The sequence below is a fragment of the Hippocampus zosterae genome, chromosome 15 (genome assembly GCF_025434085.1).
Source record: "Hippocampus zosterae strain Florida chromosome 15, ASM2543408v3, whole genome shotgun sequence".
Taxonomy (NCBI): Eukaryota; Metazoa; Chordata; class Actinopteri; order Syngnathiformes; family Syngnathidae; genus Hippocampus; species Hippocampus zosterae.
In genome coordinates this window covers 11687670-11831274 of record NC_067465.1, presented here as the reverse complement: position 1 = coordinate 11831274, position 143605 = coordinate 11687670, and the positions used below count along the sequence as shown (strand labels likewise).

Below are 143605 nucleotides of genomic sequence, written 5' to 3'. Positions count from 1 at the left end.
TTTTCCCTCGCATGTTGTCCTTTTAATTTTTTTTAAAAAATGTGTATCTGAAAAAGCCAACCAGAATATAAAATATTGTTTAAATAATCAACATATTTATAGTCTGTTTCTAAAAATACAAAATGCTAAATTGAAACACATACTACAGTATATATAAAAGTATAAATATATTTTTTAAAATGTACATTATACATTTTTAAAACATTTTGACAAATGATCTGATTGTGACCATAGACAATAATTTTTTTTTTTTGTACATTAGAGATTGTGCGGGTGTACCTAATCTTGTGGCCTAATTGCGTATCAGGTCTGGGAGGATTCTTCCTATATACAGTAAGATGTTGCAGTGATTCACATGTACTGCTGCTCATCCCCGTGTTCTATCCTCGTTCGTATCAAATGAGACTAATTTCGACACAGCCAAGTCTCGTATTTTGCGGCCGCCATAGTCTAAAACGTAAACCCGCGTCAGCATCTCTATATTCAGTCAACCTTTGTGACAACTCAGCAGTTTTGCTCTTCATAGATAAGAACAGAGTGTTGAGGTCAGGAAACATGTTTCAACTTTTTTTTTTGGTTTGCCACAAGATGATGAGAAGTCATCTCAACAACACACAGGAAAAACAACACCTCTTGGGTCCAAAACTTTCCTTTCTATAGAATATTCTCTCCTCTGAGTTGGGGGAGGGAATGCAAAGTTTGCCTTTTGAGACCTTTCCCCTACATCCCAACTGGCCAGCGAGCAGCTCGCTCATTGGTCTGCCAGAAGCAAGTCAGACAATAATCTATGGGCAGGCTACTTTTTTGTTCTTTCAGAGGACGTCGCTTGGCCAGGATCTGACATGTGCCTCACTTTGTTTTTGTTCTGAAAGTTTTCCGTCATTGGCACTGGTTGGGTGTGTTTTTTTCCCCACACTAAAGCGGAATTCTGGGAGGTGCTGTTCTAGGAAATTTTTGAACAGAACATAAGACAGTTCATTTAGACAACAACAATATTTTCAACAATCCATCCACAGTTTCACAAATCAGAAAAGGGGTCTTGTGATTGCTCAAAACAACAACATCACTTTTTTAAGTTTCACCCCCCCACCCTCCTTCCCATTCATCCTCCCCCTCATTACTTGTTATGCCTTGTGACTTGTTGTAACTGTCATATGCTTATTTATGGACTGGACCTAAATTATCCTAAGGAGAGGATAGTTTGAGCGTGTTTTTTTTTTTACCTCTCCCAACCTTGTGGTTTCCTTTCTGAACTCTGACTGTAAATTTCCCCATTGCGGGACAAATAAAGGATATCTTAACTGTTTTAAGTCTTAACACCCCCCCCCCCCCCCCCCGCCCATCGGAAATTTAGTTGTTTAAAAATAAATAAATGCAATCCAGTGCCGCTGTCACAAACACGATATTTCAAATCCCAACTATAAACTAAAGTTTTCCACTTCCAAAGTAATCCCAAGCATTTTCACAGCCTGTTTTGCCACGACATCTATGGAAGGATGGTTCTGGGATCCTCCGCAGCTCTGTCATAAAAATGTGAGCACCAGGCAAATACTTTTTCATGGCCCAGCATTTAATGTCTGAGGATTGCATTTCTTGACCTGCCCAATGTGTAACGTGCCTTATACATAGAGCATATAAACGTGACTGAGACTTGAACTGACGTATTGCAAGACATGTTGAAACCGCCAAATGTTTTCCCCTCCCTACACAGCAAAATGCACATGCAATCCAGAGTAGCAGATGGCCCATAAAATTGTTTACTGGTCAAATTTTGCTCTGTACAGTTGAGAGGTCGCACGAGAGACACTGTAAAGTTCGCCTTCCTGCCTGCACATGAAATCACTTCTGAGTACAAGGGAAACTGGGACATCCGCAAATATCATCTGAACGTAAACCCAAGGACCTCGAGGGATCAAAGTCACAGCACACGACCGTATCTGGCTGCATTTAGCTGCAAGGGAACCGAAATGTGATGGTGCACGTGGGCTCACAGTATAGATGGTATGTCATAGCTGATATTTGTGCAGGCATATTTTAAAAGCCTCACCTCCCTTAAAAGTCACCAGAATAAAACTTACGGTCAGGAAAGAAGACAAGTTGTGCTGTTGGTTCGTTTACATGAGTCATAGTTGAAATTCATTGGACTTACGGGAAAACAACACTTGGCAGTGCTTCTGTGCCATAATTACATTTTACACTTCTTTTAGACATGCTGTGATTCTCTTGAAAACTGAAAATACCAATGCCACACATTTGGCAGCACATCCTGACCTTATTATGTTTTCTGTTTCTGTTTCTGTTTTGCTGCGGGTTAAATCGCCCCCCCCCCCACCCCTAGAAGCACTGATGAAACATTGTGGCCCCCTCCAGCATTGAAGTTGCCCATCCTTGGTATAGCGGGGAACTCATTCCATCCATGTTCTGATCTGCTCTATCCTCACAAGGGTTCCAAGCAGCGAGCTGGAGCCTATCCCAGCTGTCTTCGGGCAGGAGGTGGGGGGCACCCTGAACCGGTTGCCAGCCAATCGCAGGGCACACATAGATGAACAACCCTCCACGCTCACACTCACACTGAAGGACAATTTGGAGTGTTCAATCAGCCTTCCATGCAATTTTTTTGGAATGTGGGAGGAAACCAAAGTACCCGGAGAAAACCCATGCAGGCAGGGGAGAACATGCAAACTCCACACAGGAAGGCTAGGGCTGGGATCGAACCTGGTACCTCTGCACTGTGAGGTCGACGTGCACATTTTTAACTCTGTCTTATACAGGCGGTAAGAGTAAATAATGTTAATATAAAAACTTTCTTGTGCTATATTAGATTGTAAAACATTCCATGATTTAATTACAGACAGGATTGTTTTCAGGATTTCCTAGGAATTTTTTTTTATTGATGAACAATATGAATTGAAATATTACTGATAGTGTAGAGCAAGGGTGTGAAACTCATTTTTGTCGCGGGCCACATTGTAGTTACGTTTTCCCTTGGAGGGCCGTGATGAATTTTGGGTAACCATATAAATGTTTAATCCCCTCTACATATTACATATAGAACGCACAACAAATTAATGAATAACTAGTTTTAAAAACAGAAGTGGATTGTAATATGTGGATTACATATGACAATTTGAAATTTTGGTTCAAACTTTAGCAAGCATCATGGAACTTGACATGCTTTCGCGGGCCACATAAAATAATGTGGCGGGCCAGATTTAGCCCCAGGGCCTTGAATTAGAAACCTCTGGTATAGAGTAAATATAAATTCATTTTGACACACTCCTTGCAACTGCATCGGTTGGACATCTGATGGTCACAAGTGCTACTTGAGTGCCTCTGTGCCAACCTCGCTGCTCAATCTCACACGCCGTCTTCCCCCTTTCGCTTCCCAGCTCAATTAAGACCTTCTATTTGTATGCGGAATAGACGCCACGGTCAGCTTGGGAAAGCTGGAAGCGACGGGGAGACTCTGCACAAAAGGATGGAGAGGGATGCTGCTCTGTTGCTATGACGACCACCAGAATGTACAGGCTCGATCCTGGTGGTGCGAGCGAGGAAAGGATGGAGGGGAGGGGGTGCGGCCATGTTATGCAAGGAGAGAGAGAGTGACAGAGAGAGGGGAAGAAAAAAAATGAATCGGGGTCTCACAAATGGGAGTGCGTAACAGGCTCCCCCAAGTCAAATGTGGCTTTAAGATGCTCGTCAGCCAGCATGAACACACACGATGCAGCTCTGGTCACGTGTGTGCATTTCATTAAATGCTCTATCAACTTATTCCGCATCTCACATGGTGGGAAGAGGCGGAACGTTGAGTTTTAAGCTTTGCAGCATCCACATTGTGTGACTGCCTGCATTTAAACGTGTTGTTGTGTAACCCGTCCGACTAGTTCCAACCAGTCTTGCTCTCTATGTAATGATGGGAAACCAGAACTCTTGGCCTTGAAGGCGTGAAGAGGATATTTTTTGATCCAGCGTGACAAGAGAAGCACGCTTAGAAAGTCAGGGATGGAGGGAAATGTTTGTGGCAGACCCTCATCTGACAAAATAATACACTTGTCTGCATGATCTAATAATACAGAACAGTATTGAGCCTTTGCAAGGACAAAGCATTCATTTCGCAAAATGTTTACTACTGCTACTACTGAGCGACATACAATGCGTTCATATTTAAAAGAGTTCCCGGGAAGTACTTTCACCCTTTCATGCACCCTGTAACCTGATAACATGATAAGCGGCCCACTGTAGTGACCGCTGTGCCTGAAAGAGTTAATATAAGCTCTCTGACATTCTTTAGTCAAAACACACAAAGAATATAGTACACTCAACATCCACTCATTGCAGGGTGTTTCAAAACACTACTTTTTATAAAGTGACTAACAACAAATATGGCTTTTCATGGTGTTTTGGAAACTGTTGACGTTTCCCTCTGCGTTCACACTGGAAATCAATGGTGCTGCCACAAAGCCACGACAGGCTGATTTGAAGTGAGCGCTAATAAAGACTCAGCTGTATTTTCCCTTGTGGAGGCAGCACTTTATCGACAGGCCTGCAAATTATGCTTTTTGGGTTAATATCTGTGGCTGAATCATTTGCAGGAGTCCCATCATCAAACGCAACTAACCTTACCATCAAAAAAATTTGATTCGAGTCTGTAATGCTGATAGCACTGTCCGCATATGTTAAACTGTGCATTACACGACAGCTTTGCTTGTCTTTTGGCTTTGACGTGATTTCTGACACTGTCTACTGTGAAATTTGGAGGTGGCTTGGTTATGTTACGGGGCTGCTTTGATATATCCGGCATATATGGGCTTGAATCAGTACAGCGTGAATCAAATCTCACGACTATCAAGACACTTTGGAGAAAAATGTTCTGTTTGGTGGCAGACAGCTTGGTCTTGGTCCCCGTATGTTCTGGGGCTGCTTTGCTACATCCAGCATGCTGTGTCTTGAATCTGTACAGCACAGAGTCACAAAGCAAGACTATCAAGGCTCTCCGGAGCAAAATGTGTTGTCTTGTGTCAGAAAGCTTGGCTTCTATTATGTTTTGGGGTTGCTTCGCTACATCCGGCATACGGTGTCATGAATTTGTGCAGGGTACAATGAACTCAAGACTATCAATGCACTAACTGGAACGAATGTGCTGCACAGTGTCACAAAGACAGAAAAATTGTCATACGGGTTAATTCTAGCATCACGGAATCAACAAACTAACAGTGTCTAAATACTTTTGCTGCAAACTGTGGTGAAACCGTTTTAGTCTGTCTTACAGCTCCTGCTCACACACGCATACATTCGCGGGGCAATAAGCACACAGGATCATATTAATTGTTACATGCACCCATACGTGCTGACACACGGTAACATGACCGCAGAGTATAATGACAGTTGGCTTCATGCTTGACACAAGCAGCTGTTTACTGACAAAGAAGCAACGCCATTGGCTGGGCACTCTGGTGTGATTGGCCTGATGCGGCATCCCGCGCATACCTGCGCCAACATTGGTTACGGCTTCACATATGACACAGTGACACACTTTTCCAGTGTTGAGCTGAAGCAGGCGACCGTATGCCCGCATGCACACACAGTAATAGCTTTGTTGGTTTCCTGCTTTTCGGCTGAGAGTCAGCACACTTTTGCTGAGGCTCAAATTTACGAGGAAGCGAGTCAGCGGAATTGAGTTTGCTAGCTAGTCAATGAGACTATTCATAACATACATGACGCTGTAAAATGTGGCTTCAAAAGAAAATGGTGAAGAAGAACAAGAATATGTTATGATTTTTTTTTTTATCTCATGTTAGTTTTATTTGCTTCTGGCGGTTGAGCTTTAGTAAAAGCACAAATGTAGCCATTTTTAAAAAACTTTCTTTTAAACTCAATGAAATTTGCGGAACTACAATATTTTAGTTCTGTAACATTATGGAGTATATTACATGTTAATTATAAGTAGCAAGTGTTTATATTATTATAGTATGTTTAAAACTATTGTTCACTGATTGGCTGATAGAAAAATCCCAGTTTGACAGCCTCATGGGTTAATGTTATTACCTGTTCGAAAATTGTGAACGGGTTCGTTCTGGTGTAAGTACAAGGTGGTCATGCCTGTTTAAAACAGGAGATAATGTAAAAATTGACTTTTTCTTTGCTTAAAGTATACGGCTGCAGTAAATAAGCAACTCCAACTTTCATCGTGTGCTTGTACTTGTTTCCTGTAAGCAAGCCTGTCCACTCTTGTGTAACAGTTAGATTAGCCAGTAGTGTGCTCTTTGTTTATATTTTGAGACTGAGGGGTGACCCGCTGCATAAAAAATAGCTAGATTTATTGCTTATCATTAAAAAAAAAAAAAAAAAAAAGCTACTGCAAGGGTGAGATACGTCGCTAAATATAGCAACTAAAATGGCAACAGTGAGAAGGTGCTTAACTTTGTTACTTGCTTCGCCCTGGTCGTCATGGTGCCAAAAGCCGCACTATCACAGAATTTCCCTTTTCCAAATCGAAGTGATTCCAATGGTGTAAAGTGGACTCTAAGCGGGTTGTGGTTCTTTTTCCTTCGTGTATTGCGACAAATGTTCTGTCACGTCTCCTTTGATTCTTCACCATCACACGCAACCAGTTTATTCTGCTAAATTGATTTGACTTTGTGTTTCACGTTTTGTTATGGGTTCTTTGTGGGAAGTGGGGGGAAGAACCATTAGTGTGGTTATTTCTTACATGTCCAAACAAACCCAGGTCACAAGGGCTCGGGTTCAACTTCACATTTGACTTGAAAATAGCTGTGTGTGTGGGGGGGGGGGGGGGGGGGTCAAAGGACAGATGCTGTATCTCAAGCAGGCAGCGACCCCCACGCCAAACTCCCCAGCCTTTAGCTGATTTTTCCAAACAGCAAAGGAGCCTCACTGTCACACACTAACTAGTCCGAGTAAACTTTGTCCTGTGACATATGCTGTGATGTCCACCCTTGGTCCATGTGATTAGAAGAGAGCACATGCTTGCATATATTATAGATAGATAGATAGATAGATAGATAGATAGATAGATAGATAGATAGATAGATAGATAGATAGATAGATAGATAGATAGATAGATAGATAGATAGATAGATAGATAGATAGATAGATAGATAGATAGATAGATAGATAGATAGATAGATAGATAGATAGATAGATAGATAGATAGATAGATAGATAGATAGATAGATAGATAGATAGATAGATAGATAGATAGATAGATAGATAGATAGATAGATAGATAGATAGATAGATAGATAGATAGATAGATAGATAGATAGATAGATAGATAGATAGATAGATAGATAGATAGATAGATAGATAGATAGATAGATAGATAGATAGATAGATAGATAGATAGATAGATAGATAGATAGATAGATAGATAGATAGATAGATAGATAGATAGATAGATAGATAGATAGATAGATAGATAGATAGATAGATAGATAGATAGATAGATAGATAGATAGATAGATAGATAGATAGATAGATAGATAGATAGATAGATAGATAGATAGATAGATAGATAGATAGATAGATAGATAGATAGATAGATAGATAGATAGATAGATAGATAGATAGATAGATAGATAGATAGATAGATAGATAGATAGATAGATAGATAGATAGATAGATAGATAGATAGATAGATAGATAGATAGATAGATAGATAGATAGATAGATAGATAGATAGATAGATAGATAGATAGATAGATAGATAGATAGATAGATAGATAGATAGATATACAGACAGATAGATAGATAGATACACACACACACACACACACACACACTCGCACACACACGCACGCACACGCACACACACACACACACACACACACACACACACACACCCTTATATATATATATAATCATGCGCATGAGCATACCGATCCTTGTTGGGCAAACCCCAAGATGACACAGCATCCGGAACCACCCTTGAAATAAAAGTCACACGCCCTTCCGCAAAGTGAAGTTTGAATGACGTCAAGCCAGCAATGATGCGCTGGGCACACAACTTGTGTTTGAACAGTAACGGATAAAAGTCAACATGCCAAGTTGGCACGCAATGTTTGTTTGAACACTTTGAAGAGTCGCAGTGACACTGAAGGAAGGAAAAAGGGAGAGCACGCCTTTAATAAAGTTGGACAGTGGTTAACTGTCTTGAGTAATTCAATTACAAGCCAGGAAATAATTGACTTTGTCCCATTTCATGGATTCCATTGCTCTTTCAACATTAAAGAGTTATTTTTTGCACAAAATTGGCTTTCAGACATTGGCTTCATTCCTTCTCCTTTCATCCGTTCAACAGGCCTGCATCCGGATTTACTGTCAAAGAGACAGACATTCAGAGGATCCATTATGTCAAAAGGTGGATTTTTCCGTCCTGAAAACTACTTGCATTATAAGTAAATGGGTAATGGCAGCCAAGCACTTTACAAGCTCGACTGAATTCGTCAATAAATATTTTCAGTGCAATGAATTTTATCAGAAATGTTGTTGGACAGGGGCGGCCCGGTAGCCCAGTGGTTAGCACATCGGCTTCACAGTGCAGAGGTACCGGGTTCGATTCCAGCTCCGGCCTCCATGTGTGGAGTTTGCATGTTCTCCCCGGGCCTGCGTAGGTTTTCTCTGGGTGCTCCGGTTTCCTCCCACGTTCCGAAAACATGGGTGGCAGGCTGATTGAACACTCTAAATTGTCCCTAGGTGTGAGTGTGAGCGTGGGTGATTGTTTGTCTCTGTGTGCCCTGTGATTGGCTGGCAACCGATTCAGGGTGTCCCCCGCCTACTGCCCGAAGACAGCTGGGATAGGCTCCAGCGCCCCCTGCGGCCCTAGTGAGGATCAATGGATGGATGGATGGATGGATACTTATAATTGTTGTTGTCATGAAAACATGATCTGCAAGAGGAATAGTACGGGCAGATTTGGAAACAGGGCAAAAAAAAAAATCAGGCAGTAGGCGGGGGAAACCCTGAACCGGTTTCCAGCCAATCGCAGGGCACAGAGAGACAAACAACCATTCGCGCTCACACTCACCCCCGACGGACAATTTAGAGTGTTCAATCAGCCTGCCATGCACGTTTTGGGAATGTGGAAGGAAACTGCAGGACCCGGAAAAAACCCACATAGGCATGGGGAGAACATGCAAATTCCACACAGGAAGGCCGGAGCTGGAATTGAAACCTGCACCTCTGCACTGTGAGGCAGAGGTGCTCACCAATCGAACACTGGGCCACCTTCTTTTTTAAATCAGGAATTGAATTTACTTAAGAGTTCTTTTAAATCCTTTAATTATTGTTATTAGAATAATGGAACCATTTTCAGTATTATCAGCTCCTTTCTTTGCTTTTTGCCACTCATTTTGGTCTACTTCTTTATTGTTTGGCTCCTGACAGCCAATTGGGGTCAAGTTGAAGTTCCCAAGTCATGCTGCAGTGTAATTCCAAGTATGTAAAATAAACGGGCGGTAGACGTGTATTCAGAATGATCCTGACCGTCGAATAACCTCTGCTCCCCTCCTTCGATATTCCAGTTGATTGCTTTTGTGGATGTTTGCAAGCACACAAAAAGAAGTCAAGTTCTACCTAAAGAGCCTCACCTCTGAACTGTTCGCTAGCCAAACACATACCAGCCAGTCAGCGGGCAGACAGCCAGCCAGTGTTTCAAGAAAAATGTGAAAGTATAAACAACCCCACCGGTGAGGCTGAGCATTCGTTCTACAGCCTAGAGAATGTCAGGGCTGGAAAGACAATAAAAGCACAACTGCTCTTTCTTTGTTTATCTATCCATGTGCTTCTAGACAGGAGAAGCGTGTTTGTCAATTGTCCATTGACCATGTCTATTGGACAACGCCCATTGTCAACAGGTGTGACAAAGAGATTGCTTATTCTTCCAGGATTCACGTTATTGGCCTGTTTTTCACCTACCTTCAAGCTGGCGCGCATAAACACACCTTGTTGCGTTGCACTGTAAATGCAGAGTGACCATTGATGTGGAGCAGTTACAGCGAGCAACAGCAAATAACGAACAGATCCAAAGAGTTATAATTTAAATTAGGGCCCTGACTGATTAAATGGACGTTATATGCTCCTTTAAATGTCTCTTTTAGATAGTTTTTTAAACTACATTTTGTAAATATTAAGGGACTTAAACAGAAATAATTTTATTTATTAGATATATATTTTTAATTTATAGATCGTAAGTCATAAGTCATCATGATGAGTACAAACAAAAGTAATTTTACCGTTTAACTCAGCGTTGCAGTGCATCACTGAAATTCAGATCTAGGCAAACTACGGCCCAGGGGCCACATCCGGCCCGCCCACCATCTCTGATCGGCCCCCCACTGTGACCATGAAGTCAAAGTAAAATGTAAAATAAGCTGCGCTATAATTTTATGCGCACATGGGCGGACGCTAATACAAGCGAGTTAGCGAGCAAGAACAACAACTTGCATCTTGAATGTTGACAACTTTGCGACTGTTTCACGATATTAAGTACCGTAACTTTTCCGACCACTCTAGCAACTTTCCCCCCCTCAAAAAAGACGAGCAAAAAGGAACACCAGCGGTCCTATTAGCAACATTTCCTGAACGGCAGAGGGAAGAGGGCCTAGAACCTTTAGCCTGATAATATTGCATTCATACAACACAACTATAGTCCAGTTCTCGCTTCTTTCTATATGTGGGAGTGTTGACAAGTAGTGACTAATATGAATCAGCGGTCAGTGCACAAAACGACACACTGGCGATGACTGACGTGTTGACACCGCTTTGCCTTTTGCATTGTTTTCTTTTCATGTGCAACACTTAAGCACAGGAGTGGCAGACCAACACCTGGACAATGCTTCAACATCTGGACAATGCTTCTGCGTGATTGTAAATCCTATACAGCAGTTACGTAATAGCCAGGATACACAGGGTGTTTGTGTGCGCGAAGAGCACATTTTACGCACCATTAGGTACGAACAATACCCTCTGTGTGTGTAATCATCGGATTTTATGCGTATTCTTCTAAAGGTTATGTGATGCGTAAAATGTGACCAGTAAAGATTTCTATTCATTTATTTTTGGTAGGTTGTTGTTTATCATTTACAATCACATGCGTGCATTAAGGGTGTGGAAAATTAGCGTGGTGGACAACGAGGGTTTCAGACAGCTCGTGCACGTTTTAGAACCCAGGTATAAAATACCAGACCGGTCTGTGTTCACTTACAAACATATTCCCGATGTGTACAACAAAGTGAGAAGTGAGATTACTGTGTCGCTGAACAGTGCGCAAAGAGTTGCACTTACAGTGGATGGGTGGACATCTTGCGCTATAGATTCATATACATATATATATATTATTATTATATTTCATATAAGACACTCAGTGAGAATAGTCTGTTTGTGTTTACACTATAGCAATAGCTGTGAGTCTCAGGTGCCAAATTGTTTACATTTTCTTTGCACAAAACCCAATTGTGAAAGGGCTTAAATAAGTTGTTTTACAAGTTCTACTCTTTATAAGGAATAAAGTGGTATCCATACTGAATTCCATCTTTTTAAAAGCTTTTTTTCTTTGCTTATTTGCATCATGTTTAATTGCACAATATCGCAACAAATTGCATTGTATCGTATCGGATCGCATTGATTTGAACTTAATGTGTATCGAATCGTATCACATCGTGATGACGGTGAAACGTATCGCATCGTATCGCCAGAAAATTACATGTATCGTTTAAGTATCGCATCGCTGGCAGTGGATCGAGATGTGTATCGAATTGTCCTCAGTGCTGAGATTCACATCCCTAGCGTGCATGTGAGCCGCACGTTGGTTGAGAGTTGAGCACAAGTTAGTTTTCCTGTGTGGAGTTTGTGTTTTTGACCATGCTTTACTCCAAGGACTCTTCTTTCTTTTCTATAGGTAAAAGTGTGAGTGTGAATTGTTGACTTTATGCATCCAGTGATTGGCTGGTGACAAGTCATGGTGTTCCCATTCTCTCCACTAATTGACCCAAGTCTGCAAATTTCAGCACCCTAAGTGGGTTTACATTCAATCGGCATTTCTTTAATGTATTAAGGACCTAAGCCAGTGATTTACAGACCACTTGCATCATTTTAAAATCTATTCTACTTTAGGATTGAACTGGTGATCTCTTTATTGTGGTCAGAATTCAAGCTGCAGCCTTCTAAAATTTATTTCATGTGAGTGCTCAGAATCAGATCCGAATCAATCAGCACACCATCGTTTCAGACTTGGTCGTACGTCTTTAGAGATGGTGACTCTAATTTTTTTTACCACAAAACATTTGAATCCTATTTTATTTGGAAATGTTTTTAATTACTATTTTTGAGTTTGGAATGCTCTGCTGGTGTTACGTGCCAGAATGGTAGGAGTGTATGCCAAAAATGTTTACAAGGATAACATTTCTTTAACAAAAAATTTACCAAAAAGGCGCAAGACCAACAAAGTACAAATGAGATCGCTGGTGCACAAAGACAGGATAAGTGTAAATCACAAAAAGTGCTTGCAAATGGCAAGGAATAAACTCCCTAGTCAAGAAGGACAATAAAATTCAATTACAATAACATACAAAAATAACACAGTGAATAGGAAACTTAACTACTAATTACAACAACAACAACCTATGACTTGGACAAGAACAGAGAACAAGATCACAAGTGTCTAGAAAATTGCACTTGGTACGAGAGTCGTGAGTAAAGCGAATGATCCGACATGGGGTTGTCGGCATGACAGTCTTTAAATAGTCACTGATGTGGATTACAATACGTGGCAGGTGCGCCCCTGGAGGGAACACCCTCCACTCCAGCTATAGCTGAAAACCAAACACAAACAGATCAAGACCATGCCAGCTAGCCTTTGTTAGCTTTCAAGGCACTTCTGTCCTGTATTTAATGGAACCCGAAAGAATGAAAAGAAACGTTACAAAATGCATTGAGTTGGTTTAAACTTTTAGAGTATGTGGTGAAAAGAATCCCAACGTTACAAGATCATTTGAAAAAAAGTATAGTACTGTATATGGATCAATCAATATCAGAGATAAAATGATCATAATTAACGACAGTCTTTCGGGCTGGGGGGTTGAAACAACAGGGATAGCACAGAAGAGAATAGCTCAGGGTTAGAAAGCCCTCTCAGACAGAACAGCTCACACACACACACACACACACGCACACACACACACAATGCAGTCGCACAACTTTGAGGAACTAAACCCTGCATTGTATTTATGACAAGTGATTAATTTAAGTGACCTACGTCATTGTTCTTTGGAAATGCAATGATGACGCCAAACAGCTGATAAGTCACACGATAAAACAAGTCAGTGAGATTTAGAACTGATTACAAGAAAGCAACACACGCACACACGCACACACACACACACACACACACACACACACACACACACACCCTTCAGTTCTGGCCAGATTAAAAGATGATCATATATGTGACATCGCTAGGGTGAGGTGCCTTCTACTAGCAGTCTGTTGCACAGGCGTAATCCTGACTAATCCATTATTTTCCTCAGAACATCCAACACTTGAGCCCAGCTTTGAATGAGCCACAACAGTGAGCGGGTTCAATGAGTGACAACGTGGGAATCATGAGGGGAAAAAAAGAAACGGCTGTGTTGTTGTCAATTTCCATCTAATCCGCGTCCACTAATGACTGGCGCAAACCAAGAGCAGGAATGACGCAATTGGACCATCAGGCTTCCTTCTTGTCTGTCTGCAACGCAGGACCACTGCGGCAAAAATACAATGTATTGAGAATGAGAATATAAGGAAAATATTTCACGAGGATTTTGGATAGAAAAACATGCCCAAATGGAGGTTGTGCCCCCAATGACCTGGCTCTGCGTGTGTAAAAAATTGAACCCAAAAAATCTATAAATCATGGATCATGATAGCCTGGTACCAAGTACTGAATAATTGGTGGGTTTTTTAATCAGTCCATGAATGTCAATTTAAAAAAGATTCCCGGCAATATCACTTCAATTAAAATATTATTTTAAAACTTCATGAAATGGTTTGGTTTCAAGAGGTTTTGAATTAACTTTCTTTATCAGTGAAAGCTTTTACTCAATATGGATGTCTTTTAACTCTTTGAGGTCTAAAAATGGGCGCATGCCAGCTGGGTCGCAAACAAAGTTAAATACATTTTTGTCATTGCTTGTCTATTTTAGTTTGAACATACGTATTGTTTGAATTTATTTTATTGTGGGCAGTATTAAATACAGATTTTTTTTTAATAAGGCATCCAATTTTTTAAATGGTTCTCATAGTACCTTATGCTTATAAATGAAATGTACTCTTATTATTATTATTATATTATGCAATAAAGATCTAAAAACACTGGTCAACTAATTTTTACAAACTTTTTAAAATCAGAGATGCAAGTAAACTTCTCAATTAAAAAAATGTACTGACTGAATCTATCCCCATTTTTTTTCTCTAGAACATCAGCTTTTAATAATAATAATAATAATAATAATAATAATAATAATATAATCAAAAATACTTTGAGGGACACATAAAACCATCACAGATAATACAAAAAATGCTGCTGAAAAACTGTAACTGGAATGTCAATGTCTTAGTGATGATAATTCATAATTATACTTTTTAAATTTTGCATAAGGTCTATATGTCATTAGAAAGGCAATGCACAGTGTCCAGTCATACTAAAAATAATCGAATACATAAATTCTACATAATTTATTTATTTTTTTAGTAGAACTATAATAACAGGGGGCGGCCCGGTGCCCCAGTGGTTAGTGTGCCAACCTCATAGTGCAGAGGTCGTGGGTTCGATCTGTGTGGAGATTGCATGTTCTCCCCGGGCCTGCGTGGGTTTTCTCTGGGTACTGCGGTTTCCTTCCACATTCCAAAAACATGCATGGCAGGCTGATTGGACACTCCAAATTGTCCTGAGGTGTTATTGTGAGCACGAATGGTTGTTCGTCTCTGTGTGCCCTATGATTGGCTGGCAACCGGCCTCCTGCCCGAAGACAGCTGGTATAGGCCCCAGCACCCACCGCTACCCTTGTGAGGATAAAGCGGATCAGAAAATGCATGGATGGATGGATATAATTCCAGTTGAAAAATAAAGCATGAAGTGGGTGTGTTGTGATAACAAGAATTGAGACAATTATTTTGTGACACATGGAAGTGACACGTTACTATGAATACCACCAGAGTGGTATGCAGGACACACCTCGCTGCATTATGATTTGCTGCTGCATCCAGGCAGGAAGGGCAAGCTTGACCAATGAAATGAGATGACTATTACAAATATGTATCACACAAATCGAATCAAGTTTGTCAGGGTTAGTGTTAAGGCTTTCAGAGTCAACACAATAATTTCTGGTTGGAAGTGCAACTATTTAAACAGTGGAAAAAGGACTGAGGACTTGGCAAATAAAGACTTGGGTGTTGACGCAGACTTAGCACCAGTGGCAGTTATTAATCATGTTCCCCAATTACCAGTATGTATTTTGTCATTAAAGTTTGTTGCTTGTGATTACCATATTATAATCTGTGTGTGTCTTTGTGTGTGTGCTAACTTGTCTGATATTTGTTTGTGAAATGACAAATTTGACATACAAGGTCATTGTGAGTTCCTGATTTGGTCGACTAACAGTCAAACTTATCGCTGAGCTTTTTGTGAAACCCAATTAAGCTTGCTTTCAAATAGAAATACGAAAGTGCGAGGAAAAAAGTATGTTGTACAGGAACTACTCCAGCAAGTACAAAGTTATTCAAACATGTGTAATGGAGTAAATGTAACTCATTCCTATACAAAGATCTAGTTAAGGCTACCTTAAAGTGGCTGCCAGTTAGTTGTTGGACAGATACTTCTTTAATGCCAGGTCGAAGACTCAAACCAGATCATAATGATGACCAATTTTAACAGGAAAACAATTTTTGTCAAGTCATTACGTGTAATTTTTAGAGGGGTAGTTTTAATTTTTACCATCTGGAACAAATGGTGTTCCTCAAGGCTCAGTGCTATGCCTTCTGTTTATCTTCACATACAACTCAAGGTTGTTTCATGATTGACCCTGAAAAGTGAATTCAGACATTTTGTTTCAAAATGTTTGAAGATCAATGTTGAAAACATTTGCAAAGACTGTTGTACCGGATTGTGCGGATTGCGCAATCTAGCGCAAAGTGCAGTCTAACTGTGCGCGTAGTTTTTTTTTTTTTTCATTTTCTTTTGGTATGTTCATAGACGGATACAGGTTAGAAAGGGGCATTTGCACCATTGAATTCAGGGCAGGAAATTGGCACGTACATTAAAAAGATACGGCGGAAAGGAGCCTTCGGTGTCCAAATAGCTCACGTGCTAGCTGGTGGCTAAAGCCTCTTTCTGGAGCATAGAAAGCCATGCTACAACTTAGGCCGGATATAGGCCGGATATAGGTCAGATATAGGCCAGCCACTAGAAGCTTTCAAGAAATACATTTTTGTATCTCAAGAATGTAGGGATCGGAAACATTTCAGACACGGTGGTGTGTGATTGGTATTACAGAGCAGAGAAAACTGGGTAATTTTAAACAATCTTTTTAATCATTCAAATTTTGCAAGGTTGCTAAAAACACTCTCTTCTCTGTGCTGTGTCAAATTCATGATTTTTTTTACTTTAAATGAGGATGTGCTACGTCTGACTCAGACAGGAACCAGGTCATAAAGAGGACCCAATTTAACTCGGCAGATAAACTCATCAGATAACCACTCCACTGAAGTGGGCTAGATTCTATACATAGTGAGACGGCGTTTAGCTTATATGGTGCATCAACAGGTTGGCTGCCAAGTATGAAATGTAGTAAAGAAGAAGTTAAAAAAAAGGATATTGCATTTTCCATTGTGGGTTTTTTTCCCCCCACTATGATTTCGCTCTTTGACGCGTGCGGTCCAAAGATTACATGTTCTTTTTTTTTTTTGCACAGTACAGCTGAACTTTTTACGAGGCAGAAGGCTTCAAGGTTAAGGACTCCAACGGCGTCACCCTCACGCCTCAAAGATGATCAGGAGTACAGCATGTCATATTGCAAAATGTCAGGGAAAACGCCCTGGTTCATCATATTGTTTTGAGTCCAGTAGTTTATTGGAGCAAAATGTACTTTTAGTCAAATATTCATTCCCAAGCATGTAACTTTCAAGCACTGCATGTCCAAACAAGAATAGCTCCTCAACTCCCTTGATTGTCTTCTCACTTCTCCACAACAAAATAAGCATCCCCCTCGCTCTTGTCGTGAAGTTCCGACCTTGAAGCTTTGTCTGGCCATGTGCAAACTGTGTGTAAAGTAAATAAAGCACGTATCACATTGTGGAAGCGCAGACGCCGCAGCTGTCTCTGTGAGACGACCTGCGTCAGCGAGGCCACCTTTCCCACAGACTTGAACATGCTCTCGCTGCGAGCCAAACAAACAGGATAAACTGAGACTTTACTGGTTTATCATTTCCATAATAAACTTATTCTGGAGCATCATTTGCGTATTTTATTGTTTTGTTTTTTTTTTCTCTACATAGCATGTATTTAAAAAATTCAACAACAATAAAAATCACATGACGTACTATCATGAGAGTCACTCGCTGACGACTGATCGAACTAAATTTCTCGCAGCACTGATTGGATAAGTGATGTAATGTGATCATCTGCCGCGGGCTTGTCATAACTAATTGACATGTTGAGACGGGTGTGTCTTAACCTCCGAGCAAATACTCAGTCGAACCTCTGAGACCGATTTACCCCTGGGGCTCGATCAAACCCAGGTTGAGAACCGCTGCATTAATATTAAAGTCTTGTGTGTCGGATCAAAAGATTGTTGAGTCTTTTTTTTTTAAATAAGCTCCCACAGCGACCATTTTATTTGTGCACCTGTTAGTTTGTTGAGATCTCACCAGGATAGCTTTGAAAATGTTCCACGTCTTATCCAAGAGTCAAGTGCAGTTTGCTTTGGGAAAAAGTTACATCACTTAAAGCAGGGTACGCACGAACTTATTTGGAACAGCTTCACCGATGTTTACAGTCTGAGGGACGGGGGGTACAGAGGGACCCACCTCACAGGATGAGGGGGGTACTCAATGTGGACAACACAGCGCACGACACGATTTCAAACATGGATGACACACAGAAACTGATAATGACCGACTGATGAATGTCTCCAGAAGATGATCCCAAACAATTACCCGATAGTTCCTCACCCGTCTTGCTGAGAAAACACAAGAGGCTGGCAATTGTAAATGTTAAGACTGTTCAATATTTATGATCGCAGTTCCTTACAGATTTGACAGGAAGTGTTCCAAGTCATTAAAACATATGAAAAATGACTGCACTGTCGTCACCAGATAAGACAATCAATAGTAACCTAGCTTATTTGAATTTCTTCTTTTTATTTTCCTGTTGTCTGCTGGAAATGCTGCCTCTCGCAGGTCAGTCTTGGTACTACGACATACTTGGGAAGAAGACTCACTTTGTTGGTCAGCTCGAGTAAGCACCAGTCTACAAGAGCAGGAAGTACACACTTCCCGATGTTTTCCTCAGCATGGGTGGGGTTCAGATTCAAAAATACACACAGACATTGAGCAAGGACAAGGAGAGTTTCAAGTTCAAGCCGAAAGACGAGTGTCCATTTGTGCACGTGTCTGTGTGTGTGTGTGTGTGTGTGTGTGTGTGTGTGTGTGTGTGTGTGTGTGTGTGTGTGTGTGTGTGTGTGTGTGTGTGTGTGTGTGTGTGTGTGTGTGTGTGTGTGTGTGTGTGTGCGTCCGTGCGTGTGTGCGTGCTTGCAACTGAATCCATGGAGAACTTTGAAGCTAGGGATTGCCCTCCAGTGGCCAGAGGGGAGTGTACTTTGGCAAACCCTGACCTTGAGATGTCGGGGATTTCATGCAGCAAAACAGGGCCACTGTCTCTGAAAAAAAAAAATAAATAAAACGGGCTTCTCTGCAAGCGTATGAAAAATACCAACACTGTCATGCATATCTGGATTTTATATATACAAGTAGTATGTATACATACAGTCGGTGCTTTGGCTCAACAAATTGTGGAAAACACAGATCTCATCATTACTCTCCTAAATGAATCTCAAAGTATTTAATAAGACTTACAGTATATTGTATGATACATATCAACAGTACATTTGTATAAACACGGTGAATCCCTGTGAGTTGTTGTCTCCAACACACGCACTCTGGTGCATAATATTGAAGTCCGTTTTATGCGGTAGTGATCTTGTGCCCTGGTCTTATTGCAGGTTAATTGTCAGTCTCTTTAAGTTCCCGTTGAGATGAGCGAATGCCGCAGAAATGACGCACCAAAGCGACCGCATGCCACCATTCTGTACACTGCTTTGCTAAATGAAACAAAATGGCACTTGCGAACTGAACACGCACCTCATTTCTGTCGCATTTACTAAAGAAGTGACGCAAGGTACACAAGTGTGATTCGTAACACGCAACTATGCATGTCGCCGTATTGGCAAACTTTGCTCATTTGTGGGCATTTTGAAAATGCTAAATTCAGACAGTTCGGAAAATTAGAGCAGTGCTGGAATGGAATATAATGGAAAACTCGCACCCTCAGAGACCAGTTAGGGCATTAGTTTGAACTGGTGATTGTTAAAACGACTAGAAAAGCGAAAAAGAACACATTTGCTTTGCGACTACGGCAGGACTGGAAAAGCTGCTTTCTTCCACAAGCTGTACAGTACTCTAGAACACAGTGTACCGGTAAACACAACGGTCCTTTCTCGGAGCGTGTCCCAGGTGGCCCGACACACCGTGGGAACGGGTTTCCAGGGTGAACTGAGGGGAATCACAGCAGAATTGTCTTTCAGCTCAAAATCAATTCATTTAGCTGGCACACACAGCGAGCCTGTTCCTGTACCTGCACCTGTAACAGCACCCGCCTTGACCTCTGGCCGAGGTGAGGCGAATGATTCATCCGATTGTTCTTTTCGCCACTATTCAATACGTTTTTCAGAAAACCCATCATTATAGCAAACCGACCGGGAAGATGACGTTTGTTATGCATCACTGCTCTTACCGCATTACTGCTAGAAAATGACTTTCAGCTGTCGCCATTTCAGTCTTATTCAGAAAGACATACTCGCTCTCTAACCAGTTGTAGTTTCACTTCAAACTGAACCGTCATGGTCATACTGAGTACAGTAGATCAGAGAGGGAAGTCTACTGTCGTGTGTAAAGGGGGGTGGATGGGGGGGTCCCTTTCACAAGCCAGTCACGCTGCAGTGGGAGGCCGAGTGACATCCGGGCACATCATAAGGCAAAGTCCAAACCAATTCTGACACCATGAAATTCAAGTCGGAAGCCCATTGTTCGTGGCCGTGTAATAATTAGAGGCGAGCTCGCATGCTGTTTATGTAAGAGGGGCTTGTTTATTCATGGCGAGTTCGGTTTGTGCGAAAGCTCGGTTCTGATCTCAATGGCTCCATTAAATGGACGAGTGCTTGAAAGCCTCTTTCAAAATTCAAACGCAAGACGGATCCTACTCTGCCTCCGTTGCGAGGTGCAAAAAAGAAAGAAAAAAAAAACACTGGCATAGAACCACACAGCAAATACAGCAATGTGAGCATGAATGCGTGAGGTTCCGATTCTTTCGCTCTGACCCAGAGAGTTATGCAATTTGTTCTCCGTCACCTCTGATAGGCCGTCTGGTGAGCACCTGGCTCAGCGAGCGTTCCATAACAGCGCGTTTCATCAACATTTGAATGAACGACGTACAAGAAGTTCTCGCATTCCAGCTGACCCGTTCAAAGAGCAGCCGAGCGAGCTCGCTTCCTTTTTGGTGCAAAGAACACAGAGGCTGCTTATTGTTCTGGAGTGTGCAAAGCCCTCATATTGATCGGATAGCTTTAAGCCTCTTTGACACGCTCTCTCAGCACCGGGCCAGGTAGAGCTCGGTCACTCGGAGCAGAAACATTATGTGTTTAAATCCTCCCCTCTTGTGCGGCACTAACTACGCAATCTGGGAGTTGCTCTTATGGTCGCGAATGACCTCTTTATTGAGTAGAACCAGGTTGCATTGCTGCTGCCAAGTTCCCCATTGTAGGACTGATAAAATCTTATCTTATGCGATGCTTTTGATATGCAGGAAATTGTCTGTGGGGGTCCGACGGGGACGCTGGCCCCGGGCATCCATCGCCAGGCCCCACATCGCCCACCACGTCGATGGTAAATTACATTGAGCGGCAAATTGTTATGAGCAAGCCAATAAACAAGACGAATATCAACCGGGAACATTTTCCATCTCCACTGATATCGACAGTAAACTTACGCAATTTATTTTTCTACTTGTATTGGGGTTTTTTTCAACCCACTACTGCCTTCCATTACCTTATGACATCACTGTACATATTGGCAGACTTCTGACTAGTCAGGCAAACTATGCACAAGTACACATTTGTACGCTAGTTGAACCATTAGTTAAGCACTGGATTTTAAAGAGCAGAATTTTTGGATGCCACGAGTGGCATACAGTTCTCAAATAGTGTTCAAATAGTAGAGTTCTGCCTCACTAGTGACATGAAAGCCTCTTACGAGTGAAGGCAAACTAGGGACCGGCTTTTAAGGCCGGATAAATAATACAAAATAATATGGTATGACCTCTTTGACACTGTGGTATTTTTGAAACATAAGATAAGATAAGATAAGATAAGATAAGATAAGATATCCTTTATTCGTCCCACACTGGGGAAATTTACAGCCTCCAGCAGCAAAAATGTATGTAGAAAGAAGAAAGGAAAAAGAGAAAATATAATAATAATAAATAATAATAATAATAATAAATCATGACACGAGGAACGTCCTATCTGGCTGCAACATTCTCTGTTCGCTATGGTAACGTTTAAACGTGCCTTCAAAATAAGATACACCGCAAATAAAAAGTGTGTGAAAAATACAACTCACCATCGCCGCTTATTATGTTTGTTTTATTGAACATAAAATATATACAGTAATAATTTGACAGAAAATAAGGTAGATAAAATAGTAAAAAGAAAGAAATCAGTCTTCATTTAACACAGTTATTATGTTCAAGGGAGTAGGATGAAGTAAAAAAACGTATCTAGTCCTACCTAGTTATGTGTTTATATCTAATAAATAATTTTTATATCAATCAGAAAAGAAAAAAAGGAAGAAGAAAGAAGTCTCTATTAAGGCTCATACTTTACCCTTAACCGTGATATTTTTACAACTTTTGGTGTGCATCGGGATTATATACATCCACACCCTGGCACTCTTGTGTCAATTTTCTCTTGTATTCATAATGGATATTTCAATGCCTTTCTCTGTTTATCTACTTAGTTCTGATTTATCATTATATTTAATGTTTAGAATTTATCATTTTAACTCTGATTGATGTAGATTGTTTGTACTATTTTTTGAATTTGTTTTTGAACTCAGCAAGTGATTTACTCATTTTCAGGTCCGTTTCGAAATTATTCCACAGATTAACACCTTTGATAGATACACTTCTTTGCTTGATGTTTGTTCTTGTTTTGAGTTTTTTGAATAAGTTGGTATCTCTTAAATCATAGCTGCTTTCTCGAATTTCGAAAAACGCCTGAATGTTTTGGCAGAGCAGGTTGTTGTGTGCTTTGTACATTAATTGGGCGATTTTAAAGTCAACCGGGTCATAAAATTTCATCGTATTTAATTTGATAAATAGTGGATTTGTGGGTTCTGTATATTTTGATCTATTAATAATTCGAATAGCTTTTTTTTAATTTTTAGAATAGGGAGTGTGTTTGTTTTGCAGGCATTTCCCCATATTTCCACACAGTAGGTCATATATGGTAATAATAATGAAGTGTATAGTGTGTACAAAGATATCTTATTTAGCACTTCCTTGGTTTTGTAGAGGATCCCTACGGTTTTGGCAATTTTTCTTTTTACGTTATCGATATGCAGCTTGGTGCATGTGAATCTCCCATTGAGATAAAGCCGTATTTGAAGTTGGACTCCTGATACTTTCGTTTAAATGCAGCCTTCTCTTTCTTGAAAGTCGTAGGCTCCTCTTCTGTTTCCTGGCTGGGACTTTTCCCCTTCCCGAAAAACCTTCCAAAGACTTGTTTTTTACTCATTTTCTAGCTCCTGGGTTTCATTTTAGCGGTAACCTATCACATGGCCAAGAAGCGTGCCTGCACCTCCGTCAAGAGTGACAACTGTAGACTGACATAACAGAGAATCCGGTATTTTTTCAAAATAAAACATCTTTGAGATTCCGAAATGAAATAAATGGAAGGAATGTAAGTTATTTATTTTTTATGTGCGGCACCGAATGACCCCGCAGACCGGTACCCCTGAGCTTGCACATGGACCAAAAAGGTCTCATGGCATACCTATTTTTCATTTGTACAATCTTTTATGCTTCCATCAGCTTTGCAAGATCATTTGAATCGGAAAAATGCCCTTTTTAAGCTATTCGAGACAAGCGCGTGAGACTGCTGGATTTCGCATTAACATTCAATATGAGCAGTAAACAAGCACAGCTATTCTCGCAACTTTGAAAACCGAAACCGGCTTTGCTCTGATCTCTTGATGTGCTTAAAATTAAAAACAATAATAACACAAGCGTGAATGCTTGTCACTCATCATCCACACAATCGGCATTGTTGTCGCAGAATCAATGGCGCTGGGGAGGACAGGAGTGTTTGATTGTGTCCCGTTGTGAATGGAGCGTCTCTTGATGGCTTCTTGATTAAGCTGATGTCACCGTCACGCTGCCCGGGTAACACCGTACGCTACGGGCCTATCATATGATCATCATACGCCGACGCCGAGCTCTCACGGAACATCACACAACGGACACCGGCTGCTGGAACTACATGTGGGTGGCTTAAAATATGCAAAAACTTTAACTGTGACATTTTTTTCCCATTTTTGTTTTGTTTTTTGCCGTTACAATGTCAGGACGAATTCACAATGCAAGATAAAATGAAGGCTTTGGCTGCAGCAATCGTTTCACTTCCACAAGATGTTGCTGATTTGGAGCCAGGAAGTAAATTCTAACCACTACTAACAAGTATTTAAATGAGACCCAGGTTTACCAAAAATAAAAACATGCTTTCCAAATTCTTTTAAGCAGTGGTTGGTTCTCTGTTACTCCCCCCCCCCCCCCAATTTAAAAGACACAGTGAAAACGGAAAAGTTGCCTGCTATATGATTCTACTATGATGACATGGCAAAGCTGCGTCCTCAAGCGTCCCCGCAACGCAGACTTTGAAATAAGCATTGTGCAAGTGTGACACAAGAAGCGGTGGGGGCGCCTTCTTCCTTTGGAGTCAATGACAGCAATCTCATGAGTCAGAGAAAGTAGAGGAAACAGCTGCCTCCTTGAGTTACGACATCTTATTTTCCCTTCGTAAATTCAGTTGTTAAGAGGCCTTTAACACCCTCGCTCACCCTGACTGACCACCGTCGGTACAACATGGTCTCGATCTCATGCAGTACAAACACAACTTGACCCCTCGGTAATTGGAGATTTCTGCGGTTTCCTTATCCAAACCAGACTCTAGAAAGCAACTGCAGTTTACGATTCACTGTGGCCAATGAATGAAAATGTTGTAGGTCATGTTTTTTGTGAACATTGAATCCATATGGGGGAAATGTCACCACTTGATAGCAGGACTCAAACAATGCGTTATTGTTTCTTCTTGTTTTCTTGTTTTGTTCTCAGTCACACGCCCATAGTCCTTGTCTTCGGTTTCATGCAAGTCTTTCTTTGCTGGTTTCTATTTATCTTCATGCACCGAAACATCAACAACGGAACATTTGTAATCAGATAAGGGAGAGCCGCGGGATTGAATTTTGTGCTGTTTTTAAAGAACAAGAGCCGTTGAGCCACAGGACATTAAATTAATAGCAAAAATCCACCTTCAGCTACCTTTAAATCGACATCAGCTGCGATTACCATCTTACACAAAACAACCGAGATGACGGAGCCACGCGATGACTGCAGTAAAACTCGAAAACTTCCTTAAGATTTTCAGTTTTTAGTCCAAGACTGTGAAAAAAAAATAACTAGGTGACAACCCAGCATTAAATAATGACATTTTTGCAGCAATATTGAAAAAAAGAAGGGAAAAGTGGGAAGAACAAAACCGAAGAAATCACACAACATGATTATTAAATCCATTCAGTTCAATTCAGATCAGATACCTACTCTTAGTCCTGCAAATATCTGCTTTGATTTTGTCGCAATACTGTAGTTGATACAGAAAGTAAAAAAATAATAATAATATGTAGCGTGGTGGATGATGATTGGCTACTCAAGTAATAATACATTTCTTATTGTGTTTGTAGATTACTATTAACAGACGGCACAGAGAGAAGCAAAATGTATCATTAGAAGATGAGAGTGAAGGTTAGAATTCATTTACTTGAGAGAAAATAGAAGTATGCAGGATTGAAACATGCCTGCGGATCAAAATAATTCACACAGGCTCTCCATACAATGTGGATCGATCGATCATCAGAAATCCATATCAGGGTGTATAATATGTATGCAAGGACGTTGGTCAAGATGTGTAAGGAAATACAAAACCCATGCTTGTCTTATTTTGAATATCATCATCCTGCGAGTGGTTCGCGTGAAATGCTGTTAATAAATATGGAAGTGTAACGCAACTCTTTCAGACACATTTGTGGTGCAATTAGCACTTGGGACATTCTTGCATATATGCCCGGAATGCACGTTTGCTGTCAGTTCATTGGCATGTTTCCATTAAAAAAAATGCCCACAGTATAAGTGTATTTACGTTTGTCCTAAATGCAAATGCCTGAACAAAAGGCCAACACAACTCCCAATTTATTTCGTTGCCCAGCTGAGTCACATTTCTTAACGTCAAATTGTAAACTGAAACGTAGGCCGTTGGAGGGAATTTAAAATACACCATCAAGCAGTTAGAGGATGTCACCGACAGCAAAAATGCAAAGAAAAACGTTTACCATTTGATGTGTTGTCAAGTAAATGTTGACCTATTTACTGTCTATTAAGTCCACAGTGATTAAGGTTGGCGAACAAAAGCTGCCCTTGCAAGTTACATAACTGCCTTTGAGGTTTTGTGGAGCTGTCATTGGGATTGTGTTACTGCCAACAACGCAACTTTGGCCGCGTCACTCTTTACACACTGGACATGTATTATTTGGATGTCGACTTTCGCCATAAGATAACTGGACACACCTTAAGAGAAGACAAAAAGTGGACGCCCGTGGGCTCACGTGGGGGGGGACGTACAATGCATAAGCATCAGTTGGTTTTTGTGAGGGCGCGCAGGAACAATCAAGCCAGCATGAGGGAGCAAAGGGGGCCAAGTGGACAATACTCATGCTGTCCCCCTGTCGGCCCCACGCCACATAAAGACCTGATTATCCCCCAACGATCACCTCTCCTCCTTTTCTCTTCTGTTGGCTGCCCTGGCAGAGTGGACAGAGATTGCTTTGCAGTCTTTCCTGTCTTCTGTTGAGCAGCGGGGACTCTCCTGGAGTCTCTGGGCATTTTAAAAGCATTGGCGAGCCACTGTGGGAAAGTCATTAAAATGTATGGTGTTGCCCCCCCCCCCCCCAAAGAGATTCCTGGAAAGAGGTGTCCAGGAAGGCAATGGATGCAAATGCTGGTACCCGCTGCCATGGGAAACTCTCAGAGTAACAAAACTCCGACATTGTCGGCAGCAAGGTGCTTCCTCTTTTCTACAGGTGGCCTATGTCCATGAGCTACATAGGCAAAAAAGTTTAAAAGGTCAAAAAGTTGGGCCAAACCCGACACTTTCTTAATGATTGCTATTTACAGAGCTCACATAGCTGAACAGCAGCCAAAATAAGAAACTGTTTACACAGATTTGCGCACCGAAAATGAAAATTGGTGTATCCTGAATTTTATACTGACGTATAGACCCTGTTTTCACTGGGTAAGCAGAATTTATTTTTAAAAGAACAAGAACGCAATTAACTGGCAACCAGTTCAGGGTGCACCCCAAAGACACCCGTGATAAGCTGCAGCACGCCCGCAACCCTCGTGAGGATAAGCGGCGCAGATTATGAATGATCAGAAAGATTAAGGAATCATGGAATAATCAAAAATACTGAATCAACAAAGTTATCAAAATAGAAAATGCAAAGAAACAAAACACTGATGACAAGTGACAGCAACGTTGAACCGAAAAAGACTGAAACCAACAAGGGAACTAAATACAAGCCAAGTGACGAGACAATGAGGACAACCTGGTCATGAATAAACAAGTGGTTGAGGGAGTGGATTGCTTGACACAAGGAATAAAAACCTAACCAGTCAGACAAGACATGAAGAGAATGAAACATGACAAAACAAAACTAACCGTAATCAATCAGTTGTTACATAAAAAAAATGTTTTGGAAAATAATTTGCAAAACTAATTTGCAAACTATTTTGTAACCCCAAAGTTACGGTTCCCCAGACACAAATTTGAGGACCACTACATTACAGTGCACCGCTACATATAAAACATCCAGTTTGCATTCTCCAACAAAATGACCCACGTGTTATGAAAAGCCACTTCTGCAGAACGTGAAACGACCAAGGTACAATAAGTGACCCGTTTGAGCTGCATCGTAATGACGGGGAATACTGCCTTGAAACACGTTTTTTGCTTCGGAACGTGCTTCCGGTGGCACGCAATTATACAAAGCATGACGTGACTCTTCTGCTGAATGCTCAGCATACGACCACCTCGATTTGGAGCAGGGGAAACCAGTCTGAAGCAGTCTGCACATACGGGGAGGAGGGGGAGTTCAGTCATTCATTGTCAAAGAGGGCTACTGTGACTAAACAGCACCCTCTGCTGGCGCTTACCGGCACCACATGTTGTTTACCAAGCCATTATCACCAGGAGGACCCAATGCAGAATTCAAAGGGCTGCTTTTGTCCTGTAACTGATGTCACAATATACACGTGCCCACGTCGCAAAATAGCAAGTTGTCGGGTCGTGACCTGTAGTCGTCGTTAAATACAAGCTCTATTTTGGGCTCCGTGCATCGATTGGATCAACAAACCATAGGCCATACACAAATATAAAGGCTGATAACTTTCAAAGAACCGCTCAAAGGCATCGAGGCAGGTAGAGCAAAGCGTGCACACGGTTGTCGATGGAAAGCATTGATTTGATAAATGCTTGTCAATAATCATTGATCGGTGCATCTCTCCATTAACGGCGGAGCGAGGTGCTTTCGCGGTTTGACACAATGACGTCTTGTATATTCTACTTCAGTTTCAATAGATGGGGGTATTACAACAACGGAAACAAGCATTAATCGGAATCAGATTCACCAGATTGCATAGCGAAAGGTGTCGATCTAAATGTCTGGAATACGACAGCATTTTTATTTCCACACTCATTGGTTTAGATTTATTTATTTTTTTAAACAACGTAACCTTTACAACCCTGAAATTTGGCAAATTGTCCTATGGTGGCACAAAATGAACAAACATGAAAATATTTTATATTTGCTACAAAGTTTGTGTCCAATGACTCTTGTTTTCACCCGTGTCTGGTCCAGTGTGTGTTAAGTCCAGATGGGTCTGGCGGAAATCTTGAAATTGCAACTGTGCATGCCATGCACGTCGCCTGTGGTAAGAGTGTTTGAGCACGAGCCCGAAACGGTCCTGAGAATTGTCTACGTTTACACCATTTTTACAGGTTACCGCAGAAATATGGACAAGGATCGTGGGGGAATCTCAAATCAGCCAAAGTGTGTTTTCAGATGAGTTTTAAAGATGCATAGAGTGGGGGGTTGCCTAATATTGAATGGAAGGTCATTCCAAAGGGATGGCCCAGGGTTATAATAATAATAATACATTTCATTTATAAGCGCCTTTCAAAACACTCAAGGGCACTTTACAATCAAACAGGAACAATAAAACCACAGAATTTACTCAACCTAGAAGTAACCCGGAAGTGGTTTACTCTGTGACGCTACGCCTAGTATCTGGTTCGCTGACCTGGGGCATGTATGTAGATGTGGAGGAGCACAGATGAGACACATAGAAGCATCTTAAAATGAAGTAAAATGGACAATGAAACTCTGAAAGCAGGCCAAAATTACAAAATTGAAGAGAAGTGCTCCCTTCTACAAGCTCCATTTAGAAGGTGAGCAGCAGCATTTTGGACCAACTGGAGACACTTGATGGAGGACTGGCTGACCCCAAAATGAAGTTGCATCACAGTAATCCAGCAAGCCAATCAATGAAATCAAACTTGTGTAAACAAAAATCTATTTCCCCTTTTCTCTGAAACACCGAGTAAGGCTGAATCATCCACTTCTTACTGTCAAACAGGCTATACGTAAATCATGAGAAGACCTGAAGTTCATAATTTTGTAGCAACAATTATTTTGAAGATATCCTTGGCCCGGAGAATGAACCGTACGTAGGGGTTAAGCATATCTTATCATTGTTTGGTTTGTGCCCTTGAGCCAAAGAAATTTGTCCTATGCGATGTCGTCTGAGTGTGATTTTGTGGCCAAAACATACCTGAAGTGACCGTGACCAAGCACTGGTATCAAGCAAGCAAGGTGCGCTTTCAACATTCAATACAGCACGACAGCCATTGTCATTTGAGTCAACGGTGCATTGAGGCCTGTTTCACTTCAGTCCCAGCTCAAAGATTCATCAGCTCCTTCCACCGCCCTCCCAGTCTGGCCGCAGAAGCGGAGTGAACTGGGTTAGGCTTATGTAACCAGTGTCTGTTCTCATAAAGACCCTCAGCCACTCGTCTTCCTCTAATCTTTTCAGCTTGATTACACTCCCCGTCCCTCCTCCCGTGGCGTGTTCTCACACACAGGAACAATCTGGTTAGCACCACACGAACAGAGGAACCGGTTCGGAGCGGATGGCGCTGATGGTTGTTTTGGGGGTTGCTCGTGGGGGGGGCTCACGATTGGGCAGGTGTGAGTGCAGTGGCTTGTCGTGACAAATGTGGAGCTGATACATCAGAGCTGAGCTGTTCACATCGTATCTTAATATTGCAGCCTGCAGCATTACTCGAGTGATGCTTCATGGTACCGCAGCCTTATCAGTCTTTTTTTGGGGGGGGGGGGAATAATCACCATTCCTTATGTAAGAGGGATGACTCAAAAAGCAAATAGAAGTATCGATATTTACAGCATTTATAGCATGTCATGTTGACCTTGTTACGAGCACAAATAAAGTTTTATCAACTGGACACAGACAATCTGCAATCAGAATTTGCTTTTTCTTTGGGGGTTTTTTTGTTTGTTTTGTTGCTTTGATGACCAAGTGACCGACTGAAATGTATTGCAAAGAAACATGTTATTAAAAGAAAATAAATAAATAAAACACTGTGTGGAAAATGACCCACAAAGCAATGTCTGTTCTAAATACAAACGCATTCTCCATGAATCATTGTTCAGAGACCAGTTTTTCATTCTCTTTATCCATTATCCGACCCACTTGTCCTAACGAGGGTGTACTCGAACCGATCCCAGCTCACAGTAGGCATGATACACCCTAGAGCGGCCGCCAGCCAATCTAAGCCTACTTTAAAAAAAAAAAAAGCTCCGCAACGCTATTTAAATTGCTTCCTTGCCACCGAGTCTCTGTTCGCAGGTAGCTAGCTACACTATACTAAAATCCCCTTATTTGACGTTCAGATGAACTTTCTTGCATTTCAACACAAATTAATTCCCGTTCCAAACTATCCACATATTGACAAGATAAGCCGTCTAAAAATCATACAATACTGTCACGTCCCGTGCCGGCCAGTAGGTGGCGGGGTTGTCCCTCTACCTACTGCACACCTGTTTTCAATCTCGGGGTGATGTTTATCCCTTTATTAAGAGACTCCGGCAGTCCTCTCACTGCCGGAGAATTCCACGCCGAGCCATTACTCTCTCGTACTCTATTTTCGCTATTGCTATTTGCCTCGTCGCATACTTGCCTTACGGCCTATACTTGTTGCCCACTTATTTCGACTTTCGATATTTCGCATTTTCTACTATTACCACCAGCGCGATTATCTCCTCGCGTTTGTTTTAGCCGCGAGCGTTTTCTGTTTGTTTCCTGATCCTTATTTGATCAGCGTTTTCTGTTAATTTCCTGATCCTTATTTGATCAGCGTTTTCTGTTACCGTTTTTCCCTGTCGGGCTCTTTCTGTTGTTTTTTCGTTCTGTCATTAAAGACACCTTATTTGTGACAATACTCTCTCTTGTCTGCTTTACCTGGGATCCAACTTATTTAATTCATTGTTCTGCTCGGAGCGACTTTTTCCCCTCGAGCAGAACGTGACAAATACATCTCAACTAGCCATAGCATGACATCAACAGTGGCTATTAGTGAAGTTTCTGAGGGTAAACATTTACACTCACGGCTGTTACTGCTGTAATGAATTTCCTGACTGCAGTATCAACAAAGCACCAATAGAAGGCGCTAACACATTGTGAAGAGGAGCTTGACCACACTGAAAGGCATTACTGTACTGAAATAGCTATGCGCATGCCCAAAAATGTAGACAACGAAGCTTCGGGGCAAAAAATTCTTCATCGATATTTTTGTGGTCGACTGTGAGTTGACTTTTTTCCTCCCCTCCCAGTTTTTGCGGCGTGCGGCTTTGGTCGTCTTGACTCTGCCCGCTATGCACTTTAAGAGCAATTTTTGGGACTGCGTGTACTCTACTTTCATACCTTTTTCCTGCTTTCGTTTTTCTTACAATGTTATTTGCGAAGTGACACATTGAACACGTTTAGCTTCTTAGGATGCTTGTCTCTTTAAGGAGTACTGTGAGTCACCGTCACGCGCGTTAAACCCCAAGTCTGATCGAGTCGACACGCGACCGAACAGACTAGTACTTGAGGGAACGATATCTGGGGAATCCCGGTCTAAGCGGGTTCGGGCCCTGGTGGACTCTGGAGCGGACGTATGCCTGATTGACACCGAGCTCGCTTCCGAGCTAGGTTGTGCGTTAGAGAGACTGATCGATAGGAAGCGGATTCGTGATCTCGATGGGCGTCTCCTGGCGGTCGTAACCCACAGAACGGAGCCACTGAAGCTCCAACTTTCGGGTAATCACATCGAGCTGCGGCGCTTTCTGGTCATGCGGTCTCGCAACGCTCCCCTCGTCCTCGGGTTACCATGGTTAAGAGTACACAACCCCGTAATCTCCTGGGCGCATCCAGCAATCAACAGCTGGAGCCCTTACTGCTATAGATACTGTCTACAGTCGGCCGTCGGGGGGTACGAACATGTCACCCCCTCCGTGGAAATCTGCCTTGACGGAGTGCCGGATTGCTATCGGGACCTCGGGGAGGTATTTAGTGAGGATCGAGCGCGTTCTTTACCTCCACACCGCCCCTACGATTGCGCTATTGACCTGCAGGCGGGCGCTCCGTTACCGTCCTCGCGGCTGTACCAGGTGTCTCAACCTGAGCGCGAGGCGTTGATGGAATACATAAACAGCTCGCTCGCCGCAGGTCTCATCAGACCGTCGCGTTCACCGTTAGGGGCGGGTTTTTTCTTTGTGGGCAAAAAAGATAAGACCCTGCGACCCTGCGTCGACTACCGTGGATTAAACGACATCACCATAAAGAATCGCTACCCACTACCATTGCTAGACTCCGCCTTTGCCCCATTGCAATCCGCCACTATATTCTCTAAGTTGGATTTACGCAGCGCTTACCACCTGGTCCATATCAGAGAGGGAGATGAGTGGAAGACCGCTTTTAAGACCCCTCTGGGCCATTTTGAGTATCTGGTCATGCCCTTCGGACTCACTAACGCCCCCGCTGTCTTTCAAAACCTCATTAATGACGTTTTAAGGGATATGATCAACATTTTTTGTTTCGTTTACTTGGACGATATTTTGATTTTCTCCCGGTCAGAAGAGGAACACCAGCAACATGTCAGGCGGGTGTTGCAGCGCTTATTAGAAAACCGGCTCTTCGTCAAGGCGGAGAAGTGTGAGTTTCATGTTCCCGTCATCTCCTTTCTGGGGTTTATTATCGAGCGGGGTAGAATACGAGCGGACCCCATCAAGACGCTGGCAGTCAGGAACTGGCCAGTCCCGTCTAACCGCAAGGAACTGTAGCGCTTTTTGGGGTTCGCAAACTTCTATAGACGATTCATCCGCGGCTATAGTCAGAAGGCGCTCCCCCTGACCCGCCTTACGTCAACTAAGACTACCTTTAAGTGGGACTCTGCCGCGGAGGCCGCATTCGTTAGCCTAAAGGCGGCGTTCACCAGTCCCCCCGTCCTTCAACATCCTGACCCTGATCTTCCCTTCGTTGTAGAAGTGGACGCCTCGGATTCAGGGGTGGGGGCGGTACTGTCCCAACGCTCTCCAGTCGACCAGAAGCTGCACCCCTGTGCCTTCTTCTCCCGTCGACTCTCTGCGGCCGAAGCCAATTATGACGTTGGCAACCGTGAACTGTTGGCGGTTGTCTCGGCTCTGCAGGAATGGAGACACTGGCTCGAAGGGGCAAAAGAACAATTCACGGTTTACACGGACCACAAGAACCTCGCTTACCTCCGTACCGCCAAGAGGCTCAACTCCCGTCAAGCCCGGTGGGCCTTGTTCCTGACCGGATTCAACTTCTTACTCACATACTCCCCAGCCTCCAAGAACACCAAGCCCGACGCTCTTTCCCGTCTCCACGACCCCCCGGAAGTGGACCGACCCCCAGAGACCATCCTCCCGGCTCGGTGCATCGTGGGGGTCGTTCAATGGGAGGTGGAGCAGCGGATCCAGACCGCCCTGGAGGGGGTGCAGGTACCGGCGGGGTGTCCGGCGGGGAGACTGTTCGTGCCTCCGTCCCTGCGGTCGGAGGTTCTTCAGTGGGGACACGGGTCCAAGGTGGCATGCCATCCAGGGGTGAACCGGACGGTACAACTTGTCGCCCAGCGATTCTGGTGGCCGGAACTCCGGAACGACGTGACGGAGTTCGTCAGGGCCTGCACCTCCTGCGCATGCGGCAAGTCCTCCCATCGACCCCCGGCCGGATTGCTCCAGCCGTTGCCCATTCCACCTCGCCCCTGGTCACACATCGCGCTGGACTTCGTGACGGGTCTTCCCTCCTCCCGAGGTCGCACAGTCGTGCTCACTATCGTGGACCGCTTCTCCAAAGCGGCCCACTTCGTGCCATTGTCCGGGTTGCCGTCGGCATTGGAGACCGCCGACCTCCTGGTTAAACACGTTTTTCGTCTCCACGGCCTCCCTACAGATATTGTGTCGGACCGGGGGCCCCAGTTTGTGTCGCGCGTCTGGAAGCGGTTCTGCCGGTCCCTCGGAGCCACGGCCAGCCTGACGTCCGGCTACCACCCCCAGTCCAACGGACAGGCCGAGCGCGCCAACCAAGATCTGGGGTCGGCCCTCCGCTGTGTGTGCCTCCACCAACCCGCAACATGGGTCGACCACTTACCATGGGTGGAGTACGCACACAACACCCTCGTCTCCTCCGCAACCGGCCGATCCCCGTTCATGACGGCGTACGGTTACCAGCCGCCGCTGTTCCCGTCGCAGGAGGGGCAGGTAGAGGTCCCTTCCGTTCAACACCACCTCAAGCGGGCCCATCGCATGTGGAGGGAGGCCCGGGCGGCATTGTCCCGCACGGCGTCCCGAAATCGTCAAATCGCGGATCGTCGTCGGCGCCCGGCCCCCTCCTATGTGGTGGGGCAGAAGGTATGACTGGCTACTCGAGACCTTCGCCTGGCCGGCTCCTCGGCGAAACTGGGACCTCGATTCACTGGTCCCTTCGAGGTCGAGGCCGTCATCAACCCGGCTGCTGTCAGGCTCCGTCTACCTCCTACCATGAAGGTTCATCCCGTCTTCCACGTCTTCCTTCTCAAACCCGTTTCTTCCAGTGACTTGGCACCCTCTCCCACACCGCCGCCCCCCCCGCGGGAGGTCGACGGTGGTCAGGCATACACGGTACGGGCCATCCTGGACTCTCGGCGCAGGGGCAAGGGTTTCCAGTACCTGGTCGACTGGGAGGGCTACGGGCCGGAGGAGCGGCAGTGGGTGCCTCGCTCCTGGATCCTTGATCCGTCCCTCCTGCGCGACTTCCACACTTCCCATCCATCCAAACCGGGGGGTCCGCAGGGAGGCGTCCATTGAGGGGGGGGTACTGTCACGTCCCGTGCCGGCCAGTAGGTGGCGGGGTTGTCCCTCTACCTACTGCACACCTGTTTTCAATCTCGGGGTGATGTTTATCACTTTATTAAGAGACTCCGGCAGTCCTCTCACTGCCGGAGAATTCCACGCCGAGCCATTACTCTCTCGTACTCTATTTTCGCTATTGCTATTTGCCTCGTCGCATACTTGCCTTACGGCCTATACTTGTTGCCCACTTATTTCGACTTTCGATATTTCGCATTTTCTACTATTACCACCAGCGCGATTATCTCCTCGCGTTTGTTTTAGCCGCGAGCGTTTTCTGTTTGTTTCCTGATCCTTATTTGATCAGCGTTTTCTGTTAATTTCCTGATCCTTATTTGATCAGCGTTTTCTGTTACCGTTTTTCCCTGTCGGGCTCTTTCTGTTGTTTTTTCGTTCTGTCATTAAAGACACCTTATTTGTGACAATACTCTCTCTTGTCTGCTTTACCTGGGATCCAACTTATTTAATTCATTGTTCTGCTCGGAGCGACTTTTTCCCCTCGAGCAGAACGTGACAAATACATCTCAACTAGCCATAGCATGACATCAACAGTGGCTATTAGTGAAGTTTCTGAGGGTAAACATTTACACTCACGGCTGTTACTGCTGTAATGAATTTCCTGACTGCAGTATCAACAAAGCACCAATAGAAGGCGCTAACACATTGTGAAGAGGAGCTTGACCACACTGAAAGGCATTACTGTACTGAAATAGCTATGCGCATGACCAAAAATGTAGACAACGAAGCTTCGGGGCAAAAAATTCTTCATCGATATTTTTGTGGTCGACTGTGAGTTGACTTTTTTCCTCCCCTCCCAGTTTTTGCGGCGTGCGGCTTTGGTCGTCTTGACTCTGCCCGCTATGCACTTTAAGAGCAATTTTTGGGACTGCGTGTACTCTACTTTCATACCTTTTTCCTGCTTTAGTTTTTCTTACAATGTTATTTGCGAAGTGACACAATGAACACGTTTAGCTTCTTAGGATGCTTGTCTCTTTAAGGTGGACACTGTGATGGGCGTAAAAGGCAAAGCAGTGACATGGGTGGTTCAAAGGTCAGCAGCTGGGCTCCGCTTGATCTTTTTCTTTTCTCAAACCGCAGTGGAAAAGCATGACCTCTCTGTCATCACACTTTGCTCAGCAGAAACAAACATGTAATTACAGTAGACCTACAAACCTGCTAACTAAACATTTAATATCCTTTATGAGGTTTCATGGTGGCAGCACGGTGATCGACTATCTCACAGTCAACAGATGCAGCGTTCAATTGCAGCCTCCCTGTGAGGAGTTTGCATGTTCTCCCTGTGCGGGTATTCTCCGGGTACTCCGGTTTCCTCCCACATTCCAAAAAACATGCATGGCAGGTTAATGGAACACTCTTAATTGTCCCTAGGTGTGAGTATGAATGGCTGTTCATTTATGTGTGTTCTGCGATTGACTGGCAATCAGTTTAGGGTGTGTCCCGTCGGTTGCCCAAAGACAGTTCCAGCGAAGATACGCTCCAGCATGCCAGTGACACTCATGAGGATAAGCACAAAGGATGGTTGGTTGGAAGGTTTTATGGCTCAATATGTATTGTGATACAGTGAACGTTTGCCAAAAAAGTCACTTGCGTAACGTTGCATAAACCAGGAAGTGGTTAAAAGCCCTTGGGAATGTGGGCCGTGGCAGGATTTTTTGTTGTTTTGTTTTGTTTTTTGAAGTCGGCATTGTCCCTCTGGTTAAACACAGAAAATCCAATTTCATGCCGCTGGTATGTGACAGGCTCTGTGGCTTGGCTGAGTTTTACAACCTAGCTTTGCTCGTCAGAAGCCTCAAGCAACCATCTGGTATATCCAAATCTTCATATATTTATATATTTTAATCTTGTGTTTACAAAACCATACGTCATGTTCACTGGGCCACCGGTAGTAAATAGAAGAGATATTCAAGACCACTTTTGTGTCAGATCGATACCAGTATTCCAACTTGAATAATCACCGATGCCGAGGAGCGATACCACTAGTTCTTTTGATTACATAACATTTCACTTTACAACATTACATATCATTGAGATGAAAGATATTTCTTTCAGGTGCGTAAAATTATCAGCGCTTGCTACTGGTGATTAGTACTTAGCGATTATCCTATTTTTTTCCCCTTAAGTATTAGTGGCTAGCATAAGCAGCCTTCATGACAATCCTAAACCTTTGTAACATAGGCTGGTAATCAGGTATCAGTACTCAACCATTCATCGAGATCTGGTAACACCATCCACCCATTCATTTTCCACTGAGCTTGTCCTTATTAGGGGTCATGGGTGAGAGGCAAGGGTGGTCGACAGCCAATTGCAGTGGGAAAAAAACACTGACACTTACATTCACATTTATGGACAACCTAAGGCAGTGGAATGTTTTTAATAAACTTACAATATGCGTTTTAGCTACGAAATGTACATCCTAAATATCCAACACAAAAGACACAGGTGCTCTCTGCAATATTTGAGGAGAAACTGGAGAACAATAAAGTAGGTTTTAGGTGGTTTTAGTTTTGTGCAGGACATAATGTGTGAGAGAGATCTTTTGTGTTCTAAAAAGAGGCAATGTTACCAAACTGGCATTCCTCCTAGAACAACGTTTGTTGTCTGCTGACATCTACTGGCCTGGCCTAAAGTTACAACCATATTTGAGTGTCAGAGACGCGGCTCTGCCGCCCTCTTGTGGTGAAGAGGAATACAACAAAATGGCCAATGGGAACTGTTTTCGTCTACAAAGCAGATTTGGAGATGGATTTAGCTCATTTTCCAATTACTTTACATGCAATTAATCAGGAGCAATTTCGATTAATACTGTAGGCATGTTGTTACCTTCCTGTGCGCAGTTTGCGTGTTTTCCCGGTACTTACTGTATACGTTTTCATTTGTTAGTCTCTTTTCATTTTTACACAATCATGACAAAATTTCATCTTGATTCTTTGAATAATGTCTTATGACATTCAAAATGTCACCAAAATTTGATTTTTTTTGTTTAAAAAGTATGTGATTCCTGGTACAAAGTAACATTTTTACATGGTGTTTTCAATTAGGAAAAAAAACAATTAATAAAAATAGCAACTGCTTTGTCACAGTCAACTTCTTAAAAAGTAGTGTGACATTTGGAACATTTTGTTTTAATTTCAAGTGAAAAAAATATCACAAATGTCCATTTCTTTTTTTAACCTATTTAATTTAAATAGTGTAGTGTTTTGTAACATTTACAGTAGCTATTCCATTCTTATATACCATACAACAATTATCAAATTATTCATCTATCGACACTGACCTCAGAATGGTTAATCATTAATTATTTTTGAGAATCGATTAATTGTTCACTTTTAAAAAATAGATTTCTCCAAACGCTCAACATTTCACCTTCTCAACAGTAATAGTATCCAATTTCTGTAGTGCTCCATGAAATCACTTATTCTGTGTGTTGAATGAAACCAAAACACATGCTTGTACTTTGTGATCAATTTCTACAATTAATTTGAAACCATACCCTGCATTTGCATCAAGGGATGGAAATTGAAACTTTTTGTTAAAAAATCTGATTTGCTTATGAAATAAAAAAAATAATCATTAAACGTTGTTTGTTGCAGCCCTAAATTGCAGACTTTTCAATTTTGGAGAAGAATTTTGCAAGAAATATGAAGGGACAAAAGATTTGCTTTAACGGGCCACATGAAATGATTTGGCTGGACGGATCATCGCTTCGTTAGCGAGGATGGACTCCAAAAAATGCACGAATACTTTTTATTTACAAATGTACAACCACTAAAACATGTATCAGTTTGTTATTAGAAGTTCCCAAAGTCAAAGATACACACGCACTTTTACTGTAAGCAGTGGCAAGCATAAATCACAAAAACAGGCTGCACGCATTTCCGTAAAAGTGAACATGCAAGAACATTAACAGGGGCTTTTATTTAGAATGACAAATAGTGGCTCATAGCGCTGGGAATGCTGGTATGTACAAGGCTAAAACTCCATATGCACCCACTGGACAGTTCATTAGATACACACAATCAAATGATCCTATCAAAATGACAAAATGACAATGATGCTCTGTGACCTGATTTATGCATGTGAAAGGAGCAATTTCATTTTCAGCATGCAGGTTGATTTTGAGTGAAGCAAAGCGTACGGCATCCCAAATAATGGCTTTGTGAACCAGCCTTGAGAACTAGCCCTCTTTTCATTGGATCCTTATCGCATAATCTAAGGCAACGTTGCTTTCTTGAGAATTCAGGCTTTTTGAATGTTTCTGGGCAGTGACAACAAGGCAAAGAAGCTGAGGTTTTGACTCAAAAAGTCAAAAGGCGTGCAGTACAATGCCGCAAAAATTAATGCCATCGGTACTAAGGCCTGTCATCATTCCATTTTATAAATATAACTCAAGAACAAAAAAATCAGTCTACACAGTTTATACCATGGATATGAACAAAGACACAACGCGGTTCACCGTTTTATGTGTGCCCTTCAAACAATCACAATACGTATTCAAATGGCAAGTGTCATTGCTAATGCACTTCAACTCGACTAGGTCACTCCTAGCCTATGACTTCCAATCCTTAGAGTCAACGGAGACACAGAGTGGCAGTTGAACATTCCTTTCAGGCAAACAATAATAATGCATTTAATTTAAAAGTGCCTTTCATGCCACCCAAGGACACTGTACAGACAATAAGAAAATACAATGTAAAAATTAGTAAGCAAGATATTATATAAAAACAGGACATAAAATCATAAAAACATAGTGGAATAAATAAATGAGTTAATGAGGTCCAGTCGCAAAATTGCTACTTCTCTTGAGCCTTTGGATCCCGTGGTCCGGTAGCCATTTTGTACTGGTCTGAGGGCCAATTGGTATAGGGTCACACAGATAAGCAAAGAGGGTGGGGGGGGGGGGGGGGGGGGGGGTGAACTGTAAATCCCTGTCCATTGCGGGATGCGGGTTTGCGGTCCCGCTCTTTCTGAGATTTTTGTGGATCAATTAATCCATACCTATCAACTTTTCGTAGCGCCAACCTGTATAAACTACCCAAAAAAAAATCATTATAAAGAGCAAAAAAATCCTTATAAGATACCAAAACATTTTATATGTCAAAATAACGGCAGAAAAAAACACGAAATTTTCAATGATATTTAATGTAGATCTCCATAATACAATGTCTGGTTAATGTCTAATCATCATTTTACTTAGTGGCATTACTGTGTACAGAGTTGTATTCCTGCGTTACTTTTTTCACCACCTCCATATCATTTGGAGCTGGTAAAAAAAAAAAACGGAAATTTTCAGAATCGTATGATTTGTGCGATACGGCCATATACGTAAGATTCACCACAAAATCCGCATGAACTATGGCTAAACCACCTGAGTTGTCGGGTATGTTAACACTCTTAGGTCGATCTAAAACGTGCGTATTCTGGACAATTATATTCATGACCACTAGATGGCGGCACACGACCGACTCTGAGACCGTCAAATTGCAAGACGAATGAAAACCCGGAAGTCGCCCTATCAGATTGTTTGGGGAACCGTTTGTAACCGTTGTGCTGATCTAAAGCGTCGGTCCCCAAATATTTTTGACCTCAGATCTACTTTTCGATGAACCAACGTCCCGCGATCGACCCGTTACCGCACACGTGCAACAGCCATAATGTCCCCTAAAACGAGCGGAATAGCAAAATAGACACAAGAGTTTATGACTTTGTGAAAAGGAAACCACTGCCTACCTTAGTGGGAGATTTGACGGGGAGGCATGCGACGCACTTTTGCAGCCCGTAAACTATCGTAACGTAACAGGCTTCTCTCGGCGCTCCAGATTGTCATTCTTTGCGAGTGCCATCGGTGGATTATACACGAAACAAACTTTGACTGATAACAATAATAAAAGCTATATCGCAAAAGCTCTGATCGCAAGCTGCAATTGCAACCAACTGAGCGCTAATAACTTCCGGTGCAAAAGGTCACCCGCCATCGAAAGTTAAAGATGACCCGCTTTATTTTATTTCAGTTTTAAAATACTTTTTGTGAAAGTGAGACTGATAGGATGAGTAGGATGCAGTGTGCAATATCACAAATATATATATATAACTAACATGCATTGGGACACACATTTCTGTTTGTTTGTTTGTTTGTTTGTTTGTTTGTTTGTTTGTTTGTTTGTTTTCCTCTACGCTCCTGTGATGACTTTGGTCCAATCCGCGAGTTACCGGTCAATTGCGATCGACGGAATGGGCACCCTTTATCTTCAGTACATGTACTCTGGCCATAATTGTATTCATGACCACTAGATGATGGCACACAACCTACTCCGAGACGTTGTAAATTTGAAAGAACGAAAACCAGGAAGTCAACCATACAGCCTTGTTTTTATAGCATGGAAATCCAGACTCTCCGCTGCACCAGCGGACGTGACATGACTGCGTTTTTGTGTGACGAGCGCATTAGTTAATGACCTGACGCAGCTGGTATTTTTTCATTGGTTGTTTGGAAGAGGGCACTCAAAATTGTCAGAGGAAATATGGATATGTTGTTTGACATACACAATAAGAGCGTTTACAACACCGTCGCTGAATTTTTCCTTGCCGTGAGCGGGTTCTCTGACAGTTTCAAAATTGGCCAAAGTGTGAAAAATGGCAGTGTCTGTACTCCGTGCTTAGTCACACAAGAAGTAACACTCAGTCAACGAGTAGGTTAGGTATACGGCGAGGCGGCCACTTCTCTTGGCAGGTTGAGCTGAACCTCTCCTCCCGAGACAGCAGAGTAGACCACGCCAATAGAACCGGGAGAGCCGTTGTTGTCCATGGTGAAGAGTTTGGCGGGACCAGGCAGGGACGCACCGGGAGCCTCTTTTTCCGGGCTCAATCCCCGAGACGACGCGGGGGAGGACGTGGGGCTGAGCTGCACGGCCGTCGTGTCCTGCAGCGTATGCTCGCTGGTCTCTATCTCGAACGCCGCCCCGCCTGCCAGCCCGCCGTTCCCGATCAGTTTCATGCCTCGCCCGCCCGTCTTGGCCCCGCGCGAGCTGTGAGGAGGAGGAAGGCGGCTGCACACGCAACAAGCCCCAAAAAAGGAGAAGGCCACCAGCAACAGGATGGGTCCGATGATGATGGAAGGGTTGGCGGAAGGCACCAGCGTCCGGAAGGCGAACACTCCCACCAGGGTGATGTTGAGTCCGGCCAGCATGATGCAAAGGCCGCAGGCGCAGCACAGGGCCGGAGAGGGTAGGCCGTGAGGACGGGATGCTCGCCGCTTTTTCCCCTTGGGTTGCTCCTTCTTGGACACAGCGCCGCCTGCGTTTCTATCGGTGACGACCATGGTGTCGCCTCTGGGATTCCGCTCGCTTCTTTACGCCGAAATCTTCACCATTGTCCTCTTTTCCAAACAAATGTGCCCTTCGTGAGTCCAACGCCTTCGTCTGTAAATGACAATACATGACGAGGGTCAAATATCGGGTCATGTGCAGGGATAAGGGACTGTTAAATTCTGGCAAGGCAAGGCACAACATCTTTATTTATAGAGTCCGTTTCATACACAAGGTAACTCAATGTGCTTCACACAATTAAAAACAGATTTTGAACCATTTACAAACAAAAGAATTAACAGCAAAGAAATCCATCCGTTTTCCGATCCGCTTATCCCCACAAGGGGGGTGCTGGAGCCAATCCCAGCTGTCTCCGGGCAGTAGGCGGCGGGACACCCTGAACCGCTTGCCAGCCAATCGCAGGGCGCACAGAGACAAACAACCATTCACGCTCACACTCACAGACAATTTGGAGTGTTCAATCAGAAATTGATTGCAAGCCATGCATGTTTTTCCAATGTGTGAGGAAACGGAAATACCCGGAGAAAACCCACGCAGGCCCAGGGGAGAACATGCAAACTCCACAAGGGGAGGCCGAGCTGGAATTGAACCCGGTACGTCTGCACTGTGAGGCCGATGCGCTAACCACTGGATCACCGGGCCGCCAGCAATGAAATAAATCAAAATAAAAATTACGGATAAACTTCTCATGATTAGCTTGGAGCATGTGACCTTTTAGTCTGGAGATGTTTGTCAGTTGGTAAAAGGCGGTTCCAAATAATTCAGCACCCCAAGGCCTACAAGTGTGGAGTAAAAGCAGTTCTCTTTTCTTGATTGCCAAAACTAATTACTGGTACCTCCGTTTTGTTTTGGTTTAGGTGAATTTACCGTAACTTGTATGTGCCATCTCTGAGAATTAAGGAGCTCTTTGTCGTTCCACCTTGCTCAAAAAATGTCCGTGGCAAACAGTAAATGCAAGTGGCATGTAAAAAGATGAGTCCTTCGCTCCGGGCTTTTGATTAGCTTCTGTTCGAGTTGACAGTTTTGCTCCATTTTGTGTTGAGTTGTGCTACTTTCTTGTGTCACTTGTTAGTCTATCTCAGTAAATCTTCCTGTCAACATTCTTGTGACCATGAACTCATTCAGTACCAGCCAATTCTAGACCAAGTCTGAAAAGACGTTTAAAAACGTCATTGGGAGTGAATGAGTTAAGCGAAGATGTCATGCTGTTTCTTTCAGCATCGTGAAAGTCTCTGTAATTCGGTCTCTATAATTGTGATCTCAAATTTCCCTACGATTTCATCTCTAGTCATGTGAGGTGAGCACATCTCACATCCACAAGGTTCAGACAGGGACACCAGTTCAAATCATGAAATAAGAATATTCTACTCTGGCTTCCAAAAACACATCTGCTCACTAAAATGAAGACAATAAATTACTCACGGGTTTGAATGCACTGTCTGTATGTGCCAGGATTGTGACTGACTTTCTGTGCGTTTAGTTCTGAGTGAGGGAGGAAAATTTGGAATTGAAGCTATTTGTGCGCAGAAATATTTTATTTGGATGGTACTGTCATCTCATTTTTGGTATCACAAACAATGGCATGATGAAATCGCATTTCTCAGTCATTCAAATTCCTCGTATTATTAGAACCTGGCAGTGAAACAATTTCAATTGTACGTACAGTATCAGAAACAATAGGATAATGCATATACTTATATATATACCGGTACTAACAAATCGGAGGTGATCCTAAACCAATGACGTGCACATTAAACACACATTAAAAAAAAACATTGCTCGTTCTTATCCCTGCCTTACCGACGCAGTGATTCCCAACCTTTATTGAGCCAATGCACATTAACTTAAAAAAAAAATCGCAAGACACACCAGCAAACAAAATTGTCACAAAATGAGGAGACATACAGTATGTCCATTTAATACTTTTTGCCATCTCATGTTAGATCATTAATTTGTTCATTCTCTCACTATAAATTACTGGCATGGACAGAGGGACAAAGATACATTATTTGTCATTCATAAATCATTTTCTTACCAATGAAGTGAAATTAGATTTCCCGCGGCACACCGTTAGAGCTCTCAATGGCAGCGACGCACTGGTTGGGAATTACTGCGTAGTGGATTACTATGACAACATTGACATTGTGTCAAATTAGCCTTTCCATTGCAGATGGAAAGATGGAGATGCACGCTGTGCAAATTATAAAGCTCAGTCATACTTAATTCTGTTTTTTTTCCTGCATAGGTGTGAACATCTGCTTACCTTCTATGTATAGTGACGCTCCATTCTTCAGCGATCTTTCTTTCTTTGCTTCCGTCTTTCTCCAAATGTACTCTACCCCGCTTTAAAAAAAGGATCATTTGATGGTTGAGAGTTCGGATAGCAGATTGTACTGATGCCGTCTTTGCTTGCAACTGTGCCGTCTCGGAGGGCGCAAGTCATGACACGCGTTCAATCAGCGGCCATGAGGATGAGACAAGCCGAGACCGGCAAGTCATATGCGGCACATCAGAATCGATCACTTCGGAGCACCGCGCGGATGTGGACCAGCCCCCCTCAAAAACACAGAAAGGCTCCTCAATATATCATATGTTGCACGCACAGCATATTCCCTCCTTCTGTCAACCTCTGGATGTGTGGACGTGCGTCGCAATGACGTCGTGGGTTTTTTTTTTTTTTTTGCTTTTAAAGAGGAACGTGCCCGGAAATTGGACAGTGCATACGCCCACCGGCAAAAAAAAAAAAAAAAACAAGAGGCACACTTGCACTCTAATGAGAATTTAAATTGCCATTATCTATTTATACTTGGGTCTTGATGGGAGATGTGTTATTTAATTGTTCATTATGATGACACTGTCAAACTTGGAGCAGTGGCCTGAATTGTTTTTTTTTTTGTTTTTTTTTTAAAGGTCTCGCCGAGCATGGCAGCAGCAAGTGGTCGCTGCCGGCAAGTGCTTCAGCGGCACTTTTGTGATATTTGTGAGGGTATATCTATCTATGTATTGATTTCGCTACCTTTCTGACATCAAGCTGTCGTTGACGGGCTACACCAAAAGTCTGCATTTATATTGCACTCAGATTTTCAAACATACAGAGGCGGATCTAGACGGTTTTACCTGGGTTGACAAAAGTGGTGGCAGCAGGTTCACACATGCGCACATTTCAAATTCTGAGTTCATTTTCTGTATTACCTGACAAGTTTAATGCATGTCAGATGAGTAACAGATTAATATTGAACTATTTGAGAGTTGTTATTTGTCGACTAAATTGGATCGAATGTAAATGACAGTACAATGAATCAACAAGCAGCTGCTCTGATAAAACCATTATCATTATCTTAGTTATATTATATTAGTTATATTAGTCTTTTAGGTATATCCAAACTAAAAACAAAGACAATTAAGATGATAGTTCATTCAGCTATGACGGTTCGAGACATTACAATGTGTTGTTTTAAAAATATTTAGTGTAGTTGTAACAGGTTACAGTCCACTAATTAATTTCACCAAACCACTTCTATTATTGTTGTTATTTCATTTGGAGTTTCTTCTATTTTGGGGGGTTACTGTCTGTACGTGTGCATTTATGACGTGTGCTGGTGTGCGAGCTGCGGAGAGTGAGACAAGAACCCTGGTCTTCCCCAATACAGTGCACTCCGCTTAATAGAACACCGGTTAATAGAGTAATCCGCTTAATAGAGCAAAAGGCTCTGGAACGGATTTGCCTAATGCAATTTCCTAAAGATACTCCGCTTAGTAGAACAGATCTCCGCTTAATAGAACAGGCCGTAAGCAATGAACATTGTAAACTAGTGGTTTTCGAAGTGTAGCTATCGCGATACTGTACCACTATTGCGAGAAAACGCTGGAGTTCTAGCCGTATACAGTAACAGGTAGCACGCGTCACTCCACACATAGACACACGCACGTCACAATGGCTTCAACTTCATTCAAGAGACGAGGGCTATCACCTGCGGATAAGAAGGACATACTCAGACGATAGGATGCATTGCCGGATTCTCAGAAGGTACGCCCGCGGTTTCCAGGACTTCCCTCTTATCCAGCGCATTGAGAGGGAAGTCAACCGCAAAATTACGGACTCCTGTTTCCAGACAAAAGTAACGAAATTTTTCTCGTGATTTGAGATGTTTGACTGAAGTTGATTAAAGTTGTTGTTTTGTTGTTTGATTAAAGATATGGACGTCCACAGTCGAAATATCTCTTCTAACTCGTCAGCAGGGGTTTTTCTGCGTGCATAACTTGGTCGTCGACGTGTCTGAAGGTTTACCTAATAAAGTGTCTCCGGTTAATAGAAACTCCGCTTAGTAGAACAGAAGCGCTTCGGCCCAATGGTGTTCTATTAAGCGGAGTGCACTGTAGTCGTGCCAATTGGAATAATAAAATTGCCGCGCTGTGGTTGTGAACACTTTGTTGGGGATAGCCTGGCCGATTTTGGGCAAGGGTTGTGGTCGCTGTCCATCGATGGATTGCGCTCACGTCGATTAGCACTCAACTTGTTTCTATTGTTTATGATACACAGGAGAGCCAGCGTGACCATTGAGTAAAACACCAGTCTGATGTCACATTTTATGCTCACAGGTCGGAAAATAAAAATTTTGTGAGATCCAAATTGACTCCAGGCCCCCCCCCCCCCAACATACACACACTGATTATATAGCCATGCAGGCAGAAAGTCTTGATGAAAGCTGGATAAAGTTATCCTTGTCGGGGCGCATCATGACACACCAAATAGCTACAAACATTGCTAACACATTTCACATGCAGTGGTTTGTCACACTTGACAGACCATTTGAACGTAGAGCAACCTCATATAAAATAAAAGGTCCCGCAACTCTCTTTGGTCAGCTCGGGATGGGAAAGGTAAAATGAATCGGATTAATTGGTGACGTGAAAAAAAATGAAACCATTTTTTTCTTGAAAGATGGGGTCAGCGTGGGTGTGGATTCCAAAGTGGTGATTAAAACCTTTAGGCACCCCAAGGAGACAATATCAAGATCATTTCTAAAATCATTTTTGAATTTGATATTGAGAGATACATTGCCAACAGCAGGGCTGGCAATTGGGGTAGCAAGACATTTGCTGGAGGTGCCAGCCGCCACCCCTTGCCGCCATGCAGTTGTACAAAACGTAGCAGTTTGTTTATCCACATTTGTCGGAGGCCTGATTGCACTGATTACCACTTCAGCCTCCCCACCCCACCCTCACATAAAAAGCAAATCTGAACTGGGTCACCTGAACCGTGCAGTGCAACACTAACCTTTGTTTTCTATTACATTGTTGGAGATTGTGTCTCCTCTGTGTTGAGCATTGAATAAAGGCTGCAGGTTGTCTTCCAGAGCACAACACACTCCAGCAAAACTAGCAGTGCATCCAGGCGTTGATCAGCCGCTCAGCATGCCATCATTTTTGTTTGGCCACAAGGATGATGCGGCGAATCTGCCGGTGATGTCCCAGAATATCAATTGTATTCTTCTTTGTAGGGTGCACACAATGGATGTCACTCCTTTTGCCTGCATGCTGGTTTCGGTACATAATACAGCTGGTTGCGCGCATGTTAAACATGAACCAGGCCATGTAAATATCTTGCAAAATGTAATGAGCTCTTCTTCGAATAATAACCTAAATGGTTCCTTAATTGTGGGATGAGAACACGATGTGATGAGATGAGCTGCATAGAAATGGAACCACTGGGCTTAATTTGTTTTAATCAGTGTCAGGAAGTCGAGAGGCACTGCTCTCGGAATCTTAATTTAACATGACAGCTCGAGTTCATTTCAGGAGAGGTTTATGAAACGACGTAAATAATGTGTCATGAGCTCATTTACTGTAAATCCCAAAATCAGGAGGGGGAAAAACACTCATGTTAAGGACTCAAAAGCAGAGAGGCAAAGAGGCAAGAAGAGCAAAGCTGAAAGTAAAATAGGCTCATGGAATAAAACAAAAATAAAATACCAAAGAAATCCAAAAGCCAGAGTAAAAGGTGCAAACAAACACTGAGATCAGACTTGGCACTACATGACTTGCGGACGTGACAACTGATAGACAACACAAACAATGAACCGGCACGGACAGATAGAAATCTGGAAACTCCAATCCAAGCAACAGACGAGATGAGAAACAGCTGGACCAGGCACAAGTAGCTTAAGGAGCTGAGTGATTAACACAAGGGACTGAGTTGACGTAACGAGACGGACACGGGCATAACTAAAATCTATTAAAAACCAAAATCAAGCGACTTTGGATTTAATTTCCTTTAAAAAAACATTTAAGTTTCTTTAATAGAATGTTTACAGTCATTATCTAAAACCAAAAGCAGTGTCAGAACTGTTTGGCAGAAGTCGCTCATTTGTCGCTGTGAGATTTTTGCTACAGACAAATGGCAACTAGCGGTCGGTGCGATGCTAGCACTGTTTGCGCGCCACTTTTACTCGGAAATTGCTCCTTCCTTGCACAACAAAAAATACAACAGAGTGTGTTTCTTGAGGGGGGTTAGGAGGAGGGGGGTGGGGTTCCTTTACAGCTCTCAAGTCATCCACCTACCATTTGTCAATCGTTAGATCATCAATTAAATCAAGTGAGCCTGTTCTCTTCGATGCCATACATAAACACGACATACACTACCTCGGTGTTTGTGCTACCTTAGATCATGTGCCATTCCTTCCTTTCACCATTATTTTTTGTCTCCTTCTTATTCTGATGACCGAGGCTTCAGAAGAAAATCAGAACTTCAATCAAATTTGCAACCACTAAAGCAAAGTGCTCACACACCAGAAATCTGCTCAAATTATACCATGGTTTCCCCTTTCTGATGATGGAAGTCAGCAAGGGCTTTAGAGAATCTATCCTTAAAATATCATCCTGAATAACTATTGCAGTTAAGTCATTTATCACAATAAAAATCACAAGAGTTGACATCCGTAATGTAGTGACCAGATAAGCTAACTACACAGCTAGCATAGCTCGTTATAAATCGACAGTATCACAACAACTACTAGGCGACTCCTTGGGCATTTCTCAATATGAAGAGTGCAGAGTACAGTTTTGTAAACTCTCCAAGGATAATCTTCCCTAAAAAAAGTACACAATAACGTTCTTCTAAGGTGAGTCTCTTTGTAAATTGGAACAGCTGTGTACCCCAACCCCCGCCTGACTGTGACATGTTTCCATGGCAGCAGCACAAAGCGTTTTTGGGATATTTTCTTTGCCAAGCCATCACAGATAACCAACCGATGCATCCTATGTTTCAGATAGCTGACGAGAACAATATCCCACTTTTGTATCCTTTGGTTAAGGGGGAGAAGACTCGCGTGGTGGTTGAAGATATGGTTATGTGTCATATCGAGTACACCAGGAAGCACAGCGCATGGCCATTTTTTTCTCATCATGTGTGCGCTCTCTCACATTTTAGAAATCGGATGAAGATATTATCGTGGACACTATTATGTTCTTAACGCGGGGGTTATCTTGAAGGGTCTCAATCCAAACAAGTCCCTGGGAGTCGTTTTTACTCGACAGCCAGAAATTGTATTTAAACTGGATATCTCACTCTCTCTGACTTAATGTACATGAAAATACGACTTCTTTCAATACACGTGATGTGTATGTGTTGAATAATGACGTATATTAGATGTTTGACACCCCAAACCGCAAACGTGTGGTTACCACGGTGACAAGATCCAACGAGATTGTCCATTGTACCTGATAACTTTCCCGTTCGAAAGAGTCCCCATTTTTTCCCTCTAATTGGGTCGCGCGGGCAACAAAAATCCTATTGTGCTGGTCATTACGCTTTGGTATAAAGGCTGTGATTGGTTAATAACCCACCTATTATCGAGTAAAAGTTTCCTCAACACAGACATATTTGGGCGGCAAATCACGGACTAAAAAAATAATAATACGATTGAGTGAAATTGGTTTCCAACAAAATATGATATTGAAGAAACAGTTTTGTTGTTGTGAGTGCAACACGTCTTTCATCGAATCTTCGGGAGGTGGTTCATTTTGTAAAAAAGGGCTTTGCATCTGTGTCTCACAATTGGGTTCTAGCTTCAAATATCAGTCTGTGTGGCCGTTCTTCCCATGCTTGATGTTTTCTCAGGTACTCTGGCTTCCTTTTACATATACCATATACATATTAGGTTACTCAAAGACTCCCCCGGTCCTCGAGGGCCCCTTTCTAGCCTGTTTTAGACATCTCCCTCCACCAACACACCTGATTCAAATCATCGGGATCGTTATCATGCTTCTGCAAAGCTTGCTAATGGATGAATGGCTTTCACGCCCGACAATCTGATTGAAATGTACACTCCAGACAATACACCACAGAACATTCAAATGCTATACACAGAATGCAGACGAAATGTACTTCTCTGAATCCATTCAAGTTCTACACCCATCTGCCATTTTTCTACCGTCAGCCCGCAACTGTTGCCTATGTGACACACTCGGAGGTATTAAAAGCGTATACCAGCTAGCGTGTTATGTTCTCCGCAATCAACTCCAACCAGAACATAATAACAGAAGCAGAGGGCCCGTGGTCCTCTCAGTGGCACTTGCCTCCGATTTAACACTTATTGATTCCTCCTTAGGAGCGGCGTGAGCTGGCACTAAACCCTTGCAGGTCCTGGGGGTGGCTGTGAAGCTTGCGTCTGTTCAGAATGTCATGAAAGTAGTGAAGGAGTGAAAAGATTTTGCCAAGAACACTCTGTTCATGCTCATTAGTCAGCTTGTGTGTCGGATGGCGTCATCACGCATGAAGTCCCCACAAAAAAAAAAAAAAAAAAAAAAAAAACACATAATTAAGAGACGCCGCCGCAGTCAACGTCTTGTCAAGGCGGCCCGCCTGTTTTGAATCAGCAATTATGCGCCACATTGAAATGTAGACGGAAAGACTAATTCAGCATTCTTCTCATCATGAGGTCGGGATGTAAAGCCCCAGCCACTCCCAAGTCAAGCCGTGAACAGACTTCTTTATCTCAGCAGTGCCATCAGATGGCTCCTGTTCAACTCTTACCAAGGGTTCGCATGGTGTGCTTTTCACGAACGATGAATAAAATGTTAAAAATAGTTTTATACACAAGTGACATAATTATGTAGAGAGAGAGAGAGAGAGAGAGAGAGAGAGAGAGGAGACGAGAGTCTGAGGATAACATGATTTAAACCCTCTTCAAAGCTCAGAACTGTGAGGGCGACATGCTAACTAAAATGTCCTCCACCGTGCTGCCCCGATCTATTTTAATTCCTAAAACTTGTTGTGAACTTGTTCAAAGAAAGCGTGCAGACAATATAAAGGAAATACTGTTGTTGTTTTTTTTAATGACAAACTATTGTGGATGCTTTTCTGTACTGCTGTCTTCACGTGGAAGCAGTATCCCAAGGGATGACCATCAGTCAGTAGCACCTATTCTGTTTCCAAATTGTAACAGAAAGAAAACAAGTTAGCAACAGATGAATCTCAGTGGAAAACTATCAAGCAGACATGCTCATCATTGGTTAAGAATGAATGATTATCTATAATACATGAAATACATTTTTCTAATGGTCTGAAAAAAACACTTACGTAATGGTGGTACATGTCGTGACAACCTAAGCAATAAAGGAAAACAATGAAAGTAGTAATGACAACGGTGATGTAAATGATCACTGAGAGTGTGAAGTGTGATCTTACATGGGCTGATCTTAATTTTCCCTTTCGTGCACGAAATTCGGCTGGTGTAATCAGGCCAGGTACACTGAACTCTCTTGGTTTCTCGTTCTTTTAGAATGAATGTTCCAGATTCTTGGAAATTGTAGCTTGCGTACTCGTCAAGATTCAGTTGACAAAATGCTTCTGCACAACGTAAAGAATGACAAATTGGATCCATTTGAGTTCTTCATAAAGGGGCCATCAGTAAGTAGCTACCGGGCATCTTCTCCCTTAGAAATACTTTACTCTTAACTTTTTGTTCTTTTTTTTTTGTGACTGCATTATTTATTTTTAGCACAAGCATTACTGTGAAAAAGTGGTGGTAAATTGACTTACCTTTGCATGTAGGTAGTTCTGACCAAGTCCCATCACTGTAGCACACCACTGTCTCTGGACCGACCCTTTTGTAAAAACTATTGCATGCATATCTTAACGACATTGTTCTTTTTCGCACAACGTCACCATTTGGAACTTTTGGGTATGAGCCACAGTTGGAAACTGGAAAAAACAAAAAACAATAATTAAGCATGTTTAAGTTGTCTTAAAGTTAAAAATAATACCCATTGAGTTTAAATATATGAAGCAAAAGCAACAAAATAACAGCAAATACAGCATCAGACAAGGTTTGCACTCTAACAATCCTATAGAGTGAATTGTTTCCGATTATGCATGTCCAAAGGTAATTGCTAAAAACATGTTCAAAGATTAATTTTTAAAGCTGAAATCACATCACTGTATTCATGTTATCCATGAAATGTTTATTGTACAGTTTGTAATTTTCTTGCACTCCTGACCAGAACATTGAGCACTGTGCAATAGCAACTGTGCTATACTGTGCACTGAGCACAGTATATCAATATGAATTATTTACCTGCTATGACCAGGGGTGAATTTGAGCTCTCTGTCTTGTCAGAAGTAGTTACAGATCCTTGATCAGAGAAGAAAACAAAAATGCTCAACTTAGTATCACAATCGCTTGATTTTAATTGTCAATCGTGTGGCAAAGCATACATCTGAGGAACTCTTATTTCAGTAAATATGTCAAGATAAAGTTTACTTGGCTGTTTTGGACAACCTTCTATAACATTGATGCTGTAGAGTAGATGGATGTTGTTTTACTTGTCTAAAATAAACAACAATAATCTCTGATGGCTTGAAATGGATCGACTGAATGCCTGGAAGGAACATACTTGTTTGAACTCAATGACTTGCCTGTCTCGTGCAAAGTATCATAAATACAAATCTTGCAGATTTAGAGAAGCTTCTGCTTAAAGTCTCTCGGGGCTGCGTTGTATCAAAGCAGGTGGTCAGAGTGCTCTCCATGCCGTGAAGAGAGTTACTACTTGGGATGTAACGACAGCCAAAACGCCATGATGCAATAATGTTATGATATGAACCTCACGATTTAGCTTATCATGATATTGTGCGGAGGTTGGCGACATAAAAAAAGCTCACGATACTGTATAAAAACGAACGATTACATAAATAAATGAATAAAACATACGAGCAGTGACCAAGAAAGAGGATTGCCAGTCTTTTTTTTAAGTCCAGTGGCCCTATCAGCTCAGGGGCGCAGAGTCTCCTGTTAGTTCACAATTGCTATGTTCGGCTGATAACGGGAATAAGACTTTATCTTGAGGCACTTGCATTGTGAATTGAGTTCATTTGTAGAAGAACTCAAACGTGCTACGTTCCCCTCTCAAGCGTTGGTCGCAAACGTCGGTGGCCAAAACATGCCGATATCAAATTGAACTGCTCACCACTAGAGGGTGCTAGAAACGCACAAATGGAAAATAGCCTGGCCTACTTAACAGACGTGCTCCTTTTAATACAGTATTTTGACACGACGACGACAATATCGTGGCAACTTTAATATCGCGATATTGCCGTTATCGTTACATTCCGAGTTGTTAAGTTACTATGTCTTAGTAAAAAGCAAGTGCACTGGATAACCACTGATGGAAACAAAGGTGCTCAGGTTCTGACATAGCAGGGGGCCAAAGACCGTCACTAGCTACCGTTTTAACCACACACTTCCAAAAATCAAACAAACTGAACACTATGTCGCCAAAATTCAGTACTACATAGTTGTCAATATGTGCGCATTTTCAGCATTTCTCTGCAAACATGTCAAATATCTTTGGAAACAAATCGTTTCATTTACTTGATAGGGTCTTCACATGTATGCATTCAATTTCAGACAGTACAAATGAACCTGCAAATCCAACTCTTGCCATTCAAATAACGGAAATAATAGCTCAAGGTTCAACAACACGGGCACCGATTTCACAATGAGTAAGTACAGGTGTCAAAAGATTGCTCAACAGAGTTGTCTTTCTCCAGATGTTTTGCCAAAGAAAGTTTTCAGTTACCCACCTGTTTCACTCGCCGTAGAACCACCAGTACTGACACCAGTGGTGGCCCCACCAGTAGGAGCACCAACTCTGGCATCAGTATCACCAACACCCTGCCCCATTCTTCCTCTACCTTACAGGAAGGTGAAAACATTTTCCTTTTCTACATTACATTTTCTGTCTGATCAATGTCATCGTTTTATTATGTAGTGTTATTAACTTACTTCCATCAACAGGTTTTGTCATGCCACCTGATGTGTCTCCATCATTTTCAGGACCTGGCTTGGATATTGCTGACACGATAAACAAATAAACAAATAAATAAAATAAAAACAAGCAACAAAACAACAAAATGTTTGTAAACCCCAAATGTTGCAGGTGCATCTTAGGAAAGTTTTTGAACTTACTGCAGCTTGGAGCTGGTGTCCAGGACCCAGCAAGACAACTGACAGACTTCCTGGAGTTTGCACCCTCAACACTGTATCCGTCTTCACATTCATAGTGCACCTCGGAGCCTGCTGCATATGTGTCCTGGTACTTGTGAAGGACAACAGCGTGCGGGATATTAGGCGGCGCATTACAAGACATTTCACTTCCTGGAAAGAAGTCATGGAAATATTGTCTCAGTATGTGATGTATACAAGTGCATGCACTTAGGTAGTTGGTGACTGTGTTGGGACGTACGTTCACAAACCGGCAAAGCTGACCAAGCCCCCTTTCGACACGTGGCTGTTGCTCCCAAACCTTTGGGATTGTATCCTTCGTCACATTTTATTCGAATGACTGATCCTTCTTTGTACCACAAGCCTTCAGGACTTTCATTGTATTTTCCATTTGGAATATCTGGTGTAAAGCAGGCGTTCTCATCTGAGGAAAGCAAAATTATGATTCAATTTTTTTTCTTTCTTTTAAAGAAGTGCTTGTGTGGAAAGAACTAATTTTAATGATTGGTGTGGCTAATTATAAAACCGCCACCACTACATCAACGACATAAAGCGTAGGAGGAGTCGAACTTGAGATGTACAGCCCAAGGCTGAAATCACTCTCGCATAAAAATGACCGTTCAAGGACAGCACAAAACTGTTGCGCAATAAAGCAGCAATATGTTAAGAACTCATTGTGATAATATTATTGAGGTATTATGGTTGTCCTGCATATGATTCCAAATTGGCAAAAATATATATATTTTATATAATAATAATATTTGGCCCAGTGTAAGCAGAATTCAGACATGTCTTCCATCTAGTAGTGATTGGTTATATTACAACTTAAACTACAGCATATTCGCAGTTCAGCATCAATTCACAATTTTTTTTGTCTTGTTTTCTGTTCTATTATTTTTTACATTATTTTTTATATTGAGTATCACTTCTTCCCTCGTTAAATTTGACGAATACAACAGTTAGATCTTGTCTCGGAAAATACATTATCACAACGACGTTTGTCTTTGTGCTTTTAAATATTAGAACTTTGAGAAAAAAGGTGACGTTTCCAGAATAAAAGGTGCAATATCATGAACTTTGTTCTCGTAACGTTCAAAAAACAAGTAGTTGAAGAACATTTGCTTTCGATGAAGAGAAATCTCTTTTGATTTTACTCGGAATGTTTAAGAGGAGCGGGGGCGGCCCGGTGATCCAGTGGTTAGCACATTGACCTCACAGTGCAGAGGTACCGGGTTCGATTCGAGCTCTGGCCTCCCTGTATGGAGTTTGCATGTTCTCCCCGGGCCTGCGTGGGTTTTCTCCGAGTGCTCCGGCTTTCTCCCATATTCCATTAACATGCACATTCTAAATTGTATCCAAGTGTGAATGTGAGAGTGGATGGTTGTTCGTCTCTGTGTGCCCTGCGATTGGTTGGCAACCGGTTCAGGGTGTCCCTCGCCTACTGCTCAAGGACAGCTGGGATAGGCTCCAGCACCCCCCGCAACCCTTGTGAGGAGAAAGCGGATCAGAAAATAAATGAATGAATGTTTAAGTGGAGCACACAAAAGGACAAGGAGTTGAACATTATCAATCCGTTAAAGACAAAAAATGATGTCATCATTACGGTGCCCTATGAGATAACGTTTCTGCTCATCCTAGTCGGGGTCACCCAGGGCGTTCCATTAGTCAAACAATCTCAGTATATTTTGCAAGCAGCAATTTAAATGAGATGATTTGAGGTCAAACTCCAACCTGTGAGGAATCAGCAGCAAGCAACCAAACTGCATCCAGGTAAGGCATTGAATTGAGCACAATTTGCTGCCGTTTTGTTCACATGGTAAAAATGTCAACACAGCTCCTCAAATTGAAAATATTTTATGCTAATTTACTGTCTAGATTATACTCACCGATACATTGTGGTGTATGAGACCATAAGCCATTCAGGCATACACTGGTGGCCCACCAGCCCTCCACTGCTGGTTTCTGTCCAAAGTTGCAAGCATATGCGAGTTTGCTTTCATGCAAATAGAATTGTAGTTCAGGCACTAAAAAACCTCCCTCCAGCTGGGGAGCAGAACAGTGCTCTGCAGAGGTTTGGACTAAAAAAAAAAAAAAAAAAGTCATCAAAAGCAAGAGAGAGGCTGCAGACAGCATCGGAATGAATGTGACGTACCATGAAGTACTCCGGGGTGAGACAAGACAAGGACCAGTCCAAGACAGCTGAGGAACATTTTGTCAGGAATTGTCATATTATCTGACAAAGTTGAGCAAATCCTCTCAAATCCGATTGGGATAGGTTAATTATTGTTCAGTTGCGCCATCACCCACTCAAAAAGTAAATACCGACCTCCTCTGCACAGGACATGGTGATGTTTGCTTTGAAGAGTGAGGCTGCAAAGTGGAAAGAAGGACAACTTTCATAGTTTTCATTCCTACTTTGATTTACCGTGACACACTGAGAGAAGAAGTGAAACAATTTGGTGTCCCACAAAGTTGACGAAAACATGGAATTCAAACTATTATCTGCAATTTCCCACCCTTTATTGAGCCAATCAAGGTATTTTCCGCACTATAAGGCGCACCTAAAAGCATTCAATTTTCTCAAAAGCCGATAGTGCACCTTATAATCCGATGCGCTTTATGTATGGAGCTTGCCGATTGCTTGGAAGTCGTATTTTAAATGTTCTATCAAGCGTTTTGTTACAGCTGCAGCAGTTGTCAACTCTATATAAAGCGTTATTGTATTTTATTCTATTCCCTTGCGTAGCTCCATCTAGTGGATGCATTACACAACCGCAGCCAGTATTGTTGCTTCTATTCTATGCGCCCTATAAACGAAAATGATTTCATTCATTGAAGGTGCGTCTTATACTCCGAAGCGCCTTATAGTGCAGAAAAAACTATTTCTTTTACGTCATAAAAGTCTCACAGCACACTGCAGGAACAAGATTTTTGTCATAACTTTGAATATAGTGAAAATAATTGGTGATCACATCTTAATTTAAACGTACATTTATTTGGTGTGAAATCTGGGCTGACTTAGTTGAACACAAAGCTGCCATCTGCAAAAGATGGAAGCAGCCGTTGCGTCTTCTACCAGCTAACAGAAGTGCATCGAGTCTTCCTGTCTGTCACAATGCTTGGCTGGCACAGATCGGTAAAAAAATGTAGTGTATTCGTAATTAATAAATTAGAATTTGGAGATGAGCTTTTTTGAAGTCATTAAAGAAACGTTTACAATAATACAAACACATTTAAAGTACTGCGCTAGATTCTTAAGGACGGCCCAATTTTCAACCCGGACGGACGGCCTTAAAATTTCCCCGTCCACTCTTAAAAAAAAATCCGTCAATGATGGAAAATTGTCGGTTAATGTAACCTCTTCAGCAACAGAAATATAAAATATGCAAATGTTTATACAATCTTGTTTAACTTGGATTTCGTTACAAAAGACAGGCTTTGTTGTCAGAATTCACCCCTCCTCCTCCCGAGTCCTTCACAAATAAAATATCAAATGTCGGGTTTGCTTTGGGCTCGGGCCTGCAAACCAAGCTAAGTGATCGGGCTAGGGCCGGGTCGGGCTTAAATACCCTCGGGCCGGTTCGGGTCAGGCTCGATTTTTTGGGACCGATCTTAGCTCTACCAGTGGATCACAATGTGCACACATCGGCTACATACTAAATTTCAAAGTAAACAAGAAGCTGTCGCGTCCATTAATTAATGCATCAAGTGGCAGCCAATGAGAGAACGGTCTTACTTTTCTGATGCAATAATATGTTCGTTTTTCTGGTTATAGCACAAAATCGATTCATATTCCTAACAGTAGGAATAATTCCAATTATAAATACAAGAAGTCATGCTTGACAGACAGAATGGAGAGCGAAGAGTTATAGAGCAATACTGCCATCGAGTGGTGTTTTGGAGGCTGTTGGCAGGCAGCAAAAGAACATTCTGTCCACTTACTCTGTATGCTTAGCTTGTTTGTACAGATTTGGATGAAGCTGTAATACCAAATACTATTGTACATACACAGCTGAACAAATGTATTCGAGCAGCATACAATGTAGGGTTTATGTCACAGCTGCCCGCTATGACGGATCTATTAACTAAAGTGAGAAATAAAATACGGTGTGCTAACCGTGTATCCATCCTTAAAAATATTGGCAACATCTGTTAGTGTTCACCCAACAACAAGTCAGTGTACGGAACGTTGTGTGGAGAATTTGGAGGGAAATAAATTAATCTCATCCTTTTCAGAATATGGCAGTAACAACATTTTGGAGAAAAAAAAAGTCAAGCAGTGTAAATACTTTCTGGAATTAGTATTTGATGTCTTTCGTAATTGTGGCATTTAGGGACCTTGACCTGGAAAGAAAATGGTACTGACTGGTTTATTTGGGGACTTTCCGCACTGTTGCAATGACTGTCCACTCATGTTGAAACAACAAAGTAGCAAAATTTCCAAAGTTGTCCACTTTTATTATGCCTTGTATGATTCTTCTAATCCATTTGTATCCCTGCGACAATTGTTGATGACACTCTAAACCAGAGGTGGGCAAACTTTTTTGACCAAAGATCGACTTTTGAAGCGACCAACCTCCCGCGATCGACCCGATCGCGCACCCAAATATGCACGCGCGCGCATGTGCACACACACACGCAACACGCACGCATATACACGCATGAGCCACAGCCGGAACGGCCCCGAACATGAATGTAACAGAAACACACAGCCCCGCCGCCCCCGTTTTAGATGTCTCCCTCCCCTGCATTTATAAAACTGAATGTACAAGTGTACACAATTTTCAGTGAAGAATTTAAATTCAAATTCTCCAAGTCAGATTCAGTTGTTCAAACTACAGATTCAAATTTAACAACATAAATTCAATTTATGGAATTCAATTTCAGTTTTTCAATGCACTTATTCAAGTTTGCCGATTCAAATCCAAATATACATGATTCAGATTCCGTTTCGGGTGGCACATACTGTATTTCAGCTCATATGGCAGCCTAAGAGCCCAACTTTGGAATAGTGGAATGACAGAACAGAATAATCAGACTTTCATCTTTGATTGTTCTGTGTTTGAATTTGTGATTGCAGTTGATACGTTTTATTTGGAACTCAAAATTAATCAGTTGACATCAGGACACTTTTAGAGAAACTTTGAATTAATGCTGCTTGATCGACCCTTTGTTTTCTCCCTCGTAAATATGACACGGTTCAAAATCAAACAGCGTCACACCGGTCCATTTTTATAGGCTTTATTGTCTTCTCACTTCAGAAACCCAATTTCCCTTGGCTCTATCATGACATCAACGAAAGAAACTGAAGTTTGTAACAGAGTCATTGTACGGCCGAGTATTTCAAAAACAATGTGTCCAAAACAAAGCCGACAAAAGCCTTCCAAAGTATTAAATCCGTTCATCTCTTCTCCAAAGCGCTTTGGCTCCATAGGATTTTATCATGTATATACATCAAACCGCAACGCAAACTCCCAAACACACTTGGCAACAGTGATTTCGCCAAATGGTTGAGTCACACAGTTCGTCTTCACTGAGACCAAACTTGATGCTTAAATGTTTTTTCTCTCTCTTTTTTTTTTTTGCTGATCCATTTCACAATGTGGCATCTTTTTGATAGAAAAGAGTTAAGAGTTGTAGGTTTGCCCATGTTGGAACATTAAAAAATAAAAAAAATTCCAACACTGCCCCGTACCAGCTAAATCTCCTCTTTGTGAAGATTTGCATTACAAGTTGTCAGGGAGTCCCCCGGCGGCTCCACTATTCCCCTCCTAGGAGCATCACGTTGGAATATGGAATGGCCGCTCAACACGGGTAGAGAGAGAAGCCGAGCAGAATAGTGTAACAGGGCCGGAAGGTTTCATCGGGATTCCCCGGTTTTGGCCGTTGCGATCCGAGTTTAAAACCTGAGGTGAGATTTGTGTTTCACCATGTATCTGGAGGACAAAGAAACAAGAGGGAAAAAACCAAAACAAAACGCATGTGAGTTTGTGTCTTCGGGTTAACTGCTGACAAAAATTTGTGATATTTCGATATAGTAGAATTTTTAATGGGCTTAAAGCTAAGGTAGGGAGGAATAGAAGGTTTGATTTTTTTTTTTCCAGTCAGTCCTCATCAAGGTTATTTTAGGTAAGTAGAAAAAAATGAAATAATTAAAACGGAAAAAACATGACCATTAATGTAATAAAAATGAAAACTGGAGCCAACAAAGGGCATTTTGTTTCCGTCGGTGTCAATTGATATTACGCGTGACCTGTCAGCGTTCACTTGAAATGTATTCATTTCGGTATTGCTGTACATCCGTAGCTACTACGGCTGGCCATCTCGCCACAAAGGATGATTCGAGAGGGTTTTTCAAGATGTGGGATGCGAGACAACTGTTCAATTCGAAAGTGGAACAATTCGGTTTCACTCAGTGGGATTCCGATCGAATTCAATATTGTACGGCTCAGTTCAAGAGGCTAAGCTAATGACTTTTTTTCGTCATTTTACATTAATTGGAATTAATGTCATGGAAATGTACCATTACCCTAACTCTCCAATAGAAAGACAATTTGATACGTATCTTGAGATATTTCACAGTGTAACGATTCGATTCACTTGCTCTTTGAAATCAAAAAACGTTTTCCAGCTGAAACCGTTTTTTTTGTTACACCCCTGGTGGCAACAGAAGGAAGGTCAGCTGTTGGAGAATTTTACTTCAATTTATGATACAGCACATCGTGACCCTTTTTGATTTGCTATCTTGTGATCGACCAATACTCTTAAGGTAAAAAAACTAATACTAAAACGAAAAAAAATCCTGAAGTAAACCAAAGCATTAAAAAAATAAAAACAAAAACTAGCAAACACGCGTTTAAAAACTATTCAAATAAACAGAGAAAAAAAAAGTAAACCCAAAATAAATAGAATGAAAAATCCTAAAATAATTAGAACCCTGGTCCCCATGTGCGAGTGTGCACTTTTGTGAAGGATACAACAAATTTTCTTCAAATATGATGCTTCTAGCCTGCACCTTATTGATCGGTCAACAGCTAATTATTATCTTCACAAAAGGCGAGGCATGACAAATGCTTGGTACCTGTCCAGGGTCTCCCAAAAGCGCAGGAAGACGGGCCGGTCCAGATGGCGCCGGTGGCGGCTTAGCTCCAGGACCGTCACGTCCCACTTCTGTACGTTGAGGTCCGTCTTGGCCTCATCATACTTCAGATGAAAGGCTCGAACTGAAGGCAACGCGTTCAGAATTGAGTTTGAGGATGGGCGGCTTCCGCTTTCCTTGCAGATACCAAGATGGCAAATTACTTACTCTTGGCGAAAATGTCGACAGGGGAGCCATCAGGCAGCAGCCAGGGCCAGCCCTTAAACTGCCAGGCAGGACCCTGCACAAACACAGCCACCACTCGGTCCCTGCAAAGCGGAGGAAAAGGACTGAGCAAACTTGAAACCACTGCTGGTCTTGAAATTCCGATTAAAGGAGGGGGGCGGGTGGCGTTCTTAGATATCACTATATAGTATTCAATTCTACTTCCACTATTTCTGTTTGTCCCTTCCTAAAAACAGTGCCAGCATATGAAGGCGCTCAAATGAAAAAAAAATCACTCAGTGGTACACAGATTTTGCTCATTTTTAGTAAAATACTGCCCCGCGCTTGAGCTACTTCTGCGAGTTAGCTCCGCGAAGCTGCCACCTGTTGATTTCAGTGAGGCGTCCGAGTTGTTCGTGCCACAATTTCTTTGGCAATTCATCGAACTCAACACGTCAATTCAGTCTGTTCAACCCCAAAAGATTCAGGACACAAGGACTGCATGGTGTCCAAGTTGACAATATCCGATGTTCAGGATTTCTTTGTGTCAACACAAATTTCATGAATAAATACGATGAACACATTATGGCTTCATCTATCATTTAAAAAAATATTCTGACAATTTACCAGTCCTGCGGTGCTAGTTTGAGAGGTTGGTCGATGACTCTGTAGGGGACGGTGACTGAGAGCGTGTTGCCACCGGGTTGGATCTGGTCTTTGCGCCTCTGGAGAAGAACCTCATTGTCGCGCTGGATGCCTTGCTTCTTCTTCTCGTCAGAGGTGACAAGCCTGGTGTGAGGCAAAGATCCAACTGATTCCCGGCCACTGAGTCCACACCCTCATGTCTCACTGGAACCTACTAAACGTGACGGCGCAACATACTTGAGATCCTGCAGCAGATCCTTAGCATTTAGCATTGTGATGAGTGAGGTGGTGGCGGCCGGGATGATGATAATGGGCGTGCGCGAGCCTGTAGGGAGAATGCCATTGTCATCTCGTCCGATATTTACCCACAACATGTACAGTATGTATCAATACTAAGGCACAAATCCGAGCACATTGATGAATCATTACACCCTTATACTCACCATATACAATTTTCACTGGACTGCAAATAATATGTCCCAAAACTTTTGACACTTTTCAGGTCAGTTCAAAAAGTTAAACAGCTCTGACAGAAAGACACCGCTGGATAATATTTGGTCGTGTTTAGATTTTTGTCGACACTTATACCCCCTTTCAGTCACAACTTTCAGGCGCAGCAATGATTATTTATCGACAATAATATCCAATTCATCTTCATGCTTGAACAAACATTGATCGTTGCAAATGTCAAGTTTCATCTTACCTTTTTTCTGATTCGGTGGCGGTCTGGCTTGTGAAACTAGAAAACACACAGAAAGAGATGCATGATGGCGTATCGCTGCGCTTACGCATTAGTTACTTACCCTGGCAGAAGAAAAAGTAATTCCCACCCAGCATGTATCAATTGGACAACATCTCAATAATTTGGCACTTTCCACTATGTGCCTGTTAATTATAAACTGCACATTACAAATGACTGAAGTATCAAAAGTATCGATAGCTTGATTTGAGAATCTATTTCAGGGCATCAAGATTTGGTAGTGGACATTGACAAGCACTAAAAATCATGGTGATACCGTATTTACAACCACTGAGCCCTTCAATACAATTATCCCTGCATGATGCATGCTATTTTTCCCCTCTGAAATCTATTAAATTATTGAGAAATGTTTCCACTTTACATCGAAACTCAAAAATCAAATCCACCATGGTGACGTCAAAGCAAAAACAATGAACAGTTCTCATTGTCAAAATGCCTTATTTTCCTAAGGCGCACTTAAAAGCATTGCTTAAAAGCCGACAGTGCGCTTTATAATCCGGTTGTGCCTTATAAGTGGATCAATATTCAGATTATCGAATGTAGTATTTTAAATGTTCTGTAAAGCGCTTTCTTATAGCTTCAGCGGTTGTGAAAGCTCTATATAAATAAAGCTAAATTGTATTCCCTTTAGCGAAGCTCCATCTAGTGGATGTATAACATAACGGCAGCCACTATTGTAGCATCTATTCTATGCGTCTTATAGTGCGGTCTGCCCTATGTATAAAAAATGTTTTTAAAATAGGCCATTCATTGAACGTTCGCCTTGTGGTCCAAAGTACCTTACAGTACGGAAAATACGGTACTTCTGGACAATTGTAACATTGTCTATGCATCACTGTTACGTTTACAACATTGGCTTTAAAAACCAGACTGGCCGAGTTTGAAATGTGACGCGTATGAGAAAAGAAAACTGAAAGCAACAGATAGGCTTCATTATGAGCAGCAGCCTGTTGAACTCACCTGGGCGTGGGACAGGCTGTAGTGCAGGGGTCTGAGCCTTCCGAGCAGAAGCCCCTTCCTGAAAAACAATGTGAGATCAAGGTTCATAGGTTAAGAATACCTTTATTAGTCTCGCAATGGAGAAATTCCAGATTCACAGCAGCAAAGTTATGAAAGGAAGAAGTAGAACAACAAAAAAATAGGAGCTGCTGGAAAGGCAGCCACTCTCGCGGCGCCATTTTGAAGTCAAAATAACAAAAAATAACGCAAGACAACACATAGGACAAAGACAGTCGTGCAATCTTCACCACTTTTCTGCATACACTTTGTTGTCTGAAGCAGTTATAGATGAAAGAGGAGAGGATCAAAGTGTCCTTTCACCAGTGGATCAGAGACATCAAGCTGAAAAATGTGCACACGTCTGCTACAAGCAAAGTTTTGAACGCAAACACGAAGCTGTAGCGTCCATTGACGAAAAGAGATTAGTTCACTTCTCCTGTCCCACATAATCCGCTTCAAACTCCAAGCCGCGACTCCCAGCTCCAAATCCGCATCGGCACTCCGCGCCAACGCTCCTTTCTTCTCATCGTCGGCTCCTCAAGACCTCCATCCATCCAGCCGCAGACCGTTCAACAGCACCGATCTCTCCGCTGAACAAAGCGGGGCTGTGAAAAATGCTGCCCATTACAGGCGCAAGACACAAGCGCCCCGGGACTGTCCAGCAACGACAGTCAAATGGCGCCGACATTCCTCCAGTCAAAAACAGTGCTGGTATACCCATGCTGCCGAGAAGGCGCAACCACCAAGCACAGAGTCTCCTCCTTGATGAATGTCGTGGCCAAAAAATGCTGAAAAAGGTCCACATCAAGTCCACACGACGTAACAACAAACACAAAGTGACAAAAGAAACACAAGAACAACAAAAAAAGCAAGGCTCATGAGAGCACTTGCTGACGGCTGCCTACTCAGGCGCCATCTTGACTTCAAAGAACTTAGGCGCTGATAATTCAAGCAAAATATAACCTCCAGGTAACTTAAAGTGAAAACAGGTATTCTGCAGCAGGACTAATCTTTGTCCTATCCTGACAGCGGGACTAATCTTTGTCCTATCCTGATGCAAAGTTTTTTGGCATTCTGTTGTTTGAGCTTTTGCTTAATGTTGCAAAGTACAAAGAAAAAAAAAACACATCGTCAATAAATAGCTGAGTGAGGCACACTCCGCTTTGGCACACAGACTTGTGACTTCGACTGTGACGGCTGTTAGGTATTGTTTTTTTTTGGTATGACGTTTGTATTGACATCAAAAGATGGCGATTCAGAAATAAGGCACTTTGTGTACACTGAGAATTAAACGTGTCTGCGCCGTGTCAGCCAAAGGCCTTCAATGAATTCCATTCTCTTCTTTGTCTCCTAGGTTATCCACCACCAGATCTTCACCCTTAACTTGCTCGCATGAAAAAGGATGACAATCCGTTGACTATGCCATCACAAAACAATTCGATGACTTTCAAGAGCGATTAAACCAGAGCCATGCAGTTGAAAAGACGCCACTGTTGGACTCAGTTTGCCAAACAGGCCTTTTGGCTCTTACTGGTAGCTCTGCTGATCTTTCTGCTCCGTCACATTTGGCCAAATATCACAGCAGGCAATTCAGGGCCGTCCAAAGTTGAAGGACTTCAAACAGACAAATCAATAGTGAACACGAGCATTTCTATCTGGACGACACTCTGGACCTCTTTTGATAGTGGCACAGCTTTGGAAACACCTAAGCTCGCCACGACCAACCAAAGTGAGGTGGGAGACCCCGCACCGGTGAGACGCACCGAAATCCAGGGCCTTTTCCCATACATCATCAACGAACCGGTCAAATGTCGACAGAGTCTTACAGCGCCATTTTTGGTGTTCATAATCGCCACAGAGGCCTTGCAGGTGGAAGCAAGGGACGCGATACGACAGACCTGGGGGAATGAGAATTTGATCCGAGGCGTGCCAGTCGTCCGAATCTTTCTGCTGGGAAAAGACGAGGGCGAGGCGGTAAGCCGCCAGCAACAGATGCTCCAGGAAGAAAGTCGGAAATATCATGACATCATTCAGCAGGACTTCTTGGATTCGTACAACAACCTGACCCTAAAGACCTTAATGGGCCTCCACTGGGTGGCACGGTACTGCTCACGGGCCAGCTACGTCATGAAGACGGACAGTGACATGTTTATCAACACAGAGAACCTGATTCGGAAGCTGCTCAGACCAGAGCTAAAGCCCAAGACGAACTATTTTACCGGAAGAGTCATTCGCAATAATGCACCCATCCGGGACAGAAAGAGCAAGTGGTACGTTTCCAAACAGGAGTACCCAAACTTGATGTATCCCACCTTCTGTTCTGGGACGGGCTACGTGCTCTCCGGAGACTTGGCTCTGAAAATTTACACAACATCTCCGAGTGTGCGCCAGCTGCACCTTGAGGATGTGCATGTGGCACTTTGTGTGGCCAAGCTTGGCTTGGAGCCCATCGACCCACCCAGTCATTTTCTGTTCAACCACTGGCGGGTGCCGTTCAAAGGATGCGACTACAATCGTCTGTTAACGTCCCATGGCTTTCAGCCCTGGGAAATAATTCAATACTGGAGTATGCTGCTTAGTAACAAGACAAAATGTGCAACCTCTTTAAACTATTCCAGCTAAATCCAATAATGACTCTTCTTACTTTCATATCACTAAGATGATTTTTTAAAAATTGCTAAACAGATGTGTGTAGTGCATTATCTTTAGGTTTTCAAGACAAATTTTATATGTAGGCACACATTTACACACACAATGGCTCAAGTTTTTGGGAAGTGATGACTTGAATCGTTAGGAGGGACAGGGCAAGATCAGATTTTGCTGGCTTCTGCCCCTTCTCAAACTCATTTTGTGTTTCTATGTGGACTAAGTCATATTTTGTAACGTCTTTGTTTTTTTTGTTTTTAAATAAATGTATTTTGACTGTTTGAGATAAAGCTCAAATCAATTCAACCGAAGAGGAAGCATGACAAAAAAGCTATTTGTCCCTAAAATCTGAAACCGTATAAGGAAGTCAAGAATAGTGGTTTATTCAACAGTAGTTTAAGTTCCTGTAATGAGGGTTTTGGTAACAGCAAAATGCTTAGAATGTATCTCAGATTTATTACATGTGAACATTTAAAATTTTGGTTAAAATTTTAGCAAGCATCATGGAAGTCAACATGTTTGATTTGCTTTCGCGGGCCACATTGAATGATGTGGCAAGCCAGCTCTGTCCCCCGGGCCTCGAGTTTGACACGTGTGCAATACAAGAACCGATTGCTCACTCAAAAACATGCCACAGCAAATGAGACTGCGCACAACGATATGAACAGCTGCTGCTTCGGACGGCTTTTATGATGTGCGGGTAATCCACGTTGATTCGGCCTGATTTCAACCAAGTGAAGGTAAAATATGGTGACATGCAACATTTTTGACCCAATAAAGTGATGCGTTAAACGACGACCTCACTAACATTATCAACAGTTTTGTTGTTCTGCATCAAGTAAGATTGGAAGAGCTTACCGTCACTGATTTCAGAGTCATTCCATGGTAGGTCCCCATGGTATCAATCTTGAACCCCTCGGTTTCTACAACCAACAATTACAAACAGCATCATTCACTGGAACTATTTTAGATTCCAATAAGTGAAATGTGCACAGGTCCACACTGACCCTCTTTTCCTTTGAATCTCTCCTGATCGTATCTGTTGTAGGCTGCCGGCACTGGCTGCTTGTTCCTTAGCGAAGGGTCCTAGAAAATATCAGTGATCATTAGCAACAGTGTCATAATGTTAAAGAGGTTCTGGTTACAGTAGCGACTAGTGTACACATATCAGGGTTGCTGGAGTGCCTGCCGACGCAGCAGTGAGAAATGATACAAACAAGTGAACTTTTCGAGCTTGTGAGTTCGGTCTGATTTTGAAGTCTAAATTCTGGTTTATTTAAATAATACTGCATCCACAAAGAGTTCGTCCACACATAGCTTGGCAGGTAGGCCGGGTGAAGAGCCGCCATTTTATGCACGTACAATGGCCAGAATGAGACAAATGTTTTTACCACTTGAGTTGCATTCTGTGGTGGTCTCTGCTCAGGGGCTCGCCCTTCTTCTCTGGCTTTCACTGACTGAAGAATGGCAAATATGTTCTTGGAGAAGTTCTGCAACAGAAGAGTAATAGCAAGTTCAGGCAAATGCAGAGGCTTATTTCGTCAACTGCAAAAAGAGAAACGGAAACACACAATTGCACATAGTTGCAGATTTTTCTTTTCTTTGGTAGGAACCTGTCCTCCCATCGTTTGTTGAAAAACTCACCTATTCACTGCCCTTTCACTCAGGCCAAAGCCAGACATAAGATACTGCAGAAGAATAACTAACACGTCTTGGTGGCAAGGAAATATGCTGGAGTGACTGGAGGGGCTTCATCAAATAGAAAAGTGTTGCTTTGCCACCATCTTGTGGCATCTAAAGGCAGTTAGAAACCTTTACAACCTTACAACTACTTGCGGATTTAGCCATCTACGCTATACTTTCTCATGTGTGCAAATTTTCCATAGAATGACAATGCCATCTGTGGGCTCACAAGAGCATGATTGCTGGTTTGATGGTCCTATTTTTCAGATTTTTAAGTGAACCCGTTTATTGAGGGTTCATTCCAGACCAAACAGCAATTTTCTGGAGACATTTGTAACACCTATGTGTTATATTTTTCAATGTCCGGGAAAAAAAAGAAGAGGGGAAAAAGATGCATCAAATTGATTTAGGACTATTAACTTTGTGTGGAATTTGACCTTTCCAGTGCTCTGGAGAATGGTTGTCCTAGTCCTCCACACCCTCTCCCTGCTGACAATGTCTCTAGTAACATCTACTTCAGCATCCACAAAACTTCGCTGTTTCACAGTGATGTCATCATCCAGATCCGTTTTGATGGTGGACCGCTTTTTGGCCATAATCTTGGCTTTAATGGCTGCGATCTTCTCCACCGACATGGCCTCAGACAGTGATCTGCAGGAGCACGAAGCAGAGAATTTGAGAACCTGTAGTTGTTTACTATGCTGTATTCATCCCACCGGGCGTACATACTATATGGACAAACTACCTGATCTGGTCGGTCTGTACAATACCCTCCTTGTGGCCTTCCAAACGAGCAGCCAATCGCTCCTTGTCCAGACGCACCCGTTCTTCATCCTGAAAGTGACAACAAGATAACACACAGAAGTCAAAAGTTGTGCCATTTGACAAGAAGTCACAAAGTGTGTTTTTCAACTGGTCCTGAGAAATGGAGGCTAATAGGCAAGATAGTATAAATTACAACAAGGACGTGAACAAAAAGTTGTGTGACTGTCTGAATGCACACAGAGCCACAGTATTGTGCAGACTTGGTGGCTTCTTTGTCCAAGGCAATGGATGATGAACCCAGACTCTATTGTTATGTATGTGATGTACCAGTTCTGCCATCCTCTGTGTGAAAGGGGCTTTTGATTAGTGCAAAATAGTCACCTCAATCCTGGGTTTTTTGGCTTCTGAAGACACCTCATCGGCAGCTCTTTTCACTAAAATAAATAAATAAAACAATGTCAACTTTCGCCGGTTGTACATGTTGTAATTTGAAAGTACAAAAGTACATCTGAAGCTTCTGAAGAATCTAAAATATATCATCTCTTTAACCTTGTGATTATTTTTTTTAAGTATTTGTGGTTCACTATTCACAAATTTGCCTTTTCTGCAGAGTTGCAAAAATATTCTGAAAACTATTTTGTTTCACTTGTGGCATCTGCCGTACTAATTCTCGTAAAATAAATACATCCTGAAAAGTCTCATTGTAGAATATAGTAGTCTACTATAATTATGTTATTTTATTGGTTAAAACTTGAGTTCACCTGACAAGGATTTTAACATAGAGCTTCAGTGCAGTATCTTGGCATATTTCTGGGCTCTCTCTTTTTGATACCCTAAGTTACAGCCGAACGCCATACTCCTCCTAAGGTTTCGAGCAAACAGCCAAAGAGCCAGAAAAAAGTTAGGACAACTTGGGAATGCCCAGTGAAGGAAAACGTTGAGCCGTAGTAACCCACCATGACGGCGTTATATGGACTAAATGACAGTACATAAAGGGGAAAAAAACAGTGATAAGACAGACTGTAGAAGGTCGTTTTAACCAGTAGTTCTAAGAAGCAGCAAGAGCAGCTGCCGGTTTCCTCAAGCATATCAGGAGATCAGTGTTAAAATATAAGATAATACAATATATATGTCTGTATTTTACAAAAATCTGCCACTGACTACAAATGCTATGTACTAAAATGGAGCAGTTACCTTGTGTTGGCCTTTGCAGACCAATTTCTATGGGTGCACTTCTGTCAATACTAGTCGACGTCGCTGTGTACAGAAAAAAAATAGAGAGATTAAAATTTCTTCCAGGAGAATACATTAAAGTGAGTTGGTCACATTCTGGATGCTACTTACAACTCTCGCCATTAAGGTAAGAAAGCAAGCCCTTTCGATCAGGCCTTCGAACAACAGGGATGTTCTCTGTCTATGAAAGCATGGAGGAATAAAATACATTAAACAACCAATAGTGACTAGTATCTACTTTCACTTTAAAAAACAGCGACAAAAAGGCAAAGCCATCAGTGTTCTTGGATGAACATAACGTTTTGGAGGTCTTCCAGTCAGGTTTTAAGATGATCCATAGTACAGAGTCAGAACAGTTACAGTCCAGTTTTGGATCACATCATCTTGGCAAATGACACTGGAGACAATGTGTGGCTGGTTTTATTGGATTTAACTCGAGCATTTGATACAGTGGATCACAGTATTCTGTTGGCTCATTTGCAGCCCCTGATGGGCTTTGGATGTTTCGCACTTAAGTGGATTAGGTCCTATTTAGATGACAAAACATTTTGTTAGCCTTCGTTACTCCGAGGCATGAACTATATCCACTGTGGTGTTGTGTTCCACAGGGCTCTATTCTGGGGCCTCTGCTGTTCTCACTGTATCTGCTCCGATCGGGTTCAATCTTAAGGGAACATGGTATATCCTTCCACTGTTATGCGGATGACTGTCAGATCTATGGACTGCTGAGTAAAAAAGACGCTTTCTCTTTTTTACTCACTTTTTTACTTCAGACAAGACAAAAGTGAAGGTGTTTGGTCCCAGTAGCCCTTGTACATCCCATCCTGCAGACTTGGGTCACCTGCCTCCTTATCTTAAGCCAACACTCTTGACTGGACAGTGATTTTAAAATGGGCCGGTAAATTAGTGTCGTTAAATACAGCTTCTTCCACCGTATTAAAGGCCCATTTCTCAAGAGCACTTTGAATCAGTAATTCATGCCTTTGTCGCATCCCAGATGGATTACTATAATACACTTTATTTTGTAGTCAGCCAATCCTTAATCCAGCGTTTCCAGTTTGTCCAGAATCATTGGCACCGCCCTACCCACTCATGAGGACTTGCACACTGCAAGAATCAAGACAATGGCACGGAAAATCCTCCTGGATCCCCCGCACCCTGCCCACCGCATTTTCCAGCTACTCCCCTCAGGCAGGCGCTACAGATCCATGCGCACCAAATCCAGCAGACACTTAAAACAGTTTCTTCCCTCTAGCCATTAACTCCCTAAACAGTCACTGACGTAGTCACTCTTCTTGTACAACAAATACTGCTACTGGTCACTCTAAAATGGTTAAATGATTTTCTGCACCGACTGTACAAACTGTCATAGTTCTGATCACTTTAGCTCTGCTTCATACTTTGCACATTGTCTCACAGTTGTCACTGGGTGGTACCACCGCACTACGGTTCACTTACATTATGAAATGTCCTTCCATACCTATTTGTCATGTCCTTGTTTACGATTACACTAATGCAGCGTGTTATACCGGAGACAAATTCCTTGTGTGTTCTACATACTTGGCCAATAAAGATGATTCTGATTCTGATGCTCCTGCTTGTCTCTTGACCGGTACTCGTAAGACGGAGCACATAAATCCTACTCTGGCATCCCTTCACGCTCCCTATACATTTTAGAGTGCTTTTTAATATCCTATTATTTGTTTTCAAGTTTTTAAACGGCCTTGCTCCACCTGCCCTCACTGAGATTTATTCTTTTGACTTAGCATTATACTTGACTTTATGTTTGACTTTTTTGAGCTTTCTACTGTCTTTGTCATTAATTTATTGTTTTGTTGTTTGATGTATCCATTATTTTTTGCACCATTAACAGCACTTCGAATACAGTGTTGGTTGTTTGAAAGTGCTCTATAAATACAGTTGAGTGTTCTGAAAATACTTACTGCAGCTCTTCGCACATAGGACGGATGCGGTAGGTGTACGTTGTTGAGCAAGAACAAAATAGAGTCGAGTGTATAGTATTCTTTGGGCTGGCCCTCTTTACCGGTTCTGGAGGGATAAAACACAGAAGTGGTTCAGTAAATAATGTATTTACGCAAAGCACCACCTTTGAAACTTTAGCATCGTACAGAGCACTTACAAACGACTACTGCATAATCAACTCACCATTGGCCAGTTCGTCTTCCCACACATAAACATTGGGCTTTTTTTCAATACCAACAAAGATGATTATCTACAACCCGAGGCTTTAAAACACACCCCGCCCCCGATAAACACAAATAACTGCCACTGTACTTGACAACACGCCGTCGTATCAAGTTTAGTGTTGCGTGACAAACCAATACAGTTATGCGCTCTATATATACACGCATAGAGGCCATTACAAGTGACCTTTGGGTCGTGGACACATACAAACCAAAGCGATTAACTTATCATAAAGTATATGAAGTATGGAAGTTTAAGAGTTAGGTTAGCATCTAGTGGCTATCAAGCCATACCTTACTCCTAGCACAAACGATACATAAGCTGCAGGCCTGCAAAATACAATGGCAAAAGAAACAAATGCTGACGTACCCCCAGATAATATAATTGGTCTTGACATTTTTCGGCCAGGAGAACTCTCCAAATATAACTTCATCTCCCTTTGCGACGATTTCCTTTTTCTGAATATTATACTGGCGAAGAACACTCAACACATCCGCCATCTTCACTTGCCTGTGTCTAAGTGTGTTTGGAAGGCCCCCAGTTATCAACATGAGGTGGCCTCACAGGATGCCTGTATGAATACATTTATATGTACCTGTACTTGTACAGTCATGGAAACCAGTGTAAAAGTGTAAAACCGTCCTTTTCTATCCAGTTCTTTGTTAATTTCAAGTTTAATGATGGAGCCTTTTTCCACGTTTTTTTATAACACCCCAAAAACGCACCTAAGTTCTTACATTAGCTACTACGGCATTACACAGTACTTTTAAGGCATTCTATTTTCTTTTCTACGATCTCTTTCTCTCTCTCTCTCTCTCTCTCTCTCTCTCTATATATATATATATATATATATATATATATATATATATATATATATATATATACACTGTATATACTGTACATACATACATAGAACACACGCACACACGCACTGCGTGAGTGTGATTCCGGGAGTGCAAACGTTGTGTAGTCCACACTAAAAGTGATCTTGTACAAATATGGAGAGACATTTGAAGACTAAGATTTATTAGGTCTTTACATTGGTACAACAGTCAATAACTACAGTACTCAAATGTACATTGAAAGCATTGGGAAAATGTTTTCATAAAACCATTTGACAAGAGTATTTAATATCATTTATTATTAGCTAGTGGTTTCAAACCCTCACCTTCAATGTTTGTCTTGATATTAAAATTGTATTTAAACATCACTTAACACAATGACAAATTAAAAGTGAGTGTTGGATGACACGTTTCAGTGACTTGGCCGGGTGGTTGTAATTACCAAAACATACAGTAGATGTAGGAAAAGTGAATGCTTTTTGTTGTGGGATAGAGTCGAAGGTCACATATCCAAACAGTGTTCTGTATGTCAGAAAAATGCCTTAGTACTCAGTTTAATACAGTTAATTTCTTTATTTAAGTATATTCAGTAACACCCTCGGCCCCATCCCATTTATGGGTAGTGCATTAATATCTACTCTCTCAAATAAACACTCTAACAGGTTCAGCAGAAATATCCTGGTGTTAAATAACTACTATTTGCTTTTGCTGGATAAATTATAACTACACCACAAATGTGATGCGCACTTGCTCCAACAGATTCAGATTCAGTCACACACATAAACATGACACATGGAAGAAAATCGTCTAAAACGTATCATCGAAACTACGAGCACCAATTATATTCTTGTTTAGAACATATTTGACAAGAAAGGGATGTTTACAATGCATTTGTGATAACAGGTTCCATTTCTTCGACAAAAAGGATCTATAGCCAGGCCCTAAATAGAACTCTTAAAAATAATGCTAAAACTGAATGTTGATGCTTTTCCTTTCCAAGAAAGAGAACCTGTGACTGACCTATAATAACTCAAGATAAAATCTAACAAAATAAAACAATTGGACAGTGTTTTCTAGGGTATGTATGGAGATGAGAAGCTTGACAGTGTTAAGTGGTAAAGGCCAATATTTAAAAACTGTGCAAATGGCAAAACTATCTAAAATAGAAATACTGTAGGCATAAATTTGAAACTGAAAAAATAAATAATGAGAGAAATGTAGATGTGACGAATCATCAGCAAGGAGTGAAGCCATAACAATGGGTTCCATGGAAATATTGCGCAATCAGTAGAAAATATGCCACTGATAGGCAAACAAAAGCCATTGAATTACATATGACTGTGGATGCTCACAAAGCGTCATCTGTCTCAATGTGGACAGCCCTTGAGTACCACAGCATTTCAGCAGTAAATAAACACATTAGTGTTGGACCTTCAAATTTTAACACCATAATACACAGTAGTGTCCAAATTGCCTTTTCAGGTAAGACAAACAAATGAACATTAGAATTCAAGACTATTGTCCAGCCTGCTGGACACTTCGTCGTCGTCTATTTGTCAGCAATAAAATACCTAAGAGAAAAGTTTGAATTGGATTTTAACTTTCCAAGCAGCGCCCATTGTTGTACATGAACCCTGTATGTCGACTGCGTTCCTTCACGTTTCAGTTAAGTGATGCCAGTCAGAGGCTGAAAACTTTCATATTAGGTCCTGTGCCAAGTTGCGAATTATGCAAAAGGCTCCGAGGTCAAAGCCGCAGATACTCAGTAGACCTCTGTCCCCCGTGTCAGGCATGGTGTGCCCGATGGATGTCAGCCCACACATCACTAACTTGGAATGGCGTCCTGATGTCTGTGCACATAGAAATAAAATAATCACAACAACGCACATAAAAATAATATAACAACAACAATAATAATAATATCTAAATGTAGTACATACTTGTCGATGTTTCTTTAGTGTTTCCACCGGGCTCGCAGTGAAAGTCCACAATGGGTTGTTGGTTAAAATGATGAAGACATCTACAGCTTTCCCATTCTCTGTGGCCCACGCGATGGGAAGAGTGCAGTCTGTGCTTCCTCCCGGGATCTGAAACATGCAAAGAAGTGCAAAGGTCACAACTCAAGAAAAAGACATGATCAGCAGCAGGGAACATACCATCTGGGGTGCAAACATTTTGGTTGATTTCGTGGCTGTTATGTTATTGGTGGAGCACGAGCTATTTTGCCTTTTCAGGGATGTTACCTTTATGAGTTCATCGGTTGTTTGAGCAAGACTCATGTCAGCAGACACAGAGCATAGCTGCAAAGCGCCTTCGGAGTAGGCCAGTACGCGGGTGTCTGCCTCTGTTCTCGCAAACACCTGTAGTGGACACATAAAGGTTAAAAGTGTATGAGCGCAATTGTGTAACAACATGGCCATAAACAGATAAAACAACATCCTGACTTCAACCAAATGGCTTCCATGATTGAACTTTCAACCTGCAGTAGCTGTGCAAAATCACAATATTAATAACTGGAAGTCAATAAATAATCCATCCATCCATTTTTCGAACCGCTTATCCTCACATGGGTCGCGGGGGTGCAGGAGCCTATCCCAGCCTTCTTTGGGCAGTAGGCGGGGACACCCTGAACCGGTTGCCAGCCAATCGCAGGGCACACAGAGAAGAACAACCAACTGCGCTCACACTCACACCTAGGGACAATTGAGAGTGTTCAATCAGCCTGCCATGCATGTTTTTGGAATGTGGGAGGAAACCCGAGTACCCGGAGAAAACCCACGCAGGCCCCGGGAGAACATGCAAACTTCACACAGGGAGACCGAAGCGGGAATTGAACCCGGTACCTCTGCACTGTGAGGCCGACGTACTAACCACTGGCTCAGCGGGCCGCCCGGCAATCAATATTTCAAAATATATTATTTTTTACAGAAACAAATGTGATTAATTTGTTTGATGAAGTTACAATTTGCAATTACCTTAATTCATTAACCCAAACGAAGATGCTCATTGAATTTGGACCACATGTCCATCAACTGATTTGGCTGATTTCAAGATCAAGATATCCTTTATTTGTCCCACACTGGGGAAATTTACAATTTTCAGTGTCCAAAGTTCATTTGTGATTGAAACACGGACTTCTTTAGATAAATTATGTTGCCTACTACCGGTTTCCCATTTCATAGTAACCCTTTCAGGGACAGCGGTTACCATAGTGAACAGCCTATCATGTTATCAGGCTGCAGGTTATCATTATTGGTGCAGGAAAGGGTTAACCTCAACCAAAAAATTAATATTATAAATCGGACACCTCCAACATGCTCTGGTGACCGTCTTTCAATGAGCCACTCCTCATGTGACTGTAAATAGCCACATAGTGAAAATAATTCTGTAGGAATCCATGCGATGCTCACAGACCAAATCCTTTATGTGACTTCAGGCAAAGAAGTCCAAAAACAAAAAGTGATGGCCTGCCATGTGTCACACGTATACACAAACTGGACGACCACCAACCAGCATCTTACCATCGTAATTACCGCAGCAGCCACTGCGGTGCTGAGTGCTGTCCCCGGGACAACACTGCTCAGCGATGTACTCACATCCACAGCCACAACAAAGCTTTTACCGACTGGCTCAATATTCTGGAAAAGAAAAAAAATATCTATTTGCTGTTGCTTGTGGACGTTGTTGATGATTCGTTCAAACCTACCGAGAAACTCTTATAGAAGGCAATGTCCAGGGCTTTGAGTATGCTGCCATCTGCTGCCCATTTGGTTTTACCCTGATAGCCTTGACCTCTTTTGTAGTGTTCGGAGGCCAAGAGGATACTGAAAGGGTGCAACTTTGCCTAAAGGGAACAACACACTTGAAAAGTAATCGGCTATTGAATAAAGTTGCACGTACATGGCATTATTTGTGTGCGTGTGTGTGTGTGTGTGGGGGGGGGGGGGGGGGGGGGTTTCGGGGGTGCAGGTGCATGGTTGATACCTTCTTTAGTGCGGCCTCCGTTTGCATTCTCTCACACAGTGCTTGGGTTTCCGAAGCCCCTGGTTGAAGAATCTTTCTGGCAGTCATCTTTCCAAGCATCCATAGAACGGATTGAAGCGGCATTTCCTTCAACAGCGCCCTCCAAACCTCGAAAGAATCACGGGAGGATTGACAATGCACGAAAGCTGCCCATGAAAATACATTTCTGCAATTCAGTGGAATAATGCGACCACACTCACTAATTTGGACTTGAGGTGGTCGGTAAGAAGCTGCTCCCGCTCCAATTTGTGCTCCTCGATCAAATTGATGACCTCGGTTTCATCGCAACTGTGCTTGACCTTCTCCACCACTTCAAGATATAAGAGTACTTTGACGACCTCCTCTGTGTTCTCTTTATCAGCATAGGCAACATGGACCTCTTTCCATCCTTTTGCAACATATTTGCTGATCAAAGCAAGAGCTGAAAAAAAACAGAGAACCTGTCTCACACATGAAAAAAAAACTGCAATCCTTTGTTTCCAAACACAAATTGTGAAAACCTTGCAAGATGTGGATGTGTCCAAATAGACACATGAAAATGCAGTGATGGAACATCACAAAACTATTTTGTATGCCAAGCCGGTTCAACATTTAAATGTTGAGTTTGAGTAACTGAAATTAACATTGTAGATCACGGTGTCTTTATGATTTGCTGTAATGAACTTACGAATAGTTTGGAATTATCATTCATATATCTGTAATGTGAGTCAAATTGTGAATCGTCCAAAAAACAGACAGCGCTTCCTGTAATTCACTTTCACGGCGTCAAAACTGAATCACAGATACAGATCTGCGGAGTCATTTCGATTGGATCAAATGACATCACTTTTGCCATTCACTTAGATGATTTGTCTCTCTCTCACACACACACACGCACACACACACGCACACACAGACACACGCACACACAGACACACGCACACACACACACGGGGCATAGATTTGTCAATTTAACAGGGCTTGAGACTGCAAGAAAAGTGGTCGCATAGTTTACCTTTTGTTCACCATGTGTGAGTAAGAAATGCATCTGGTCGCGTTCATGTGGGTACATATGATTTTTTTTAATGCTCCCGATAACATCCATCCTTTTCCTGATCCGCTTTATCCTTACAAGGGTCGCAGGGGGTGTTGGAGCCTATCCCAGCTGTCTTTGGCAGTAGGCGGGGGACACCATGAAACGGTTGCCACCCAATCGCTGGGCACACAGAGACAAACAACCATCCGCGCTCACACTCACACCTAGGGACAATGTAGAGTGTTCAATCAGCCTGCCATGCATGTTTTTTGAATATGGGAGGAAACCGGAGTACCCGGAGAAAACCCCCGCAGGCCCGGAGAGATCATGCAAACTCCACACAAGAAGGCCGGAGCGGGGATCGAAAACACGACCTCTTCACTGTGAGGTCGACGCGCTAACCACTGGCCCACCGTGGCGCCCTCCCTATAACATAAGAACTTCATTCAGTGCTTCACACACACACATTTATCAGTGGCAGGCCGCCACAAACCATTTTTTTGCAGCCACAAATGAATGTTCCCTCTATAAGCAGCACGCGTGAGCAATTGCGCACTTCACTCACCCTCTCAGCACACACGGTGAATCTGGCACGCATGCACATTACATTTCCACTCAGTTGAATTTAGAAAACAGGACACCTTGGATAACATTTTTGGCAAATGTGTGCACATTTACCTTCATCTGCTGGTTTGGTGTGAGATAGCCTGAGTACATCTTTGTGTGACCATCCCTCTCTCTGTTTACATCTGGTCACAACTGCAGCTAGACTCAGGGCATCCTGCCCGTTGTACCAGTCGGACACGGCTTTCCTCAAAGCGCGTCCCCAAATTCCACACTTCATGTCCTCCTTTAACTCTTTCTTATATTGGATAAAAGAAAATAGATGGGCGGGATCCTGACAAATGTCCTTCACAGCTTTAAACGCCGCCCGTTTGGTCGTCACCTCAGCGTGCTGGGAGCACAGCGCCAATGCAAATATGGAAGGGTCAGGTCTGACAGCTCGTTCATCTTGAGCAAACCTTTTAATTTCGTTGACCGCCTCGATACCTCGGCCCTCCTGAAGCATAGAAAGCAGGGCTCCTGCTTGCGCCACGCCCAGGTGAGCCTCCTCTGAGGCGGTGTATACGTCTCCCTCCGAGCCGTAGCACAGAAAGCGACGCAGTCTGACGTTGTCACTGACCTCCCAGTGACAATGTTCACCTGCTGCGTTCGACGTATGGTTGCTTGGATAAGATTGAGTGCAGGCGGATGGTTCCATTGTCACAATGGGGCCAACCTTGAAAAAGCGAGATGAAGTAAATCAGTGTACAGACGTTTCCCCATGCAGTGGTCAATTTAAGCCGAGGGTGTACCACACGATGGGGTGTCCGTTATGGTGACCGAAAAATCCAACAATCTCACTAGCTCATACACAAAGTATGTTCAGAGTACACAACAACATATAGTTTGACATCCATCAACTAGTTCCTATCGCTAAACAACATTGTAAAGCACCACCTTTATTGAATTGAATTGAATAGAACTTTATTGTTAAAAACTTTATTATCTTATTGAACCACAAACATTACCCGGTATTGTCATGGAAAAAGTAGATTGCCGTGGATGCTGGAGCTATACTTCTCCCATTTATGGAGCGTGAGTGTGAATGATTGGCTAAATACAGTCAATATGTCCCCACTTGCTGGCAACCAGTCCAAGCAGTGTTGAGCGGTCAAGACCTGCTGCCATGTCAAATATTCATTCTAATCTGCCCAGGGCCTTCAGAATGAGTCTTGCCGACTCATCAAATAAAATGTGGTATGCAGCTGAGTGCAGTTATTTTGCAGGTTTTGTTTAGTATGAATTACTTGTATAATTGCAACAAGATAGTGGTAGTATTAAGACGTGCATTAAGCCAGCAAATCTCCACTCATGCTCAAAGCGCAGCCTGCCACTACATATGATGATGTATGATGCCAATGTGAAGGATCGTGTAGCCCTCCTCTCGCCTGAAATGAGCTGGCTCATCTCATCTAGGAAGCTAAAGAACGCACACAATACAAAAAAATGGATGGACAGAGTTAATACCAGTTTAAATTTAAATTTACATATTAAATCAATCAAATAGGCATATATTTTGATTGACCTGAAACAGACATGACATCATAAGGATAAATCTGGGGGGCGGCGGGGGGTGGTTCTCAGAATGAGACGGCCAGTTGGGGATCCTGCAAACCTTGCTTGGTTGAATCTGCCACCCACCACCTAACTTCCAACATCAACAGTTTAAATCCACGCATTGACAAAAATAGATTAAAAGCCGATTAGTAGACCAATGACAAACCAAAACAGATGCAACCACAGCGCAAAGTGAAGCCGACCTGCTATTTGTTCATTATTACTCGATGCTGTTGCTGTTGTTTTTAAGCTTGGGTTTGGTAACCAGGTTACCATAGCAGCGGTTTGAGTTATTCGGGCTAAATTAAATTCGCTATCGGCCACGGCAAACCTACCTAGAAGCCACCATAGGTCGAATATGATAGCGTCAGTCAAATGGTAACTGTAATCAAGTGAAATAATTGAAATTCCCAGGTCCGAACTTTCCTTAACTGGCCGCCCCGCTGATCTGGAAGCTAAGCTAGCTCGATTGGAATTCTGATGACTTTGCTAACCCATCTACGAGTCACACGCGTGAAAACATCACATTTTAAAATGGCATGGCACAAATCACAAGCTTACCGCAATATATCGACACTGGGTTGAACTTATTTATCAGGGACGTCCCTCTTGTTTCTCTGGGGGAGAGACGACACACTGAAGGTTGGCCCGCAATGGACGACGGGAAATGGAGTTCAACCAGAGGGCGATAAACTTCTTGTGTTGTTTATTTTGAGGTGGGCAAATTAACGATTGGTCAAACAAAGCCACCTACCGGACTAGCATGTGGAACGGTAAAGCTTCTGAAAATATGAATAAACAGGTCACACTGTTTTTTATAATTTTCCTGATCATAAAATACTGTACATTCATGTGTATCTCAAATTGCCAATCTTAAGAGAAAGTAAGAGCAATATACTGAGATTTGTATACAATATGAGTACAGTGGTCGACTCAGCACGTCGACCTCAAAGTGCAGAGGTGCAGTGTTCGATTCCACTCTGGCCTTCCTGTGTGGAGTTTGCATGCTCTTCCCGTGCTCGTGTGGCTTATCTCCGGGTATTGCGATTTCCTACCACATTCCAAAAACATGCATGGCAGGTTAAATGAACACTCCAAATTGTGATTGTGAGCACGAATGGTTGTTCATTTATGTGTGCCCTGGGATTGGCTGTCAACCAGTTCAGGGTGTACGCCGCCTACTGTCCAAAGACGGCTGGGATGGGCTCCAGCACGCCCATGACCCTTGTGTGGATAAGCAGATTAGAAAATGGATGGATGTGTGTGTGTGTGTGTGTGTGTGTGTGTGTGTGTGTGTGTATAAAAATAGATATTAGGTTGAAGATCAAAAGAAACAAAATTGAAAGGATATTTTAGATTGTGTATTTTATATTACACAAAACAAAAGAGGTGTACAGTATATTAAGGTCAAAGTTTGGTTATTTACAGTATCACCATGTTTCTGAAAGGCACAAATTTGGGCACAAATGCACATCAAACGAACTGTCAACGTTTCTTGTGGAACAAAATCCTTCTTATCAGTGTTTTTTATTGAAGATTCAAATAGTTCTTTTGTTGTGAATGGTTGTTTTGTCTATGTGTGCCCTGTGAGTAATTGGCAACCAGTTCAGGTTGCACACAACCAAGTCAGCCGGGATAGACCTGCACAACCCAAATGAGGATAAACAGTAGAAAATAGATCAATGGATGGTGTGCAATGTTTACTTTCATATCAACTTATATAAGTAGTGTGATACGTCAGTTCCATGGAAAGCTCTGTCCCATTGCGTTAAAATGCGCAGCGCTCCATTGCTTCGCATCCAATGCTGCCTTTTTATAAGGCTGATTAGCATAGATTCATCTTTGATGCTTCAAGAGCTCTTCCTCCTCAAAGCTTCTCTGTTGGCCCATCGCTTGGAAGTGCACTTAGACAGACCTTTACAGTAATCAGACTGAACGAAGCGAGGTAAGGCTCCATTCTCCATTAGACCGTAGATGTTCTTTTGTGCCTCAACAAAACAGGATGGCGCCGGCTGTTGGAGATTTTGCCTGATAGCATCTTTCGTGTAGAAATCTAAGTTGACCTGTTAAGACATCGCAAGCAATACGTATGTTACACAAACATACTTTGGTCAAGTAAATGTGCACTTTTTCCTCTGCAAGGAATTTATCAACAATCTGTGAACTGTTCCATTTCAACCATCATCCCTATTTAAGTTTTCTTGTAGAATTTTACCTGCGAAGGAGAGTCAGAGCAAATGAATTCTTCATAAATGTGTGATGCTCTTTCTTGACGCTCATCCAGTCCATCCAAGGTTTTAAACTCTTGACAGGCAAGCCAAAAGTCCAGGTTTTCCTCACAGAATTCGGATTTTAGAAAGTCGCGAAAGGCCGACTGTCCAGCTTTATTTAAAAAATAAATTAATTGAAAGAAGTATAAAAAGTTAGTTAAAGTTTTTGTCAAGATAACAATCACAATATACATTGTAAATTATATCATGGAAGTAGGTTTAGAAAATACCTTTTTCGGAAAGAAGCACCTCAAGAGACGTTTGCACTGACCTCGAGTCACTTGCAGTCTTCCTGTAAGGGAGAAAAAAATCAGCCCAAATATTTGCTTACCTTTAACATAGATTATGAATAAAAGCTGAGTACCTGTCGGTTTTAGCTCGTGGTGAAGCATTCTGAATGAAGACATGTATTTTGGTTTTCCATGCATTGTGTCTACCAAAAAATAAACAATCAAAAAGGAGTCATGAAACCTCTTTCTGACTTTCAAATAAATCATGCAATACTATACTTACATTCTGTTTGGGTTCTGAAGGTCAAGAGTGGTCCTAGTCAGTCTAGTATCCATAGTCAAATACAAAAAAAATTGACGTTCTCCTCTTTAATACAATTTGCAGATTGTAGATGTTTGCACAATGGTATCTGAAATACTATAACGGCAAGTTTTCAGAAAACCAATTCATGTCCTCACAGCTTCATCGCTTGATGTGGTTTGGCTCCGCATAATCAAAGAAGGCAGAGCCAGAGTGGCATATGACTGTGATGTCAAGACGCTTCACGCTTTTCCCTCAGCTACAGGCCATTTGCTATTTTTATCTTTGTTTGCATGCATACAAGTTTACAAGTGTGTCCAAAAAAAGTTATGCTTCCTTATTGATGATCTGTAGAACTACTATCAGCTCTCATCATGACACCCAACTATTGCATTAAGAAGGCCTCTGTGCCATTTCGCTTGCCATCCAAAGGCTATTTTTAGTCAGAAATTAAGTGGTCATGAGTTTTAAGAGGTCACTCCTTCATTCCCAATTCATTAAGAGTGAAGTCTTTGTGCTATTTATTATCAGCAGGGAAACTTTTAACTTTTTTTAAAATGAATGTGCAGTACTTATCTTGGGCTGCACGGTGTTTGACTGATTCGCGTATCCATCTCACAGCACAGAAGTGCAGGGTTCGATTCTTGTGCCTTCTTGTGTGGAGTTTGCATGTTCTCCGGGTGCCTGCTTGGGTTATCTCTGGTTTACTCTGGTTTCCTCCCACATTCCAAAAACATGCATGGAAGGCTAGTGGAACACTCAAAATTGTCCATTGGTGTAAGCGTGAGCGCAAATGGTTGTTCGTCTAAGTGTGCCTTGCGATTGGCTGGCAAGCAATTCAGGTTGTACCCCGCCGACTGCCCGAAGAAACCTGGGATCGGCTCCATACATTGTTTATGTAATGTCGTATTAAAAAAAACGCAACATTCAGCTCTCTGGGTGATAAAGCAAATTAGGAATGTTTATTTTATTTTATTTTTTTAGGGATAGAAATGGGCCATCGTCTTGTATGCCACTAGAATAGATTCGCCCCTCCACTGAGCAGCAGCCGAATCCTATCTCCATATTCATAAGCAAAACAAGGGCAATATGGAGTGAGCTGCCAACCTTGACTATTAGCATGAAGTAGAGGGAGACATTTGTGTTTATGAAACAGAATTTTCTTTTCACAAATAACATTCTTGCGAAGAAAAATATTGGACTTGCATGCTAATTAAAGCTTAAAATCACTTCTAGCCTTGGTTGAGATATGTCAGACTATGTTGTATTCAAGGATGTAAAAAAATGTTGGGTGGTCAAACCATTTCATCAGGCAGAATATTTTCTTAAAATTGTTTCTATGCCTCTTGTCCTTATTAGGGTCACAAGTTAGCTGGAGTCTATAACAGCTGACTTTCGGCCAGAGGAAGCATACATCCGGGAGCTGGTCATCAGCCAAGTGCAGATTTTCAAGGATTTCTGAGACAAAGTCTTCAAACAACACCCAACATCTCCTTATAATCTCATGGAAACACACCATGTGGCCAAAATGTATTGCATGACTGACAGCGTGAACATCATGCAGATAAGCAGCTCGGGCACATGAACGGGATAAGTGTTCCATTCATGTCCTCAAAATTATCTTCAAATGATATTTAGTCGATTTTCATTTTATTTAGCGTGTCCTAGTTTCCTCTCTATTAGACAGTGAAATGTGTGAATCATCACTTGTGTGTGCAGTCACAAGGATGACAAGTGATATGAAATGCGGATGTGGGCCCTTTGCAGTTCCTCCTCATCTGTCACAGGATGAACTTTTGTTTTCTCACTTTGAATGATACAAATGCATGTTTACACATTCCCCTGCCACGATGGCTTCGTTTTATGGCGAGTTTGTCAGATTAGCTCGAATGAATCAATAAAAATGAACTTTAATGAAGAGCCTGTCAGCTAGTAAGAAGCTTTTGAGACATTTTTAACACCGTGAAGGTCCGATGACATGGTGAAAAATGTTCAATGAGTCACGCATGCTCTCAACATTCCAAGCCTGATTTAACAGTTGTTCACGTGCATGTTGTTTATTCACTCGTGAGTATTTATGGGTTCAAAAGAGATCTCACTTTCCTGATTTGAACTTTTACACATGTGGAAAACATCTTGCATCTATTATTTAGTTTATTGAAAAAAAATCACATCATAACAATGACTGAAGACAAATGTAGGAAAGCAAGGGTAAATGAAACATTTTAAGATGCTTTTACGAAGCTCAAAAACACGCTCAGACGCTCAAAAAGCTCAACACGTGACATTTAAGTACATACCCAATGTAGTTTATAGTGCTCAGTTTTGGTGGAAACTAAGTGACAAATTAGGTAACCATACAAATAAGTTAACCTGCTGTGAATAAGTAGTGACGCAGTTCTTCTACTTTAATACAGCACTGTGCAAAGGTCTTGTCCACAATTTGATTTTCCTGTTTTAGGAATGAAAAACCAAAATGATATACATGTTGCAGCTCCCAAAAAAAGAGAGCTGTAGTGTTGTTTTTAAAAACGTACACGCTATTAATGCTTTCAACACTCAACAAATACAGACACATCTACGGTAGCAACCAAGGCTACCACAAAATGTTCTGTGTCCGATGACGTGCCTTCTCTTCTGCCGTGCGACTCGAGATGCGTTCAAAGACCGCCTCCGAAAACATAAATTAAGGATAACTTCAATCACACTAAGAAAATAATGCACCAAAATAGAAAATCCGGCGGCGAAATCACAAAATAAATTCTATTGGGGGTGTTTGTGAACACACAACTAAGGAATAAATAACAGACAATTCTGAGATAGTCCAGTCTTCTACATACATTAGAGCACAAAACTGTCAGGGCGAAACTGATAAAAGTGAAAAAAAAATAGAGCATCATCTTTGGTTGTTTGTCCCATCATGCAATAGTTTACATTCTACTTCCTGGTTTGCGGAGGACTGTAGTGTAAACAAATAGGAGATGTCATTATGAGGTGAACTTGTTGCACTGATGTTAAAGGGATTGACCCATTTCTTTTGCTGTTTTTTGCTTGACTCATTCGTTGACTGACATTTTCAGTGTCAGCTTTACCCAATGACATGGTGGTAAACAACTTACTGATTTAAATGTCAAAATCAATGCCATAAAAAAGTTTCAAAATAAAAAAAAAGCTCGCAGTGGCCAAATACTTTTGCACAGCACTGTGTTTTCAATAGGAGAATTGATATCATTGCAAAGGCAACATTTCGGATACATCTCACTAATGCTGGACCTAATGTTGAGATGCTGTACTGAATAACAATGAGATGCATCCATGCAGCGTCATCTTGGCCTTAGGGAGACAGTTGACGGTTGTAACAAAGGGAGAATTGTAACGCCCTCAAATTTCACCAATCAGAAGTGAGCCGTGGTGATGTAACCAATCCAGTCTATGTCCATTTACAAATTGAAAACTGTCTGAATATGGGTACCATATGTTAAAATTTGAGATCTCGAGCATAAAGAAACATTGAGTTACACTTACTCAAACAAGTAGTTTCAAAAATTACTGCAGATATTTGCAAAGTATATGAAAAGAGCCAGTTGTAAATAAATATTGTTTAATACATCAGTAGAAGAGCGACTTTAGCCAACAAGCATCACATTTAGTTTTGGTTTCCAAAGAGTGGAATCCAGCTGTCTGGCACACCCACGCTGAGGATGCTCAAGTCCACGCAGGTAGTCCAACATTGCGCTTACTTTGTCAAACCCTGAGATGCGGTATGCGTATTTACGTCATCACCGATTCAGATCGAGTCTCGAATAGCCAGATAGATGTCAGACCTGAGGAAGCGGGGGTAAGAATCTCCTTCCATTAGCTTGAAGACAATCCTCTGGGCTTCATCAAAGCATCCTGCACCGCCCGTCTTCAGGTTTCGCCTTATCAGCTCTCTGGTCCTGTGATCAATGTTAATCTGGAGGACACACACGCAAGTTTTTTTTTACAGCAGGTACCAACATTTTCCTCATCCATTATTTGTCAGCGTGCGCTGTGAAGGTGTGCACACCTCTCTAGGGGCCTCGGCCTGGATGTAAAGTTTGAAGATTTTTTCCGCCTTGCACGTCATCCTATAGGAGGACCTGATCTTCTTGTATTCCTCGCACACCAACCAGAATTCCATGTTTTCATCGCTGAACTCGGATTTCAGGAAGGCCTGGAATACTTTAGTTCCATCTAACGCAGAAATGTCAGCAGTTACAGGATGCAAGGGGCTCAACAACAGACTCACTGGAAATGAAGGATGAACTTACATTTCGATGCGATAAGTTTCTCGAGGGAGTGTGACCACTGAGACAGTTCCTCAAAACAAAGCCTTCAAAAATTGAGAAGAAATTTCAGCATGTTATAGTTCGTTCTTAGTTGTCAGCTGACTTGCACTCACTTTTTGTGTACCGACCCTCTAGTTCTTGAACTAGGAAATGATCTGCACTGCAGCCGAGACTTTAGACCTCCTTCTCTGTCCGCAATCAAACACATTCTCTTAGTTAACTGAAGTATATTTGTCATGCTAAAATATGAAATATGAGTTACTAAAGAATTGTAGGACTCTGGAGTTCACTCACCCGACTGTCGCCTGTTTCTTTTTGTCGGTATCCATGCTGCACAGTCTCTCTTTTGCTGGTGAAGTGACCAGACTTGACATGGGGCATGGCAGTGATGAAGAACTTTGATTTTGTGCACGCATGTATGAGCCTTGGTCGAGCAGCTCTAAAGATCACAAAGCGCCGGTCTCAAACTGTTTCGTTAATCCACTCATCGACTTTTATATGGACGGCAGAAGTCAGGTACGAGCGTCACAACCTCATTCTAGGCTAACCACAGGAAAAAGAGGAAGTTGAGAAATTACGCAAATGCAGCGACGACTGTACGTACTGAAACCTGCCAACCCAGTTCATTGTTTGATGTCATTTCTGGAGATGCAAATCTGACAGTGGAAAGCAGATAAGCAAATATTTCCCACACTTTTGTCACAACAAAGTACACTTTCTGGTCATGTGTTTGGAAAATGTCTACTTCAGGCACAACTTATATGTAGATATGACTCTCCTCACAGCCTTGACAGAAACACTGGAAGTTTTGAATCTGATCGAATGGCCATGACATATGTGGTCCCACAAGGGTCAGTCCTTGGACCCCTTTTGTTCACTTTGTATGTATTACCTTTGTGTCAAATGCTTCAGAATTCTATTGTTGGCTATCACAGTTATGCAGGAGACTCTCAGCTCTACTTATCAATGTCCCAAAATGACATCAGGTCAATTCGCGGATTGTGTCACTGTATCGCGCAAATTACCAACTGGATGAACCAAAATTTCCTTCATCTTAAGCAAAACAAAATTAAGGTTATTATTTTTGGTAACCAAGAAAAAGATGTTTGCTGTTAGAAAACACCTGATGACATCATCATTAGATACCAAAGACCAAGTCTGAAATCTTTCGGTGATGATAAACTCTGAGCTAACTTTTAGCAATCATATCAAATCAATTGCTAAAATTGCCGTTAACAAGCTGAGAAAACATCTCCAGAAAAAAAGGGTTGCAGGCTCCGTTGCAAACCGGGAGAAACTTGCTTGCCATGCTCTCATCTCCAGTAGACTTGATTATTCTAATGGTCTTCTGACTGGACTTCCACATAAGAGCACATAGCTGCAGCTCATTCAGAACGCTGCGGCTTGGGTTCTAACCACAAAAAAAAAAGAGATCAGAACATATTACTCCAGTCCTAAAGGCTTTACACTGGCTCCTGGTGAGCTCTAGAACTGATTTTAAAATTCTGCTGCTGGTCTATAAATCCCTGTGTGTACATAATAGAAATTGTGATTGAAAGTGTGCAGACTTGGGTCAATGAGTGGAGCCCCGAGTTCAAAGTTAACATGGCAAAGCTGTATTTGGCAGCTATGCTGCACATAAATGGAAGATGCTGTGAACAGAAGTGAAGACAGCCCCAAGTGTCAATGTTTTTAAATACAGATTCAAAACTTTGCCTTTTTTCCATAATTTTAACCAAGGTCCTCAAAACAATTTTAAGGGGCGGCACAGTAATCGACTGGTTAGCACGTTCGCCTCACAGTGCAGAGGGTAAAGGGTTCGATTCCGGCTCCGGCCTTTCAGTGTGGAGTCTGTACAGTATGTTCTCCCCATGCCTGCGTGGGTTTTCTCTGGGTACAGTACTCCGGTTTCCTCCCACATTCCAAAAACATGCATGGCAGGCTGATTGAACACTCGAAATTGTCCCCAGGTGTGTGATTGTGAGTGCGGATGGTCAATTGTGTATTTGTGCCCTGCAATTGGCTGGCAAGCAGTTCAGGGTGTACTCTGCCTACTACCAGATCCACCGGGTGGAGATAAACCTACAAGGCTGGAATAGAAAAGTATCATCCTGAACTTTGTGTTTAGGATTGTTTGGCCTTGGTGGAGGTCAGGTCAAGTGCTTCCCCAGAGATGATGTTCTTTTCAACCAAGGAGCTTTTACAAAATAAATCCAGTTCCAAACCCCAGAAGGTTAGATCCTGTCTATTTAAAATCTAAAGTAAAAGTAATTTTTGTGTATAGGAGAGAAATATTTTTATTCAGTTGGATTCCATACATGTATGTAACTCAAGGGCAGGAAAAGAAGATTGGAATCGGTTGTTTGCAGAAGAGGCTGCACACCACTGTCCTAACATTCAACCCGCGTTTACCTTACAAACTACAACAAAACAAAACAAAAAGTTATTTCATGCCATCTCTGTAAACAAAGAAAGCTGATTTAAGACATTCGTGGCGGCGGCGGTGATGGTGGTGGTGGGGTAGCAAGATTTACCCCAATTATATCATTATAGTTTTACTTCAAGTGACAATCTTGGGCAATTTGTCGTTCAAGCTCATGTTGTGATTTAAATAACTGACCAGTTATTCAGTACATGTAGTTTCTCCACTGAGAATGTATTTACTCTCCCTCATGGACTACTTTTTACGTTTACCTGACTCATATTTTTCTAAAATAACATCATTCTTACTTGAGTAGAAATATTGGCAACTTAACACCCACGTTTGGGCCACTTTGTCTATCTGAAGAAATAGGAGAATTTTCTTCCATTCAAGCTTTACCGTTGATTACACAACCATTAATATTTAAAGTTGGGGCAGCATAAAAATAGGCGGCCCGGTGTCCAAGTGGTTAGCGCATCGACCTCACATTGCAGAGGTTCGATTCCAGCTCCTACCTCCCTGTGTGGAGTTTGCATGTTCTCCCCATGCCTGTGTGGGTTTTCTCCAGGTACTCGTTTCCTCCCACATTCCAAAAACATGCATGAACACTCAAAATAATCCTGACGTGTGAGTGTGAGCGCGGGTGGTTGTTCGTCTGTGTGTGCCCTGTGATTGGCTGGCAACCGGGGTAGGCTCCAGCACCCTCTGCGAGAAAAGTGGGTCGGAAAATGGATGGATGGAAGCACAAAAATGAAGGGCCCCATGACAACGTTGTTCTTGGGCCCACGAATGACAAACCTCCTCATAAAAAGGAGAAAAAAATGGGTAGAAAATGTGGGTGTTTTTCTTCTTTAAATAGTACAATTTCGCCTTTGTGTGCACATTTCAGAAAATAAGCAAATGGTTGACTTCAAAATCTGCTTTGTGTCACGAAGAAGAAAAGTGATGTGGGCAAATGCTACAATAAAGTATCAAAACAAAATAATTATACTGTATGTGACGCCTTGCATCCTAACCGAAAGCAAGAAAGCTCATATTCTGAACAAATACACAATAAAGTCACCCATCAGTGGTTTGCGCTGTGGTCACTGTTTATGAGATTGTTGACAGAGCACAGACGTCAGTATGGGCTGGAATGCACGGGTTGATCAGTTGTTCTGATACAAACTTATGTAAGACTTAAAAAAAAAAAATTCCACTTCCTACATTAAAAATGTTGCTGTCACTCGGCCGTATCATTTTTCTTGTGACTCTCAATTCCTCCTCATCATTAAGCTCTGGTTTTACACTGTCTGTACACTATTCTCATCAGTGTGGATGATCATTTTTTGTTTTAAAAAAATTGGTGAACTGCTGTCTTGAATTTAATTCTAACAGAGACTTCATTACTAGAGGAAGTAGATCATCTGCTAAATGTCTGAAAAGTTTTAGGAAGCATCTATCACACTGTCAGCAAATTCTGGAGAATTGCAAAGTAGGAACACAACAAAAGGTGTAACGACTACGAAGAAAAAACATGCAAGGTGGCATCTTTCAGTCTCAGACCAAAAACAAAGAGATTGTAATCTTTCAGACATGATATATTCTTTGAGTTTATACTTGTTTATTGCATTTGTTCACAAAAATATTGTTGCACTTGTCGCAGCCATACAATTGTTGAAATGCAATATCGTTTTCATTTGCATTAGCAACGGGAACTATAAAATAAAAACTGGACCTGCGCATGATCAAAAAGAAGAAACCAAACAGAACTGTCTGTAAAAGTAAAGTTCCCTGTGGTGATTATTTAAGCTAAACACACTGTTGATAAGGAAGTGGGTCATATTCCTCCTTGTTACGTAACGTAACTAACTCGGTTGCCGTACAGGTGGTCATTTGCAGACCTCAGTCCTCTGCGGGAACTGGAATACACACCTGGGTCTTATTCATGTGGCCAACAAATCTAATACGGTCCAAATCACATCCTTTACGAAGATTGTGGCTTCTTAGCTTTCAATGCCAACCAGGGCTTAAATCAATCTTTATTATTGTGGTTGCGGTTAATAGTGGTGTCGAGCTTGCAATGTATCAAAAATATTTTGATGACCGCGTTCATGTGGTTTTGCCCTAAAGAAATATCACTTTTCACTTTTAATTCCACTTTCCAAATTCCACTTTTAATTCGCAACATATCAAAAGTTTGTACCAAGTTTCAAATGTCAGATTGTGTTGGAGCATATTTTATTTTTGTATTGAATTGAATTATATGTCGATAATACTTCAGGGGAGTCCTTATGATAGTGGAGTGGGCAGAGTAAAGAAATCTCAGTTTACAATCTCTTCAAATACTTTGTAAAGAGATATAATACAAGCTGAAAATTGCCTCAGGCTGCGAGCGTCTACTGAATCACACAGGTTGAGAACACGTGGAACTGCGTTGCAGGGCAGAATACAGACATCCAGTGAAATCACACGTAGTCGTACTACAGAACAAGGTGAGAGCGATTTTGCATGTCTGCGGGTCTGCCAACTTTAAAAGAGTCACCTTAAGTCGCTTTTCCTCAGGAGTCCTTGATAGATGTCAGACTTGAGGAAGCGTGGAAAGCAATCTCTGGCCATCAGAGAGTAGATAAGCCTCTGAGCCGAGTCGAACGAAGTCAACGTCGGCTGAGAGATGTTATTTGTAATTTTTTCCCGGGTAAGACAATCTATGTTGATCTGAAATCAAACCATATTGGACAAAGGCATTTTAAAGCAATGGTTCTTTCAACTTGCACTGCATGCTTCTGGTAAAGGGGAAGACATCTCGCATGATCGTGCAGTAATACTTAACAGGCATAAACAGTCAGAAAAAGAACGACATGGTTACGCTGGATGTGTAGGGGCCGCTTCTATAGTCTTGCGGACGTCAAGCGACTGATCATTTATTTATGACATACCGGTGCACCCAAAATCTCCGTTCGTTATTCCTATTGATATTAGCGACCGAATGACTCAATCAGCTGGAATTGGTTACTCATTCTACACCAATCCAAAAACATGTCATAATCTGACAAATGAAACATCTACTTGGATCAAAATGGTAAATGGAGTGCACTCAAGAGTATGTAGTGCTTTACCTTCATTGTATGCCTAAAAAGCCACATTAACTTTCAGTATATCATTCAAATATATCAAAGTGCAGCCTTGACCGGCTAGCCATAGCCGTAGCATATGGAAAGGTTTTCCTTTTTAGTTTAAAATAACTTACTTTACCCTCCTAGATCCCAGGCCTTACCCTGGCCAAGGGCGGACTGGATGTTTTTTCTCATTGGTCCCGTTTTAAAACCATCCAAGTTGTGTTCTACAAGCCTCATCTAGGCTTCGTGCTAAGCGAGCTCCTTGTACATTTGCAAATTTGCAAACTCCCTTTTTGCAAGCACGGCGTCAGCCGCCCAACAGCTATGCGACTCCTTGAAACATCTGCTCGAATGTAGCATGTCTATGGCTTTCACGCATGTTGTGCACTCTCCACGTAGATACACACAGACATAGGGAGACGGGAAATGCCATTCGCACATTCCTCTCTGATGACAACAAATTATGACCGTTTTGACTCAAACGGGGAAATTGTGATTTGGTATTTGTTTTGCCCCTGTCAGTCATGGGCCCGTAGAATCATCATCACATTTGTCTTCCTTATGGCTTTTGACACAGGACCTTCATACTTTATACTGAGCAACTTGGACAACTCCAGGATTTTTCCCCCCCCCTGAGGCTAAAGTGGTGCGAGACCGGTACAAAGGGCGGCTAAGAAAATAATTTACAAATAATCGAATTAGAAAGAAGATGAGTGGATGTTCTTATTTCTTAATGCACTGCATGTTTGAGAATATCACAATCAATCAATCTTCCTTTTTTTGGCCCAGGAAAGCAGTGACTGTCACTGCTTTCCTGTTTGTGACAATATCGGGCAAATTAAAAAAAAAAAAGTTTAATTTTATTTACTCGACGGCACGGTGATCGACTGGTTAGAAAATCTGCCTCGCATTGCAGAGGCGCAGGGTTGGATTCCGGCCTCCCTGCGTGGAATTTGCAGTTTCTCCCCGTGCCTGTGTGGGTTTTCTCCGGGTACTCCGGTTTGTGAGTCTAAACGTGAATGGTTGTTCGTCTACGTGTGCCCTGCAATTGGCTGGCAACCAGTTCAGGGTGTATTGCCAGAAGACAGGCTCTAGCACGCCTGCGACCATTATGAGGATAAGTGGATTAAAAAAATGAATAGATGGATGGGCATTTTATTTATAGTTACCATGCACTGTAATCCATATTTTCCATTCGTCCTTTTTTGACAGTGCTTGTTCGCATTAGGGTCAACTTGAGCCTATCCCAGGTGACAATAGTCACAAGCCAGTGCAATATAAATGTAACATTGACTTCAATTGACAAAACAAACATGTTAGAGTCCTCAATAAGCCTAACATGTTTTTTTTCGGGGGGCGGAGGGCGTGTAGGAGGAAGCCACACTTACTAACTAAATCATGCTCATTGTTATCATCATCATCTCCATCATTATCATCATCATCATCATCATGTACCTGTTTGGGTGCTTCTGTTTGAACAAACTCAGAGTAGATCCTGTTGGCAGAGGAGATCATCTCTGGGACATTCTTAATTTTTTTATACTCCTCACATGCAAGCCAAAACAGGAGGTTCTCCTCACTGTGCTCCGACTGCAAGAACTCCCGGAAAGCCAACTGCCCATCTGCAAAGCAAAAACCTGGATGAGAGGAAGAACGTCTTCATCAGAAGCGAGAGAGGCACTCACTTTTACAAGTGAGGACATTGTCCACCGACTCGCTCCAAGCGTCGACGTCCTCCAACGGGTCCTTGAGAAAGCAGCACACCTTGAAAAGAGCGTGGAGATTCGTCACAAGCATGGTTATCTGACATTTATTCACCGGAAAAGAACCTGCAAACACTTGGCTTGAGCCTTCTTTTCAAAATCAATATGCGGTGCAAAATAACACTTACAGAAAGCGAAATCCGTCTTGGCATTTTCCACGTGGCTGCTGTAAATGGCTGGAAATGTTCAATGTCCCCCACCAAAAATGAAATGTACAGAAACTCACTTGATGGTCATCTCTTCATCCAAAAAAGCAAGGCGGATGATGATCTGATTGTGATTGTTTGGAGGTTAGGCAGATAGGCGACTGAACAAATCCAAATTGGTTTGACCAACAGCAATGGAAAGTATGAAAATGTATATGCAAAGGGTTTTTTTTTTTTTTTTGCGAGGAGGGGGTTATCCCTCCTTGTCTGCCGCTCCTCCGATCCAGACAAAGGCTCGACAGTGATTTTGCATCGCATCACCTCTTGACCCGTTCGTGCTAGTGCTCAATGGGCTCTCCCGAAAGCTCCCGATGGCAGAAGCTTGTCCAAGAAAGTTATTCAAAATTGCAAAATAATCAAACAAGTCCGACATTTAATCTGATACTGTTTTACTTTTGCTGTTCGGGGTAGACACCGAGGAATTTGGCATCCTCTTCCCATGAGTATTTACATACTTCTTTCATATCCTTTGATTTTGAACGGATCAAAGAGATCAGATGCCGTATATCTGACGTGTCTTTGCACGGCAACTGAGCGTGACTTCATTTCTCGTGACATCGTCATGACGTCGCTCAGTCTTCTGCTGCTCTTGTCCGGCGTCACAGTCAATCTCTCAAACCAGCCGCGCTCTCCTTCCTGACCACTGACCAAGAATGTAAATCACAACAGGTGGTGTCAAAATCCCACGGCTGCCCTTATTTGCATGGCCGTACACTCCCCAGTTTGAGGAATTTGATTTTCAAAAAAGGCAAAGACTGCAAAGAAGATGGCCATATATTGTGTGTAGTTTCGGGGGAGGATGAATGTAATAAAAGTATGCAGAGCTTCAAGGAAGAGACACAACTATTCATTAAAAACAAGTATTTTTTTGCTCTCAAACATACTGTATACAAAGAATTGTTGCTCTCGCCGTAATATCAGGGACTGCATCACAGGATGCAATTCCCTAATCCCACGCAGGAGGGCAGTCGAGTTATCTACAGGATTTCTACCAGTTTTCTCTCACTGCTTGCGTGTCAATTTTTGTTTGTTTTGTCCCCCCCGCCCCCTTTCACGTTTGGTCCACCTTGTATTCTAACTACATTAAGGGTCAGCGTTGACTGCTAGGATTTTGAACCCTTTGACAGCAAGTCAATTGGCATGCATCTGATGACTGATTTCAAGAAAGCAATTAGTACACAGCCAACTTGGAGCCAGGTTATCTTTCTGCAGAAACTATAGGAAGTCATGTTGGGCGGTCGAGGGCTGACGAGCAAAACCTTAGAGAGAATTGCCATATACAGTCCAACGAGCACCACTTAAGCACATACTGCAGGTGAAGCGGAACGTGCTTGTAGTTAATATATATATATACGAACCTCTGCACACCTCTATCGGTCCAACGTTATTGAGCTTTTCTGACACAAGTGTTGTTTGGCCTGGAGCTTATAGTTGCTGCAATATCCTGACATATGTTCATTGATGGCATAAAGTCCCTGAGCTGTGGCCATCATGACTAAAAGTTTTCTTTCCGGCAGGATCAGTTCATTTGTCATTTGGTTTGCGTTATGAAGACATCAGCTTTGTTTGGAAGGCAGGTTATTGTCAATGTAAAGGTTTCACAAGGTATGAGCCGAGGGCCAGATAATAAGTCAGACATTGTGTAGTGTCGATAGACGTCATGGACTGTAGACACTGAAGTATATCTTTCCAGTACAGATGTATTTGTTTGGGTTAAGTTGCACACCACGATGTCCCAGGCTGTGAGTCAGCACTACCTCTCAAAAATGTGAATCACGTAGCAGCTGACAGCTGCGAGATGGTGAGCAATTGGTTCCTAAAATGTGAATTTGCCAAAGGGCTGGCACACAAAAGAGAGGAGACTGAATTGAAGTGATATTTCATCTAAGATTGAGCGTGACAATGACTATCTTAAAAGGTATCAAGTATTTGGACAAGCGTTCTGTCTGGTGCAGCCATTAAGGGGGCAATCAGATGAGCAAGTTGAAAACTCAACTGCGCTATTCCGAAGAATAAACATATCAACCTGTCCAATTTGTGAGCATTAATGGTGTGAATCTGAGGAATTTCTTTTGTGCATATGGGAGAGACAACGCGAGGAAACGAGAGATAATTAGGACCAAGACAACACCCAGGAAGAAAAAAAAAACAAAACCTCTTACAGTATGGTTTTGCAGGTGGTGGCCATGCCTCATTACCTTCTTCCCATTGCTTCTGCTGGATTTCATTCTCGTTTTCCACACATGGTAGCAAGAAGCAGTATCTGCTCATGTAGCGAATGTTGTTTTGTTGTCGTTGTCGGGGTTCCTAAAAGATTGAAGGCAGTTGCAGAAAGTTGAAACCATTTTTTTTTCTTGTTGTAAAAGAAATTTAGAACATGACAAGAATTTTATGATGTTTTTTTGTTGTTGTTGCAACCATTAAAGTTTATCGGTGAATGTGTTTGCAACTCTATCTTGCGCAAACATTCGCTGACCTTTGACCCTTGAGCCCATATCTCACTCACCGTTTGCGAGTGTTTGCGAAGGCAGCGGATGTCGCATTTTTATCATGGTTCACCAAACATTCTCCAGATATCCGCCTGTACTTTTTTTTTTGTACAAAAAAAAATTAAAAAACCAACACAAACATTAAAACTGCTTAATTTTCTAGATGTTCTTGACAATTTGCCTCATAGATTCTCGCCATGTTTTTCACATGTTTGATATGTTTTAGTGTTTTGTGAGTTTTGTATTTTCGCGTATTGGATTTCCTTATCCTTTGAGTTTGACAAGCGATTTATGTTTTTCTCATTCCTTGCCGTTTCCCAAATGTTTTTGTTATTCCCCCCCTTTTTCTTGTTTTTTTTTTTGTTACCCGTGTCCTTCGTTGTTCTTTGCAAAAAAATATTTGTTGTCAAATCTATTGTCTGGGCCTACGTTTATGAAATGAAATTTTGTCTGGAGCAGTCCGGATATTTGACACATAGTGAGTGAATGAATGTATTGTATCGGTATTCACACTTAATCACATTCTTCACCTGATAATGTTTTCTCTCTGCACAACTTGCCGATGATTTCGTAGGGTTGGAGTGCACACTGAGTCACCAATCTTATAAAAATGAACAAACAAACAAAAAAATAAATAAAACGAGAAGGAAAGGGAAATCTGCCAGGAAAGTCTCCGCAGGCAACTAATCTTTAGCACTCATGAATTTGAACCTTTTGCGTCCGTATCATTTATTATTTTCCCCCATGTTCTCAGACTATCAGCGAAAACCCCCCAAACAAAAAACAAAACACTAAGCGCAGTATAGGAATGCCCGTAACATTGCAATTGATGCATAATTAATAGGAATTGTGAAGTATCCCATTCAGGTCTTTTCTAGCAACTGAAGTTGCGAAGCGCACTGGAGGATCCTTGATACCGCAGCTTCTCTGCTTAATGAGCTGCAGTGTGTGTGTGTGTGTGTGTGTAGGTGTGTACCGGTATGTGTGTGAATATGTTCTGAGTACAGACATGTTGTACTGACTTGTATATTCTCCCTGTAAGCATCTTCGCGAGGCAGGAGGGAGAATCTCATTGGCTTACTGACAGTTTAGAAAGAATCCGTTATTTGTTTCTGAGGAAAAAAAAAAGCATAGCTTGCGCATGCCTATACACTGACATCAATTATTCCCCGCTCATGGTGCCAGTTGATAAGGTCTATTAATTTTTCAGTGATGTGAAAAAAGGGAGCTCGTTTCCGTCACAACTTTGCCAGCCATAATATGCATGCATGATGCTTTCATACGTCTCGTTTAAATTTGGTCATTCAAGCAATTAAGATCACAGACACGCCTCATTAAAACTGTATTTAATTGAGAGTGTCTTACGTTCCGCTACGGCGAGGCAAAGCGTTGCAATAAATGTTTATGTGGAACGAGTCCAAAGAGAAATAGCAGATCTTTATTGAATCAAAAAGCAAATTAGTATTGCAATATAGCCGGTATCCCTATTTTGCGACTGATAATGGCATTTATGTCATTTCAAACAAACAAACAGTAGGCTACATTTAGTGTGCTAAGTCTCTCATTAAGAAGTTTCAGGGCCCTCATGTTACCATCTACGCAGACTTTTCACTTCAAATTAGTTTGGAGTTAGTTGGACAACGGGAGGGAGAAAATAATGAATCCTTTTTGTTAGAATACGGTCAAATGAGCTTGTAACTCATGTGAAATGTATTAAAGTTGCATAAGGTGCCGTTGCCGGTGGCAGACAAATCACTAGCAATGCAGCATGTCTGAATTCAGCGGAACAGGGGAGGTGGAGAACAGCACGGATGGACACATTTCGTCACATCCAGACATCGCGGGTGCAATGCAGCCATACTCGCCACTCTCAAATGGCTTTTAAAAAATAAAGGAACAGAGAACAAACGGCCCTGTGGTGCAGCAGTCTTTATGGCGCAATCTTCGACAAGCGCAGCGACATAAATGGCAACGTATTGTCAATGCACTTTGCAATTGGCAACAAATGCATACATAATAAGGATGAAAACAGCAAAAATTGATTGTACATACAGTCGGCACTAATAGCGATGGAATATGGTGGAGGGACAAATAGTCATATGACAAAACCGTATGTCTGTGTTCCGCACAGTTTCACAATCTTTATTGTGGAAATTGTCACTTTTTTTTCTTCCTTCAGCCACTCCTTAAACTGAGAACCACAGTTATTGCGAACTCTATATTGTTGAAAAAAAAACGTCAGAAAAGCGCAACATTCAAATGAATGATTTATTTGCTCTATTACAGTCCACTTGCAGTAGTGCCATGTAGTGCAGTGAGCAAACATAACCAGCAGAGGGGGCTAATCTGACAAGGCTGGATGAACTGGGGAGCCTTTAAGAAAATGACGTTTGAAGAAGAAATGTCATTTCAGCAATCATATGCAAGGAGATTTTAAAATGCTAATTAATTTATAGACAGTATATATTACCATTGTGCTGTATATGTACAGTAAACAGTTTGAGATATTCATAACTAAATAAATAATGAAATGCCTTTTGGTGAGGGTCATACAAATTTTGATAATTCCGTTTTATAGAGATTTCACACGTTATGTTTGATTTTTAAATAAAGTCTTTACATATTCAAGTCATTCATTATGAAAAACTCAGCTTAGAGTGAAGTTTTTTTCCGGTCAGGATTCCTTATTTTTGGATTTTAAAAGCGAGTTTGATTCAATATTCTAAAATGTCAATGTTAGTTCATTCCACACATTTTCGATGTGGTTCTCACATGCATTCGCTGGAACTGATTCACCCCCAATTCTTAATTTGAAGGTACCGTATTTTCCGCACTATAAGGCGCTTTGGCGTATAAGGCACACCTTCAATGAATGGCCTATTTTAAAACGGTTTTCATATATAGGGCGCACCGCATTTAAGGTGCATAGAAGCTGCAATACAGTAAGTATTCCCATCCCCAGAATTCTATGCAAAGGAATATCCTTCACCCGGAATAAAAACCTTTGCATTAACATTTTGACTACGATATTACATGTTACCGGAAGTTGCGTAAGCGGAAATTCCACTACCCGTAACCCGGATGGAGGTGTAATGCCGCGGGAGCTTAAATACACGCAAAGGCCACTCGATGCGACGGAAAAGACAACGCTGAAACAAGTTTTCACTTCGCGTTTTTCGATCATTAGATTCTAAACGACGGCCTGCAAGTGAGTTTTTATTGCCGTGCGTTTTACTGTAATTGTGAATGATTTTAACTTTATTCACTTACGTCCTGTAGAACGCGGCACCCACTCGACACGACCGAAGAAACGTGTTCGCTTCGCCGTTTTCATTCATCAGATTCGAAACAAAGATGTGTAAGCGACTTTTTATTGGCGTGCGTTTTACTGTGACTGCGAAAGATTTTAACTTTATTCACTTACGTCGTATAGATCATCGCATCGAAACATAGAAGAACTGTAACAACTGGAGCGGAGCGAGTGAAATGCATCCGTTTGAGCGAGGCTGGACACAATGTTAAAAAGATCCAGCAGACACTTGTAGTCGAAAAGACGCAAATCTACGAAACTTTAACTTCAACTCCTGATGACAAGCCACCATCCAGCAAGGAAGCAATGCAAATGGCAACAAAAATCCTTCAGTATGCACAAGAATTACCAGACATTGGTGATCAACGGGACAGTTACTTGCAACTAGCAAGAAAACTGTATGACACACAGGCAAACATTGTCATAAACCAAAGAATGCATCCAACAAAACAATCCAAAATACAATTTTTTTTCCCCAAGACAGAAAAAAATTAACATTGAAATACTGTACATATTTTACTGTTGTGAGAATAGAGGACATGTACCATGCTCATTTCCCAAATGAGGAATTTCTGTTATCAGGACAAATTGGACAGCGCAAACACGAGTCCGTACTAGAGAATATTTACTGTATTGGCTGTGGTTGCGTTATTCATCTATTCATCCAGTGGATGGAGCTACGCTAAAGGGATTACAATACAATAAAGCTTTATTGATGTAGAGCTTTCACAACCGCTTCAGCTATAACAAAGCACTTTACAAACCATTTAAAATACTACATCCAAGAAACCAGAATATTGATCCATATAGGAGGCACATCGGATTATAAGGCACACTGTCGGCTTTTGAGAAAATGGAATGCTTTTAGGTGGGCCCTTATAGTATGGAAAATACGGTATTTTGAACATTCTATGGCTTTTTGTTATGAAACGTTTTTGTCACGTTTTGCGAGGTGAAGGAGTAGGACCCCAAAAGCAGGGAGGCAGGGAAGAAGAGTGTGGAGTGACTAAAATGTATTTAACAAAAAACCCAAGACAGAAAACAAAACATGAAACGTGCACACAGTAACAGCAACAATGACCCGACACTGAGTGGTCGTGCCGGGAGTCCATTTAAACAAACAAACTCATGACACAATGACCAACAGTTGTGCAGTTGCAGGCGTAGCCCTACAGTGCCACCTGTTGGCCACAAACAGAACCATGACAGTTTGAAGCTCTTCTCTATCGCGTGAAGTGTATCAAATCACTTGTCTGGTGAGCGTACATATTGCGGATCTCAATAACAAGTGCAGTGGAAGGAACTCGGCCCTATTACTACAAAAATGCTTCATTACACCGTTTGGCGTCTTTGTCCCCAAAATTCCTCCAAGTGTTTGCTTCACGTCAAGGTTCCGCACATCAGTCGGCTTCCAAAAATCTACTTTTTCTGCCTTTATTTAAGAGATGACCTATCATCAAGCCATGTTTTTGGTGAGGATTTAGAGCTTGCATTAATTGCTCAACAGATGAGGGCTAGAGCTATACATTCACACCTAATTAAAATGGCATATTCCTCCAAATATCCCCTATTTGTGTAGCTCAATGGCTTATTGCCAGGCCCCAATATTGGTCAAATAATCCACTGTGATTGTAGAGGGAAATGATTCATTTCGCAGACACGTTGGATGATTACAATCTCAAACACAAATTACGCAATTAAAATTCTACAGTGCGTCACTGGTTATCGCCAATGTCATAATCGCTTTTACGAGTGAGCGGCTATGTCTGAAATGTTATTGCTACCAGGGCGAAGGCTCGGCGGTGCCACCGCCTCGCTCGTTGAAAATACAGGAGCGTGACCTTCTGCGGAACATTGTGACTCCTGGCCCTCTCCTCCTGGTCAGACGTAAATAAAGGTCGGAGTGCAAGAATCGGGGATAGGAGTCTTTTTTCATCAGGCTGTAGACTTTCACCTGGGCCGCTTCGAAACAGCTCCTTGTGGGGTGTGATAAATTGGTCTGGATGGCTATCTTGGTGCTGTAGTCAATATTGACCTGTGTAACATAAAAACGGACAAGTGTAACTGGAAATGGCATATTACATTTGAATACTGCATTATGTCAAATGTATTTTTCAAGCGTTACAGTTGGCGTGTTAAATGTTGGAGGCTCAACTCACAAACTGGGATTATAAATTTCCTATACTGTCAGCTAAATCACCCGTCAAATGGGTTTGGTTATGTGACATTTGCAAGAAGAGAGGAATCAACAGCTAGAAAATGTTACCAGGTTGGCCCGCTGCGGACGCAGATATAATGTGCAGCGGCAGCCATGTTGGCAGGGGCAACTGTCCCATCAAATGTAATACAGCACATGGATATTAGCTTAACATCGCCGTAGGCATAAAAACTCATTCGTGTCGACAGATTCATAGCTATGCCTGCTGACAGGCGCAAGTTCTCGACTCGTCGTATAGTATGTGTACTTGCTATTTTTCGGTAGCATATAGGTGCCCATAAAAGAAGCACAAGTACATAGTGGAACGGGCATGCATTATCCCCACCATCCCCAAGCAACAGCGAGGCAATTTGGATCCCCTTGAAAACTTTTCAAACACTTAAAAAAATATATTCCTGACAATAATTTTACATTGAAAAATTTCACCTTGAGCGCTTTGCAGAAAAAAAGGGAATGTTATTCTGAAACTTGTGTTGAGAAAATGTCCATTCTGAAAAGACTCTTTGGTTTCGTTTTTATTGAATTGAGTGATTGCCCCCTGCCAAAATGAATGACGGTTGAAATACAAAAGCAAAGTTTAATGTAGAATGCTGAATAGCATGAGCGTAAATATTTCTCTCTCAACATTTTCACCACTTTTCAGTACAGTCAGTCGGTACTTTTGTCTCATCTCGACTAAATTGCTTTTAAAATAAAAATCTGGAAAAAAACCCAAAAGAGAACTGAGGAGAGATACAATAAATCTGGATTTATAATAAACCGTTTTCTTGTCATCTCACCTATAATCGTGTCTGTTATGTATCTGAAAAAGCCTCCTCGCGCAGACATAGGAAGTAACGCATGTGCATTCATCTCCAACAACGCATTGATGCAGGCGCATGCAGAAGCTACAAAATATTTTGACTGACAATCATCCTCCTCAGAAAGTGTGTGGGTGCTGCTCTCTTCACATTTGCAGAGAAGAGTCACAGCCACAAAGCAACTGCCTGCTCTCACTGGTCAGACGCGGAAGGAAAAAAAATCTCATAAACCGCAGTTCTCTCTCACTGGCTACTTTTTTCAGTTTGTTGTACTTTGTTGAGATGCCTGCCCAAATTGTGCTTCTGCTGCGTTCAGAGAGGTCGACTTCTTGACCCAATAATGATTGGGAATTCATCCCCCCCATACTTTTATCACCATGTCATGAATATTCTGAGCCTCCAACAGCACTCGGTGACAGGCCAACAGAAAAACATTATTTTCCATCAGCAAATTAACATGAAATACCTCTTTAGGCGCATCCGACTCAATAAAAACTGTATAAATATGTTTGGCCTTGGACAGCAGTTTTTTCTCGGAGTCATAGGTCTTGAATTCTTCACAAGCCAGCCAGAACTCAATGTTTTCCTCGCTGAACTCTGTACGGAGGAACTGAGAGAAAGTTTCCACCCCATCTGATGTGGAGACACAGACATGGACACACAGCTCGTTACTCGAGAAACTTGAAAAGTAAGACGATATCTGATATCTGTCTGCATGGGCCGGGTCATTGAGGAAAAGGATGTGTGAATGAGAAATTGACTTTCCATCACTTCTTCATTGAAAGGGCTAGGAATATGTGCTTTAATGCAGCGGTCCGCAACTTTTTTTGTCCCACGGACCGGTATAATGTCAGACAATATTTTCCTTAAAGTTGTGACGGATAAATATAATTAAATAATATGATATGACCTGCATGAAAACTGTGATATTTTCGTAATATAAACACGATACAATAAACACGAGTCATGACACGAGGAACGTCCTATGTGAGCGCGACGCTCTCTGGTTGCTACGGTAACGTTTAAACGTGCCTTCAAAATAAGATACATCGCCAATACAAAGTGCATGAAAAATTCGACTCACCATCACCGCATATATGGAGAGTGGGCTTGGTGCGTGGGAATCTCCCATTGACATAAATCCGTATCTTAAGTAGCACCCCGGATATTGACTCTTAAATATAGGCTTTTTTCTTGAAATTTGGAGGCTTCTCTTCTGTCTCCTGGTTGGGCCTTTCCTCCCACCCAAAAACGTTTGTGTTTTAACTCATTTTGGTAGCTTTTGCGTTTCGTTTTAGCGGTAACCTATCATGTGACCGAGATGCACGCCTTGACCTGCGTAAAGAGTGACATACTGTAGACGGATTGAACAGAGAATCTGGTATTTTTTCAAAATAAAACTCTTTCAGATTCTGAAATAAATAAAACGGAAGTAATGTTACTCTTTCTGTGCGTCCGGCACCGGTCTGTGGTCCGGAGGCTGGGGACCACTGCTTTAATGTACACAAACAATTATATAACCCAGCAGTGGTTCTCAGAAAGTTAGGTCCAGCAAAATGTTCAGAAATTCATTTTATTGACATGCCAACAACGGCTGTGTAATTAGGAGCACTTTAAACCATTAAAAATCATCCGTTTAAAAAAAAAAAAAAAGATGTTACCAATAAACCGGCAGAATGTCAATGCAGCACAATGCTGTTTATTCAAGTCCCACGCCGCCCATAATGTGACGATACAAGTTCAGAAAAAAAAACCCTAACACGCGTATTGTCATTTTTTTCTTCATCTTCTTCTCTGTCCACAAGGTACCTCTGAAGATTTACTACTCCAAAATACTTCACACTTCGAATGGAACAACCTTAGTAAGTTAAACCGGAAGCTGAATTGGTTCACTGTTCACATTTCAAAAACGACTATTCTTTTGTTTATTCTATGACAACCGAGTACCGGTAAGTTAAATGTCAAGCATGGTGTCCAGTTTTTTGGGCAACGCACGTGCAGTAGATCAATGTATTGGTTTAAACTCGCTGCATTCACGTGTATTTTTGCACATAGGTAAGCATGATTTAAAAAGGTGCACAGTTCAGCTGCAGACATTTCATATTTAGCGAAGCGAACAGTTAATAAAAGTGTGGTGTCCTTCAAATGTATCGACGGGTAACCTGAGAGCCATTGTTCATCAACCATTCAGAGGTAATTTTCTACGCATGATTGGTCAACGAATTTTTTTTTTCAAATGGATATCTTGTTATGAAAGTAGTGAAGCTGTTCAAGTGTAAAAATAATGAATTTAAAACTATTTTTATTCCTCGAGTGTGAAGTGCTTGGTGTTCAATATGAATCGATGGAGTACCACAATATTCAACAATCCCTTGCGAACAGAAGGCAAAGTGAACTCTCTTTATTTATTCATAGCACACTGCAGGAAGGTTTGATTTAAAGCATCTATTATTTTGACCTGCTTTTGAACAAGTTCATTTTTGGACTCTCATGTCACACTCCTGGACCCTATTTTCTGAGAACCACGTTGTGCAAAGGGGGAATTTTGTTACGAGGAAGTTGCAAACATTAAAGCATGCATCACAACTAATAAAGTTCTTATTGGTGAATAAGTCAAACTTTGCATCGGGGGCGCAACTCTGACCTGCATTCTTCATTAATTCTTCAAATGAGTTGCTCCATTGCAGAGCCGTCTCTGTTGAGATACTGAGAAAAGATGAGGAAGCTGTCGATGAAGTGACTCAGCAGCAAAGTTTTAGCGTCATGTGTCTTTTTGCAGGTGACAACTGAGGTCAAATATGATCAATGCTTGTCTAAATATTAGCATCACGCAAAGTCATTGGAATTAGCCTCACTTGCTGGATGTCGTCTTGGTCTGGTGACTGACATTGTCATGGGAGCCGGACCTGGTGAGACTTTGTCGGCTCGTCTTCTCCTTGTCTTGGTGTCTGCATGCAAAATAAAATAAATAAACAAATAAACAAACAAACAAACAAACAAATAAAAGTACTGTATGCATTTCCCCAAAGACCAAAATCAGAAAGACTCCTCGCTTACATGTTTCCACGCGTTTTACATGACTGCGCAATAAATTACATTTCCGTGTGGGACAACAAAGCTTTCAGAAACGAGTCATATGTGCACATCGCTTAACTTGCAAAAAGGGATTCATGCCGCAGAATTATGAGACTCACTACACCCCCTCTCCACGGCTGTATTGACAGCTGTCAAGACTTTCAATCACATTCAAGCATTTGAACAGGTTGGTTATGATGATAAAATGCACAAAATAAGGTGTCTCTTTTTGAAGAGATGATTGCTGTAGCAGAAAGACATTCTGACAATAGCCACTGCATTTCTACAATCGTTTTAGAGTTGTACACGAACCTGTTGCCATCGGCCTTCATGGTTGGTTCTTGCCGGTGTTGTGGATCAAGCCTTTTGAAATATGCTTCCTCCTTCTGGGCCATGAAGTTAAATTGAGGAAATAAGAAAACAAGCGTTTCCATGCTGTCTAGTCTGCATCTGTTGTGTGAGGCGGCGGGTCATAAATAGCTCGGCGAGAAATGTTGAACCCCGTCACCATCGTTCTGTAAACCACGTTTGCATTTCATTTCCCATATGCACCTGTGGTGAGACTTCCTGTCACCCCTGACTGCTGATGGCTCTCATGTTAGAGAAACCCCCCTCGGGTTCAACATCCTGTTAACACAACGGCAAATTGTATTTTAAAGTCATTTATCCCCATGCAGTGTTTTCTTTAAAGTGTTTCATTAGCCCCCAAATTCTACTTTTGGACTCTAATGACCAAAATGAGGCACCGTTGTGGAGAGAGAAATAACATATCTATTCCTTATAAAATATACCTGACAATATTTTGCCCGGTTCATGTTGATAACTAACCGATCATCGTCATCTTGGCAAATTCACAATTTGATCAACTATGGTGTGTAAGGTACTGCGGCAAATTGGTACAGTGCTATTAATGCTGTGTTTCAATTTTTGGTTAGGGGATGAGTGGCTTTATTTCGTATAAAAAAAGTCAACCCCCCACCCCTTTTCTTAAAAAATTATTTTAGCTTTTAAAAGGGAGAACACTCTTACTACAGTATATTGTGTTACTGTATTACTGACTCATTCCTTCTTTTTTTTATCTCCAGATACCTGCAGGGGGAAATGAGGTGTGAATGTCGTCTTGGCAAGAGATTGATTTCAAATTCACTAAGTTGCAGGGTAGAGCAAACCGAGTTTCCATTTATCACCTTGCATTCTCGAGAGGAATGTTGGGAATTTAAAGCCCCAGAGCACAAACATTTGTAGAGACACGGCAAAGTGAAAGTCAGACACCTGTGTGACTTCATGCCCAATCAAAATTTCTCTCAAAGTCACATTAAAGCCAACACATTGATTAGAAGAGACACACTGTGTGCTGCTAATGTAATGTATGCAGCTACAGCCCAATGATCCAATAAAGTGAAAGTGCGGTATTTTTTCCCTTCAGGTAAACAATGGACAGCTGAATCACTAAAACCAAATTGAAGAGCAGTCATTTAGTTTAGCTGTATGTATTTGCCTGCTGTCAACATACCAGATGAGAGAAGCAACAAAATCAATACGCAGAGCACTGCCCCGAAGGTGCTCCCGCCAGCTGGGTGCAAAAGATTAGGAATGCTCTATTTTATCATTCTGAAATAATATTCCCATTTGCACTTTTAATTCCGTAACTATTTCACCAACACTGTTCTTTTGGAGTTGTTCACCCATAAAATGAAATCGGGGAAAGGACAAATAAAGGCAAGTCTGTGCTTCTGCCTTAAACACGCATTTGTCTCAAAGCAATTTATTCTAATGGAAACATGATCGTCTCGAATGTCACGGGCTAAATAGGGAGCGTTTCAACAATCAAACCACCTGATGTGAAGTTCATTTACAGGACATCAAATGAGCATGATCGTAATATAAGAGGCTTTTAAGAGCGACGATTTAACAGAAAGGGGAAGTGACGGAAGTGAAACTGCTGCACTCGCATGGTTGAAGCAGGAAGGTGGAGTGTTGTTACTTCCTGTCTGTTATGTCCAGTCTGCCTTATATGAACTGTGGCACTTCTGGTTTTGTCACAGAACAGGACACAGAAGCCTGAACAACAACAAGAAAAACGCATACACTCCACAAAAACATGGAAAGACACAACCTGAAACTGCAGGAAAATACAGTTATTCATTTTGACTCTGTGAATAAACAAGTAGCTAGCTAGCCGGTTCGCTAGCTAACCAGTTAGCTAGCTACTTCTAGATTGATAGATACATAGTATTACTAATATCATAACAAGGAAAAACATTTGAAAAAAAAAACCCTACTGTGTGCATAAACTACTAATTTGTGTGCACTTATTTCATTCATTCATTCATTCATCTTCCGAGCCGCTTGATCCTCACTAGGGTCGCGGGGGGTGCCGGAGCCTATCCCAGCTGTCTTCGGGCAGTAGGCGGGGGACACCCTGAATCGGTTGCCAGCCAATCGCAGGGCACACAGAAACGAACAACCATTCGCACTCACACTCACACCTAGGGACAATTAAGAGTGTTCAATCAGCCTGCCACGCATGTTTTTTGAATGTGGGAGGAAACCGGAGCACCCGGAGAAAACCCACGCAGGCCCGGGGAGAACATGCAAACTCCACACAGGGAGGCCGGAGCTGGAATCGAACCCGGTACCTCTGCACTGTGAAGCCGACGTGCTAACCACTGGACTACCGGGCCGCCCGTGTGCACTTATTTGTGCAATCTAATTACTATTTCGTCCACACTAAATACTACTTTGTGTGCACGAACTATTACTTTGTACACACAAAATAGCTACAGCATGCACACAAAATAGTTACAGCGAGCACATCAAGTAGCGCTGCTCCCTTATTGGACAAGAGGGTAAACAAACCGAGCCCACCTTAACAGACTCGTTTCTCACGACCTCATCAGTGCCTTTAAAAACCCACAAGTGATTGCATTTGCCATTTTTATTTTATACCAACATTATGTAGCGATATTATGACAAAAAGTTTTTATTTCGCACACATCCACCGGTAACCATGATCCCTCGCAGAGTGTTGCAGTTGCTGAACAATAAAATTGATCCCGGCGTCCGAGTCGTACCTCTGCCGGTAAAGCAAGCTGGCGCTCAACAGACTATTGAAATGTCTCTTGGTGATAATAATTCCTTGCAATGGCAAGCTTTTCATGATGTCCTTGGAACTCATTCCGAGCCTAAAATAAAAGTTAATCACGCTGCCCCTGTCCATTGTGCAGCTTTCCTTCGATGTTTCTACTTTGAAAGAAGGTAAGTTCCATTTTCTTGTTCAAGTGATCTGCAAGGGAGCCTCGGCGACAACGTGTATACGCTCTAACTACTTTACGCGCACAAACAACTACTTTGTGTCCACTTTCTAACAATTTTGTGCACACCATGTAGTTGTCCATGTGCAGAGTAGTAGTTAATCCCTACAAAGTAGTTCTTCATTAGTACATAATAGTTACAGCATGTGAACAAAATAGTTTTTTTAATGTCAATTCTGGGGCTCTATAGAAATTGCATCTGTACAAGTATTTTTTTTAAATTACAGTACACGTTTCTTTGGGATTGCAGACACAAACAATGTGATGAGGACAAACTGAGGATTTAATATAGGCAACATAGACGTGTGTGTCTTCTTCTTTCATTCATTCATTTTCCGATCTGCTTTATCGTCACAAGGGTGTCACGTCGCGTGCTCGCCAGCAGGTGGCGGGTTCTCCCGCCACCTGTTCGGCACACCTGCCCGTTATTTCGGGCTGATTACGTGCCTTTATCAGGCGACTCCGGCAGTCATCTCACTGCCGGAGAATTCCTTACCGTGCCATTGCTCTCGATTTGCTATTCTCGTCGTTCGACTATTTCTCGCTGCCCTATTGCCTTACGGCCTCAATCATTCGCGTACTTCTTATATTGATCAGATTGTTATCTGGGTTGTTCCTCGCCCTTTATCGTTTCGTGAGCGTTTTCAGTTTGTCTTCCTTATTTTTTCCTGGTCCTTATTTGACCAGCGTTTTCTGTTACCGTTTTCCCTGTTCGGGCTCCTTTTGTTCTTTATTAAAAACCCCTTTGTTCTCACAAGATCTTTTCGTTGTCTGCTTCTCCGGGGATCCACCTTTTTTTTTCTGTTGTGCACGAGGCGATTCCTCATCGCCTCGGGCTCAACGTGACAGAATTCTCCGGCCACCATGGATCCCGCAGACGTCGAAAAGATCTTGTCCGCTCTTGCTCGGCAAGAGCAGCAAATGAGCCAGCACAGCCAAACCATTACGGAACTCCGCGGCGCGGTCTCCATGCTGGCTCACCGGTTCGAGGATTTCGAACCCCGCTTGAAACGGGTGGAGGAACGAAGACACCCTTCCGGTCTTCGTCCTACCACTCCGGAGGCGCCCCCCTCGTACCCCACTGTATCGAGGGAGCCCTCGCTTCCACATCCCCCGCGTTACGGGGGTGAGCACGGGCAGTGTGGACACTTTTTACACAACTGCTCGCTCGTTTTTGACCAACAGCCGTCCTCCTATGCCACTGACGCCGCCAAGGTGGCCTATATCATGAGTCTCTTGACAGGTCCGGCGGCATCGTGGGCAATCGCGACCAGCGAAGCAAAGCCGAATCTCCGCACCTCCTATCCTGACTTCGTGGCAGCCTTCCGTCGGGTGTTCCACCATCCCGTGCGGGGCAGAGAGGCGGAGGGGCGGCTGCTCGCCCTGCAGCAGGGCAGGCGTTCGGTCGCTGACTACTCCATCGAGTTCCGGATCCTGGCCGCGCAGAGCGGGTACGACGATCGGGCCCTGTGTGGACTGTTTCGCCGGGGTCTCAACACTCAGCTCAAGGACGAGCTGGCTACTCGCGACCACAGCACGGACTTGGAGGAGCTGATCGACCTCTCCCTCCTTATGGACAATCGCCTGAGGGAACGGGGTCGGGAGCGAGGAGGTGATCGGTACCCGTCTCGACGTCTCCCGTACCGTGAGGAATATCGGGGGCACGGCGAGCACTTCCGGGGCCGGGAGACAGCATCCGCGGAGGAGCCGATGCAGTTGGGCGGCAAAGACGGTGGCGCGGAGGAAGGAAGGCGCCGTCGCCGGGACCATGCTACACCTGACGGCGCACAACCACCCTCCCGCGCCACAACCAGCTATCCGGGATCGTCTTTCCACGCTCCCCCCGATTACTGTGAGTCACGACCTCGCGCGTCACCCTTCGAGTCTAGGCGAGTCGATAAGCGACCAGGACACCCTAATAGACTCGAGCTCGAGGCGGAGGTATTCGGCGAGTCCCGGTCAAGACGGGTTCGGGCCCTGGTGGATTCGGGAGCAGATGATTGTTTAATGGACACAAATCTCGCGTCCGAACTGGGGTGCTTTTTAGAGGAGTTAGTAGTGGCGAAGCGGGTGCGTGATCTGGATGGGCGCCTCCTGGCGGTGGTAACGCATCGAACGGAGCCGTTAAAGCTTTCATTATCCGGTAATCATATTGAGCATCGTCGTTTTTATGTTATGCGGTCCCGGAACGCCCCGATCATCCTCGGTTTACCCTGGCTCCAGACGCATAACCCGGTGATCTCATGGGCGCGCCCCGCTATCGATAGCTGGAGCCCTTATTGTTACCAGCACTGCCTGGAGTCAGCCGTCGGGAGGCACGAACGCGTCACGCCCCCCGAGGAGATCTGCCTTGACGGAGTGCCGGAGTGCTATCGGGACCTTGGGGAGGTCTTTAGCGAGGATCGCGCGCGCTCCTTGCCCCCACACCGCCCCTACGATTGCGCGATAGACCTGCAGGCGGGCGCTCCGTTGCCAACCTCGCGTCTGTATCAGGTATCCCATCCCGAGCGTGAGGCGTTAACGGAGTATATTAACAGCTCGCTCGCTGCAGGTCTCATCAGACCATCACGCTCACCGTTAGGGGCGGGTTTCTTCTTCGTAGGGAAGAAGGATAAGTCCCTACGACCCTGCGTAGATTATCGTGGACTAAATGAAATTACAATTAAAAATAGATACCCGCTACCCTTGTTGGACTCCGCCTTCGCCCCATTGCAATCAGCCACCATATTCTCAAAATTAGACTTACGCAGCGCGTACCACTTGGTTCGCATCCGAGAGGGCGACGAGTGGAAAACCGCGTTTAAGACCCCCCTGGGCCATTTCGAATATCTCGTCATGCCTTTTGGCCTCACAAACGCACCTGCCGTCTTCCAGAACCTCATTAATGACGTGCTCCGGGACATGATCAACATCTTCTGTTTTGTTTACCTTGACGACATTTTAATTTTTTCTCGTTCTCTGCATGAGCACCAGCAACATGTTCGGCTGGTGCTACAACGTTTGCTCGAGAACCGGCTCTTCGTCAAGGCAGAAAAGTGTGAGTTCCATGTTCCCGTCATCTCCTTCCTGGGGTTCATTATAGAACAGGGCAAGCTACGGGCGGACCCCATTAAGACGCGTGCGGTCACTAACTGGCCGGTCCCGTCCAACCGCAAGGAACTGCAGCGTTTCTTGGGGTTCGCCAACTTCTATAGACGCTTTATCCGGGGTTACAGCCAGATGGCGCTTCCCCTAACCCGCCTTACCTCGGTCAAAATCCATTTTAAGTGGGACCCTGCCGCGGATGCGGCGTTCGCGCGTCTTAAGGCGGCGTTCACTAGTCCCCCGGTTCTGCAACATCCTGACCCTGATCACCCTTTCGTCGTAGAGGTGGACGCCTCGGATTCAGGGGTGGGTGCGGTGCTGTCCCAACGCTCCCCAGTCGACCAGAAGCTGCACCCCTGCGCCTTCTTCTCCCGCCGACTCAGTGCCGCCGAGTCCAACTACGACGTGAGCAACCGGGAACTGTTGGCTGTGGTAACCGCCTTACAGGAGTGGCGGCACTGGCTCGAGGGGGCTAAGGAACCCTTTACTGTTTACACCGACCATAAGAACCTTGCATATCTCCGCTCCGCAAAAAGATTTAACGCCCGTCAGGCCCGGTGGGCCCTCTTCCTCACCAGGTTCGACTTCGTCCTCACCTACTCCCCCGGGTCTAAGAACACTAAGCCTGACGCCCTTTCCCGGCTCCACGAACCTGCGGGGTGGGACCGTTCCCCGGAGACCATCCTCCCGACCCAGTGCATAGTGGGGGCCGTCCAGTGGGAGGTTGAACAGCGGGTCCAGTCCGCCCTGGTGGGGGTGCAGGTGCCGGCAGGGTGCCCAGCGGGGAGGCTGTTCGTGCCTCCTGCCCTTCGTTCGGAGGTCCTGCAGTGGGGTCACGGATCCAAGGTGGCGTGTCATCCCGGGGTGAACCGGACTGTGCAGCTCGTCGCCCAGCGTTTCTGGTGGCCGGAGCTCCGCCACGACGCGACGGAGTTCGTCAAGGCCTGCACCTCCTGCGCCTGCGGCAAGTCGTCACATCAACCTCCGGCAGGACTGCTCCAGCCGCTGCCCATTCCTCCCCGCCCGTGGTCTCACATCGCCGTGGACTTCGTCACGGGCCTACCGCCTTCCCGGGGCCGGACGGTCGTGCTCACGATCGTGGACCGCTTCTCCAAGGCCGCTCACTTTGTGCCCTTGTCCAGGTTGCCGTCGGCGCTGGAGACCGCCAACCTCCTCATCCAGCACGTCTTCCGTCTCCACGGCATTCCGGCGGACATCGTATCGGATCGGGGGCCCCAGTTTGTGTCCCGCGTCTGGAAGCGGTTCTGCCGGTCCCTCGGAGCTACGGCCAGCCTGACCTCGGGATACCACCCTCAGTCCAATGGGCAGGCTGAGCGCGCCAACCAGGATCTGGGGGCGGCCCTCCGCTGTGTTTGTCTCCACCGTCCGGCATCCTGGGCCGACCACCTGCCCTGGGTGGAATACGCCCACAACACTCTCGTCTCCTCCGCTACAGGCAGGTCGCCGTTCATGACGGCCTACGGCTACCAGCCACCGCTGTTCCCGTCCCAGGAGGGGCTGGTGGAGGTCCCTTCCGTGCAGCGCCACCTTAAACGGGCCCATCACGTGTGGAGGGAGGCCCGGGCTGCGTTGTCCCGCACTGCGTCCCGGAACCGGCGGATCGCTGATCGTCGTCGGCGCCCGGCGCCCTCATATGCGGTGGGAGAGAAGGTGTGGCTGGCTACGAGGGATCTTCGCCTGGCCGGCTCGTCTGCCAAACTGGGGCCCCGATTCGCTGGCCCTTTCGAGGTCGAGGCCGTCATCAGCCCCGTCGCGGTCAGGCTCCGGCTGCCGGCCTCCATGAAGGTCCACCCCGTGTTCCACGTCTCCCTGCTCAAGCCTGTGTCTTCCAGCGCCTTGGCGCCCCCTCCCGCTCCGCCGCCGCCCCCGCGGGTGGTCGACGGGGACCCGGTGTACACGGTTCGTGCCATCCTGGACTCTCGGCGCAGGGGCAAGGGCTTCCAGTACCTGGTCGATTGGGAGGGCTACGGGCCGGAGGAGCGGCAATGGGTGCCTCGCTCCTGGATCCTTGACCCGTCCCTTCTGCGCGACTTCCACACTGCTCATCCGTCCAAACCGGGTAGTCCGCCGGGAGGCGTCCATTGAGGGGGGGGTACTGTCACGTCGCGTGCTCGCCAGCAGGTGGCGGGTTCTCCCGCCACCTGTTCGGCACACCTGCCCGTTATTTCGGGCTGATTACGTGCCTTTATCAGGCGACTCCGGCAGTCATCTCACTGCCGGAGAATTCCTTACCGTGCCATTGCTCTCGATTTGCTATTCTCGTCGTTCGACTATTTCTCGCTGCCCTATTGCCTTACGGCCTCAATCATTCGCGTACTTCTTATATTGATCAGATTGTTATCTCGGTTGTTCCTCGCCCTTTATCGTTTCGTGAGCGTTTTCAGTTTGTCTTCCTTATTTTTTCCTGGTCCTTATTTGACCAGCGTTTTCTGTTACCGTTTTCCCTGTTCGGGCTCCTTTTGTTCTTTATTAAAAACCCCTTTGTTCTCACAAGATCTTTTCGTTGTCTGCTTCTCCGGGGATCCACCTCTTTTTTTCTGTTGTGCACGAGGCGATTCCTCATCGCCTCGGGCTCAACGTGACAAAGGGTGACGGGGGGTGCCAGAGCCTATCCCAGCTGTCTTTGGGCAGTAGGCGGTGGACACCCTGAACCAGTTGCAGGGCACTAATATATACAGTATATATATATCTATATATCTATCTATATATATATAGATATATAGATATATATATATTGCGAAGATCCTGTGGGACTTCCAGATCCAGACTGACAAGATGGTAATGGCGAACCAACCAGATATCGTGATCATAGATAAAGGGCAGAGGAAAGCCATTGTCGTGGATGTAGCGGTCCCAAGTGATGAAAACATCAGAAAGAAGGAACACGAGAAACTCGAGAAATACCAAGGGCTCAGAGAGGAGCTGGAGAGAGCCTGGACGGTAAAGGTGACAGTCGTGCCTGTGGTGGTCAGACCACTTGGGGCAGTGACCCCCAAACTAGATGAGTGGTTGCAACTGAACCCGGGAACAACATCGGACATCAACATCGGACAGCAAGGATACTGCGCAGAACCCTCAAGCTTCCTGGCCTCTGGTAGAGGACCCAAGCTGAATAAGGGACGACGGACACCACCCGAGGATTTTTAAAAAAATATATATATTTACACATACATACATACATACACACACACACACACACTTGTATGAGATCCACCATTTACCGATGTTGTTGCTCAACATTCGTCATGCAGTTCAAAAAAACACAATCCAAGGAATCAATTTACCTTCCAAACTCGCCATAGGCAAGAAAAAGAACAGTCAAAACATGTCATGGACAGAATAGTAGACCTGCACATGGCTGAAATGGTTCACAAACTATCAGTAAAAGTCTTGGTCACAAGGTGACAACCATTGCCCCCATTATTCAAAAGCCAAAGAGACACAATGTGGCCATCATTTGGCCTCAGTCTGGAGCGGCTTACCTTGTAGAGTGGGGGTGACCATGAGACAGTAAGGGAGCAGCCTCAAAATACATAGCAGGAACTTGTTATTGATTTGAAGGCATTTGGGACCTCAGTGACCATGAAAAGAGTTGGTAAATATTGCAGCCTAATGGGCTGAAATCTTGCAGTGACTACAAGCTCAACAAAGCACATGATCAGGCTCACCATCATTTCACCAAAGAACCTCTTAATGACTCATATTGAAGACTTGGAAGAAAATGATGTGAGCAACATTTAACCAAAAACTCAGCCAATTCTACCCATCAGCAAGCTATGCTACAATATGATGACAACATGACAGCAAATTGTCCCTTTTAAACATCAAAACTAATGAATAACCTGCAAAAACGCGAAATTACATAGCCCCAAATTATACTTTTAAGCATCTACTGCCCCACAGGTTTGTCCTAATGCTGCCCAAATCATGTCGCAAGCTAGTGCTATGTTAGCTATTATTATTTGCTGACCGAGTTGTGACGACAAGTTTAACTGGTGACGGCAGTTACAGACAATTCACAGCCATCTTTTGTAATACTGTCTCGGGGCAGATTGGTATGTGACGCCAAACAGAAGGGATGTATGTTTTCATGCTAAGAACTGCCCAGGGGCACTTGGCTTCTGCGGACGCTACCGCAGTATGTAATCACAAAAGTAGCATTGCAATTGAAAAGCTCTTTGAGGTTGAAAACAGCAACATTATGACTACACGAGTGAGATATGGCGTTGAAGTATTCATGCTGCTAATGCCCATCACTGGCGGGAGCGTCATGTTTTAGGATGATTTTTCTGCAGAGGGTACAGGTGACTTCAGGCAATCTTGTTTGGAAATCTTTCCTCAGAAAGAAAACAGAAGATGGGCCGCGAATGCGTCTTCCAGCATGACAATGACTGAAAAAAAAACTGCATACGTTAAAACGGGCATGTTGGCTTCATGTTTCGCAAGTTTGTCTCGCATCTGAACACTTAATTCTCAAAAATGATGATGTGTAACTATTATTCTATACACAGATTTTTTTTCACCTTGTAGCCTGAATACTCCTTCATTTAAGGGCTATGGACTAGCTTTTTATGAGATTGGGCTTCTTATTCTAATAGGGGTTCTGAACAAAATCTATTGTTTTATTTACGAGTAAACCTTATAGTCTGTGAAGGTGGTGGTGTGTGTATGTGTGTGTGTGTGGGGGGGGGGGGGGATACAGTGAATTATATTGTTGGTGCTCCAAAAGGCTCATTTATGCACTTTTTAGTACTTTGTATTCCATCGGCATACTGACTCTGAAAAGTTGAGATTGTGCTCCTTCTCTCATAGGTTGCTAATGAGGCAAAGCCAAAAGGGGCCTTGTGGCACAAGCTGACCATTTGGTGTAACTGTGTTTGCGAAATGTAGTTTGACTAAAATAAATGAACAAAAAGTGAAAATAATAAACCGAAAGGGAAAAAAACTGGTCCACCACCACCACAGCGAATTTGGTTCCATTCCAAGTTGTGTTTTGCAGCTTTGGCCGCGCAGTTGTGTCAATGTTCCTCCTGCACTAATGATGACTGGATGGTCCATGTGCTTGTACAAGAAAACGAACGTAAAACTTTTTTATTGTGTCAACCTGTGGGCTCTACTAGAACCCTTGTGACTCATGAATCCAATTAAACCGATACAACAGCTTCCCTTGTACGTAATAAGAAAGAAAAAAAAGTCAGAGTGGCAATTTATTTTTTGGAAAAAGGAACCAAAAGAACTGTGGGCAACTGGTTAGTAAGTCCCCTTCACAGTGTAACGGTGCAGGGTTCGATTCTGGCACAGTCATTCCTGTGTGGACTTTGCATGTCCCACATTACAAAAACATGCGTGGCAGGTTAATGGAACACTCCATATTGCTCCGAGTACCCTTGTGAAGAGAAGCAGATTAGGAAATGGATGGATGGACTCAAATGATAATGACACCATAATAATAACTTGATTCATGGAAGTCAAAATAGCAACAGCCACATCTATCCTGCCACACATTTGTCGATGCAAAAACCTGTAAATAATACACATGCACTAAATGAAACATGAATGCAATGCTCATTTCAAACGAGACATTTTTTTGGGCCGATCAATTTGTTTTGAAGTGTCGTTCTTGACTTTGCTTTTCCAGGAGATGATCATCACCGAACAGTCCGTATTCACAGTGCGGCGACTGTCAATGCGGTACTTCTCAAATATATTCAAGGTTGCAAAAAAAAAAAAAAAGACTTAAGAGCTATCCATTTTATACAAATACCATCGAATGATGAGGGTATCAAAAGATATTTAAAATGAAAGACGTTTGATGGCTTGTGATTCCGTGACCCAGTGGCTTCTCCTGAGCTCAGCATTCATTTGACTCTGGCAGATAAACACAACAAGCTCATTGCAGCGATTATTACAAAGTGACACATTCGCTTCTTTCCTACTGAATCCTTTTCTTCTTTTTCTGAACGACGTATGAACAATTTCACCAGTAAAAGTGTTTTTGTTGGCAAAATATATTTTACAACAGTTGCAGAGCATGCCGGGACCACAATGTGATGAGGCGTCTACCTGCTTGCTGTACGATTTGTGTAAATGTTCTGTTGCAACCGGCCCTCTCAGGGAAGCCCAAATTTGATCTGTGAAAACCACATTGACACTGAAAATAGTGACTGCCGGTTCACAGATTGTCAATCAGCTGTGGGATTTCCCTGCTTGTCTTTTACAAGAAGGTCGAGAGCTTCCAGCAAGTTGAGCAAATTGGCAGCTGGCGTGCCTGAGAAGCAACACTGCTTCACATTAGTGGCATCATAAGTGACGCAGGTGCTCCGGTGACAACCATTAGTCAGTTTATATTCACCACATTCACCAAACTATATATATATATAAATATATAAAGGTAATATAAGGTAGTTTTTAGTGATTGATTAACCTAAGCAGCCGGAAGTGCCATTGATTGCGCTACACATTCAGAGATTTTCCGCAAAAGAAACCAAAGTCAAAGAGAGGCATGTATTTGAGTTTGTGTGCGCATAGATACCAAATGAGCGAGACAAAAGAAGCGAAATGAAAATGTCGTTTACCACTTTAGAAGTTTGTCTCGCGTCCTGAGATGTCCTTTTAGACTCCTGTGAGGAGACAAAACTTGCACTGCGTCCACCTAAGTGCGCGGAGTGCTTGCTTTATGAAAATGTGAGATTGTAATTTTGTGGTGAAGAATTGTATTATTCTCACTTCTAAAACAAGACTGTAAATAGGATGGATCTTTTGTTTGTGTCGACTCGCTCCATGAGTCAGGGGGTTTAGTGAGAGCGGGTTTTCTGCCGACTGTTGCAAAAATGCTAACAGATTCCTGATTACCATACCCGTTGCAGGAAAGGTAATTTTTCACATTTTATTGGCGTTTGTTGCCAGAATAATATTTCAAATCAAAACAAACAACCCGTTCTGCTTTTGTTATCACATTCAGCTTTTTCGACTGCAGCTTCTTCCCAACGAGTTCAATCTCAAAGCTCTTCTTCTTCTCCCTTACCTCGCCCACTTTAAGACATTTAAGTCGTAATGCTGATTCCTTGGCAGCGTTGAGCCATGTTAACGTGATGGTGTCAAGAGGAGGGCAGCAAGATGAGCGGGGGGGCCACACAGTGAGTGATGTGTTGGTAAAGAGGCCTGGACAGAATTCTTTATCACGGCTCTTTGAGACTCTCAAGTCATCAGGTCCACATGCCAATAGTGATGGATTCCATTCAGCAGCTCCACTTTACCCGACAACACCAACGCACAAGCACACACACAAATTGACATGCCTAAGCTGTTTTTTAATGAATAAACATTTCATCTTGAAAAGACATTGGACACGCAAACGTTTTTCATAATCAGATGAAACATTTCCATTGATATACGAGCAAACGCACACATGCTAGCTAAGCTATCGTTTACTGCATAAGGAACGCGGGGTAGGACGAGAAGTTTTTTACTTCTTCCTACTGCCTTGAACATAATAATTGTGTTGAATGATGACTGATTCTCTTTCCTTTTAACTATTTTACTTGCCTTACTTTCTGTCAAATTATGACTGTATATGTTTTATGTTCAATAAACAAATGAAACGAAATGAGTGAAGGGGAGGAAAAACAGAGCTCATTAAAATGGTCTCAGTTGGCGTGAGCTAGTGTGCTGCTAGCGTTAGACGGCGCACCCTTTTCTTTTCAAATGTTAATGTGGTCCAGACATCGCATACATCATTTCCTCCATTGATGCTTTCAAACTGTTTCTGAACATGGTTGCTCCTTTCGCTAGCTTGAAAGGCTCAAATCCACAACCAGATTATCCCTGCATTCAAATTGTAATCCGGCGAAATAATATCACTTTTTACTCAATGTATCTGTACATTGACTTTTTTCTCTCTTTTGCGCGTGCAAAGAAAATATAGTTAACTTTCTAATCCAAAGGGCTAGCAGTTTGATAGACACTTCTGGAACTTTAACGACTTTAGTTTATGTGAAGACACTGGTCATGTTAAATGATTTATCGCAATACCTCGACAAATAATGATCAACATGCAATACTTTATTTTAATAACCCTCAGCCAGTGTTCACATTTTCACATGATCACTTCTACATCACGACTAGGAAATGACAATGTCCTATCACTGGCGGAGGGCGCCTCATTGGTGACCCCTGGGCTACTTAACACTCTTACATGCATTGTGTCAATGAAATACCTTTTAAAACGCCAAGTCGTACTTTTGCAGGCTGGAGTTTTAGTATTCGTAGGAAGGCAGAATTAGCATAACATGACAGATCACAATCAGTAGAATAAGGCAACTATGTGTTTTCCATTATTTGCTCAATACTGCTGAGGAAATGATTTGCCTTGGTGCTCATGTGTTCCCAATGGCAAATGTAAGGCGGCTTAACTTCACTCAAGCCACATCATCAGGGAGCATCTGGACCGAATTTGGTGGTTTCTTAAAATAGGTTCAGTCAAACAGTCAACAACGTTTTCTCAGCTGCTTTAATGGCAAACGTCACACTGAGAGGAGGGTGTCAACATGGTGTGTTCTTCAAATTCCAATCAAGCTAATCACACCCACCCACTAGAATGTTTTACCACTCGCTGATGATTTATGTGTTTCATCCGAATATGTTATACCATAGCTGCTGTGGAATTTCCGTACAAAATAGGTGAACCTGAGCATCTCTCTAATTACCGAGGCTCCTTTGGTAAATGAAGATGAGGGAGAAGCATTTCAGCACCATTAATATGCAAGATTGGATGACTAAAATGCACTTCCTGTGCTTTTAGTCAATAAAACCACATTTGTTTTTCAAAGCGCATTTTTAGATTTCATTCCTTGGAGCTGCCAAGTACCATATATATGGCTGCTCCTGGCTCGACTTGGCTTCTAAAACATATGCTCATTACCTGCACAACCATTTATAAATAATTTCCCACAAGGCGGGGGAGGAAGAGCGGCATTACACCTTTTTCTCCCCAGTTACTGTGATGAAACCTTATTATCTGCTTTCTATTGATGACAATTTCTTATATCTAGATGCATGCGCTTTACTTTGGGTTAATTGAGCTAAGAATTGACTGAACTCACCCCCACCCCAACCTATTCTGGAAGCAAATCCTTTGCTCAAAGAGTTAGCTCAGAGTTCTGGTTCACTCGCAGCTTGTTAGAGCTGCTTTCCAAAACCTAGCAGCGCTTGAAGTGAATCCAAACTCCTACCAGAGCAGACGAGTCATAAAAATCATCAATACTAGCACCTCGTGAATGAAGGTAGACACACGGCTGTGTGTGGCTGCCCAAATAATTGGGCTGTTGATGACATTCATGTCTCACAGGGACAATTTTAACCCATCAGCTGATTAGATAAGAGAGGGAATCAACAAAATTCTTCTGTACTGTACATCCTAAATTAGGTACCTTGTTTTCCCCTGTAACTGACATGAGAGTAGGCCTGAGCATTGAAGCATTGCTACAATCTCGCAGATGTATTGATATTTCACGTTTGACCACACCAGCACACCATAGGAATGTTTTTTTCTAATACATTAATGTTTGACTGCTGGACTTAATGGTGACTGTCTAAACGAATGAAGGAACTCGCACTATGGGAGCAATACTCTTCGTGTGGCTAAATGAACAAGCTAGATAATGATGGTGTTAGGCAATTTAATGTGAAAACCCCACAAAACAAGGTCAACATTATTTTGTTCTACGGCTGTGACCGATTCATTTTATTTCCGATTATTCATCCCAATTGGAAAAATGGTGTCGGTGAGCCGCAGAACTAATAGATTTCACAAATCAAAGTACCTTTTTAGTGTTGCTGTTTATTCAACACAAAGCTGGTATTCAGTTGAAAGAACGACAGGATTGAGATGCACAGGTTGATTCTACTTTCTGACATCTAGTGAAAATAAAATGGGAGCATTCGAATAAGCATTGACAAAGCATAATTACACGTTCAAGGCCATGAAAATGTTGGCTAAGTGTAATTTGTTGGCTGGAATATATCCCACCGAAAGTGGCAATGAAGCACTTGTCCTCATGCATGCCAACAATTTTGCCTGTGCCATGTTTACAAAGAAAAGAAGACTGCTTCTACTGTGAAACAGCAGGCTCAATTATGTTCTGGGGCTGCTTTGCTAAACCCGGAATTGGATGTCGTGGACCTCTGCTGGTTACAAATAAATCAAAAGACTGCCAATGCATTCCGGAGCTAAATGGGCCGGCCGGTGCCAAAAACCTTGGTCAAACCTGAGGTTGGAGTAATTTGCTCCTGAATAGTGGGTCAAAATAAACACGTTAAAACTCTCATTGACAGTTAGAGAAATTGTTTAACTGCAGAGCTGCTATTCGAAGGTTTTGACATCAATATTAAGTTAGGTAGACCATCTATTTTTTTTGTCTGGGCCATTTTCATCATGATTGTGTTTAAAATTAAATTGAACTGCAAAATAAATACCGGTAAATAAAATGATTTCTGAAATTGATCAACTGACAATATTTTGGGTTTTATCATCGTCAGGTTCAAGATATTGTTGGTGATCAATGTTGGTTTTTCTTTTATTGCCAGATGGGGTAGCAGCAATTTTATGCACATCAACCGTGCAGTCCACCACATTTTTAATAACTAATCAAGGTTATCTACATTTTCATTTTCATGTGTTACCTACCAAACTTATATTCATAAAGATCTTATGAGCCGCACCAAATGTGTTATGATGACCTCTGCTCTCAACTGCAGGCGAGAGAGGGAAAAAAAAAAACATCTGCAGGAAAGTATCAGAGATGGCTACAGGGCAGAAGGCCCAAGGAGCAGCGTCAGAATTTAGTTTTACATTAAAGGATGTTTCCGTTTCTAGCTGACTACCTGCATAGTGTTTTATCCTACTGCCCAATATTAGAGTTTCAGCAAAGGCAGAAAATAAGGATAAAATCCAAGCAATCTTTTTTTTTTTTGGATTGTTTGATTTTTTAAATTATTATTATTATTTTGAATGAAGCATACAGTAGTCTAACTAGTTCTACTGGGTGCAATCTTACTCCGAGTTACTGTTATAATAATCCACCAAAATAATGCACGGACTTTACGATGCCCAAAGTAGCAATGTTTCACTTTGAAATCAATTTGTGAACCGCGGAAGCCTTTTTTCCCTGCTGTTTAGCAAGCTCCCGTGTGTCACTGGGCCATTTGGAGAAAGTGAGTCATAATTATCCGACTGCATGCTTTTGAATCGGGTTCATGCTCATATTTTCATCAAGTCTATTTATGCAACATCATGAAACATCTCTGCAGGTCCACCTGCTCCCCCTGTCTTCTGCTCGCTCTCTGGAATAATATGAGCGTTTGAATCTTTCACAAATCATCATCACTCAGGATTCCATTTCGATTTCTCTTTGTTGCTCATCAAGACTAACCCAGCCCGATTTCTCCAAGTGCAGCTCTCCCGCTCAGTTTGGTATCAGACACGTCTAATTAGAGTGAATTCTTTGGCTGACGGCATGCGAGACACATTGCAATTATCAATGTACGATTATCTGACAAATCCTAATGTCTGGAAGTAGACGACAGATGGAGGATAAAAATCCAATATCTGGTGTTTTATTTTCATTTCTGATGCTGCTTAACTGTGGTAAACACGCTTCCATTTAACACATTTATTCATGAAGGACTGTTTTCAAGATGGGTAACAAGGTCAGAAGGCACATGAAGGCAAAGCTGCGTTGAAGAAAATACACATTCACAGTTTTTTTTTTTCGTTTAATGGAAAATGCTCCTTATAATGGAAGCACTTTAAACGTTAAAGGGGACTTGTAGCGTCCCGTAACTGAATGGCTCACACTGTTTACAAAATGTACTATACAGCTGCCTGTTCTTCCTTCTTCGAATAGCTCGTGCTCCAGTTAGCGCGATACATTGAAGTCTCATTAAAGGCTTTTTAATGAAAAAGCGCCCGGCTAATGAGATCAAGAAGTGGCCTGTGATGATTTTGAACATCGTTAGAATAACCTGCCATCAAAGTCGAGGCTGATCTTTGCTGATGATGAGAAATGCGGAGAAAGCAGTTTTAAAAGCATCAACATGCTTTGTTTACAGTGCGTGCTATTCCACAGAACGTACAACACAAATTGTGTTGAATGCATGAAAACAATGTCCACGTGAGGAATGAGCGTGTCTGCGTGTGTGTGTGTGTGTGTGTGTAGGTTCATACATGATATTAGATTGAATTCCAAATTATTATTATTGTTTTTTTAATCAGAGTTTTTTTAAAAGATAATTGTGCAGGTTTTGGGGTATTTGATCGTATTTTATGAGGACTCCCGTCCCATTTGGAATGTCTGTGAGTATTTTGAGCCAGGTCCCTTTGCCCTGTAGTCAACACTCCAGAAACGTATGGTATGATTTCGAAGCTAGGACTGCACGGGATAAAATCCGAAGACACGCTAGCTCGGAGCCACCTGCAATACAAAACAAAGATGAGCACACACTGTAGTGTTAATGGCTGGGAACCACTATAAATATTGATGTGTACACAGGCAATTCTGTCTCCCATATAATCTTATAAAATGCTGTGTTTACAAAAAGGTACCATACGCCGTGTTCACAATGCTCAATTTAACATGAATAGCCAACATGATTACAGATGTACTGCAATGCAAATCCATACACTTGTCAAGGGATTCTCTCTCTTATCCTTACATTTTCAACGACAGAAAAGATTGATGCAAATGTGTTTCTGCGAACACAGAGCAAAATATATATATATATATATGTTTGAAAAATTTAATGGATGTGAGAAATCTTTTTTCCTTAGCTCGCAAAAAAAAAAACTATTAAATAAAATATGTTCATAGCCTGCAGCAATAAAATAGCTGCTTGCAATTAAATAAAACAAAACAACACTTTTTGTCAGACATTTTTCAATCAAAATTTGGTTTCACTGTTATACATGATGAATAGGATCTCTGTGGGGAAAAAAATTTGCCCTTTCTAGCCCCATGTTGTGCTCCTAATTTGATATGAAAGAAACTACTGCTCCTGAAGGTAAACAACTATCAGAAACTGAGGGTGTGACTTACAAGGTAAAGTGTGTATTCTGTCCATATTTAGTCATGCTGTATAACCTTCCCATGCCCGCAGCATAACTTTGTTTCCTTGAAGCAATCATCACTTAATATTGGAACGCTCCTTACTGGAGACCTTGTAGAGACGCACATACCATCGGAGTGCGGCAGTTGATACAAACTAAAAATCGGTTTAAGAGAAACGAAAGTCCTGATGTTATCAATATGTTGTGAATCCCTTGCTTCTTTGCACTTGTGACCACCGCAGCCATCGTCTGTAAACCGCGGGTGGCCGGAATATTTTGCTAATTAACCCATCGAAGGGACTGTTCATCGACTCCAGCCTGTATTTGGAGAACCAACATCCTCACCATCCAAAATGCAACAGACGCAGAGGAAAGAAGGCCACTTTCCCACAACAAAGCTCACAAGAAGATAAACCTTAAACTGATTTTAACCTCGTTTGGGCCGCCTTTTGTTTCTGATTTTTTAGATGCTTTATGGTTACAGCTGAATGAATCAAAACGTGAAATGTTATTGTGTGACAAACTGGTTGTTATATCGGTTGGAAGGTTTAAGAAACAAAACGCTGACCCATTTATGCAGAGACGCAAGAGTATTAAAAAAAATCTAATCTAATTTATTAACAACAAAGGCAACACGGGTTTAATAAAACAAACAGTTCAAGAAAATTGGCGAGAAAACGAGGAACCCCCTGGACAAGACATGAGTGGCCGCAGGGAACTAATTGGTAGACACAAAGACTAGAGCTGATGAGAACAGGTAGAAAATCTAATGAGCAGACGTGACATGATAAACAAGAGGACATTAAACAAAATGAAAACTAATCAAAATAAAGTTGGCAAAAACACAACATTATATTCTTCTAAAGATCGCAGACAACTAAACTGATCATGAACTTACGGCTTTAGAGATTCCTCCATTTTAGAACGAGTCCTTTCAACTAAGAGCATGAAAACGAAGACGTCGAGCGCACGTGTGCCTGTCTCCAAAATTAGGGTCCAAAAGATTCCAAACAAAGCAAAAGTCCACAAACACGGATCATGAAAGACGACAGCTTATGCGTCTCATATAGCGTATTTGTCATTCCATTCTCTCGACTTTCAGTTCAGTTTAATTACCACTCCATATTTTCATATACAACTCACACCCACAGATCCAATTTAGATTCCTGCTAGATTCCATAGATCGGATTTGGCGGGCAAGCTAACTCTGACGAGGGCACCTTGACAGTGCAATGGAGGCGCCCTAGTCATGCTGCCAATTTCCTTATTTTTGACTTCATGCTGGATTCAAAATCTCCAACCAGACCAAGTCGTTACGAAAGGAGCACAACTAATATGGTGCCATACTGGCTTTTTCCTTGCTCATCTCTACACATTTGGCAGTCAAAAATAATAGAGTGGCATATGCCACGATTATACAGACAGACATAATCAGACATTTGCCATGTGAGGGACAGAATTTGGAACCGGGAGCAGACAGGACTCGGAAGTGGAAAAAAAAACACAGTCTTTATATTCAAAAGGATAGAGAATAAGAAGAGAGAGCAGGTCTGGATGCAGAAGCCCTCGACGAAAGTTTAATGTTCTGAAAACGTATCGCAGAGCAACTTGAGGTTAAGTAGTGATACGACATCAGGCCCAACAATATGATGTCATAAAGGTGACATAAGGGGTGTTCACACGGCATACATTCGCATCGGTGCTGCACCAAATGACTTGTGACCAGTCATTCCACCAAATTTACACTGGTGTAAGAAGCTGTTTACGAAAGAGAATCCTGTTAACCCCGGCGCAGCCCCACTTGCGTTCACACGGCAGTTTCTGCGGCCGCGCAATACCATACGTACGTAAAGTGTACTTCCTTTTCCAGGCCTTGTTTGTGACATATCGAAAAACCATGGTTTATACTTCTCCAGACAAATCAACACCGTGGTCTATCAGACACCGTAAAAGGATGAGAGAGAGAAAGGAAAGAAGTGCAAAAAATACCCAGGATGCACGTTATGCACTACCCGTATGTAATCAAACCTTCTCACGTGTAGCGAGTCTACCCCTGTCCCATTTTATATCGGTGCTACTTCGCAAACTGGCATTTACTCGGAGTCAATTTCTAACCACCTCCTTAGCAGGGTTAAATTTGCTCCGGTTTAAGCGGTTTTCAGGGGCTATAACGGTATAACTTTGTACGTGTGACCGCTCTATGGGGGGGAAGTACCAGTGCTACACCGGAGTAAAAGTTGCCATGGGAACACCCCTATCATAATGGAACATAGCACCTAGATAGCAGCCGACAACAACAAGGACTCAACCCAAAACACAGCAGACGCAACACATTTGAGCCCAAAAGTGTATTGCGATCCTTCCACCCGCTTGGTGTTTTTCATTTGTGACTTGTGATAAATTATACATTGAATTATTTTTGTCCGATATGAATGTGGAGTTGGGCGGTCCATTGGTTAGCGCGTCGTCCTCACAGTGCAGAGGTTGTGGATTCAATCCCGGCTTCGGCCTCCCTGTTTGCTGGAGTTTGCATGTTCACCCTGTGCCTGCGTGGGTTTTCTCCGGGTACTCCGGTTTCCTCCCACATTCCAAAAACATGCATGGCAGGGTGATTGAACACTCTAAATTGTGTGAGTGTGAGCGCGGATGGTTGTTCGTCTATGTGTGCCCCGCCTACTGCCCGAAGACAGCAGGGAGAGGCTCCAGCACTCCCCGCAACCCATGTGAGGATAAAGCTGATCAGAAAATGGATGGATGGATGGATGGATGGATGGATAATGCGGACTTTCAATCAAACATCTTCCCAGTGGTGGGAGAAATGTCGCATTAACCCGCAGTGGAAACACTTTTTGTTTGTATGGACAGTTGACCTTGGGACACAGCTCAAAGAGTGCAACGCCCAACTCTCCGGATGGTTTAGCAGCTTTTAACTGAGCCAGCAAGCGTGAACCACCTCAGCATTTTCTTATGAATGAATGACTTAAGCATCACTAGCCAGCATTTTTTTCCCCCTTTCTTTTTGTTCCTTTGCCTGTGTGGAGAGGGATGACTTGGGAGTGTAATAATTTGCTCTCAATCGGGGGAAAAAGCACCCCAAAAAATAAAAATAAAGAAAATATGTAATTCATTCATTCCCTATTGAAAGAAAAAAAAAATCAATTTTGTATCCATGGGAGACCATGAGACCTGTGGCGGTCGTTACCTCCCGCCCAACATTCACGGGGATTAGCGGTGGGGATGATAGAGGACACACTTGCCTTCCCGCATCCGTGAAGTAATTAGTAAGCGAAGAAGCCTCTGAATATTTAATATATGATACCAGAGACTACTTTGTCAGAAAATTGCTACTCCCCAATAAAAGTGAGAGTAGAGTGAATTTTTGCCAAAACATCGGTCAGATGTTTGTCACCTGAAGATGCCTTTGAGTTTCTTCAAATATGACTTCACACTAAATTGAGAGAACGAGCTGTGAACTTCAAAGAGTAAAGTTCGCAAGATTATTTCAACTCGGGCAGACTGATTAAAAGATAAAATTGTTCCTGAGGCTAGCTCGTCAGAAAAGAACAGAAATGTTCGTGCCTTGCCCTTTTTTCCCCCCCAAATAAAATTCACAATAAAAAAAAAAAATCAATGGGGCGGGGGGAACATTTTGAAGATCTTTTTTTTTCCAACTGCAATCCCCAATAAAAAATGTGTTGTTTTTTTTAACATTTGAAAAAAAAGATGACGATCTCTGCGATATGTCAGAGTTCTAAAGCATTTTTTATTTTTACTTTAGAGCAGGCGTCCCCAACGGTCCGCGGATCATTTGGTGCCGGGCCTCACAGAAAGAAGAAATAACTTACATTCCTTACGTTTTATTAATTTTGGAATCTGAAAGATGTTTTATTTAGAAAAATTACCGTATTATCTGTTATATCATTCGACAGAGGTGAATGGGTGCTTCTCGGTCACGTACCGCATAAAAAAACCCCAAACATCTTTGAAAAGTTTTTTTCGGGAAGGGGAAAAGGCCCAGCCAGGAGACAGAAGAGGAACCTACGACTTTCAAGAAAGAGAAGGCTACATTTAATAAACAATATCAGGAGTCCTGTTTCAAATACGGCTTTATCTCAACGGGAGATTCACACGCACAAAGCCCACTCTGCATAATAAGCGGCGATGGTGAGTCGTATTTTTCATGCACTTTTTATTTGCGGCGTATCTTATTTTGAAGGCCCGTTTAAACGTTACCATAGCGGCAGAGAATGTTGCGGCCAGATAGGACGTTCCTCGTGTCATGATTCATGTTTATTATTATGTTTCGAAAATACCACACGTTTCATGCAGGTCATATCTTATTATATTGTTGTATCTATCCGGCCTTAAAGGCTGGTCCCTGAAAAGATTGTCTGACATGAAACCGGTATGTGGCGCAAAAAAGGTTGGGGACCTTTCCTTCAGAGGGACCGTCCGCCTCATTCTCCCGTCCATTTTCCAAACTGCTTGTCTTGATTGTAGTTGTGGGTAAGTGGAGCCTATCCCAAACTCTCGACTGGTTACAAGTCATTTGCAGGGCTCATCTCCACAAAAATTCACATTCACGCTTATGGCCAATTTAGAGTCCGAAGATTCATGTGATTGGAATGCAGGAGGAAGAAAATGCGGGCATGCACTGGGCGAACGTGCAAACTCCAATTTCCAACGGAGATTCAAATCTATATATATATTGCGCGTCATCCCGCACGCGGTCCGTCCTTCCGTCTGTCCCTTTTCAAAACGTACCTAACTTCACCGCGCCGCTGCGCGCCGCCACTGCGCCGCCACTGCGCCGCTCAGGCAGTGGCTCACTACGATCGCGCGGGCATCTTAGCGAAAAAATGTTGTCTACCCACAAGCATTGCAAAAAAATTGTTAGTTATTTAGTAGAGCTAAACATCTCTTTATTTTCGCGATAAGCAATGAAGATGAACAAAAAGTTGAACCAAGCAACAACACTTTTGTGGGCCAAAGGCCCACCTTACCAGCCTTCTGCAGGAACTAGCTGATGAGCCGCCCGGAGGGCGGCGAACCACCACCTTACCAGCCTTCCGCAGGAACTAGATGACGAGCCGCCCGGAGGGCGGCGAAACAGCTAGTGTACAATAACGCAGAACTTTCGTGACACAGGAAAGCTTTACTATTTTTCTAGTTGGGACCTAAATCATCGTTCAATCTTATGTCATCGCAAACATAGTTTGTGACGACAAACGATGACATCTTTCCGTCAAGTGAAATTCTTCCTGCAAACAAGTCCCGAGTTGTGTCCCTCAAAAGCGGCCAGTTGTAGAAATTGTACTCTGCTGGTGGGAGGTTGTGGCCACAAGCAGGCTTTGCTTTTGCTTGCTGAAAAAAAAAAAACCCACCTAACATCTGACTCGCCATCTTTTCATTATTGGTCTCATTACAAGAGCGCTAAGACCAGAGGAGTCTTTGGAATGGTTAGCTCGTGAAATTCGAAGTCCTCTAAACCGAATAATTGCTTATGATGCGATGCAGTCCGACCTTGTCCTTTCGACAGTGGAGTTGGATTTTCTTCATCTTCAACTTGAGTATTTGCCCCTACGACATAAGTAGTGGTCCCAGCTTACACTGAGGCTCTTTTTTCTGGGGAGGGTTGGGGGAGGGGGGGCTATTAGGCCCACCATTCTTATGGCGTCTGAACGGCAATGGGTAGAAGATGCCATGTCATGTCATGTTTGTTTGTGGCATTAAGAAATTGTGGCGAAACATTTCAATTGATTTATGAATATATTTATAAGACTATATAAAATATTCACATATTTTAAGTGGTGTCAATTCATAATGGTTGAATGCTTTGAGTTCTTGTGTTTGTGCTATTGCTCTCTCAGTCACACTGAACAGAGTTTTTATCATCCAAAGCATGAGACAGTACAAGTAAAATATCAGCAAAATAGGTCAACAAAAAAATACTTTTAACACGGTATTTTCCACATTAAAAGGTGCACCTTCAATGAACGGCCCATTTTGTAATTTTTTTCATATCTTGGACGCATCCATGCGTTTGAATGCAATTGAATGCATCCATTAGATGGAGCTACGCTCAAGGAAATGCCAACAGAACAATCAGATGTCAGTAAAACTTATTGAATAAAGCAGGCACAGTTCCCTTGACCAACAGCAAGTTATAACATTGACTCGTTAACGTTGAACTCTCTTGCTGCTGCTCTATTTCCATGTTCAACTGCGTAAGCCGATCGCCTTAAGTTTGAACTCTGCAGTTGTAAGCATGTCTCGAGCAAGGAGACATTTTAAGGGTCGACATATTACCGTAATAACCATACACAAGGTGCATCAGATTTTAAGGCGCGCTGTGAGCTTTTAAGAAAATGGAAGGCTTTTAGGTGCGCCTTTAAGTGTGGAAAATACGGTAGATTGGATTGATTGGTCCATCCTGTGATTGAGCAGTATTTTTTTTTTTAACGATCAGCTCCCAAATCCTGATCGTGTCAAGCCTACATGACAGCATTGAAAAAGTTTTATCACAGTTAACTTATTTCATATCAGCCATGCTTTATACGTTAAGGATTTCTGTAAGTAGTCTCATGATATAAAACAAGCCCATCTTTTTATTCCACAAATGTTCAAAGCTTATTGTAGAATTGGAGAATCATTTGTTTCATGCTTTTCTCCTCGAAGGGGAAGAGTTGAATGTAAAGTTTTAGCTGCGCTTGCTATTGGGCCAAGTGGTTGCCGGAGTCTTTTTGATCTTTGGAAGGAATGTGCGTCCTAGAAAGGCTTTCCACTGGGAGGATCGTGAACGCCTCATGCTGGAACACAATATTGCGACGAGATAACATTGTGCACACTGATGGAGGCCCAGAGGTGAGATCGCAGAGATTTAAATAACTGCTCCAACTCTCAGTGTGCATCGGAAAATGTGGGCTGGTAAAATAATGACGGCTCCAGCCACTCATGACTATCATTGAAGCCTCATCCCATCTGTTAATACAATCCCATTTCATTTTACGCTCTTGTGTCCCTGTCATATTCTGTGGTGCCATCTTCTTGGCAGCGAGTGATGAATGCTTTGAGCTCAAGTTAAATGATGAAAGTGCCCGTCGCTTATGCTAAAATGTGGCGAGTCGTCGAAATGAAACAGATGCTCAGGCTTTCAAATGCGAGGGCGGGGGGGCGTAGCGATGATCTCTGCTGACATTATTGTTTCAATAACGTATCAGTGAAAATGCCATAAATAATATTCCGGGGGTTTCACTGACCGGCACCAGCATCTACTCTCATCAACTGTTGACAAGAGAACATTTGCACATCCGTCACTTTCACTGTAAAAAGGGACAAATATGTGATCATGAACTAAAAGCACAGCATCCCGTAGCCTCGAAAGTACACGTACATCAAGCAGTGGGAGGTATGAGCAATTCGAGGGGATCGGGGGAAGATATGGCGGCGGCGGAGCTAGTGTGCAGTTGGAAGATGAAAATGCAGTTTATGGTTCCATGCAGATCTCACTTGACATCAGGCATGCGCACTTCTACTGCATCAATGTCAGGAAGCCGACATGGAAGACAGCTCTGCTTTCAACGATCGTCCAATTAAATTGGTTCCGAACACATGAAAATCATTCTTTTATCTATATTTGGTTACAAAATAGATGTTCAAAAAGCATGCCGGAGCAGTTTGAAACTTGTGATTGCGCCCGTTCGACCAGAAGAAAAAAAAAATAAACGTGAGAATATTGCTCATTATGATTCATGGGACTGAATTTCAGTGATAATCTTGAATGTAGAATGTAAACAAATACATTAAAAGGAAATAAATCAACCATCGGAGTTCACTTTGAGGACTGATCTTCTGTAGAAGCACACGGTTATTTTTGCACCAAATGATCTTTTACAATCACAAAGACAACGCAAGAAAAAATACATCAAACTGGTGGGAAAATGTGCTACGGTATGATGAACCGAGCCTGAAATTTGGGTCATGGTTATTATAAATTCAGATACAACACTTCACACCATGATATATATTGTGGTCAGGTATTTTTTACGTCTGAAAACCTACCATTTTAATCTGTGCGTTCAATTTGTACTCCAGGTTTCAAAGAAGCGTTTTTGTAGTTTGCAGCAACAAATTCACGTCACCTCCATTCAGGATGTCAGAGATCAAGGCAAGCTTTGTGCTAATTACGCGGCGACAGCTAGCTAGCTAGCAACGAACTTCGGCAGGGAAACTAATGTGTCTAAATACGTTGTGGAGTCAGTCATTAATCGCCTTCTAACAAATATCGCTCTCACAAAAGGAGGTATGACAATAACTGCGTGAAAGCAGAGCATATCCAACTTCGAAGAGCCAAATATAGACTCTGGACAGAAAATTCTGCTCTACGCAAACGCTCAAAACAGAAACGGAGACCGGAAATTAATTACATTCTGTTACACCTTTGTCAGCCAGGAGGCGTGGCCTTTAAACATAAAAAGTATATTATTATTCTCAGTCATGTTAGTTGAGCATGAAATGCAAAGAATTCTAGGACAGCAGTCAGGCTGAAGTTCACCGCGTTTATTTGCTACAAGGGGCGGACCTTGAACTCATGTCAACATTTTGGCTGTTTTTCAAATTGGAACAACACCTGGTCCACTAATTGGAATGCAAAAATGTGAAATAACACACACAGCTTTCCTTCTGTTCATTATTTTTTCATCTGCCAATATGGACAAATACTTTGCAGTTTGAAAGGAGAAAAAGTTTCACTCGCTCGCCGCCTTACATTTTCACACACGCAAAAATGCTCAAAGAGCAGTCGACATACTGAAAGACGGCAAGAACTAAGAATTCTGGGTCAAGTATTTCCATACAATGGTCGTCTAGTTTTTTTTTTCTTTACAAATTGTCTCTCATTATTTATTCAAATTCTACATTTATGTCATTCTAGCAAAAGAATAGCACGAGTGCCATTTAAATATTGCAACACCAAACTTCATCGGTAGTGTACCGCAGAAGTATAAAACCGCTAGCAAGATCACTTTGCTTGTAACCTTGTTTTAAATTTGCTCCACAACAACCAACATTGTCTCTGCTGGATAAAACGTCTGCAGGTCTCTCTAGACCGCCTCTCTGCACGATGCTGCAACCCTTGGAAGCCAAAAAAAGCTCATCTTCTCTTTCTTTGCCTTTGCCTTTTATCTGCGCTCATTAAAAAAAGACCCTTTTAAAAAGAAAACCCAAAAGACAACTCCATTCCTCAATACACGGCCTCGCTTATCTTATGATGGTGGTAAAAAATAAAAAAAACAGTATCGTCGTGTTTTATTGGATCAAACACTTTGGTTGGAGCAATGGTGTGACTCTGTTGCTCCGCTATGAATCCCTGGCTTCACAAACTTGTCACGTTGTTCCTAAGCTGAGAGGAATTTAATAACCTCTAATGGACCTCCAATGACCCGATTAGGACTCGGAACAGAATGGAGAGGTGAGAGTGGAGGCACAAAAAGCCCTCGGGGCTTCAGCCGCCAACCTCGCCCCTCTTATGGGATCAAAATGTACGTCAGGCACAAACTGTATGCCCCCAGCCCCCCACACCCCCCACCACACACACATACACACACACACACATCTTGATAAAATGACATGATCACGCCGTTCGTTCAACCATCAATGACACGTTCCGACATAAAAAGCATAGCTTATGAATCCATTAAAAAGCCTCGTACTGCTACATTGCTGCCATTATCAGATGATGTGTCACTACGTTGCCCGTCTCCTTCCGCTGTGAGTAATGGCGGCTCCTGATGAGTTCAAAAGTACAAGTTCTCATCCTGTTAAATGGCTGCCTGCAATAATCCATGGCGAGCGGGCTCTCGGGGCTAATGTGATCCGGATGCTTAGAATACAACAAATGATTGTTGGCCTATTTCAAGCAAATTTTCTCACGGCAAAAATATAGACAGCATATACTGGTGTTGGGGCCATAGAAATAAGACTCACATCAACGTCTGCACAAAACGTCATTACTTCGACACAGGTACAACACCAAGGCTCGAGATCAGCAGATTCCCAGTTGATGAGGCCAATTAGCGATTTACGCCTCATCAAAACTCATTGAATAGCAAAACTTTCAATCAATTGCTGAGACAACCGTCAAATGGAAGAAGAAGAAGAAGAAGGACCACTGAGACGGTCACCCAAAACTTCGCTGGACTCACATCGAGGGAAGCTCTGTGCTAGTTAAACAGAAGCAGCTAGCCAGCTTCAAATTTGCTAGGCTATTCGTTAGACTCAATGTGCTGCAGAGTCGCTCCTAAATCAGAAATTGCCTGCGTGGCAGCAAAGAAGCTTCCAGATGAGAACATACAGTTTGCTGATATGAACAATCTGAATTTAAGAAGTAAAAATTGTTGATTCTATTAAAAAGAAAGCATTTTTTCTTTCTGTCAGCTTTTTATTGTTTAATAAGACCCTTGTTTCAAGTCCAATGGGATTAACCTGCAAAAAACATACAAAAAAAAAAAACAACCCCACAAAAACCAGCCATAAATTTGCTCCTCAAAATCGAAAAGTTGCTCCTCAAGTGAGGTCATTGATTCGCTAAACTACTCCACAAAGAAGAAAATAAATATTTCAAGCATTCCAACACAATCAGTCAGTGGAGGGCAGTAAGTTTCGGACCTGTGCCCTCAGTAGGGATTTAAGTATCCACTTCAGGTCGCTAAATAATGTACGCTACAAAATTATGCATGGCATCAAAGAGGAAACGGAGGCATTATTTTGTGTATTGGAGAATGACTTTGCCATTATTATGAAAGGAAGAAACTTACATTTCTCTTCCAACATACATCAATCATCTCCAAATAAGTTCAAAACATCAACACTATACCATAGCAATTCACAAGCTAACCCCAACACCAATATTTATCAACAAATACATGAAATAAAAAAGTCATACTCACCGGATACGTTGATGCAGACAGAGCAGACCTCCTTTCTTTGCAACTTGCCTGTCTGTGTACACTTTTGCGCTCATACATATTGCTCCAAAAGTGCCCCAGAAATGAATTTCCAGGTTCAAACAAGCCAGGTAGCAACAGCGTAGGCTGACCTAGCCTTATAAATTCAAGTTTTATCTTGCAAAGTGCACCTTGAAAATGATTTTTTTAACATGTCCACCATCTTTGCTGTCTGTTTTTAAACTCAACCAATCAGATGGGAGTAAAAATAGCTGAACCTATCAGAGGACCGCAAAATGCCCATGTCACGAGGTCAACTTGGAGGCCTTTTTTACTCCAGGTCAAGCTGAAACCTGATTAGTGAACAAAGTCAGCTGGGGCAGGATAGGCTAAAATAAGCTAATGCTTTATTGATCTCCACAGGGGAAATCAAGTGTCACAGCAGTCCAGGGTAAAGCAGCACACTGGATCGGATCCAGCTCACCATGATCACGAACAGAATGGATGGATGCATTTTACCCACTGCAGTCTTTCTGCCACACTACATTCAACAATGTTGTCAATCAATTATTTGTATTCATTTATTTTTTATAGTTCAACCCAGCCCAAATTGCTATTACTTTGTTGGTAGCATAGTAGTGGGACCAACAAAAAGCATCCCGCTGGGATTTTCACATCAAATGAGAATCTATTTATGAAGTCTGCACAGCCATTATAGCAGCGCTGCTGATTGGACAGCGCATAGCAAATAATTGAAGTTATGTATTGATTTTGTTCTGGTGTTTTTTGGGAGGGTTGGGTGGGGGGCAATTTTTATTATAATATGTGCTTTTTAAAACAAATACCAGCGAAGTGGAAAATAGTGAAAAAAATGCTAAGTGGATTTTGTTATTGTTTTTTGTATTGGTAATGAATTGTTTGCTTCTTAAAGGTTATTGGTGTCTTACATTTAAATGCTAAATCGACATTTTGTGAAATGAACTCAAAAGTAACACTGGCGTGATTAACATTCAAAGTCGTTTTGTCTAAAACAGAACATTTTCTTCGTAAAGTGTGTGATGGAAAAGTGGTTAGGACTGCACGACTGTCCGTGTTTTATGTTATGTGTTGTGTTTATTATATTACTTTATGCTAACTGTTTTGTTAAGCGCTTTATTACAGCTGCCGCTGTTGTGAAAACGCTATATAAATCAGCATGTATTGTATTGTACTGTATATGTAACCCGTCTAACGCTGGATAGGATCTTGCATAGAATCACAGCAATTCAGTTGTTGTGTCCAGTTAACACTTCATCGATGATGCTATTTTTAGATGTATATCAGGGCTTCTAAATTCGTTATGCTTTAAGCATTATTTATTCACAACATTGCTATTGGAAAAGAATATGACTCCTAGTGAGGATACGTGGTCCAGCGAAATGGATGAATGGATGGTTGGCTGGTTGGTTGGTTCCCTGCTATTTCAGAGTTTTCAAAAACGTATTATCGTTATTTACAGTAAGAAGGTGGCAGCCCCCGGAACTCACATATGGCCTCGGTGTAAACTCCAAGTTTACCAACTATCTGTCAAAGTAATGGTTACAAACTCAGCCGTCACGTACTGCTGGGCTCTCTTGTTTTTGCTTCCTGATTCCCAGCATAGTGCGTATGTACGTGACTTGCTTGCATTGTTAAACGCTAGGGAGACTTAAAATCACGCACAACACTTACTAGACTCACAGTATGTGAATTATTCTACAATACAGTTCACTGTTGTCCTCTACCCCACTCGTCTTCATCCACCCTGACTACCTCCAACTTTCCCAAATGGACGTCAGTCCAGGGTTCGTACTCAATTCTTTTGGTGGTCTTTCTCCCAGTATAGTTTGTTCAAAAGAATGCAAATGTCCGGTAACGTGTTGGAATCAAAGGGTTAAAAACATTGATAGCATGTTTTCTCCAGTGAGCGAAAATAATAATGGCACATGTTTCTTGCTGGAAGGCAGCAAAGAAACAAGGGCTCAGATGTTCTCTCAATCGTGTGGGAAACGGATCATACGTCGGTGCCAAATCATCCGCTTGTTGGTTTGTGTAGCAGGTGGACTTGTGCAAACAATAAAGCCCGCCACAATCCAATATGATTTCCGCTATGTTGTTCAGAATAGATAAGCTATAATCAAATGGCATCGTGACAGGGAAATTATGCCTTGGGAAATCACAAACAGAAGGCTTTTCTTCTGATAGGCCCCATTGTTGTCCTCTGTAGGGTAAACACATTTCTGCTGTTCTGACTTGAAGGGCCTCATATTCACACGCAGATAAACGCATCAAATATTTATTTTTACCCCGATGACTTAATTGATGTCTCCTTTAAGCAAATGGCTCATTTTCATAGTGCAGATGGCCACCTAAAGCCAAGTCCTGTTGACTAATAAAAACTAACAACTGTTAAGAGGTCTTCAAATCCCTCCCTCATATAACAGGTCCTATTCTATAAAAATCACAACATAAAACCAATGAAAAGGAAAAGTCTGTGTGCACGCGCGCCCAATGTCGATCATCATCTTCCCTGAATGAACGTCTGAGGCTTTATGTTGGCTGCGGGTCAAGACACGCAGAGCAGTGCACAACTGAACCTTGGCCTTTTTTTTACTGGCATTATTTCAGACCTAAAGTGTACATTTGAAAGGTTCAACGCAACCTCAAAGGTCAAACACAAAAGCGTTTGCCGGTTGACCTCTGAAATGCTTCAATTTTGAAACCATTTTTTTTTTTTTGCCCAAGGCAAATTTGATCGCCCGCCGCTTCCGCTTCCACATTCCTCTTTGCATCTGAGATGGTAACACAACAGTTGCTTTAAATGTGTTTTTAAAAATGTTTTTAAACAACTGTGCCTTAGTTTGCAGGCGCAAGCGATTGAATCCGACGGTTACATCAAGCGTGCCATTCAAGCATACAAGCTAGTGCGTCATTAAAATGATTTGGAAGCTTTTGCTTGAAATGAGAGTCCCTTTTGTTGCTTGTACATTACATTTTTAAAAAGGAAACAATGGTTTGTTATTCCTGACGGTTTACACAGCACTTATTTTACATGAGACGCCGTATTCTTCTTGCATGTCAATTTCAGCGGGAGCCGGGCTATTAAATGATGCAAGGAGGAATGATATAATGCCAATCATCTTCCCTTATTTGCATCTTCCTCTCCATAAAGAGACATTTCTCTTCTTTTATGACCATTACTGCTGCTGGAACAATCCGAGATGATTTTGTGCAAAAACAAGAGTCGCACTAGGATGTCTTGATACCCAGACAGCACGATGTGAGATGTTTAAAAATATCTGCTGCAGCCAAAATAAAAGATGCATTAAAAAAAAAAGCCTTTCAAAACGTTTTGACTGCAAATTGCGGCGCAATCAATTTACCTTGACGTTAATAACACAGTTTTAATGGACAGCACTTTTATTGCAGGATGAATAACACGGCGATTGGTCCAAAACTTTGCTGCACTTGTGCAAAATGTGCTGTTGTGCAATATTTATAATTTGACATCAATGACCGATGTTTTTGTGCGCGTTGGACAACATCGACATCTGACACAAATGGGCTTTCGCTATTTTCAAACTGAGAATAAAGTGCATGTACATTTTGTCTCATATAGGTCCTCTTGTTTTTACACCACGTATACCACCGATCTCTGGTGAATCCTCACAGGGATTAGTTTGAGCCCGTGTCAACATGAGGTGGACAACGAAGCAAAACAAAGCATTTTGGTTACGAAACGGCCTCATGAATTCTTTTCCGCCATGAGCTGCAGCAAGGTCGCAAAGGCGGCGGGTAAAATATAGTAAATTGCCATGAGCTGCACTACACCAAAATATTGTATTGACGTACAAAAAAAGTATCCCGCAGACACATGACCACCTGTAATGTAAATTATTATTATTATTATTTTTATTTTTTTGCAGGTGCAACAGCATTCTCGCTCGTTGTCTGCTAGCATCAGAAGTGTGGGCAAAGTGCTTGCAAGGTGACAGGCTGCTTTGTCATTTAAAAGTGGATCTTTCTAGCAAGCAAGTTGAAGGTTGGATATGTAAATGGCGTAAGCCAAATATTTAGTCGGGACAACCTAAGAGATATGCGGATTCATTTCCAGAAACAGTGTAGCGCATGATGTGTTTTAAACATTTGCCAACCCAGAGCTCCTTTGAAGCAAATGTGCAAAACGATCGGGGTTCCTTTTGAATGATGTCTTAAACAGACAGGAAGGGGCCACAATTGCTTTGTTGCTCACTCACACGACCAGTCCCTGCATCACTTTGGCAATGGCTTGCACAAAAGCATTCTACACGTCAGTACCCTGCAGCGACTGTCACAGAACTTGACTTTCACCTCAAGTTCTCTCGATAGTCCAACTATCGAATCAATCCTCCCAAAGCATTTTTGCTTGGAAGCGATTTCAGATATTTTCCAAGATGATCAAAAGGTCTACGGAGCATAACCGCCCAAACTGTGAATGGAATGATTTGCATTTGTTTGGAAAGAACGTGGGGCTCGCAGCTGTCAGAATGTGCAGGCAGCATCTTCTTCTCTGATCTCAAAGAAAAGTGATTATTTGTATGATGGAAAAACGTTTATTAGCCGCAATTTCCAGCGGTTTTGACAGTTGTTTGACGCTCGATGCCCTGATTGATGCATGGAAATAAAACCTTTCTTTGTTTCAGAGAAATGCAGAACCCGAAGAGGTTCTGCTCTGTCCTTTCCTTCACGACATCTGAGCACAATGAAAAGTGGCAAGTGTCAGATGTGCTGAACGAATCCAAAGGATATTTTGCTCAAAAGGTGCTTGGTGGAAGATTACTTTGCCAAAGGCCCTTTCGACAATGAAAGAAACATTCGAAACAGAACCAAATGCCAGACGATGTCTCTGCAAGGGTTTACATTTTGAAATAATCACTTCTACAACATTTCTGCAAATCAAAGTTCCATCAATGTGTCAGGTTAAGGAATTGTCACGTTGCGAGGTGGTAGTGGACTCTAAAAAGCAGGCAGGAGGGAGGAGCAGGTTGTACTTGAATAATTATATTGATAAAAAACACAGAGTCCTTTTTCTGCTTGGCTCACGACGAAGGCGGACGCTTTTTGCACTGCTCCTCCCACCCTCACCCCACCCCTTCCAGTGCTCGCCACTTAGTCCTTGTGCTGTCTTTGTCAAACCTTTTTCCTAGCCTCCTACCGTATTTTTCATCCGAAGAACTAACCATGGAATTAGTTGGCTGGTTTCTCGATGTAATCGACAAAAAATTTTCGACGAAAAGAGCGGGCAGTGGGGAGCCTGCTTATCCTCCGGGGACACTTGCTGCCGGA

General features: G+C 42.5%; 8 protein-coding genes and 2 long non-coding RNA genes across 12 annotated transcripts; 2 read left to right on the top strand and 8 right to left on the bottom strand.

Moving 5' to 3' along the window:
* Positions 1 to 38932: 38932 nt before the first annotated feature.
* Positions 38933 to 45203, bottom strand: tmem275a (transmembrane protein 275a). Its single transcript, XM_052088660.1, has 2 exons — positions 44788 to 45203; positions 38933 to 42617 (listed from the first exon to the last, which is right to left on the bottom strand). The coding sequence occupies exon 2, from the start codon at positions 42515 to 42517 to the stop codon at positions 41894 to 41896; it is 624 nt and encodes a 207-aa protein (XP_051944620.1). The 5' UTR covers positions 42518 to 42617; positions 44788 to 45203; the 3' UTR covers positions 38933 to 41893.
* A 6637-nt stretch (positions 45204 to 51840) lies between these two features.
* On the bottom strand, positions 51841 to 57378 carry LOC127617021 (complement factor H-like). The gene is made up of 9 exons (XM_052088883.1): positions 57180 to 57378; positions 56914 to 57105; positions 55269 to 55451; positions 54992 to 55180; positions 54805 to 54877; positions 54607 to 54713; positions 53102 to 53158; positions 52567 to 52728; positions 51841 to 52374 (listed from the first exon to the last, which is right to left on the bottom strand). The coding sequence occupies exons 1-9, from the start codon at positions 57253 to 57255 to the stop codon at positions 52052 to 52054; spliced, it is 1362 nt and encodes a 453-aa protein (XP_051944843.1). The 5' UTR covers positions 57256 to 57378; the 3' UTR covers positions 51841 to 52051.
* Positions 57379 to 60256: 2878 nt separating this feature from the next.
* Positions 60257 to 73802, bottom strand: cdc73 (cell division cycle 73, Paf1/RNA polymerase II complex component, homolog (S. cerevisiae)). The gene is made up of 17 exons (XM_052088630.1): positions 73636 to 73802; positions 73005 to 73110; positions 71173 to 71242; positions 71023 to 71085; positions 70210 to 70262; positions 69809 to 69897; positions 69501 to 69714; positions 68772 to 68870; positions 68388 to 68466; positions 68239 to 68303; positions 64696 to 64753; positions 63679 to 63714; positions 63213 to 63300; positions 62958 to 63119; positions 62334 to 62434; positions 62109 to 62250; positions 60257 to 60963 (listed from the first exon to the last, which is right to left on the bottom strand). Exons 1-17 carry the CDS (start codon positions 73764 to 73766, stop codon positions 60927 to 60929), a joined length of 1593 nt encoding a protein of 530 aa, XP_051944590.1. The 5' UTR covers positions 73767 to 73802; the 3' UTR covers positions 60257 to 60926.
* LOC127616847 (beta-1,3-galactosyltransferase 2) lies at positions 65891 to 67375 on the top strand. The gene is made up of 2 exons (XM_052088649.1): positions 65891 to 65938; positions 66089 to 67375. Exon 2 carries the CDS (start codon positions 66205 to 66207, stop codon positions 67354 to 67356), a length of 1152 nt encoding a protein of 383 aa, XP_051944609.1. The 5' UTR covers positions 65891 to 65938; positions 66089 to 66204; the 3' UTR covers positions 67357 to 67375.
* Positions 73803 to 74978: 1176 nt separating the features above from the next.
* Positions 74979 to 81984, bottom strand: ro60 (Ro60, Y RNA binding protein). 3 transcript variants are annotated; one of them, XM_052088637.1, is made up of 10 exons: positions 81868 to 81984; positions 80093 to 80425; positions 79825 to 80008; positions 78332 to 78552; positions 78093 to 78239; positions 77815 to 77952; positions 77630 to 77746; positions 76352 to 76468; positions 76049 to 76195; positions 74979 to 75958 (listed from the first exon to the last, which is right to left on the bottom strand). In XM_052088637.1, the coding sequence occupies exons 2-10, from the start codon at positions 80405 to 80407 to the stop codon at positions 75806 to 75808; spliced, it is 1539 nt and encodes a 512-aa protein (XP_051944597.1). In that variant the 5' UTR covers positions 80408 to 80425; positions 81868 to 81984; the 3' UTR covers positions 74979 to 75805. The 3 variants fall into 3 exon arrangements, with proteins under 3 accessions (XP_051944597.1, XP_051944595.1, XP_051944596.1); XM_052088635.1 differs by having other exon boundaries at positions 79825 to 80425; XM_052088636.1 differs by lacking the exon at positions 81868 to 81984 and adding an exon at positions 81642 to 81852 and having other exon boundaries at positions 79825 to 80425.
* A 661-nt stretch (positions 81985 to 82645) lies between these two features.
* Positions 82646 to 87546, bottom strand: LOC127616857 (regulator of G-protein signaling 21-like). Its single transcript, XM_052088661.1, has 5 exons — positions 84090 to 87546; positions 83941 to 84009; positions 83807 to 83868; positions 83522 to 83688; positions 82646 to 83369 (listed from the first exon to the last, which is right to left on the bottom strand). The coding sequence occupies exons 1-5, from the start codon at positions 84140 to 84142 to the stop codon at positions 83157 to 83159; spliced, it is 564 nt and encodes a 187-aa protein (XP_051944621.1). The 5' UTR covers positions 84143 to 87546; the 3' UTR covers positions 82646 to 83156.
* Positions 87547 to 87691: 145 nt separating this feature from the next.
* On the bottom strand, positions 87692 to 96738 carry LOC127617020 (uncharacterized). The gene is made up of 9 exons (XM_052088882.1): positions 95623 to 96738; positions 95393 to 95559; positions 95107 to 95178; positions 93364 to 93536; positions 88712 to 88864; positions 88531 to 88605; positions 88400 to 88461; positions 88156 to 88322; positions 87692 to 88062 (listed from the first exon to the last, which is right to left on the bottom strand). Exons 1-9 carry the CDS (start codon positions 95732 to 95734, stop codon positions 87895 to 87897), a joined length of 1149 nt encoding a protein of 382 aa, XP_051944842.1. The 5' UTR covers positions 95735 to 96738; the 3' UTR covers positions 87692 to 87894.
* Positions 96739 to 96951: 213 nt separating this feature from the next.
* Positions 96952 to 99097, bottom strand: LOC127616862 (uncharacterized). The gene is made up of 2 exons (XR_007967224.1): positions 98413 to 99097; positions 96952 to 98213 (listed from the first exon to the last, which is right to left on the bottom strand). It is a non-coding gene; the product is annotated as an uncharacterized LOC127616862 (long non-coding RNA).
* Positions 99098 to 100779: 1682 nt separating this feature from the next.
* On the bottom strand, positions 100780 to 108347 carry rgs18 (regulator of G protein signaling 18). The gene is made up of 5 exons (XM_052088655.1): positions 108111 to 108347; positions 107579 to 107671; positions 107368 to 107429; positions 105190 to 105356; positions 100780 to 103740 (listed from the first exon to the last, which is right to left on the bottom strand). The coding sequence occupies exons 1-5, from the start codon at positions 108230 to 108232 to the stop codon at positions 103486 to 103488; spliced, it is 699 nt and encodes a 232-aa protein (XP_051944615.1). The 5' UTR covers positions 108233 to 108347; the 3' UTR covers positions 100780 to 103485.
* LOC127616860 (uncharacterized) lies at positions 103938 to 104355 on the top strand. Its single transcript, XR_007967222.1, has 2 exons — positions 103938 to 104081; positions 104208 to 104355. It is a non-coding gene; the product is annotated as an uncharacterized LOC127616860 (long non-coding RNA).
* Positions 108348 to 143605: the final 35258 nt, after the last annotated feature.

Coding starts and splice junctions, on each gene's coding strand:
- tmem275a (XM_052088660.1), bottom strand. CDS start 42,517: ATGGTCGTCACCGATAGAAACGCAGGCGGCGCTGTGTCCAAGAAGGAG.
- LOC127617021 (XM_052088883.1), bottom strand. CDS start 57,255: ATGACAATTCCTGACAAAATGTTCCTCAGCTGTCTTGGACTGGTCCTT. Junction 52,729..53,101: donor TTCACCCCTGGTCATAGCAG/GTAAATAATTCA, acceptor TGTTTTTTCCAG/TTTCCAACTGTGGCTCATAC. Junction 52,375..52,566: donor AGAACTACCTACATGCAAAG/GTAAGTCAATTT, acceptor TACGTTGTGCAG/AAGCATTTTGTCAACTGAAT.
- LOC127616847 (XM_052088649.1), top strand. CDS start 66,205: ATGCAGTTGAAAAGACGCCACTGTTGGACTCAGTTTGCCAAACAGGCC.
- cdc73 (XM_052088630.1), bottom strand. CDS start 73,766: ATGGCGGATGTGTTGAGTGTTCTTCGCCAGTATAATATTCAGAAAAAG. Junction 68,467..68,771: donor CACAGAATGCAACTCAAGTG/GTAAAAACATTT, acceptor GATATTTTCTAG/GACCCTTCGCTAAGGAACAA. Junction 63,715..64,695: donor ACAGCCTGTCCCACGCCCAG/GTGAGTTCAACA, acceptor TGTGTTTTCTAG/TTTCACAAGCCAGACCGCCA.
- ro60 (XM_052088635.1), bottom strand. CDS start 80,407: ATGGAACCATCCGCCTGCACTCAATCTTATCCAAGCAACCATACGTCG. Junction 78,240..78,331: donor ACCACCTCAAGTCCAAATTA/GTGAGTGTGGTC, acceptor GATTCTTTCGAG/GTTTGGAGGGCGCTGTTGAA. Junction 75,959..76,048: donor CACTAAAGAAACATCGACAA/GTATGTACTACA, acceptor CTATGTGCACAG/ACATCAGGACGCCATTCCAA.
- LOC127616857 (XM_052088661.1), bottom strand. CDS start 84,142: ATGGATACTAGACTGACTAGGACCACTCTTGACCTTCAGAACCCAAAC. Junction 83,869..83,940: donor CCACGAGCTAAAACCGACAG/GTACTCAGCTTT, acceptor TCTCCCTTACAG/GAAGACTGCAAGTGACTCGA. Junction 83,689..83,806: donor GGTGCTTCTTTCCGAAAAAG/GTATTTTCTAAA, acceptor TTTTAAATAAAG/CTGGACAGTCGGCCTTTCGC.
- LOC127617020 (XM_052088882.1), bottom strand. CDS start 95,734: ATGCTTGTGACGAATCTCCACGCTCTTTTCAAGGTGTGCTGCTTTCTC. Junction 93,537..95,106: donor AATATGGATTACAGTGCATG/GTAACTATAAAT, acceptor GTTTGATTTCAG/ATCAACATAGATTGTCTTAC. Junction 88,462..88,530: donor AGAGGGTCGGTACACAAAAA/GTGAGTGCAAGT, acceptor CAATTTTTGAAG/GCTTTGTTTTGAGGAACTGT.
- rgs18 (XM_052088655.1), bottom strand. CDS start 108,232: ATGGAAACGCTTGTTTTCTTATTTCCTCAATTTAACTTCATGGCCCAG. Junction 107,430..107,578: donor ACCAAGACGACATCCAGCAA/GTGAGGCTAATT, acceptor ATCTTTTCTCAG/TATCTCAACAGAGACGGCTC. Junction 103,741..105,189: donor AGTCGGATGCGCCTAAAGAG/GTATTTCATGTT, acceptor TATGTTACACAG/GTCAATATTGACTACAGCAC.